The 144,179-nt window shown below is 48.6% G+C and overlaps 1 long non-coding RNA gene across 1 annotated transcript; it reads right to left on the bottom strand.

The window, feature by feature from the left end:
- Positions 1-55,865: 55,865 nt before the first annotated feature.
- On the bottom strand, positions 55,866-117,706 carry LOC122456144. The gene is made up of 4 exons (XR_006274833.1): positions 117,658-117,706; positions 117,604-117,606; positions 105,918-105,924; positions 55,866-55,960 (listed from the first exon to the last, which is right to left on the bottom strand). It is a non-coding gene; the product is annotated as an uncharacterized LOC122456144 (long non-coding RNA).
- Positions 117,707-144,179: the final 26,473 nt, after the last annotated feature.

Here is a 144,179-nt window from a genome sequence, read left to right as displayed (position 1 = left end):
TGTAGGAAATGGGTCTGCCCATCCCCTGGGCCCCAGCGGTTGTGTAACTAGAGGGGTTTGCACCTGGCTGCTGTAACTCCCACTTCATCTGCAACAGGTGCCTCTTGCAGTGGGCTGCTACTGGGAGACCTGTCCCTGCTGGCTCCAGAAGGAATCCCCTCCATCTTCACTTGATGGCTGAGGTCTTAGATCTGCAAGGAGGGAGCTCGATGGGGTCAGCGAATGAGCTGAGACAACCCCCACTGGCCCATGTGGGAGACAGTCATCTTGCCCTGCACCAGTGAGGTGTTTGACACGTGCAGGCTCACGTATTTCTCGTTATGTAACCTGTGATCACTGGGCCCAGCTGTTACAGTGGTGTTTCCAGGGCTGTCTTAAGGGCTAGGGTGGTTTTAATATCTCTGCTGAATGAAATTTCCTGGTTCGGCTTTGATGTCCCTCTGGCTGCTTGTGAAATATCCGGATTCTATTATTTTAAAGATGTGGAATTTCCTATTTATGGATTTAATAGAGAGGCTCCATGTTCTGCTGTTCAGCGCTTACTTCCGCTCAGCGAATGGTTTTCCTTTTGATCTGAAACTCAGCCGCCCATACAGACCAGACTGGGCTTAGTTTCCCTTCGCTGACAGTGGAATTGCTATTGGTTCTGAGAACTCAGCTGTGTCATTCGATTTCCAGCTAGAAGTAAGCCTCCTTTTCATGGCTAATAAAACAGGCTGTGATGAATGAAATGTGAATATGCAATGACAGTTCTCAAGCAGGTCTGCTTAGATAGGGATCAAATGAGGTCTTGCCCCATTTCTGAACTCCTCATGCCACGCTCAGCCATGGGAGCTCACAAACCCGGAACCTCCCATCCAGCAGCGAGCTGCAAAAGGTGCACAGTGCTGTCCCTAGGAAAGGGAGGGGAACCAGCCGGCTCTTAGTACCAATGACTATTACAGCCACCCTGCTGGGGAGTAAATCCCGGAATGTGGAAGAGTAAAAGCTGGGACAAAGGCTCCTTTACCTCTGCTGGTTTGAGGGAGAGAGAGAGATCTACTGGTAACATAAGAGAAACCCATTCAAAAGCAGACCCCTGAAGTGATCAGCTTGGTCCTTGGGGGTGGGATTAACTTTCTTCCCCCTTCTCCTCATCCTCCACGTGCACAACCTGGTCTCCGCACCCCCTGCTCTGCACAGTCCAATGGGCTGCATCCCCATCTTGATGCCAGGCGTGCACCACCGCCAGTTCTAGACAATCAGCAATGTTCATCAGGCCCAGCTGCTGATTCCCTAAGGCACAGAGAATTATGACCAGGCAACCCTGTCCTGCAGTGCCTGGGTAGGCAAAAATCCTCCAGAAAGCAATGGGCTGATAAGGGGCTGTGCCTCAGACTGCCAGCCTGAGGCCTTGCATCTCAATCTTGTCATAAGCTGCTCGTGGGCAGACCTGGAGCCCCGTGGGTCTCCATGCATACATCAGCTCAAAAGATGCTTGTTGCAGGACAGGGGCTTTTCTGTGCCCAGGAGGCAGCCCCAACAACTAAAATGTCTAAGCAACGTTTGCTGGAGCACCTCCTGCCCTGCCAGACGTGAGCAGTTTCCACTAGCTCGGGTCGGACTTGCTGCGTGTATAAATGGGGACTAGAGAGAATATCTGCACTGGCACTGGGAGGGACTAGGGAGAGATGTGAAAGGAGCACAGGACAATGAACTGTCCAACTACTATTGAAAGTCAGTGGGCACTGGGTGCCAACCTCCTCTCCTAGGTAAACAAGTGTTCTCCATGTAGAACGTCTATTTACCAGTGTTTGATGGGCAGGTCCGATTTCATATGTACATCCAGGAAAGCAACCCTTTGGAGCCATTATTTTTTTCAGGTGCCTTGCACAATTGGCATTTTGTTCAGAGCCATTTGTCTTGACTTATATGAGAAGTGAACAAGAGGAGAGCGGAAGCTATAGAAGTGTTTGTATTCAAGTTCTGAGTATTCCAGCCTGGAATATTCTAGTTAACACATTTAGAAACCTATAAAAAGCTCCAATTTAATTTAAACTAAAGCTATTGTTAGTCTAACACTCAACTATTTACATAATGGGAAAATCCCTCTGACTAATATATGCCAGTCATTGATTTCATTAACAGTCGGCTACTAATCTCTTGTCTCTGACCACTGAGATATGTGTTTAGGGCATATACTGGAAAGAGATCATGACAAATCAGTAATAAATCTTAGTGACCACTATAATCCCTGGCTAATTGAATGCTTTGCATTTGTAGCAGACCAGTAGCGTCTTGTCTCTGCTCCCACAGCCCAAAATTGAGACTAAAGAATAATTCTGGTCCTAAAAAATAACACTTCCATGTCATCCCAATAAAGATCTTTCAGAAGCTTTAATCTCACTCCCTTTGCCCAAGCCCTGCTTGCTGAGCACACTGAATGGGATGGGGTTTGATACCCTTCTGTTTCCCCCTCCCTACCCTATGGAAGCGAATGGTGTCTCCGAGAAAGCCAAACCGAATTGCTCTCCTGACTAGACTCTGACCATGGAGCCTGAAATTATGATAGTGACTCGGGATTATGGTGGTTAGATTCTTCCAGAATTCAAAGTCCCTGGGGAAGAACTGGCTGATGTTGCTGGGGCGAGGTAGGCAGCCTTATATCCACTGCCTGGTAAAGCTGGCAGCGTTCAGAGTACAGGTCCAATCCTGCATACTGGTGCTCCCCGATGGGCCTGATTCTATTCTACAAAGGGGTTTGGACTGCATTCCTCGCGGTTGTGTCTGAACGCCTTTGAGAGCTCAGTAAGCAGTGTGCTTATGTATCTGTCATGTCTTGTTTGTTCTCTCATCATCTCCCCAGATGATGAGAAAACAAACCAGCATGTGCAGTGGAGTGTCTTTCTTTGAATACAAATGTATCTTGTAGAGCAGGCCAGTCAAAGAAATGGGTCTGGCACTTGGAGCAGAAGGTAGTAAGGTTTGGGATGATTCTTAGTTCTTGTGGGTGTTCGTTCCCCAGCCTGGGCCCGCCCCAGAGAAAGGCCTGCCTTCGACACAGACAAGCTTTACTCTGCCCAAGGAATGGAACTGATCTGGCCCCTTTACTCATGTTTAGTACCTTACTCTGTGCTCAGTTCCATTGTTGCCAACAAAACTACTTGTGCAGTGAGGCATCGCCGCGCATCAGGAGTCAGGCTGGCAAAGTGCAGCCTGGGCACAAGGGTTTCTGAATCTGAAACAGACTCGACACTTGTGTCACTAGGGAACACTTGAATTTCACATTAAGAACCGGACGTCCTTAAGCCAAACACAATGGCTCTAACTCTGCATTGACTTCACTAGGAGTTGCAGTGAAGTGGGACTTTCAATCATTAATGTGAGTGAGAGCCCAGCTGTAGACAACAGGCCACTTCCAAAATGGCGGGGAGAAACTTTCAGAGACCTGCAAAGGGTGAGGAGCAACTCCCGCAGCTAATGCAGCCTGGCCACTGGTAGTGGTGGGGGTGAGGCAGAACGTTGGTGTTCACGGACTTCACTGGAGAAGTGCTGCTCTATTGTGAGAGAGGTTTTTCACATGTGCTCCAGCCGCAGTGGGTTAGTCCTGCAGCATGTTGACTGGAGGACGGGTGCAGTGTATCAGCCAGAGCTTGCTATAGTCAGAACTTTCCATTTATTTTAAATGGCCTTTCCCCGTCCCTGAGCCAGGCGGGAGCTTGAATGGCAGGTCAGGCCCAACAATGAGAACTAATGTTCGAAATAAAGACACTGCCAGGAATACCCCGAATGTTAGAGAAACAGGCAAGACTCTCAGTGACTAGCAGTTTAGGGGGATAATCTGAAACTAAGATGTCTCAACCTGGACCCCCAGGCTCAGAGCGGGCCCCGAACCTGAATCTTCTCCATCGTCTGTGGAACTGAGCTGAATGCAAAGAAGGGGCTGGCAGTGAGTGGGAGCAGGGCTGGAAGCGGACATGGCCACTTAAACCAAGCTCCACCACCAAACTGACGCTTTCAGAATTCCCATGTTAATAAAATGGAAACCTGTTTACAATGCACCAAATCTCTGCAGGATTTCGCAGCATTCTGACACTTCCCCCCCCTCCCCCCGTCAGAGCCTTTCTGTTCTCCCGCGATCTGTGTACCACATGGAGCTCTCTGCCACCCCTGACCCAAAGGCCACTGGAATCGGATTTTAGTAAACTCAGTTCAGCTGCTTTTCTCTTTGGCAGAGACCTTCTGCATTCGCCTTCTGTCTCACTCACAGGAGTGTTGCAGAAAGCAAAATTTAAGCTTGCAAGGACTGGAGCTCATGGGCCCAATTCTCTTCTTGCTCACTCCAGAATAATTGCACTGAAATCCATGTAACGCCAATGTAAGCAGTAGGGGCTGGTGCATCTGCTATGGGACGGACACTGCTTGATAGCAAGGGGCCAGCGTTTTCCAAACTCCTCACTGGTGCCATGTCTCAGACGGTCTAACAGCCCAGATGAGATCCTGCCCATGCCTATCACAGGCAGGACAGTCTGAGCACCCAGAGTTATTCATCGTGGAGATGACAGGCCCCTTGTCGCACTCTCTGGCTACTGGACTCTGCCGCTAAGCCCTGCAGTAGCTTCATTCCAGCAAAGCTCAGGGCTTGTCTGCACCCAGTTTTTGTACTGATCTTTCTAAACCAATAGAAAACGCAGTTCAGTTTAAATCCATGCAATTCCCTAGCAGGGATGCAGTTTTGCCAGAATCAAAATGCTCGAACCGGCCTAGCTATGAGCATCTCTGTGCTGATCTAACTCCTCCCACACAAGAGGGCTGCAGAGACTCGCTGTTTCTGTTAAGTAGGCACAACGTTTGTGTGTGCCAAGCCCTTCCAGGGGCTTTGCTTTTCCTTGGAACAGATCTGTGGGGCAGGAAGGGAAAAGGTTAGACCTTCTTAACTTCCTAATCCAGCTTGTGTCCATGTTCTTCCTCCCCCTGAACTAACCCTAATCCTTTCTCTGAGAAAGTCCAAGCTCCAAGGGCTTCTACAGAGCCGCCTGCTGCTCAGAAGGTGACCATCTGCTAATCCAGAGTGGGAACAGCGCCAGCTGACCATTCACTCCAAACTGTCCCAGGCTGGCTTCTGAGGCTTGAATGCTCGCTGCAGACTATTTAGTTGATCTACAGCACTGGGAAAGCCCATGTGCAAAATGTATATAAACGGGAATAAAAATACCTTGGCAGGAATGGCAATCTGACAATTCTGTGGGCATGAGAATAAATGACATTCTTTGTCGTGAATTTCCTCGTTTATTCAGTCGTCTGCTCAGTAACACATCTCACAGCAGCCGTTTGGCACTAAACTTGGAGACAGCACTGCACGGAGGCTGCCTGGGGTTGCGGATGAGTGAAATGACCTCATGCTCGGCAACCTCCCTCTCTTTCCCACTCATTGACGTGCCAGGCTGCACAGGTGACTGAGGGCAGAGTTTGACTGTGGTCAAGTTGCTGCACCGAGGGATAATGCTGTAGTTACCCAGCTTGGTAACATACCTTGCGATGTTCTGGTGAAGGCACCAGACAGACTCAATGCTATTACATACTGCACTCAGTGTGTCATAATCTGCTCTACTAAAGGGGCCAGGTGAGATATTTCACGTAAGACTTCCTGCTCCAAAGAGAGGCATTTATCCTTTGCATTCAGTGGTGAGGATAGGTTAAAAAACAGAACCTCTGTGGAAACATTCTAGTAAATGAACTTGCAGACACTTGATTTTTGCACAGAAGGGGGCTGGGCCCAATCCCGTTATTACTCAGGATGCTTTTTAACTTGGAAAATTCTCAGAAGTTCTCGTTTGTGTGGCCAGTTTGGGAAGAGCCATTGGTTTGGTTTGCCTCAGTGCTGCTGCAATTTAACAGGCACCCTATAGCAACAGAGACACCCCAATGGTCAGCGAGGTGCAGGCTCAGCAGGGTTCGGTGGATGGGTTTGGATCTGCTTGCAGGATCGGGCCCCAAAGGTATCCATTCAGTGCAGCACTTTCTGTAGAGGTTTAAAAAGCCTGTCTAGCTTTCAGCACCAGCTGATACTCGCTTTGGAAAGGGCCATTTGAAGGGTCTGTCAGGAGATGCACAACATTTGGACGGGGTGAGGGGAAGCTCTCCAAAGAGATCCCCCTCAGGGGCTGATCCTGCCATCCCTACCAGTGTCAATGGGAGCTCTCCCTGAGCAAACTGGAGGATCAGACCCCTAAGGTTTTTTAAACTGAGACGTTCTCTCCCCCTCCCCAACACACCATTTTGCAGACAGGCAGCCCCCTCAGCAATCCCAAGTTCCCTACAGTTAGCACAGTGCTGCAGTCCCTCCCTTCTTTTTATTTGTTAAAAATGATTGACTGTAGAAATCAAGGCTCCATTGCACAGAGGTCCTGGGAGTTGGTCCCAGAGAAGGGCTGCATCTAGCAGCGTTTCAGGTTTCCTGTATGAATAATAGTGTTGTCCCTCCCCCTGGTTTGGATCTTTGTCAGGCGCTGCAGCTCACGCGGGCTGGGAAGGTTTGGGACTTGCAAACGTGGAGTAAAAAAGTCAAGGATCATGTACCTAAGAAAGGGCTGTACGTTGGGTTAGATTCCTCTTCCCCGCAGCTACACATGCAGATAGTAGAGAAAGTAACAATACTTCGCGTTTCTCACATCAGACAAATGCCAAAGTCTTCCACGGAATTAACCCTTTGCTTCTGTTAGTCAATTAAGTAGCGCATTTAGGAGATCTCATTCAATAGTTGTAGTCACGCTTAGAGTGTGTGCATACACCAATGTGTACACCTATGTATCTAGCTACAGACACATTAATATAAATATAATTTATAGTTAACTAACATTTTTGATTTATTTTCATAACAGACTAGTTTTATTTTTATAACTTTGGGGATATTTGCTGTTCTATAACCATTGTTTCTTTCATCAACAGTATTAAATGTCATATTGCAACTATTAATCTTAAAATTTAAAGTAAGTACTTGTCTGAAAATGTTTAATGTTTACAGTTCCAGAGGACTAAAAGAAGACATGAATTTATACTTGCATAGTAATTAATTATTCTCTTCACTTTTATACTTTTACTCAATAACCGGTCCCAAAGGACTTTAATGATGGAACTAAGTTCTTTGAAACACAGGCAAACTGTAACATCTAAAATATAATTAAACCCTTTTTATAAACATTATTCTCTATTTTTAAAAAAACTGCAAATCTTGGCAGGAGAGCTGTTGTGGATGCTGAAAGATAAAGAGCATGTAATTACATAACATGTCACTGTAAGAGCAAAATCCTATGTTTAACCTTTGTGGTTGTATTGTAAGTAGTTTTACTAAATCAGAGAGAAAAATCCATAATTTACAAAGATGCATCTACAAAAGCAAACACTTGTAAAGTCACAATGTAGCTATTGCGTCGCTCCCTCTCTCCTCAAGCATACACCCGCACACTGGAGAATTCAGAAAGTTCTGAATGATTCAGGTGTTTGTTAGGTCGTTCATGTCAGTCACATACCCTTATCAGTTCTCCGTCCAACAGATACAATGAAAAAGCTGGGCTGGAAAAGTGATAAGGACATGAGAATGGCTGCAGGAGACTTTTTCTAAAATTTCAGAGTATAAAAAGAGCTAAACAGATAACGATTGAAATAAAGTGTAAGACATCACCGGTCGTCTCTTCTCTCCAGCCCACATCTGGATTGCCTTTCAAACACAAGAGGTTGAACTTGTGTGCTGGCAAGCCCCCGGATGAACCTGCCGCCACTAGAAAGGCTACGCTCTGGTCTTCAGGGAGAACTTGAAGGAAAAGTTTCAAGTTCTTTGGCTCTTATGAGGTGTCATGCTGTGTTCATACCAAAAAAGGAAAAGCGTAGGGGTATTATCTGGTCCCAGCAGCAAACACACCATGTGTGCCTGACTAGCTCTCTCTGCAAACTAACAGACACAGCCCATTCATAAATTTCATAACCTCGAGTCTCCTCCCTTGCATTGTGGGGATTGGACCTTCATGGTTCCTCATTCCTAGTCTACTTAAAGACTACATCTGAATGGCTGTGTGCAGTGTTATGTCCTGTGTTAAAGGGGATTAGCCCGTGGGTGGAGTTTTGGCCGCTGAGGCTAATGATTAATGAGTGTAAATTGACTGTGCCTTCCCAAAAGGCCCACTGGAGGCCTGTGGAAAGCAGGACTTTACCAGTGATTTTGGTCATACTCAGGGAACCTGGCTTTGTTGCTGTTTTTATTGGTTTGTGATAATCATGGAACCGTGGAAACAAAACATACTGCAGCTGGACAGGCCTGATCCCGTATTCCCCGCACATCCCAGCCATGTCCGTGGCACCTGAATAGTGGCTAGTATCCCACTTGTGGGTATGGGATGTGGCTATTGAGGCTTGACAGTCATTAGAGTGAAACTCCATGCTTTTGCTAACCATGAAACCCTGCGGTGCTCGGCTGCACAAGAGGAAGCAGTTAATGTACTGAGGAGTGGGGCTAAACCATGGCCCCATGTCCTCCGTATCCATACAAAGCCACGGACGAGTTAAATTACATGGAAACTCCATGAGTGAGGCTGCAGGCTTCCAGCTGGACTCTGCTGTTGTGGGGCTAAGGCCAGGGCCCCAGAAGCCTATGGCTGTCTTCAGCTCTGCAGGGATCTAGAGGCCCAGTGCCTCTGCGTTGTGTGTCCCGAGTGCACCATGCAACCTAGCAGATTGGTTCCCTTAGGAGACGACTGGTCTCCCCAGCACCCAGGGGCATGGGTGGCATTCAGTGACTCACAGGAGCAGACATTTGTGTGATCTGCTGCTCGGAGCCCAGCAGAGACATCCCCACCACGTGCTGGAGAAGGATGCAGCGCAGTGTCCTTTCCTATGTGCTGCCACCTGCCTGGCTCCCGGGTTGAGCCCAAGCCGGCCGAGCTTGCGCAGAAAGAACTCTGCAGGCCTAGACGTGGGGGTGTTGTTGGCCCACACACTCACCAGAGCTCTGGGTATTCACTTACCTAGTCACAGCTGCGAGTCACACTGCACCGAATTGGCATCTCCTCAAAAGGGACGGGGAGGAGATGGACCAGAAAGGGTGGGCAAGGGAGCTGGTCTCTGAAAGACAGTCTGAGGCCAGGTCTCTGTTTCTAAGGCCAGTACCAAGGATCTGAATGGAAGACCTGCACATGGAGAGAAAGCAGAACACAAACTACCAGTGCTCTGTACTGGGGCAAGAGGAGATTCTTGCCCGAAGATGTCGTCACGGCACCTGGGAGGTCTCATGTTACTTTGCTAACACATTCTTCAAAGGGTTGGCACGAGGGTGCAAAAGCTGCTTCAGGCGCAGGGATGGAACCAAGGCTGGCCTGCTGGTAAATTGAAGGCACAGACTTACAAAGAGGAGGCTCTTCTACTGCAGCAGGAGTAGAATGGATCCTTTTCTCCCCCATAGGCTGCAAGCGCGCTGGCTGCTGCGGTGCGAGTGTGGAGGAGACTCTGACCCAAGAAGGACGCCAGAGTCACCCCCTTATGTGCTGTGAATAGTGTTTTACCCCACGAGCTGGCCTCTTGGCGCCCAGAGCCTAGTCCTGGAGGAGGGGTCTTCTTGGCGGGGGAGCGTGGCAACATCTGGCCCAAGCTGAGTGCGGTCTGTTTCCAGCTCTGGTTTCAGTGGGTGGGTAGCTGTGTACCCTCCCCAGCAGCCCTGGAATCCACAGCTCATGGCTGTCTCGACAGGGTTTGGGGCGGGGGGGGGGTCAGAATCATAGATCCCTAAAATCCAAGAATAAGTGAAATATCCCAAGTCTCCAGAGCCCTGGGGTGGTGAAGAGCCATGTTCCATCCCCAGTGACCTGAGCTTTGAGGGCTGTATTTGCTCCCAGCCTTGCCAGGCCTGTGGAATGGAATGAAAGGTTTACCCTTTTTCTTGGAGCTGCTGCCCAAGGATGGCCAGGGTAGAATGCAGGCGTACTACATTCCAGGGCTTTGTGCATCCTGTCCAGGGAGTGGTTTGATGCCTCTTGCATGGTGCGGTGTGAACACTATTGCAGAACGTGTCCCATGCAATTACACGTCTCTGACTGACTAACTCTTGCTCTGGAATAAGATTTTTCTGGAGGCTGTTTTGGATCTGGGGTTCCAAAGCAACAAAATGTAGCTCTGGATCTTAACTTTCTCACAGTTCAGGGGTGCTCGTATCAGCAGTTCAGGTACCAGCCCACCTCTAGTCTTGCCTCTTGGTACCTGGCCAGGACTGGATGCAGGAGCACCAATGTACCAGGAAGACCCTGCCATTATCAAGCTGCTAGCCCAGGTTTTCAGGCTGAAGACAGGTCAGCAAAGTTTCTGAGAAGCATCTGCAGTGAACATGGTACTGACCTTTGGAGGCTTGCCCACCTCTAACTTTTGTTCTTAAATAAATCTCAATTTTTCAGTAGCGGGTGTGAGATTAGAAGTGCAGGGATCCTCTGCCCCCCCTCAAATCTTAACCTTTTGTTACCACAGTGAAACAGGCCAAACATGTCAAGTCTGGAAGCTTAAGTTTGACTCCTAAATCCATATTCAGGCATCTAATCATTGGCTTACTTTTTGAGATCTCTGAAAATCATGCCGTTTATGTAGCTGCTCCACCCTGGAGGTAAGTGCCTATGTCTAGGCTCCTGAGCTTAGCTTTTAGGGAAAACAAATGAGGACATTTGTATTCCCATTTTAGCAAATATTCTCCTATCTGTAGATTCCACTGCAACAGTGCATCTGAAATGGCCACAGTTACATGTGCCCTGATTCCGACTGACCAATAGCAACAGAACAACAGAGGAAATCACATCACAAACTGGTTTGACTTTCTTCAGTGGGCTGTGAACCCGAAGTGGGTTGCGACTCCGGTTTGCGGGGTCACCAGGGCAGGAAGCCGCAGCCGGGTGTCCTGCAGGTGGCTGAAGGGGGGGGTGTGGTTGCGATTTTTTTCTAGTAGAGGCTCCCAATTTTTTTTTGTTTTTACATCCAAATTAGGTCACCAGCATAACAAATTTGAGAACCACTGATCTAGCTACAAACCCAAGGCTAGGAATCCAGGTTGCTACTCCCTAACTCAGATACGTGCTTGCTTGACGGCATGTCATGACCTGTCAGGTTGATGGGTGCAGGCGTGTTCCGGTGATGGCAATGATGAGAGAGTTACGTGCTGTTGTGTTAAGACCAGCTTAGACTTTTTTTAGTGCCTTAGTCATTGGCCAGAGGAAGTAGAACAACTTCTCCAGAGCATGTGTAGGGCCAAAATCATCATGCCGGTCTTTGCTGAACAGCCCCCGGGCTAAATTCTGCTCTTTCAAAGATCTCCAGACTTAGCAGTAAACCCAGCCCCCTCTCCGTGGTAGCAGGACTGGTGACACTGTGCTGTGCAGGAAAGCCACTGCCCAGGGAATGGGGCACCTCTGTATGACATGGGCCTGGCTGTGTGAGAGCTCCCTGCATAGCAGTCCACAGAGGAAAGAAGCAAACCAGGGCAGAAGTGGGGCTGGGAGACCTGACCAAGCCGCTCAGGCTGGGCTAGGGCCTTAATGACTCTGGAACTTTGGTGGCCTCCGGCTGCTCCAGGGAGAGCTGAATGTTCCTGGTTTCTGAGGAGCTGGATGTTTCACCACAGCCATCCTACGCTGGGACCCTCTCCTAGAGTCAGCATGTGGAGGGGCCTCTCTGCCTGGGCATGTCTGAGTCCAGCTTGTCCCTCCTGGCTGTCTGGCCAGGAGTAGCTACCCAGGTGTTTCTTTAGTGAGTGCAACCTATATGGGTAGAGTTGCCATGAATACGTATTCCTCCTGTTATGCTACTCTACAGCTCCATGGCTAGACCCAAACAACTACACGCATATGCCAGAAATACCCAGTGGGCCAACCACAGCCTCGACCTAAGATGCAGAGCTCCTATGATCTTCAGGGCTGGATCTCACTGTCACTCCACGGCTGGCCCGGCCCAACGTGTATAATGACTTCCCTCCGCTTTCTTTTTCCTCCTAGGTGATTGCACCTGTCCCAGTCAACCCCAGGACATGGACTCTCTTGGTTGGGGTAGGAGAAGCAGTGCTGCTTCGGTTGTGGTTCTTTTGTGGGGTGTTTTTAATCCACGCCAAGTTCCCCAGAGCCAGGGAGGGGAGTTCGCTGGGGTGTCGTGTTACGAGACGTGCCTGGCCCACCTGTAATGAAACACTTAGCTGCAAAGGCTGTAGCGTTTTCTACTTGCACTGGAACCAAAGGATGCCAGGTTGGACATCACACCTTTGGCAGGGAGTGCTCTGGCTGAAACCTTGCTGTGACATATCTTTGCTTTCACCGAGGGGGAGACCGTAAAACATTGTGACCCCCTGTCGCATTTTGTGTGATCACTTTCCATCTTGTTTTGCCCTAACACATGGACCCAGCTGGGTATGAGTGAGTGCACCCCCATTACCTTCAGTGGAGTTGCAGCTGCTCTCACAGTTCCGAATGGGGCCTGTGTGGGACTGGGATATTTTTGTTACTTTTTCAATGTTGTATCTGGTTTAATCATCTGAGACATGTTTATGGAACCCTGTAATCCAGCCACTGACTTCTGCATTCGGAGCTTGTAGGAATCACCACAAGTCCACTTACTGTCTGAGTGCTGGAGGCTGCATTTTGATTTCTGAGCTAAGATGCGCACAGATCCTTGCTTTTTAGACTGTCGTACTGGCTGTGCAGGTGAGGAGTTACTGCTGCAGAACTCATTCCAGCAAGGGTCTGAAAGAAATTCTGCTCAGAGTGCGTAACTCTGCTGACAGTGACACTAGTGTGGGAATGCAGAGTAACTCCAATGATTTCCAAAGGGTGTCAGAAGAATGTTAACAGCATGTGGTTGGGACAGCTGGCACAGCACTAGTCACATCCAGAAAAAAGGGCCAGCCCTCCTCATGAGTTCTGGATTGTTTTAGCTTGGATCCAGTCCAGAGTCAGACTTCTCTCAGTGAGGGTTCAAAAGCTAATAAACGAGGGTTGATTCAGCCACAGCTCAATGTAAAGAGGAGAATTCCATCCTGTTTATAGTCCAAGTCACTGAATTTAGTCTGGTTTGGGGTTTGTAAAATCCCCATGAGCAAACTGCAAAAATGCGGAATGTATTCGTTCAAAATTATTTGGGAGTCTGTGCATGATGCAGATCCTGGATTTTAGGTATTTGAATCACACACAATTCACCTTCAGCAAATGTTTGAGCAACAATTCTTTATGCTAGGAAAGCCTGAGCGCTTGAGTGAACACAGAGAGGGGTTCTCTGTGTGTCAGCTTCATTGAGATCCATTTTCCAGCTGGAATTTTGTGCCTGTTCCCACTACTCGCTTAGCTCATGAATCCCTGCAATGATAAAGAACATGGGGTAGCTCTAGGAGAGCCAGGGCCTAACACCTGATTCTGGGTTTGCCCCGGCTTCTCTGTTGGCCATGCTGAGGGAACCAGAGCTGAGGTGCACTGCTGTTCAGAATGGCTGGGGCTTGTCTGGCTCTCTGATGCCGCACAGTCCCCAGGGGGTAACATGCCAAAAGGCAGCCGTCGCTGGTTCAGAGGGAGAGATTGGTCAAGAAAAAATAGCCAGTTGACTCAAATGCCCTGAAAATCTCCCCTCTTTAATCTGGGATTTTAGGCCCTGACCCAGGGCATAGGGGCCCCTCAGCAGATCCCATTGCACATCTCTAACCATAGTCAGCAACAGGTTACTTGTAGGGTGGTAGCACCAAAGGGCCCCAGCAGGGATCGGAGGTCCCTTTATCCAAGGCTCTGCACAGACAAATAGCACAGAGGCAGCTTCTGGCCAGAGAGTTCACTGTCTAGGCTGCTGCTGAAACTCATGTCACATACTTTACTGAGCCTGCGATTTAAGTTTGGAATAAAGTCACAAGATTTACAGCAGATAATGGTATTTAAGCATAATGGTAAAGAGCAGTTTGAGGTTTGCATCCATTTCCTCTCAACAACTAGTGTAGCATGGCCCAGGTTTGGTTAGTTACATGGTTTTTATGTAGGTCAAACGTAAAAACATACAGAAGGAAAAATTGCAAATAAATGTGGAGTCAATAAAATAACTATTTGGATGCATATTTTTGTGAGTGGAATGACCTCCCTAAACGGACTTTCTAGACTGCCTGTTTCTTTGTGTAGTGGTCTTCATTCTGCTGGCCTTCCTCTGGCCATAGTGCCTGTGTGTCTATCCCACCGTTTCTCTGCCTGCGCGTCATTACATGGGTCCCAGGACTTTCACAAGCACACAGACGTTGCTAGGCAGAGGTAATCTTTTAGAGGGTTGGAACAGGTTTTTTTTTAACAAGACTTGATGAACTTTGGTTCAGTTCTTTCCCCACAAGATGCTGAGCTTTCTGACCCTTACTAAACTAGCCTGACATGAAAACTCAGCATCTGTCCTTGATAGCTTATCTACAGGAGCTGTGTCTTTGCACTTAGGCTTTCTCTGCGCATGTAGCAGTAATCGTTAATAGACAGAGCAACAGCAATCACAGCCAGCTTTAGGTGGCCTTATTTTGCAAGCTGGCTGCAGGGCCTACCACCACAATTCTTTATTTTTATACTTTTTTTGTGGGGGTGTCTGGGCTAAAGTGTGCACAGCCCCTAGGAGCAGTAAAACTCATCATAGTAAAGTAACGCTACCTTCTTTGCACGCCCCAGTGAGTGAGAGCCACCTTCTCACGCAGTTGTCCTCCGTCTCCCAGCTGCATGATCTTTGCTGCCAGTTTAACGAGCTCAGGAATGTTATCTGTTAAAAGGCTCAATGTTTTATTAAGCCCTTTTCAATCTGGAGCTTGCCCCAGGCTCCTGATGTCCATTAGAGTGAGTGTACAGCTCAGCAACCAGAGCACATCCTGCCAACCCCATAGCCTGCAATGGGTTTATAACCTCACTACTTTTTTAAAACCTAGCTCTGAACTGCTTCCACTTATTGGTTTTAATAAATGTAGGCCAGACACAGGCAGAAGTGAAATTAAACTATTGACCCTAGAGCACAAACTATGGAGAACTTAGTTCCTAGGTCCATCCTAAGCTTTAACTGTATGAATCCAGTGAATCCAGCTTCCTGAGTTAGTTTGGAATAACATTTAATAAGACACTGCATCCATCCCTCCTTTCACATTGATTTTATATAAAGTTTGTGCCCTGACTCTTGGGCAAGAGCCAAGTTCAGCATCTGACTTTGCTCGAAAGTACAAAATACTTCACTTTAAACGTCTGTAAAGCACAGAGGAAGGAAAGGAGACCGAGGTCTTTCTGAATTCTAATGAATTTCTCCTCCTTTACTGGATGTAGCAATGGGTATTGGAAAGAGAGAAGGAAGCACCCACTCTTCTACTTACAAGCCGGTTGAACGTGTATTTGAAACACCAACTTAGTTCTGTTTGCTGCTGTATTCAGACATGTACCCGAATGCTTTCTGTCATCCACACACCCCTGGTGTAGCTGTTTGCACTGGGAAACAAGGGTGGTACATGCCAAATTCAAATTGGTCTGAAACAGCTGCCTGGCTCATAACTCTGTGTGCGCACATGTAAACGATGGAATTACGCCCTGGGCTCACTGGGCCTCTTTGGTGTTTCCCGAGAGCTCATGTGCATATGGCTAGGGCCTGGCACAGGCTGTGGCCATGATGCGAATAGAGCTCTGACAATCTTTTCCCGAGAACACTTGCCAACGTTTAGCCAAGGTCCCTGGCCGCCCAGCTGGAATGTGGGACATGGATGGGCATTTCAGGGGGGTCTCCTGCAGTCCAACCATTCTAGCTAGCGCTAGGCCATAGAGACCCGTGTGATCAGACTGGAACGCCTGGGGCCAGTGCCACGTGCCGCAGTTTATACCTACAGAGTGGGTTCACGCTTCTGCGCAGCCTTGTGCCTATCGCGATGGAGCTCCTCTCTTCCCCTTCAACCAGCCCAGCAGGGAAGGCAGCGCTCAGCAAGGAGAGCAGAATTGTTTCCGTGCCAGTCACTCCTGTTCGAGTCCTGTCCCTCTGCCCGATGTAAAACGGGAGCGGGCTTCCCACAGCTGGCAGGCCAGGCAGCTGGCAGTGCCCTGCACGGGGCAGTATCGGGATGTGACTGCTGCCCAGCAAGACACCCTCGCCCCGAGGTGATGGCCTGGCTGCCAAGTCCCAGCTGAGCCCTCTGTATGGCTGGCGGGGCCTGGTCAGGGTGATGTAGCCAGCACCGGGGCTAGCCATTTCCCTGCTCTCAGCACGGCCCCAGCAGCGCACACGGCAGTGCAGCGGGCCCGTGTCTCCCGCAGCAGAGCAGGCTTGGGAAGAAGCAGGTTGGGGATAAGGCCACCTTAGCAGCTCCTTGCTCGGGGTAGGACACAACCTCAATGGCTGCTCGGGCTTAGCACAGCCCCTGACATGCAGAACTGACCATACATTTGTTTCCTAGCCCAAAGATGAGCATATCTCTCCACAGCGCCAGGGCTGAGTCTGGGCTGGCCTCCTCCAGCCCAGCCTGCAGCACCTGGCGTGGCGCAGCCCCAAAGCCATTCCTGCTGGGTGTGGCCGCCAGCTCTCACCAGGAACAGGCTTGAACCCTCCAGCCCCCTGTGCCCTCAGCACATGCCCGTCGTTCTGGCCGTCTGCCTGCCCTGGCCTGGCCCAGGGCAGCCATGGCACTGGTGCTGCGGTGGATGGCAGTGTGTGTAGCAGCCTTGTTAACCAATAGAACTGCATTGCTGCCCAGTACATCACTGTCCGACGTGCTGCCCGACTCGATAGCTGGAGCAGAGTTTGTGCACGCTGGCTGTGTAACAGGTGGCTGTAGCATCCCCTACGCAGAGCTTATTAAACTGGCAAGTGTTTACAGCCTGTCCTGCCCCAGGAATCTAATAAAGCAATTCTGTCTCTCCAGCCCTTAGGCAAAGCGGAGAATGGGGCTGCTTCCCTGTTGCAGATCCTTGCAGTCAGAGGAGCAGGGCTGTGGGTTTGCTGAGGGTTAGTGGTCCCTTTTCATAGTTACCAGCGAGTACACACTGTGTTCTCTGCTTTGCTATTTACCAGTGTCTGAGTGCAGGGCTGCAAGGACAGCTTGCTCTCCGAGCTATCTGCTCACAGGCCTCGCCACTGGGTCCGGCCACTGGGCTCTAGTTCTGCGCTCACTGAAAGAAAGGCACAATCTAAGCTGTGGGAAAGCAATGCCGGGCTCAGCTGAACAATGGCGCCAACATGGCTTGCGTGATTAGTTGCTGCCTGGCTGGAGCCTCCCTTTTATATTTGTGAGCTCCCAGCATATAATTGCAAAGAGAACAGCCATGGGCCTCCTGTTGTTTCTGACGATTATGTAGTTGAGTAGCTTGGAGGGATGTGAATGCTGGTTTCAAAGTCTCTGTAGTGGCTTCTGAGCCTCTGCTACAATATCTGATGATGTTGCTTCCCTGACCATGGAGATAATCCCCAAAACTCAGCTGTAGGAACAGGGTGAAGGGTCCTGTTCCAGTGCTGTCCCTGGAGGGAGGTGGGGCTGTGACAGCGGCAGCCTTGACTGATGTGGCAGACAGAATCAGGGCACCCTAGGGCTGAAAGGCTGAGTGAAAAAGAGCCAGGCGCTGTAGCTGGGGCTGTTACAGACGGGCTTGTGCAATGGGTCAGGCTCGGGGGAATGGTGCCGGGGGAGGAGGCATGTAATGAACACTGGCCAGGGCCATGCACAAAGGTGAGTTTAATGCTTTAGCTTCTCCCCTCCAGAGAATCACACTTTACATAAGGTCACAGGGCAATGAGTTCAGGCCAATTACTGTTGTGTGTCTGTTTCAGCCATGCCTGGAGACCGGTCAGGGATCAGAGCCCTGCACATATGAGTAACAAAACACCTTAGTACCTGCCTCAAAGAGCTGACAGGCCAATAGGGCCAGAATCTCCAATTCAGCCCAGCTCTGACTGGCACAAGGCAGGGAAAGCAAAGGCAGCTTTAAGCCGCCTTTGGCCTCCCTTGATCCTGGGGCCAACCAGGACTTGGTCTGTTTCCCCACATAGGCTGGTGTGTGACTTTCACCTGGCTGCAGGAGTGTTGCAGCACTGGTGCTGATGTCCACAGCTGTGTGTATCCCAAGTTGCATGCTGAGGCTTTAAGCCATGAGTTGTCTGGAGCCCGTGTGTCTAGCACACTTCAAACCTGAACACTCCAAGTGCGGGGACCTGGGAAACTGCTGGTTTGATAGTGCTATTTCTGTATCCAATATTCAGGTTTCAGAGTAGCAGCCGTGTTAATCTGTATTCTCAGAATGCATCCGATGAAGTGGGCTGTAGCTCACGAAAGCTTATGCTCAAATAAATTTGTTAGTCTCTAAGGTGCCACAAGTCCTCCTTTTCTTTTTGTATCCAATATTGAAACCCAGAGAAACGCCCCTGAAGCCAGCAGGAGGGGAACTGTAAATCGGGATAAAGAAGATAATGGATTAAAGAAGCCCAGACATATCCAGCTGAGTCTGAAATCACTGTGGTGTGCACTGGTCACCTTAATCCGTGGTCTCCTCCACCCCCTAGTGTCTGTAAAACCCACTTCTTGTCTTCAGGCCTTTGGGTTGGGGACCAGCTTTTATTCAGTCTGTGCAACACCCAGTGCAACAGGTCCCTGATCCCTGACAGGGTCCCTTGGTATAATCGCAGGACAAGTTGCCTTCTTTCATATGGCAAGAGAGGTGATTAGCAATACTGGGTCAGACCAAAGGTTCATCTAGCCCAGTATCCTGTCTTCCGAGAGTGGCCAGTGCCAGGTGCCCCAGAGGGAATGAGCAGAACAGAGAATCATGAGGTGATCCATCCTATCGCCCATTCCCAGCTTCTGGCAAACAGGCTAGGGACACCCAGAGCATGAGGTTGCATCCCTGACCATCTTAGCTAATAGGTCTATCAATGGCTTTCCTCCACGAATTTACCTAATTCTTTTTTGTACCTAGTTATACTCTTGACCTTCACAATGTCCCCTGGCAATGAGTTCCACAGGTTGGTTGTGTGTTGTATGAAGAAATACTTCCTTGTGTTTGTTTTAAACCTGCTGCCTGTTAATTTCATTGGGTGACCCCTAGTTCTTGTGTTATGAGGAGTAATCAACACGTCCTTATCGACTCTCTCCACACCAGTCCTGATTTTATAGACCCCAATCAGATCCCCCCTTAGCCAGCTGAAAAGTCCCAGTCTTATTAATCTCCCTCAGCTGTTCCACACCCTTCATCATTGTTGTTGCCCTTCTCTGTATCTTTTCCAATTCTAATGTATCTTTTTTGAGATGGGATGCCCAGAACTGCATGCAGCATTCAAAGTGTGAGCATACCATGGATTTATATAGCGGCACTACAATGTTTTCTGTCTTATTATCTATCCCTTTGCTAATGGTTCCTACCATTGTTGGCTTTTCCGACTGCCGCTGCACATTGAGCAGATGGTTTCAGCAACGTTCAAATAGCCAAGTCCAAATTAGTGAGTCAGTGGATCGCTTTGGAAGTGGCTTTTAGCTTGCCGGAGATGCCACCAGCAAACAGTTGCAGCAGGCACTGATTTACAGTGTGGTCCACGGTTTGTGACCAGTGTCCACGGTCATATTGTGCATTGTCTCGTATCTTCCAGAGATGTAAGAGATGTCATCCCAGCCATGCAACATTCTGAAATGGCTCAGTAGGGACCACTGTTTCCAGGGTAGATTGAAACGTGGAAGTTGTTTTGTGAGATGGGCTACCAGGTATTTGTTTGGGGCATTAGCATTACCTCAGAATTCTTCCCAGAGTGCCTCAGGATTGAATGAGGATCCCAGAATGGCTTGTGAGATTTCAGGTGTGACTTTGGAAGGTTCTGGAGGTCCTGGTGAATTCAGATTGGCCATGCTTCGCTTGTCCTTGGAAGCTGCTCAGGGGTCTCTCTGGATCTCGGGTGGGGATTTCTGTGTCTGTGGGCAGCTATTGAAAGGGCGCTGATTTTAATGTTCCAGTTAGAATTCCCGTTGCAGGATTAAGCAGCACGCCCAGAGCCTTGGTGTGTCTCCCGCCCAGACCAGTACGCAATATTCTGCAATTGATGCCGCTGGCTGTTTGCAGGGTGTCTGCCTCTGCACCCCCAGTTGTGCCCAGGAGAGTTTTTCTGAGGTGACTTCTTGCTTTTACCGTTATGCACGTCTTTCCCACCCGAGCTGTAAAAGTCAAGCCTCTGCCCAAAGTCACCCCCCAGAATTGGATGCGGCTGTTGACTGCAAAAGGTACCACTCAGTGGTTCCTTGGTGGCTCTGTTTAGATAAAAGGCTTTGGAGGTCTTGGGATACAGCTTCCAATCCTGCCAGTATCCTGCCATTCTCTTGAGGTCCATGGGGAGTGTTGCCGCTGGTGGTGAGGTCTTTGCCTTGTACCTCGAGCAATGTTGTCCGCACAAATAGACGTATGGAAAATTGTCAGGCAAGTCGCTGTGTAGCGCTATTGCTATTGCTGAGCAGTGCATGTGGATACCAATAATGACAGAGGGCAAAGCCCCCAGACTTCTCAGGGGAGTGAGAGCTGGGTCCATTCTTGTCCCCCGTAAGCAGGGTTTGTGATGAGGGGGAGGTTCCTGGAGCTATTGGTGGGAGATAGGGTGTGATGGGAACGTGGCACAAAAGGAGCAGGTCTGTGACACTGCTCTGTGCACCGTGTCCATAAAGGGGGGAGCTCTCTGCAGGGTCTCCTCACAGAGAGAGCAGGACTCCGGGGAGGGGGAGAGGGCAGCAAATGGAGCAGGGCTCCTCCTTCCCCATGGTGTTTGGAGCATGCAGAGCGGACGGCTGTATACTGAGCTGTCACCTTGAATTTGCCCAGTGCTACTGTTCCATGTTTCTGTGGTGCACAGAGAAGGTCAGGCTGTTAGTCATCCCAGCCAGTCCGTGTCCCCAGTGACTGTCCCTGCCCAGGCCATGGCGGCGTGAGACACAGGGTGGGGGGCAAACCAGTGCTCAGGTCGATGCTTTCCTGAGAAATGGGAAGCAGCATGTGCGCACCGGGCTACCGCAGTCCCAGCCACACATCTGCTCCCGAAGGGACAGGCGGCTCATCCCCACAGGCACACGGGTGGGAAGAGCTGCACGGTGCCTCCTGCTGTTCGCTGCAAGGGTCACAGCATGGGGCAGCATGAGACCCTAGGCTGCTTCTCCCCCCTCCCCTGTGCAGGCTGGTGCAGGATGTGAACGGAGCCTGGACTCCCCTTTCCCCACCACCCCGGGAAACCTGCTGGGGCTGGGGGGGGCAGTCATCTGTGCCAGGCAGTGAGGGCTACGCAGCATTCGGCCCCGCGGGAGCAAGGAGGGCCGGGGACTTGGTGTGTCTGAGGCTCATGGGACAGTGTAGCTGTGCACTGCCCCTTCGGCAGGGCTCATAAAATCACGGCCCAGCCCCACAATGTCTCCTGTGGGGGGCCTGGTCCGGGAGCCCCTCGTCAGGCCTGACTCAGACACCGCCCCACTTCCCACCAGTTCTGCCTGGGTAAGGCCTCAGAATAGGGTTGACAGTGGCTTTGTCGCATCAACAGCAATGCAAGGTGCAGGCAGATCTCTTGGGGTGCCGGCCCGAGTGAGACAGGCCAAGATGCTGCAGTGACCAGCACCGAACGGCTTCCCCCGCCTGGGGGTGGTGGGGAGGAGACCAGCGCAGGGGGCAGGACGGCAGTTCCAAGCCCAGAGGTGGAGGTTTCAGAAGCATTTGACACTGACCAGAGCCTGCTGCTGTTGAGGAGAGGCTCAAAACGCCCATTGACTCCAGTGGGGCAGCTAGGCGGGTGCTGAGCACCTGGGAAGGGCGAGCGGCAGGAAGCGGGCTCGGGGGGAAGGGAGGGCTGAGATCCAGGCCCAGAGCCTGGGCGGGTCGGTGAGGCTGGAGCACAGGGGAGGGGGTGACCAGCCTGGGCCCTGCTGACCTGGGGAGCAGTGTGGTAAGGGCAGGTCACCTCGCTCATGCTGCACTTTGCTGGTTTGTTTCCTGACACCCATCCCCCCAGCTCTCTAATGGCCAGCGCACTCGGAAATCAGAAACCCTCCCTCTCTCGCCCCTTTGTGGAGATGGGGGAGAGAATCCCACTGAAACAGGGAGACATTACATTGCCTCTTGTGCAGCGACTGCCCCAACCGCCAGACGCTCCCGGACTGGTGGGCCCAGATCTCCCCTGCCCCTGCTCCAGGCCCCCGCAGCAGCCCGGTACGTCCCCAGGCTCTGGGGTGTGGCTGCCGTCCTGACACTGGGTTTGCTCTCCATGCGTTCGGCGGGGGTAGGTCAGCACCCATTGGGATGACCCGGTCCTTCCAGGGCCCTGCGAAGAGGCCAGGCCCACGCGGGAGCCAGTGTTCCTTGAGCTCTCCCGACAGGCACGATTCTGGCTCACGAGTCCCAGAGGCAGCAGTGAGATGCACGGTGTTGCACCCTAGTCCTTTGTGACCAGCGTGTTCGCCATGCTCCCCTCATGTTCCAGGAGGCACTGCACAGCTAACGGCAGCCCGCGGGCCGCGTCCCTGCGCGATGGGACTCCCGTCCCGTCCCGTCCCGTCCCGTCCAGGCTGAATTCCAGAGCAGGAGTGCACTTCCAGCACTGCCAGGCAGCCGGAGGGGCAGCTGGCTTAGGACCCTCCCCTGCCAGGCTGGAGCTGGGGCGTTAGCAACCCCCGAGTGTGCGCTGATGGGGTTAGCTAGAACTCCTCAACTCCTAGGGCCCTCTGCCCTTCTCCCAGCTTCTGCCCCAGGCACAGCTTAGAGGAGAGGGAGTATGTTCTTCCGCCACTCTGCCTTGCTGTTTGTACTGTGGTAGTGCCTCCAGGCAAAGCCCCCCGGTGTATAGATATAACTGGGACAGTCCCTGCCCCCAGACGCTTTCCATCTAAGCAGAAGACAGAGACCATGGCTGGCTGCGAGAGCACGAGTTGCAGCGAGACTGGGAGGTGCTTCAGGTGAGCAGTGGCCTGCACTGCCCAGCACACTGTTCCCCCCACCTTGTCACCGCCACAGCATCCGTGTCAGGGTGCAATCCTGCCCTTTGCTCCTGCAAGACAGCACCACTCTGTGCTGAGCGGGGCTGGCTGAGTGCCTGAGCTCGAGCCAAGCAGGCAGCTGAAGCTGGGCGAATATTGCAAAACACTCACTGCAAATACTGGCGCTCGTCCTCAGGAGGATTTCATTTGGCCCCGCTCACACCGGGTGTGTGGGGGCGGGGCATGAATGGAAACTGAATTTTAAATTTCCATGTATGAGCATTCAGACTGGAACCGCCGGTAGGATACCGCCGCTGAGTAGTCAGTTGGGACAGAGGTCCAGCACCACAGTACAGGTCTCTAACACTGGAGCAGAAGGAGTAACTCCAGGAGCTGGCTGCAGTATTAGGTTGTTATCCTCTCTGGGTATGTCAGCGCTGCAGCTGAGCAGACAGACTCGTGCTAGCTCAGCTCAAGCAAATGCACTAAAACTAGCACTGTGGATGTTGCAGCTTGAGTGCTCGAGCCCTTCCCCCCCCTGGGGCCGAGCTCAGGGGGCCAGCCCAAGCCACAGCTTGTGCCGTAACGGCCACGGCTATTTTTAGCACGCTAGCTCCAGCAGAATAGCATAAATCTGTCTGCCAGGCCAGGAGGCTGGCTCCCAGCTGCGGCATAGACACATCACTGGTGGGGGGGACATAACCCATTCAGCCAGCATTTCATCCGTGCACAGCCAGCCAGGCAGGCAACCGAGACCATGCCATGTGACCGCCACAGCTCAGAGTGCCAGCGAGCAAGTACCGAATGCAGAGGGTGAAAGAGCTGGAATACAAATACTGGTGCACTCCTTTCGGCTCTGCGGATGGCACAAGCCCGGGGGCGGGGGTCTCACTGGGGATTAGCCACCAGCTAGTGCGCCCAGGGCACTGTCAGGCTCACTCTGTGCTCCTCTAAAACAGAGCAGCCTGTGTCCCTGGCTAGCTGAAGCTGCACCCCACAGGCTGCCAGCTGGGGCCCGGCTGTGCCGGCAGGGGCAGGGGCAGGGGCAGGAGCAGCCCAGTCCCAAGGAGCTCCGCTGTGCCCCGTCGGAATCACACCCTGCCCAAGTGTGGCAGGCAGGAAGGAGCTTCTTATGGGCTCATCCTGTCCTGACCCCTGTCACAGCCCCCACAGCAACGCTCAAATTCAAAGGATTAATCCTGTGAGGGGCTACAGACGGGACCCCAAACTTCTTCTCCCCATGACCTTCTTGCCATGACACGGCACCGTGGTAGATGATACAACAGCCATGGATCAAGTCTGGACTCTCTTAGTTTAAAAGTGAGGCACCGCTGAGAAGGGCAGGAGGGAGCTCGAGATCGGGAAATGGTGGCTGCTCTGCCCCGGCTGTCTCAGAAACCTGGGCTTGTGGATGGCCCGGCTGGCCCTGCTGAGAGGTTTTCAGCACTACAGTAATTACTGAAAGCAGCCACTGGATGTCAGCTGTGCTATAAATGATGCGGGGAGCGTGTCGTGGGAGGTCCTGCAGGCTCCGAGTGGCAGATGAAGGTGCTGGGACTGACAATAGCTAAGTGATGACATTAAAAGTCTTGGGTTTTGTTGTTTTCTGAAAGGGGCCTTGGAGGCAGCTTGGAAATCAGTGTTTCACCAAACTCCTTTAAGGAAAACAAGGAATTTCACCATGGCCAAAGTGCTGGATCCAGGCCAGCCTTAGGACCCCGCAGTGCTGTTGTTTGCACACTCCTGTGTTCTGAAGTGCCAGGTGTTGGATTTAGCTGGGTTAGAACAGGTCACGTGGAGTGGTGAGAAGCTGCTTCACCCTGTCGGGGCTTCTCACAAGGCACCCCCTGCAGGGTACCAAAGAACAGAGACTGGCAAATCCGGGCCCAGCTCAGCCCCTCTCTAGAGACACATGAATCCAGGCCGGGCTCTGTTTTTGCAAATCACAAAGCAGGGCCTTGCAGCTCTGGCTCACGCTTCCTTCAAGCCCCCCAAGGGCAGGGCTGGGCTGTTTGGAGACTCGGCCTGCAGCTGGAACCCAGCTCTGTGGCTCCCAGCACAGCAGCTGCACGGTGACTCAGTTGCTGAGCACTTGCGAAGTGTAAGGAATTCCTGATGCTAATGTGAGCCTGCCTCAGGGCCCAGGTGCCCAGCGTGGAGTCAGGCCAGGTCAGTGCTGTGAAGGGGATGGTGGGTCAGGGCACCTGGGTTCTGTACCCAGCTGTGCTGCTGACTTGGGCTGTGACTTGGACAAGTCTCTCCTTCTCTCGGGTTCTCCCTCACCATTGCAATGAGTAGAGTTCTACTTACCTACTCAAGGCATGTGTGACCCCTCCCTCATCCTCCCAGCAGTGCTGTGAACCCGGACCAAAGGGCATGATGCTAACTGCTTATAATCCATGAAACCGACGGAACCAGCCAGGCTGGTTTCACTCTCCAGGCCTAGCAACGTGCAGGAAGGAAGCGAAGAGCACGCATGGTGGCCAGGCCATTAGCTAGACTAGCGCTATCCAGGCTGCACTTCCTGTGGGCTTCTGGTGGAAGGGACAACAGCATCTGCCTCGGTGGGATTGGTGCCAACAGCTGGTCCGTGCGGCCTTGCAGGAGAGGTGGATGAGAGAAAGGGCTGGCAGCAGGTACTCAAGAGCTGAATGGTTGCTTCTGGGTGGAGACTGAGAACAGCCAACCCTTCCTTGCCTCGCTCTCTGCACCATCAGAGAATTATCCTCCTCCCTGACGCTCTAGGTGTAGACAGGGCCCTCGCTGGAAGCAGGGGCTTGTTGTGGGCTATGACACCTGCCCTGTCTTCAGTGTTGGACACACAGGTAAAGACAACTGGTGTGGGTGGTGGGAGTTAACAAGGGTTGCTTTTGAGTCTCTGGGATGTCTGAGTAATGTTTAAACACCCAATAAACCCTGCACACTGGCCCCTCTCCTCATGCCTTGCCAAGTCGTACGCTACCACCAGGGCTGAATTGGATTCAGCGTCTCACTCTCATCTCTGGGTATGAGGCCAAGCTCCACTACGGGAATTAAGGCTCCAGAGGTGAGAGCGCTACCAGCCGAGCCACACCATCACCGGTATTTCCAAAATGCCTGCTCAGCCCCAGACCGGCAGAGCTGCAATGGAACTCTAGGGAGACCTGCCTCTGGAAGGTGCTGGGAGTTCATGGCATCGGTGCCGAGGTACCAACTAATGCAAGAAACAAAACACTCAACTACTTGGCTGGTCCTATAATAGCTTTTTAATAGGGTTGTCAAGCAATTACAAAAATTAATCGCGATTAATCGCGCTCTTAAAGAATAATAGAATACCATTTCTTTAAATATTTTTGGATGTTTTCTACATTTTAAAATATATTGATTTCAATTACAACACAAAATACAAAGTGTACAGTGCTCATTTTATATTTATTTTTATTACAAATATTTGCGCTGTAATAAACAAAAGAAATAGTATTTTTCAATTCCCCCATTACAAATACTGTAGTGCAATCTCTTTATCATGAAAGTTGAACTTACAAATGTAGAATTATGTACAAAAACCCCTGCATTCAAAAATAAAACAATGTAAGACTTTGGCGCCTAGAAGTCCAATCAGTCCTAGTTCTTGTTCAGCCAATCGCTCAGACAAACAAGTTTTTTTACATTTGCAGGAGGTAATGCTGCCTGCTTCTTGTTTACAGTGTCACCTGAAAGTGAGAACAGGCGTTTGCATGGCACTGTTGTAGCCAATGTTGCAAAATATTTACATGCCTGATGCGCTAAAGATTCATATGTCCTTTGATGCATCAACCACCATTCCAGAGGACACGCAGCCACGCTGATGACGGGTTCTGCTCGATAACAATCCAAAGCAGTGTGGATTGACACATCTTCATTTTCATCATGAGTCAGATACCACCAGCAAAAGGTTGATTTTCTTTTTTGGTGCTTTGGGTTCTATAGTTTCTGCATCAGACTGTTGCTCTTTTAAGACTTCTGAAAGCATGCTCCACACCTCATCCATCGCAGATTTTGGAAGGCACTTCAGATTCTTAAATCTTGGGTCGAGTGCTGTAGCTATCTTTAGAAATTTCATATTGGTCCTTCTTTGCATTTTGTCATATATGCAAAAGTGTTCTTAAAATGAACAACATGTGCTGGGTCATCATCCAAGACTGCTAGAACATGAAATCTATGGCAGAATGCGGGTAAAACAGTGCAGGAGATGTACAATTCTCCCCCCAAGAAGTTCAGTCACAAATTTAATTAACACACTTTTTTAACGAGTGTCATCCGCATGGACACATGTCCTCTGGAATGGTGGTTGAAGCATCAAGGGACATATGAATCTTTAGCACATCTGGCAGATAAATATTTTGCAATGCTGTCTACAACAGTGCCATGAAAACACATTCTCACTTTCAGGTGTCATTGTAATTAAGAAGTGGGCAGCATTAACTCCCGTAAATGTAAACAAACTTGTTTGTCTGAGCGATTGGCTGAACAAGAAGTAGGACTGAGTGGACTTGTAGGCTCTAAAGTTTTACATGGTATTGTTTTTGAGTGCAGTTATGTAACAAAAACCCCTATATTTGTAAGTTACACTTTCACAGTAAAGAGATTGCACTACGGTACTTATACAAGGTGAATTGAAAAATACTATTTCTTTTATCATTTTTATAGTGCAAATATTTGTAATAGAAGTAATATAAAATGAGCACTGTACACTTTGTATTCTGTGTTGTAATTGAAATCAATATATTTGAAAATGTAGAAAAACATCCACAAATATTTAATACATGTCAATTGGTATTCTTTTGTTTAACAGTGCGATTAATCATGATTACTTTTTTTGAGTTAATCGCATGAGTTAACTGCGATTAATCGACAGCCCTACTTTTTAATATTCCCATGTGGAAATGATCATCGAGCAACTGTGACATGTTAACCAAGAAATAATGGCTGTGCAACACACTATTATGGGGTGGTAGGCTCGAGGTCCAGCTGTAGCCTTGATACAAAACAAATGCAGAGATGAAACAAAGACACTTATTTCACAGCCAGAGCTATTGATCCTGTTGTGACAAAGCTTCTTGATGGTGATTTTATTTCATTTATGCCAAGTGACTGACACACATGTAATCATTCTGTCTGTTGCTTGCTGTGCCATTATTAAATAAATACATTCAAATTGTCTTACAGAACAGACATCTGTGCTTGAGTCCAAGATCACCCAGCCAGAAACTACTGTGCTCTTATTAATAATGGGCTGGCCTCTGACTGGCTGGGGGTTGGTTGGCCAGTGATCATCTCTTTAGTATATTCCAGATATTACATTCCTTTTTGTTTGGTAAATGTGGCCAGAGGCTGGAAGCCCCCCTGTCTCTGTGCAACCTGCAGTGAAGTCTATGGAGGATGATGAAGTGCAACTGAAGGGCTGCTGGAAACCCTCCGTTGACCGTAATGCTTGGTTCTTTAGTGACCACAAGGCATGGGTGCTGCCCTCAGTGGGGTGGGCTTTAGCCTCTTGGTGCAGTGCTCCCCAAGGCTGACCCTGCGCTGCCCGGACCTTTTCCACTCTCCTCCTTGGCTGCAGCTGTGCAGTGCGGTGAGAGAAGGCAGCTTGCTCTGGTGAGCGGAGGCTCCAGAACTCCTGGCAGCAGAACGGAGACACCCCGCGACCTCAGGCCCCTCCCTCACTACCTTAGTCCTTTTCTCTGCTTCAAGCAGCTGGCTGGGATGGGCCAGAGAATTGGGTACTCGGGCTGGCAGGAGCCTCGTGTTAGAAATAATGACAAAGGGCTGCAGCTCCCACAAATGTCTGCACTCTGCCCCCTCAGAACTCCCCGCAGCTGCATCCCCAGGAAGATGCCCCTGATTTGCTTCTTGGGAAACTAGTGGGTTAGGCCAAAAATCCTCCTTTAGTTCCTGTGCCGGCTCCTGAATCCCAATTCGTACCTCGGCGCTCCGCCAGGCGGATGTACTTACGCATGGCCAGAGACTGACTGGGATGATTATGGCTGATGCCACGTTAGTTAACATGATTTATCAGTTTAAATTAGGTGGCATAATCTAAGCATTTTCATGCTTCATTTCATGTACTCTGCCTGGAGGCAGGGCGTTTGCCCACTGTCTTAGGGCTGGCAAACAATAGAGTGCGCTGGAACCTGAATGAGAAGAGGCCCAGAAGCTGCTACTAAACGTGAAACCTAGAATTACCCTGCTTGGTGAACTATACACACCTGCATGGGTGGAGGTCACGCCCAGAAGATTCGCTCTAAAAGGGCTGAAATTCGGCTAATGTCATCAGCAGATGCTATTTTCTAGAAAAAAGGATTGGATTCAAATTGGATTCTTCCGCTACTGTCTACTTAAAATAGAGATGGCCACTGTTCTCATGCTTGCAATTCCTGACTTGCTTTCAGGCTTCTGAGATCCCCTTACATTCTGAGATGTCACCCAAGTAGTAACCACTGGTTGAGCTCTGACAGCCCGCCCGTTTCCCATCACTTTATTGCCTACGAATGAGCCTGTGTGGGTGACAGCCGTGGCCTGTAGGTGCCAGTCTTGTTCTGCTCAGTAAGCAGCATAGCTGGAGGCAGGAATTTGTTCCTTGACTCCACTTTTTAGGTAGCAGAAGAAGAATACTTTATTTCCATAGTCCTTTTCCATAGGGTTCCTAACCAGGTTCCAAACCCAGGTGCAACCTGTGACTCCCCAGGAAAGGGACAGTCTCTGTCTCGTGCATGGTGTAAGGGAGGCGCAGAGAGCGTAAGGCCTGAATTTTCCAGTGTTGGCTAGTTTTGGGTGCCTCCATTTTGGGGTATCTAAGGAGGGAAAGCTGGGACCTGATTTAAGAGGGTCTGAGCAGCTGCAGCTCCTGTCAGCCTCAGCTGGCTTTCTGAGTGCTCAGCACCTCTGAACACTCGGCCCCAGGAAACCCAAGCCAGGCACCCAAAATTAAGGTCAAAATTGTCCAGAGTTGGGAGCAAGTGACTTGGTCAAGGTCACTCAGCAAGTCATTGGCAAGGGCAAGGACTGCACTATAAGGTGGGTAGAAAGCTGGCTAGATTGTCGGGCTCAACGAGTAGTGATCAATGGCTCCATGTCTAGTTGGCAGCCGGTGTCAAGTGGAGTGCCCCAGGGGTCGGTCCTGGGGCCCGTTTTGTTCAATATCTTCATAAATGATCTGGAGGATGGTGTGGATTGCACTCTCAGCAAATTTGCGGATGATACTAAACTGGGAGGAGTGGTAGATATGCTGGAGGGGAGGGATAGGATACAGAAGGACCTAGACAAATTGGAGGATTGGGCCAAAAGAAATCTAATGAGGTTCAATAAGGATAAGTGCAGAGTCCTGCACTTAGGATGGAAGAATCCAATGCACCGCTACAGACTAGGGACCGAATGGCTCGGCAGCAGTTCTGCGGAAAAGGACCTAGGGGTGACAGTGGACGAGAAGCTGGATATGAGTCAGCAGTGTGCCCTTGTTGCCAAGAAGGCCAATGGCATTTTGGGATGTATAAGTAGGGGCATAGCGAGCAGATCGAGGGACGTGATCGTTCCCCTCTATTCGACACTGGTGAGGCCTCATCTGGAGTACTGTGTCCAGTTTTGGGCCCCACACTACAGGAAGGATGTGGATAAATTGGAAAGAGTACAACGAAGGGCAACGAAAATGATTAGGGGTCTAGAGCACATGACTTATGAGGAGAGGCTGAGGGAGCTGGGATTGTTTAGTCTGCAGAAGAGAAGAATGAGGGGGGATTTGATAGCTGCTTTCAACTACCTGAAAGGGGGTTTCAAAGAGGATGGCTCTAGACTGTTCTCAATGGTAGCAGATGACAGAACGAGGAGTAATGGTCTCAAGTTGCAATGGGGGAGGTTTAGATTGGATATTAGGAAAAACTTTTTCACTAAGAGGGTGGTGAAACACTGGAATGCGTTACCTAGGGAGGTGGTAGAATCTCCTTCCTTAGAGGTTTTTAAGGTCAGGCTTGACAAAGCCCTGGCTGGGATGATTTAACTGGGACTTGGTCCTGCTTTGAGCAGGGGGTTGGACTAGATGACCTTCTGGGGTCCCTTCCAACCCTGATATTCTATGATTCTATGATTCTATGAACTCAGCTGTCACTGTCTGTGCCACGTGCTGGCCACTAGACCATACTCCCCCGCTGGAGTTAAGTGAGACACTGCGCATCCTCCTTATGCTGGCTCTTTGCACGAGGGAGAATCTCGTCACAGCAGCGGGGGCTCTGCCCTGAGATTCCTGGTGCTTCCCACTCCATAGAGAGGTAATACAAGTACAGCTTCTCACGGCCTTTCCCCCTTTCCAGTCTGGTCCTGTCCAGAAACCAGAAGGGAAAAAAAAATCAGCCCCAAGTTCCACAACTTCATATTAAAATGGTTCTGTTCAAGCTAGTTCCTTAAAATGGGGAAAGATTCAGTAGAGTTGTGGGAGGAGTGTCTGTCTGTCTATAACCAGTTTGCCACTCTGTAAAACTAAGGAAAAGATTTGTAATAGCCCCTCAATATCTGGGACTTACTACCTCAGTCTCGATCTGTTTTCAACAGTCTCCTATCACTGTTTCAACTCAGGTCACTGGCCAGTGCTAGCAATGACTGTCTCACTGGGAGTGAGCTGTAGCTCACGAAAGCTTATGCTCTAATAAATTTGTTAGTCTCTAAGGTGCCACAAGTACTCCTTTTCTTTTTGCGAATACAGACTAACACGGCTGCTACTCTGAAAACTGGGATGTTTGTGATCTCAGCCCATTTCCCAGCTGCACGGGAGTCCCAGATGCACCAAACTGCTGCCTTTTGCCCTAGACACAGTTCCTCCAGTCTAGGATTGAATCATGGGGACAGGGCGTTGTTGGAGCTGCCTGCACTCCCCCTGCCCGTGCCGTAGTGCCCCAGTGCTGCAGCCAAATACAGGAGCTGTTTGTAGGGTGGGCGGGCGGGCACCTTCCATCTGAAAGCTAAATGCACTCCGTAACAAACGTGGCATTTAAGAACCAGGCCCAGGATTGGTAAAATCTCTATTTGATACCCTGCCCTCCCTCTTCAATGGAGCAGCCTCATTTGACAACTGGCCCCATTCCCCACCTCATGCAACAGCATGAAATAACCAAACTGCTAACGTTCTCGCACTCACCGCTCCCTTGCTGTTCCCCTCCCTCCTTGCCAGGCGGGCCACGCTGGGTTCTTCCCTGGGCAAGCGCCTGCTGGAACGGCACTAAGGGCAAGGTTGCCCTGCATTGTGGGTGTTTGTGGTAGTTCTCCACAGCCAGCAAATGGATTCCCCTGGATGCTGATGGCAGAAATGGGATTTCTGAGTGCCCCAGCCCGAGAGCCTCCCCCTGCCCACCAGCCCCGTCTGGAATCCGCTCACGCTGCAGGGCCTCGCAGGGCGTCCAGCATGTGGCAGAGATGCCTCCCCAGGGGAATGTTTGCCCTGCTCTGCAAAGCAGAGGGATCTGCAGGAGGAGTGGGGCAGAGCTGGGCAGAGGAGGGAGGTTCTCTGTCCCACACCTGAGCCCGGTGCGCGGTCGTTTCCTCTCGGACCCCGGAGCTACACAACGGGGTACAAAGTCTAGAAAAACGGGAATCCCCTCCACACCCATTTTTCCCAACCACTCCCCCACTCACTGCTTCTGAATTGTTTCTTTAGGTCTTGTGAGCGTGACGATGTAAACCATGTCCGGCACTTATGCCTCCTACCCTGAAATCCCAACCAGCTGCTGCGTCCAACACACCTGCGGGTGAGTGAGGTTCTCCCTTAGCAAGACAGCAGCACCTCTGAGCCCAGCTGTGCCATGCTCACCCTCCCCCCTCTGGACCTCAGTTTCCCCATTTCTCAAGCAGGGATACTAACTCTCTGACCTGCCTGTGCATCTAACCATCACTGTTTGTTTAAAATCAGCTGCTTGCACCACCCTGTATGCTGGGTCTTGGATTCAACAACAGAGCCGAACTCCCAGGGTTCTCATATTCCAATATAGTCAAGACATGCTAATGCTGGTTGCTGTACTTGGCCCTACCAGCTTCCCCAAGGACCAGGTGATCAGAGAGGGTGCTATATCTTACCTGAAAGTCATTGTTCGACACCACGTCCTTGACATGACCCAAGGAGCTGGGTCTGATGACCCCAGACTGAACTTTTCAGCCCAGGCCTTGCCTCCTGCGTGGCTGTCTTTCGCTCTCTCTAACGTGTAATACCAAGGGGCACGTTGTCAAAGGCACAAAGTTCTGTGCCCAAGATGTTAACAGATCCCAAACCTCCCACCTGCCATGCAAACAGCTCCAGCTCACGTGCATTCAGTCCTCAGCAGGTTGCCCACTTTGGGCCCCCAGCCATGCTGTTGGGTGAGTAAAGGAGTGGCTGCCCAAGCTGCCTGTCCAGGAGGCTGAGCATTCAGAACTGTGGCCACTCTGAAAAACTCGTACCCTCGTCTCTCTGATCAGCAGGGAAGTGTTACAGCTACTACCATGACGCTACCAAGGCCGTTTACGCTGCACCTGGTCTTCCTCCTCACTGGGCTGTGGTCTGGATTGTGGGACCACATACGCATTTAAAATGGCAGTGCCGTCAGCTGGGTCGCAGAACTGTAAACTGTCCTAAGTGTGTGGCTAAGTCTGGTAAATACCAACATGTTATTGAGCTGACGAGACCTGTCCCTGGCACCCCAACAATACTGTAAAGAGCTCCCAGGATCTAGAACAGCACCTGTCATGATCTGCAAGGGCAAGTGGAATTTATAGGGCAGTGGGACTGGAGGAGCCTGTGGCTTCTCGTCACCGACAGGGATATAGCGCTGGCTTGAGAGGGGGGACACACGTTCTGAGATGGGTGCTTTAAAAAAAACCATGAGAAAGTTAATTTTTTCCCCTGTGTCACTGAACCACTGACCATCCTGAGTGCCTGAGTATATCCTGGGTCAGTCCTCAGCACACTGCAGGCATGGCTCAGTCTGCCAGCTACCTGCAGGAATTCTCCAGCATGATAAATAGTGCTCCCTGCCCTGCCCTGCCCTGCAAAAGGAATACATCTCCAGGACTCCCAAGCACCCGCCTGCTGGGAATATTGTAACAGAGCTGCCAATCACCGGAATGAACCACACCTGCAAATCTGCACTGCACAATTCAATTCCCTCAGTCAAACGGAGGGTCCCACAAAAGGGGTTCTCAGTCAGTAAGACAGGAACTCTTCCAATTTCCGTCTGTTGCTCTTGGCTGGAGCCCCTTTGGCTGGCTTCCCTTTATGAATTTGCAACAAGACTCAAAGCAGTGTGCAAAAAAAAAAAGGGCAAGTGAAAGATAAGAATTTGTTCAGTTCTTACCAGTTCCCCAAGCCTGGCTCTGTGGTACTGTTCCCAGATTGCTGTTTCTTTTCAGCAGCTGTTGACACCTCCACATTCAATTTCCTGAAGCTTGGCTCTGTTTCTGCTGCTCCCAGATTATTATTCCCTTCTGCTCCTGTTGACACGTTTACATTTGATTTCCCATTTTGGATTTTTGATACCTATCTGTCAGCGTTGAGACCAGTGAGATTACAGTATTGTGGGCTATTCTGTTGCAGGGATGTGGAATTCTTCCTGGGAGTAGTTTTTAGAATTTTTTTTTTTTTTAAGGAGTGCTGTTTTCATGAGAGGTTGGTAAGAACTATAAAATTACTATAGCTGTAATGACATGACTGCGAGTACAATATACTTCCAGTTGGCATTTTTCCCCTAGAGAGCAAATTATTCATTATTAAGTTTCATTTTCACATCTACATTGTTCTGCTATTGTAGGAGATGCCCTTTTAATATTTAATATTAGTAATTGAAAGAATGATATGCAAAAATGTTTCCAGTTTAGCTTCTGCACCAAGGCTCTCTTATAAAGCACCCAACAGAAGAGCAGGATTTTAGCTGACATTTCATTGCACTGCTCTTATTAAAGGGTCTGATCCTGCAAGGTGCTGAGCATAATTCCTACTGACTCTAGCAGGAGTGGAGGGTACTCAGCACTGGCAGCATTGCTCCTAATTTTGTTTAGATTTTTTTTTAAGTTCCCACGAGTATTTTCAACTAAAATATTTAATTGATATTGTGACTATTTTTAAACTAAAGCTGCAGCACCTGGCGCATGGCTGGGGATGTGCAATATACTATAATGCTTTAAAAGGGCCATAGGCAGCATTATCACATCCTGAGAACTATTTCACTCTCACTCCCACCCACCCAACTGCCGCTGCACCCTGCGGGACTAATGCTGTACTACAATCCCCAAGTGTTTGTCCACTTGGTATCTCAGCACCAGCTGCTATGTTCTGAGCAGCCCCATGGAATGGCCATGTATGTGGGCTGGACTGGCGGCCAGATGTTACTGCAGGGACTCTGTCCCACGGCGCATGCAGCCAGCTGCTTCCAGCTCTAGCCCCTGCTATTTGCCTGGCTTTTAACAGAGGGCTGTCTTGTTACACCTGAGCCTCTCATTGATCGGGAAGGATGTCACTCCCATCGTACCAACCACAGCATTGGTTCATGTGTGGACACTCCGGTAGTTTTTTTCCACCAAATGCATCCGATGAAGTGAGCTGTAGCTCACGAAAGCTTATGCTCTAATAAATTTGTTAGTCTCTAAGGTGCCACAAGTACTCCTTTTCTTTTTGCGAATACAGACTAACACGGCTGCTACTCTGAATCCGGTAGCACGGTGACAGGCAGTGCTATGGAGCTGTGTGTGCTCACCACAGCCGCCCAGCAGATCTCATTCTCCTCCAGTCCCCTTTCTCTTTGGACTGATGGTAAACGCTTGCTGTCAGTTTGCAAGGCCGGGCACTGGAAAGATGAACTGTGTTGGGTAGTTGTTGTAAATCGTCACATAGGCCACTCTGACTGGTTGCACCTGATCAGCCCGAGGGCTTGAAAAGGCCAGTTGGGTTCTGTATCTCTTGGGAAGAGGGAGCAAGCCAGGGAGTTAAGCAGGATGAGGAAATTGTAGACAAACAGTAACCTTTTCCTTTCAAGTTCTCCCAGGCCTTGCACGAGGGCTTCAGGCTTACTGGCTGGGAGCAATGATTACATTCACTTTTGTTGCCTCTTTCCCATTGATTAGTTGCATTTGCCTCCCTAGTCCCATTTGTGAAGGGTGTAGCCAGATCCTTGACTGGTTCCTTTAATTTCTTCTGTGCCAGGGCTCTGGTGAGAGGTTTTACAAACATGGACCTCTCCTCCCCACCCCACTGTCAAGCAGTGGCCTCCCCCAGGTAAAATATATCTTCTCTGGTGCAAATGCTCAAGCAAGTGAGCTCAGACTTCACTTTCTGTGAGCAGAGCATTCACAAATCACTCAAATGAGCCTGGCCAAAATACATTCAGCTGCAATTCAAGCAAATGGTGCAGTTCTTGTTGCATGTGGTGTTAGTGGCTGGACACATAGAGAGCTGGCTGGCTGGAAAACTTGCCATTGTGGGGGTGGTTAATGCTGGCCAAAACCCCATTGCAGGCCCCCCAAAGTAAGTATGTTGTAGGGAGCCCCACAAAGCTCCACACTTCCCTCCTCCTGGGCAGGGGGGTCTTCATGGGGTGCTATTACAGTGCAGCTGGCCCATTGCTGTAAACTACTGGGTAGGTCAGGCTTTCAGAACAAGTATCGCATTTGGGGGGCATTCCTTACCTGGGGCTGAGTCAGCACCTCATGTGGTGAAACCCAAGTCCTCCCACATTCATGCCTGGGGGAACCCAGGTCTGCCCAGTCCCCACTGAGAGCCCTCTGCGAGGGCTGGGGCAGGCAGTACAGTGGAGACAGGTGCACCGTGTCCCCAAGTCTGCTCAAGGCACAGATCTGGCAGGCAGGTTGACCTCAGGGTCTATGTGCCAGGTCCTCGACACACGGTGTGGTCAGACCTAATTTCACAATGGCCTTGGAGCAGTGGCAAATGCAGATGCTAGTTTCCGTACCGATTCCACACCCGTGTGTAAGGCCAAGACTGGGGGCTGGGACTGGTGGAAATAGCGTATTTCCTGTGCCTAATCCCAAGACATTCAAATGTGCAGACATCCCCTTTTGCAGTTGGGGCCCAGAGGCCCAGAGAGACCAAGGCCTGAATCCCCCAAGGTGTGTCGGCATTGCAATACCTAGCCCCTAGGCAGTTTGCCCCACCCCCCGAATCCCCAGCCTCACGCTGGGGGAAAGGAGGACAAACAAAATTGTGTTGAAATCTCGACCTGCTCACTTGGTTGCCTGGCTGTGCTGCTCTTCCAAACACCAGTGTCCTGCCCCCAGCCTTCCTGCAGCTCTCAGGCCTGCTCAGAGCACACGGGCAGGAAGGGGCCCCGCTGCCGGTCCCCGGTCCAGAGCTCTGGCTTCAGGGCTTTGGCTTGAGCCAGGGCTTGTCAGCTGGGGGCAGCGCCAGGGCATCTCACACTGACTGATGGGAACTGAGGAGTGAGGTGGGTTTGAGCGGCAGTGTTGGGAGTGTCAGTGATGTCATGGGGTGCGCGTAGGCCCGGACCCTGCAAGATACAGAGGCTCCTATCCGCCTCTCGGGGTGCCTAATGGCTCGCCAAGGTGCACAGGGAGTCTGTGGCACAGCCAGGGATTGAGCCCCATCTCCTGGGTCCCAATCCAGTGCCTTAACTAAACAGCCAGCCTTTCTGTTGCACCCACAGTGTCATGGGGTGGGGGTGACTTAAGAACATCAGAAAGCCCAGACTGGGTCAGACCAAAGGTCCATCTAGCCCAGTGTCCTGTCTTTCGAGAGTGGCCAGTGCCAGGTGCCCCAGAGGGAATGAACAGAACAGGGAATCATCAAGTGATCCATCCCCTGTCACCCAATCCCAGCTTCTGGCAAACAGAAACTACGGACAACATCCTGGCTAATAGCCACTGATGGACCTATCCTCCATGAATATATCTAGTCTTGTCCTTCACAATATCTAGTGGCAGAGAGTTCCACAGACTGACAAACTACAGCCTTGCTGGAGCCTGCTACAAGCAAAGCTGGGTGAAGTAGGCACCTGCTTGTGCAGGAGAGCCTCACTCTGCCTGTGTCATACCCCAGAGACGAGATCAGCAGAGGTGTTTGAGCTGCAGCTCTGCGGCTATGGATGAGATGGGGCGGCTGGTACCAGGTGTTCTGTAGGAGATCCTGCAGCTTTGGAATTTGCTCCCCTCCTTGTTCCAAAACAGCCTGAGGACGTGCTGCAAACAAAGCTTATCTCTTCATGGGCATTTGAAAACCAGGAGGAGGGAGCATGTGTGTAATTGGAGGGGGCTTGTTGGAGAAGGGTAGTCTCCGGTGCGTTGGTTTGCCAGGGTGGGGTATAGTGCAATGATGGTGCACCTCGGGGGCCAGTGTTGTGGTTGGAAGTTCTGACACAGACCTGTAGAGACGCTCACTTTCGTGTCAGCGTTGGTGCCCTTCTAACTCAACCTGTTGCTGTTCAGAAACTTTGATGCAAACAGACCCGGCTTGTTCCTGTCCATGGCCGCTCACCAGGGCACACCTTTGTTGGCTTGGAAGGAGGGAGGCGCAGACATGGAGGCTGGACATATTTATGTGGCCATCTGGAAACTGCGGGGTTAAGAGGAGTCCACTTAGGAAGCAGAAACTGTACCCCAGGACTTGGGTGACCAGTCACACAGCATGAAGAGCACATACTTGAAGCTACAGTTGTGGTGTCTGCAGCATGAGCCTCCCCAGGCTGCCAGGTGCTCACGGAGGCTGGTGAGCACGGAACATGCGAGAATGAATATGTCTGTGAAAACTGAGGCCTGCTTGCGGCCATTCCTGAACAAAAAGTGTTTAAACTTACCAATCAATGATTTTCTGTGAATAATGTGCCACCAGCCTGCAAGCTGTGCTAACCGTGGTTTGGGGCTATGGACGCTTGCCCATTAGAAAATGGAATCACACCCATAGCCATCACCTTTTGGTCCCTTCCAACCTGAGCTGGATTTAAACCAGTGCCTCGGATATGAATTGTTTGATATCCCATGGCCAACCACAAAAACCCGCCCTCTCTCTCCACTCCTCATTTACTGCATTGCTGGGGCCAGTTCTTTCCTTCACACTGGCTCCCTGATCCCTCTGTCCACAGTAAGAAACAAATCACAGCTTTACTCTGACTGCAATGTAGTCCTCCCCCATAAAGCCTACCCTCTGTTAGCGTGCGACTGTGTAGGCATCTGTTGGAGAATTAGCCCTCTACAAGCAATTCAACATAAATAAGCAAGAATAAAGCTGAGATTTTTGAAAGATTTCCAGTATAACCAAGGAAAATGCTGATTAAACACAGTAGGGTTGGTTTTTTGTAGCGAAGCACAAGCTTGAGATTTCAGCTACCTAGCTACCCATGTGCCCTTCGGGCTCCTGGAGCTCCTGGGGAGGAAGAGGGAACTGAATTTCAGCAGCAATTGCTTGGAGAGGCGGAGAACCCCTGTTGTTTCTATACAACATGGATTGTGTTTCAAAAGCTATTTTAACAGAAATGAACTCTAGGTTTGTGGTGGTTTATTTTGTTATTCAAAACACAGCTACCAAGAAAAGGGATCTGAGTCTGAAATTCGCATCTCAGCTGCATTTATACCTCCAGGACAGAGAGAAGCAAAACTCGAGAGGTGCTAAGGATGAGTTGCTGGAGGTTGTGCTAAGCAAGGTGGTGTGATGTAGGCTAATGTAAACCCAGGCAATGCAGCAGAAAGTGCTGGGGATTTGAGAAAACATGTTTTTTCCATCACCTCCCACTCAGCCGTTTGGGGAAGCGAACACCCAAGCTGCATCTATTACTTCCCTTAGCTAATCACGGTGAGGAGGAGAACAGGCAGGTTCCCCCAGTTCAGCACATAAACAATACTTGGGCTGATTTTTCCATCAAGCCTTAGTCAGTGGAATGGAGGGAGTTCTGAGGAAATATTTCACTCGCCTTATTAGCTAAAAGGCAGGAGCTACATAGTGTCAGAATGTTATATGCCAGAAAAATTCAATAATTGGCCTTCAGTTCTGGAAACACCTTTGCCTCTCCTCACTCTTCTTGTTAGTATTTGTAATAGACAGTTGGCACTGCAATCATTTCCAGCGTTCCTCTCCAGTTTGGAATCATCAGCCTTCTTTTCGTCTCTTTAGTTTTCCAGAAGAATGAAAATTGAATAAAAGATCAGAGTTCAGTGATCAAGAGGGTGGAATATTTCTGGAAAGCCTGCAAGCAGCAATTGTTTACGTTCCACTGCACATCACATCCGATGAACATCTCTGCTCAGCGGAGAGCGGGAGGAAAGATGTTGGGTCATTCCTTAAAGAAGCGGGGGATTTAAATTGACCGACAAAAATGCTTATTGCATCATGCAAGGTGGGGATCATTGTTACCCTCGAGAGCTCTTTTAAAAAGCAAGGTAGGATAAAAGATCTGGGTATCACTGTCTACACGGAAAGAATGTTTTTCATTAAAAAACCATACTAAGTGAGCCTGGCAACTAAGACAGGCCTCAGCTCCCAGTCCTGAAACTCACAGTAATGAGAGCCAGCTATTTCTGGTGCATTTGCCTTCTTTGTGTTGGGGGAGGGGGGTGTTTTTTCAGTGAGCCCTTTATTATAGAGGCTAAAATACCATATTGGGCTAATAGTGCCCAATCCAGTCTGTGATCTTAATGGGTCCAGATACACCTCTGAGCTTACATTAGTCCCTCTTTCAACTGGCTGCATTAAAGCTTGTTGCAAGAAGTCACTTGGAGTGAGCACAACATGGAGACTGGACATCTGACCTATGGAAGGAATGGCACAATGCGAGGGAGGCCACAGCAGCTCCGGTAAAATGCGCTATCAAAATCTTGTGCCTGGGAAGTGATCGGCCAGGAGAAAAAAGCTTAAACAATCTGCCTCTTAGGAGCCACTCACGGGACTGACAGAACCCAGGTGCTTAATGGGAGTTGGCGTACAATAAAGATGGAGCAGAACTGGGTTGACCCGACACAACTGGGACACTCTGGGCAGTCTCTTCAGACAAAAGGCTGTCTGATAAGGGCACTCTGAATCCCCTGTATGTGCTTTACTGTCCTTCCTACATATTCCAACCTCATCCACTCAGACTTCCGTGAGGTACATCCTGGGGTCAACACACAGCCCAGTTAGCCAGGCTGTGCACTAGTGATTTTCATCAGGCAAAGAGCTGACCTGGCCCTAAGCCCTAGTGACAGTGAGGCTGTTTTGCAGCCACTGATGCAGCTCGCGGCCGCAGTGACTTGGACTCCTGCTGCATGGACACACGGTGCATCTTGGTAGGTGTGGAGCCACCAGTCACTCCCCAGGGCTCCAGACATTCCCGTCCCGTCTGCAGTGCAAAGGTGGAGCTTCGGGAGAGCTGTCCGAAGCACAGGGCTCTGCGTGTTCCAAGCGTTTGCTGTGAGCAGTGCTCTGGAGGCAGAGGCCACTGGGATAAATGCACAGGAGCTCTGCTGAAGTCTGTATTGCTGCTGACATAACTGAGATCAGGATCTACCACCTCCCATCCTATCACAAGCCACTTACAGTGCAAGCTCAGCCCAGCAGTGATTTAATTATCCACAGCATGGGTAATTACGGTGAAAAGTGCTCCTGAGGGCATTAAACACTAGCCCACACCACAAGCAATGTGCTAACCTCGGTTTGGTTAAAAAGGGATTGCTCAAAGATGTCGCTGTTTACCACAGGGCTGGTTCTCCAGAGACCATAACTGCCTGCGGTTGCTGTCAGTACCAGGGCATGTTCTCCAGCAAATCCATCTACCTCAAAGTTGCATTCACTAATTGGTAAATGATGAGAAGCAATGGTGTGGGAGAGACCCCAGGGAGTACTTGTTGCCCACGCTCCCAGGAAAACCCTAGAAATCATTGGGACTTGGAACGTAAAGCCAGGGTGGTATATTATGCCTATAAAATGATGGGGCCTAAATTAGCTGTTACCACTCAAGAAAGAGATCTTGGAGTCATTGTGGGGAGTTCTCTGAAAACATCCACTCAATGTGCAGCGGCCGTCAAAAAAGTGAACAGAACGTTGGGAATCATTAAGAAAGGGATCGATAATAAGACAGAAAATATCATGTTGCCTCTATATAAATCTATGGTACGCCCACATCTTGAATACTGTGTGCAGTTCTGGTTGCCCCCATCTCAAAAAAGATTTGTTGGAATTGGAAAAGGTTCAGAAAAGGGCAACAAAATGATGAGGGGTGTGGAACGGCTGCCGTGTGAGGAGAGATTAATAAGACTGGAACTTTTCAGCTTTGAAAAGAGACGACTAAGCGGGGATCTGATAGAGGCCTAAAAAATCAGGACTGGTGTGGAGAAAGTAAATAAGGACGTGTTGATTATTCCTCATAACACAAGAACTAGGGGTCGCCAAATGAAATTAACAGGCAGCAGGTTTAAAACAAACAAAAGGAAGTATTTTTTCACACAACACACAGTCAACCTGAGGAACTCCTTGCCAGAGGATGTTGTGAAGGCCAAGACTATAACAGGTTCAAAAAAGAACTAGATAAATTAATGAAGGATAGGTCCATCAATGGCTATTAGCCAGCATGGGCAGAGATGGTTTCCCTAGCCTCTGATTGCCAGAAGCTGGGAATGAGTGACGGGGAAGGATCACTTGGTGATGACCTGTTCTGTTCATTCCTTCTGGGGCACCTGGCAATGGCCACTGTTGGAAGACAGGATACTGGGCTGGATGGACATTTGGTCTGACCCAATATGGCCGTTTGCATGTTCTTATGTTACTGCATGTGGGCAGAGATGACCAGCAGTGAGTGTCAGCTTAGCTGACATGACCTTGCAATTGGTCACAAGTGTTTCTGAGCATTTTCTCTCTGCAAATTTAAGCTGTGCCTATCCTGAGAACTGAAGCTCCTGGGAAACTTCTGGCATTTCTCATTTTACTCAGACCAGAAATTCCACACAAAACAGCCTCGTTCTTGGTGTTTTGTTCCCTTCAGGCCTGGTCAGAACCAAGATTCAGTGGCTGGAAGTTGAAGCTTGATAAATGCAGGCGAAAGGCGTCCATTTTAAAGTGAGGGTGATTAACCCTGGAACAATTTGCCTGGGGATGTGGCAGGTTCTCCATCATTTGGAGAGTTGAAATCCAGCTTGGGTGTCTCGTTCTAAAAGACCTGTTCTAGCTCGACCAAAAGTGCAGAAATCAGTGGGTGAGGGTTTCTGGCCCATGTTATCTACGAGGTGGGGCTAGATGATCACAATGGTCCCTTTAAGCCTTAAAAAACCCCAAACAAACCAAACAAAACCCCTGTGAATCTAAGAAGGGCAGAGGAGCACAGAAATGAAAGAATAATTTCAAATGCTCTCTGGATTTCTTCTTTGAACCTTAACATTGTTTTGAGTCTTGAAAGAAAATTCAGCATGGGTCTTCCTTCCTCTAAACAAGTTCCCGCTGCAGGCCAGATTGGTGTAATTTGTCACAGACACACCTGGGGAGTTTTCCAGCTCCAGCATTTTGCTGACTTTTAGTTTAGCTGAGCAGAGTTTCAGTGGAATCCAACTGTTTAAGATTTTGGTTCTGGAGGATGAAAGGATTGCTGAGTTTGACATTTCTCACTGGGGTTCAGGACTCGAGACCTGCATTCATTTATTCGGAAGTTCAAAGTGATCTTGCAGGGGAATATGGATTATTCTGAGATGGCTCTTTACATTAAATTGTAGCTCGGATTGTTTTTACTTCAGGGTGTATGTTCGTGTGTTTGGTTCTCTCTGAACGCATACATAGATAGGAATGCTGCTGGTATGGTAGTTGATAAAAGTGTCTTGCCACATCTCCTCCTTCACTGCATATGCCTGGCCCCAGGAAATCCTCTCCTGCAAGCTAACATATCATGATGGCTGGGGATTACTTGGCAGGTGTTAATACAATGTAATGTTGCACACACCAACAAACCAAAAGGAAAGAAACTTTCTGATGCTCTTCTGCCAAGCCCAAGCCCTTCTAATCTAGTATCCTTTTGTTCTGACATCATATCAAATATTGACCCCGATATAGCGTGGGTTAAAGAGAGACCGGAGCATATGTTCCATCACTCTGAACACATCACTGACACTAGACCTATTTTAGGAAGGCAGCAAACTGCTAACGCCATTAATAGACTGAAGGCATGTAAATCAGCTCTGGAACGAGCTACAGCTCCCGACAAGACTTTTCTAGGTTTAGAAAAGAAGCTGAGGTTTGCTCTCTGTGGGTGAGGCCCTGAAACGGCCCTTGCACTTGCTGGCCTTTCAAAGGCAGGGGGCACTCCGGGGATTGCACCGATCACCTTCAGAGCACTAGTCCCCACAGCACCCCCTGCCAGGGTGAGGGAGACTCTGATGGCGATTACTGCAGAGGTGGGGAAGCTGAGGCAGAACCAGGGAGGGCCTGGTGTTCAGAGGTGTTGATAACCCACTGCTGTCGCTGACTTCAAGTGGGATTTTGGGTGGCCAGTGCCAGTGAAAGTCCGGCACTAGTGTCTCACCCAGAACCAAGGAGGGAGCTTGCTTTGGTACCAGGACTGGATCCAGCACCTCCACAGCTACCAGGCATGTGCTCCACCCACTAACTTTTTACAGGGAAGAAGGGGAAAAGGGGTACGTGTTAATTTCAGTTCCAGGGGCTGCTCCTTTTTCTAAAGCAGCACGAGTGACCATGGCTTTGGTTCCTGTGCTATTGGGCTCCCTTGCTCCCGGGGCTGCTGTGAGCTGTGCCATGTTCTCACCACCATTCGCTCTTTCCCTTCCCCTCATACGCAGAGGCTGTGTCTGCTCTCCAATGGTTTTGTTGCAGAAAGAGAGGCAGGGTTGCTCCCTCGCTTGGGCTGCTGGGCCTGGCCCCACGCTCTCTTACTCCACTGCAATCCAGGAAATGGATTCTACTCTGGGCTGTGGGGTGGGAACATTACCTTGGAGGGGCTCTTGCAAAGATGTTTAGGATCGAGTGAGGTTTTCAAGTCCTAGTGCCTGACCATGCTTTGCTGATAGCCCCAGTCCTACTCCTCTGGGGGCAGTGGGCCGAGTAGATTTCCAGGCTGAGAAGCTGGGGGGAGACAGGAGTTGCCTGTGAGCAGCCCCATAGATTGACTGATGGTTGCTGGCTGTTTTTTTCTGGGGGGGCTGGAGACAAGCTGCTGCGGCCCCAGATGGTACGCTGGCCCTTGCCAGCACCTTGGCTAAAGGAGGAGGCAGCAGAAGGGAGTCTGGACAGCGGCTGCTGCTTTAAAATGGAGTTTGCCACCATGTGCCCTCCCCTCCCCACACCCAGCTTGACTCTTCCCTAGGGCCAGCTCTCAGCCAGCCGTGGCCATGGCTTATATGTTTGTCTAGAACGAGCTGTGCTTTGCAGCCAGGATTCCAGAACGGGGTGTCCAAATTTAGGCAGCGAAATAAGTGGCCGGCTTAGGACCCCATTTTTATAACTCAGCCCATGATGCTGTGCTGTACGTGGGAAGTTGTGACCAGTTTGTATAGGCTTATGTTACCCATTAGCAAAAACTGTGTTTCCAATCTCTGGTGGCTGGCTCACACAGGAGAACAGCCCACCACTGCTACCAGGCCTACTTTAGCTCAGCCCTGGTAGGTCTGCAGTGCTGAAGGTCGCACGTTCACACTCTGCTGACAGCCCCCGGGGGAGGTGTTGCTACACGTACACTGAGACAGACGCCGAGTTGTTCCTGGGGCAGCTGGAGTGTGTTTTGAAAAGCTGCTCTCCATATCGTTTTCAGAGTGTTGTTCCTGGTAACGAATCCATCCCTAAACTACTAGTGTGAACACAGGCTACAGGAAGGCTTCAGGACTCCTAACGCGGGAAGCCAGTAAAACTTTCCAGAAGAAGCCATTTGGGCTAGAGGAAAGACCCCCCCCATGCTCCAGAGCAATCTCCCTGCTGTTCAAATAGCTCCACTGAAGAATAAAATGCAAGAGTTATGGGCTGCTGGGGGAGAGCAGAAATCCATGTCTGAGATGTGAGGCTCAGTGAATCTCCCCTAGCAAGGAAGTAACTCCCCAAAGTGTCACCCTGCCCCGTCCCCCCGCCGACAGAATGATGATTTTTAGTAGCACTGGCAGTTACAACACACACAAATTTAGGGTTGTTTTCAGCATAAATTCTAGCCAGACTGGGAATAAGTGCAATAATGAAGGCTGCAGAACGGTTTTCGTTATTGAGGCCTATAAATAGACAGGGTAGAGTCTGTTTCCTAACTCTGTGAGCTAGTCACCATCTCTGGCTCGGACTCGGCCCAGAAGAGTGTCTGCGGGCGTTTGAAAAGTGAACAAAAATGGTTCGGCCATTTTGAGGTGAGGAGGGCGAGGGACACTATAGAAGAAATCTTGCAACCTCTTTTTAAACAGCTCTCCAGGTAAAAAGACTTTGCTGTGACTAAGTGAATAGGCCTCCCCAAGGAACATGGTCTTGTTCTGGAGAACCCAGCTTTGGTTTGGCCGAGTTCTGAGTGCCCGCAGGTTGCTCAGTGTGTGCGCATAGTGGTGTCTATTGCTGAGCTCATGAAGGCTCTCACCCAGCAAACGTTGGGCCGCCCAACAGAAGTCAATGGGCCTGCTCAGGAGTTTAAAGTTAAGCATGTGCATGTGTGTTTGCAGAATCAGGGCCGTAGCTGTGCACCAGTGTCATGAAAGGGTGAGTGGGTGTGGGTACATGCCCACTGACCTCTCTGTTCTCCAGTGTGCTCCCAACTGGCCTGGACATGCCTCAAATACTCAGTCATTGCACCGGGGGGGGAGATAGTAGGCACGGAATATGGAGCAAGTGACTCACTCAGTCACACAAAGGCTGCCGTGTGGAGAGTTCAGTTCCTTAGTGCAAGGAATTAACTGCCCCCTCCCCGGTGAGAGTGGGTGACTGCCAGGTTCCCTGCTGGGGGGCAAAGGGGGCCTGGAAGGCCTAGTGGAGAAGCCATACGTTTCAGAGAGATGCGAGAGCACAGATGAGCCTAGCTGGGGAGCGTGGAGGACTGAGTCCAGCTCCAAATCCTGGTGCCAGTTCCTAGCAGTATGGAAGGAGAGAGTAGCAGAGTGGTGGGGGATTGCTGTGAAGAATGCAAGGGGAAAGCTGGGCAGAGCCTGTCAAAACTAGAAGAACTTTCTTTTCTTTCCACTCACCTGTGCCCACGTTTTCTAAAGAGCCCATTTCCGTAGGTTCAGAAATGAGCTGATGAGTTTTTCTTAAGCTTCTAGTTTCCAGTTACTAAAATACTCCAGGAGATGCTCCTCACCTGTTATCTCCATCCATGGGCAGAAGTGGACATGGCAAAAGGGTCATTCAAAATTCTCAGAGATTCTGAACCCATGTTTGCATGGTTCATATAAGCACCTGATCCAACCTGCTGGATGTTTTTCCACACTGAATTGGAGCTCCAAACCCTTTGAGTTTTAGGGTCATCACTGGCTGAGGCTGGGACTTTGGAACACAGGAAATACTGTGTTTAATTCCACACAAAACAAAATGTACACAATAAAACTAGTCTTCACATCTGATTGGAAGTTGTTAATTTTTCTGGAGAAGGAGGGACATATAATTCCCAAACAGCACCTTTACAATGGTTCCAGGGTTTGCTTTGGCTTTTCTTTTATACCATAAATTCAATATTTTCCTTTTTGTTTTCCCTAAAAGCTCCCACTGTACTTTCTCTAAGGACTGCGGGTTAGTAGATGGAGATTTGGTTTTCCAAAAGAATGCTCTGGGTCCGATTTGCTTCAGACTGAGGCTACGATCCAGAAACTTGTTGTGTTGGAGACACAACCACTGTTCATTTGGGGCTCTTTATTAGAGATATAATTCTATTTATAAAAAAAGAATAGGGGAAATGTATTATAAATCCTTCAAATCTTGCTCCATCGAGAAAGAGTCCAAAATGTAGCAGATGTCTCTGCATTTGCCTTGGCACAAGTAATTTTTTGAGTGGATGATAGGAGCGATCACTCCATAACTGCGCTGTTCTGTGGATCTGGTATTGGCCGATGTCAGAGCCAGAATGTTCGTGGTCTTAGCCAGCATGGCAGCTCTGATGTTCAATAGTCTTTTACAAGGAGTAGGAACAGCCTTGTAATGTACCAAAGTTATGAAAACTCCATTCAATGCTAATGTCCCTCTGGTGACTGAGCATTGCAAATATATACTTGTTCTTTGACTTACATGTCATTTTGACTTAATTTACTAGTCTAGAGCATTCTTGCCACCCTCTGCCCTGCAGGGTAAACATGGCTAATCGCTCAAACTGTGGTCTTTCTGTTTCAGACACTGCACAAATAACTCTACCTCCTGATCTTCTGTTCTGCTGTTTTGAATATTGCTAGTGCTGATGCATGTTATTCCAAGGAAATCTCTGGTTTTCTTTGATCTGGAGAAATACAGGGAAAACCTTGTGATTTGACTTGCAAATTGAACAAATGTGAGACATAAAGCAGAGAAGAAAAGGAGTACTTGTGGCACCTTAGAGACTAACAAATTGATTAGAGCATAAGCTTTCTTGAGCTATGCATCCGATGAAGTGAGCTGTAGCTCACGAAAGCTTATGCTCTAATAAATTTGTTAATCTCTAAGGTGCCACAAGTACTCCTTTTCTTTTTGCGAATACAGACTAACACGGCTGCTACTATGAAAGCAGAGAAGGACTTTTAAATGACTCTAATAGGTACATTTTAAGTACAGTAAAGAAGACAGATGTAATTATTAGCTGATAATATTCTACTGTGGTTGCAGCATATGTTATGGACATTCTAATGGTATGTTATTAGTGCTGGGGCTTTGTAATTTTTGCCTAGTTATTTCATATGCATAATAAAGACAATCGGGAGGAAAAGTAAATGTATCCACACCAGAGCCGTATTTTAACGGCACCTCGGAGATTGTTATACCTCTGCCAAGCATATCTCAGCCCTGGAGAGAGGCTGGAATTTGTTCACTGGGTTGGAAACCAGTCAGACACATACTTAGCAATTACCGAACTTTGTGCGTTTTTCAGCATGTCACCAATGTTAACCTCTAATCCTCCCAACACCCCTGTGTGGAAGGAAGGTGTTTGCCCCCGTTTGGCAGATGGTGCAGCTGAGGCAGACAGAGCAATGATGTGTCTCAGGACACACACACTCAGCAGCATCAGGAGTGCCTGACTTTGGCCCTGTCATCAACCCACAGGAATTTTTTTACTTTCATAACTAACATGCAAGGCTCTGAACTGCCAAGCCCAGACATGCCAGGGCTATGAACTGCCAAGCCTAGAGGTGCTAGGGCTAGCCCTGGAAAGCCCTGGCACAGATTAAGCACTGCTTACACCACTAGATACTCAGCATTTCTCTGCTGTATAACGTGCAGCGGAATGACAGGAGAGGTGTAAGGCAGCGCTCCAAAGATGATGAACCAGTTGCACCCAGTAACAGAGTCAAGGAGATAACGGATGGAGTTTGGAGTGCTAATGAGCTGGACACATAAGTACAGCTCAGCAACTGCACTGAACAAAGCCAGGATCCTTTTGGTTCCCTGCTCAAGCTTAGAACCCCAGACCCTGCCTTGTCAAGATCCCTTCCATGTTACCAGCTACCTGCTCTACGTTTGGCTCGTGGAGGAGACACTTAGATGCAATAGAAGAGAGACTCTGATAATGCGAAGAAGTTTAAAAGATCAGGCAGTGCGCAAGCCCTGTTGCGCAAGCCATGTCACACAGCGTGATATGTGAGAGCCACCCAGGTTTCCTTGACATGCACAGGAGGGATGGGAATAGACAGAGAGTTCCACAGATTAATGGGCAGGAGGCCCATGGACAAAACAGGTACTGTATGTTGCTTCAGTACCAGCATGGAAAGTACCCAGAGCACCAGAGGACTCAAAGCAAAAGAACATTTGTAATCACACAGAAGTGTGTGGAGAAAACTTTGCTATAGACATATACCGCGAATGAAAGAAAATGAAGATGAAAGAAAATGGCTAATAAATCTCTTTACAAATAAATATGAAACCCACCTTAACTAGAATGGTTTAAAACCTCACCTTTTCTAGAGGCAGATAAAATGGTAAGGTTCCAAGGTTGTGAATGTTGTAACAAATTGGTGACCACCAACTACTTCAATATGAAGTTTGTCAGGATGCAGCATCCTGTGGCCATCCAAACCTGATGTCTGCAGCAGGGATTGAACTCAGACTGACCTCTTCTAAAAGTCACCCACTTGAGCAAAAGAAGAATCTCCTTTAGCAGCCTCTGACCTACAGTTAAGCAGTTCGTAGTCCATGCAGCGGGGGCAATAGGACACACACAAACACTACCCGTTTCAGTACAATGATGTGTTAGGGGTTCCTCAGGGACTTGGCTTATGAAGATCTCGTAAGGCACTCAGTTTTGGGTGGATTTTTTCCCCTTCACTTGGGGTTTATTTCAAAATGTTTTTTTAGAAGTTATGGGTGTCTTGTTGCATTTGGTTTCCTGCTAACCCCGCCCTCTAGAATGGTGCTTTCATGAGGGACAAAGTCAGTATGTGGGGGCTTGCGCAGTAGTTCCTGGACATACGGCCTTCCGCCAGCCTTCTTACCTCCAGTGAAAAGGTGAGAGTGGGGACATACAGATCAGTGAAGTCTTTTGGGGGGTGAACCTGAGAACCAGGATCTGGCTGGTAAATTCCTCTCTGATTGACCTCACGGCCTTTCGCTGGAAGTGAGGGGCATTTGCCTGTGATGTGTCTAAGGGGCTGGAATTAGTACAACTCCATTACACTGGATGTTATCGAATGTGTTTAAATGAAAACCCTGCACTGAAAAGTGTTCTCAGTGTCTGTTTTCACCGTCCGATATGAGACCGTGACGACAGTCCTACTGCAGGAGGATGGCAAGATAAGGCTTGCATTGGTCTCCCGCTTGCAGGAGCCGTCCCTGGATCATTCCTACCCCCTGCACTGTGGCCAGCCAGTCCCTGAGTTGCCTTGTAGCCAGCTGCACACTCCGTCCCCTCCTTAGCTGTGTTCTTGGTGGGAAGAACATTTCAGTTTCTTCTTTGCCATTTATTTTTGGCTCCTAAGATGTCATAAATGATTTGAGCTCAATAGTTCTTTTAAATGTGAAATCGAAACTGCTATTTAAAGACTTTGCCAGGATGCAGGAGTGTAGGAAACACTTATTTTTAGAACCATTTTTAGCAGAAGAGTCTTGGGCAGAAGCAGTTTTGTCTCCTTCTGCTTCATGCTGATTGCATGAGACAAACTGAAAATCAAATAGGGAGCCGTCTGGGGACCAGGATACAATGACGTCACTCTTCCCACTCTGGCCCCATTGCTCTTCCCAGAAGTTTCTCATTGTGTTCTACATTGCAGGCATTGGTCCCCTGGCCCTTAACCTCCTACTGAAGCCTGCCTGCCTTGTCTCCTTCTCTCCTTTGTCCCTTCTCCTGCACCTGGAACTTCCTCCTCACCCCATTGTGCCAGGACTTTACCTTCTCTTCATTCAAATCCCTCCTTTCAACCACTTCCTCCACTGAGCTCCCGAAGCCACCCCATGTCAGGACCATGCTGTCACCACCCCATTATTTAAAGAGATACTCTGCCACCTCCGTTGTGCAAGCCCTTGTGCCCAGGCACCACTTTGTGCCTGTGATTTGTCCTGATGAAGTCCATAGGGCCACTACTATTGGTAGTTGCTGGGTTGGGGCTGAAATTTACACTATTCTGTGGGTATCCCAGTGGGTTTGTATCCCACCTTTGTCTCTTTGGATTGTAAGTTCCTGGGGGCAGAGGACAGATCTTCCCTAGAGCCTTGCATGCTGTCTGTGCTTAACAAACAATAACAATGTTCCATGCCAGTGCCCTAGGGTTTCTTGGGGCCAGGGGAGCTGCTGTGGTAATAGGCACCACAAAAAGGCCTCTGCATATGCCATAAAAAACCAGTCTGACAAATGGGTCATTCACTGCAGCTCCTGTCCCTTGCTCCCAAAACGGCTTCGCCTGCCAAAGAAGAAATAGGCGAGTCCTATTTAACACAATGGACATGATAGCAGAAAAGCAACCCATGAGGAATGACAAGAGCCAGTTTTGTTTTTGAGGAGGCTCGGTGAGTGAGGCTGGCCACGCCAACAGGAGGCATGGCATGAGGCTGGCAGGGCTCACAGGAATGTGTTCACCCAGTGCCTCTGGTGCAGCATGTGCACATCTTGCTGACTTCTAATTTTTAAAAGATGTGAATGTAAAATGTTGCTGCCTGTCTCCGTAAGATCTGCCAGGGAAGTGGGGCTTTGGGAGGGCTATGAATGCTTGTGACTTTCTCCTGTTGTAACATGTGGCATGCTGACCGAGAGTGATTTCATTGGGATTAGCCAGCGTAAAGCAAAATGCAACGATTGCAAAGAGGTTTCCAATCTGACCATTTTCAAAGATCTTGTACTTCTGATTAACAGATAGAGAAACTGACTCTGTTCATTGTATGCGCGTGTTGTTAGTAATCCAAACGCTTCAGGATGATAGATGCTATATTAATAGATTCATAGATACTAAGGTCAGAAGGGACCATTCTGATCATCTAGTCTGACCTCCTGCACAACGCAGGCCACAGAATCTCACCCACCCACTCCTACAAAAAACCTCACCTACGTCTGAGCTATTGAAGTCCTTAAATCATGGTTTAAAGACTTCAAGGAGCAGAGAAGCCTCCCTCAAGTCATCCATGCTACAGAGGAAGGCGAAAAACCTCCAGGGCCTCTCCAATCTGCCCTGGAGGAAAATTCCTTCCCGACCCCAAATATGGCAATCAGCTAAACCCTGAGCATATGGGCAAGATTCACCAGCCAGATACTACAGAAAATTCTTTCCTGGGTAACTCAGATCCCATCCATCTAATATCCCATCTCAGGGGATTAGTCCTATTTACCCTGAATATTTAAAGATCAATTACTTACCAAAATCCCATTATCCCATCATACCATCTCCTCCATAAACTTATCGAGTAGAGTCTTAAAGCCAGATAGATCTTTTGCCCCCACTGCTTCCCTTGGAAGGCTATTCCAAAACTTCACTCCTCTGATGGTTAGAAACCTTCGTCTAATTTCAAGTCTAAACTTCCTGGTGGCCAGTTTATACCCATTTGTTCTTGTGTCCACATTGGTGCTGAGCTGAAATAATTCCTCTCCCTCTCCAGTATTTATCCCTCTGATATATTTATAGAGAGCAATCATATCTCCCCTCTACCTTCTTTTAGTTAGGCTAAGCAAACCAAGCTCCTTAAGTCTTCTTTTATAAGACAAGTTTTCCATTCCTCGGATCATCCTAGTAGCCCTTCTCTGTACCTGCTCCAGTTTGAATTCATCCTTTTTAAACATGGGAGACCAGAACTGCACACAGTATTCTAGGTGAGGTCTCACCAGTGCCTTGTATAATGGCACTAAAACCTCCTTATCCCAACTGGAAATGCCTCTCCTGATGCATCCCAAAACCGCATTAGCTTTTTTCACAGCCATATCACATTGGCGGCTCATAGTCATCGTATGATCAACCAATGCTCCAAGGTCCTTCTCCTCTTCCGTTACTTCTAATTGATGCGTCCCCAACTTATAAGAAAAATTCTTGTTATTAATCCCTAAATGCATAACCTTACACTTCTCACTATTAAATTTCATCCTATTACTATTACTCCAGTTTACAAGGTCATCCAGATCCTCCTGTATAATATCCCGATCCTTCTCTGAATTGGCAATACCTCCCAGCTTTGTATCATCTGCAAACTTTATTAGCACACTCCCACTTTTTGTGCCAGGTCAGTAATAAAAAGATTAAATAAGATTGGTCCCAAAACCGATCCCTGAGGAACTCCACTGGTAACCTCCCTCCAACCTGACAGTTCTCCTTTCAGTAGGACCCGTTGCAGTCTCCCCTTTAACCAATTCCTTATCCACCTTTTGATGATCATATTGATCCCCATCTTCTCCAATTTTACTAATAATTCCCCATGTGGCACGGTATCAAATGCCTTACTGAAATCTAGGTAAATTAGATCCACTACATTTCCTTTATCTAAAAAATCTCTTACATTTTCAAAAAAGGAGATTAGGTTGGTTTGGCACGATCTACCTTATGTAAAACCATGTTGTGTTTTGTCCCATTTACCATTGACTTCAATGTCCTTAACTAATTTCTCCTTCAAAATTTTTTCCAGGACCTTGCATACTACAGATGTCAAACTAACTGGCCTGTAGTTACCCGGATCACTTTTTTTCCCTTTCTTAAAAATAGGAACTATATTAGCAATTCTCCAATCATTCGGTACTACTCCTGAGTAACCAATTCATCCTCTCTCTGTATTTTGGTGAGGAACCCTCATGTATACATTTGTCTTGCAAAGTCCAGGAGTTCTGTTGGCCTCAAATATTTTATTTTTCCACAATGGGGGACTCTAATTCTGATTTAGACTCTTTCTTTGGCCTGCATGTAATTTGCCATAATTCAGAGGTTTTCATAAGTCTCATATGCTTAAGTGATAATGAGGTATTTCCATGCTGAATCACCAAGTAATGATTTACAATGATGATTTTGTTATTAAATCTGCAGCCCCTGGTTCCAGAGAGTAGTTTTCTGAAGCCGTCTGTTTGCTAATACATGGAGACACTGGAATGCAAGCAGAAAATATTATGAACTCATCATTAGAATGCTGACATATTGATGTGACACCTGCACCTGCCTGCAGGGTTTTCCAAAAAATGCTCTTGACTGTAGCTGACAGATTGGTTATTTTCAAATTCAGCCTGCTTGTTTAATGTGCTGGAGCCAAGCTCATAAACAGCCTGTTTAGGCAGCTAACTCTAGAAAAACACATCCAATGTGAAACTGGAGATGTTTGGGCGGTTACTCTGTACCCACTAAGTCTTGAGTAACCTCCAAACACAAGCTAGCCCCACTTCTATCCTCTCCTTCCAAACCCAGAACTGCAGGGACAGAGAATTTGCTGACAGTCATGCTTAGATCTCTGCTAGGTACCTGCTGCTCTACAGCATCCCTCCATCATCAGTGCTTTGGGATTTCTAGAGAACATGCTTGTGTATGGCCACTTTCCCCAGTTTCTGAGTGGAGGTTAAGGTCATCTAGGGGAGTCACACTCAGTTCCAGTTTGATTACTTTCGTAAGTATGCTGGAAACCAAAACCAGCCCTGAGTTGTACTCTCTCCTGAGCCTGGTCTGTCCTGAGTGCCTGGGAAGCTTTGTGGTCTAGAGAGGTAGGTTTTCTTCTCTCCACTTTGAGAAGTTGACTTTCCACCAGGCCAAAAAATGCTGCGGTGGTCGGGCATGGCAGGTCTGGTAAGCCGAGGCTTTGAAATCGGAGAAGGCGCCGTCTCTCAAAGTGCTCTCAGACATGAGGTGAGGCCCAGGGCTGCTAGGGGTCAGTGGATCAGGACACTGGGAGCTGGCTCTCTCAGTGTGAGGTGGGACCAGGGGGTGGCACAGGGGAGATGTGTAGCAGCCCCAATGTCTGGACTCCAATCCAAATGGCCCCACAGCTCAGAGTAGTTCAGATCTAGGGTTTTGGCTTGGGCCCATTTTTAGTTCCGATGGAAGATTTCTGCTTACCTGTGTGTGACCTGTGAGACCAAAGAGGTCCAAGCCTTGCCTAGCTCTGCAGTAAAGGAAGGAGAGTTTGTATCACAGACACACCCTGACTGTCCAGAGTTGTGATTATCCAACACTCTGGCCATCTGACTCTTTTGGATGTTCCAAGATATTCCGGGCAGACCTGGACTCAATTTACTAACTGAACAGACATGAATAAGAATTGGGATTTGCTGACCACCTTACATGAATAACTTCTTAACATTTGCATGTTTAAGGCTCGTAACTATCATCGGTTCACAACTGGTTTTGTAGGTAGGGAAAAATGTAGATACCTTAACGTTCAGCTAGCAACTTTGCAGGTGCACAGAAAGCTACTTACCGGAAGTCAGGATTCAGAAACAAATGTTCCCACCAAGGAAGTCTGGTTTCAGTGCCCCCAGCAATGGCACAAAGCATTTTATGACATCGTGTCCTTTTTCTCTGCTGCTGTTCCTGTCCTAGTGCTAAGGGCACCATCTACTCCCAGGACACCGTGCAAAACGAAGAAATGATGTTGTAACTTTCAATTAAGCTGATGGCTTTGGCAAATACACCTCAGCTATCCCCACCCTGACCACCTTTGGAAGGCAAACCAGATGGGATTTTTTAACAAATTCAGTGGATTGTATTCATGTGGCAGTACAGCAATTTCTATCTGTGGTGATTTCACCCTAGGAAAATGTGAAGAAATGCATCAAGTGGGTTTCTGGCACGTAAACACAAAAATGCCTCCCTCAGGGCAAAGGTGAAACAAGTCTCCGGCTGTTGCTTTTATTCATGTTCAGGGTTGCCCAAATAACCATATCCCTTTGCATAAGTTATATATACTCTGGGATCCTAGCTACCGGGCAGGACCTCCCACCCCTCACAAATGGGCCCTGTCTGATGAGTGGTGGATATTATCAGGATCCAAGCAAATCGCTGCTCCCAGCCCCAGGACAAACCTCAAGGTAACAGTGAATGATACTCCTGTGGGCTGTTTAAAGACTTATGGGTGTTTCCAGGAGGTTTTAAACATTTGGATATTTTCTGATGTATCAAAAATCCCCAAATGACCAATATCATTTGCAAATAGATGCATGCGAAAGCTGCAAGTATTCAGAGTTCAGTAAAGACCTAGGTGACCTCCATGATGACAAGGCAGAGGAAAGTGATGTTGATTGACAGGAATGTCCTTGATTCATCTTTACTTCAGTATGACCCAGACTAGTTACACGTGTCAGATGAAGTGACATGAGCCATGCTCTGCACACAGGGTAATATTGGCTAAATGCTAGTCCCATTTCTTCCCGGATTGGTATCAGAGCTATATAAAGCAAAGGGACAAGACTGTAAATAAACTCCTTCTCAGCCTGGGCTAAAGCGGGAAGGAACGCCACAGGTACGTTCTTGTGTGTGAACCTCTTCAATCTGCAACTGAATAACATGCCCTAAAGATGCCTAAATGAGTGATGGACTGTTCCCTGGGTGAGCTGTCCTCTCGCTGCTCAGCTCTGTGCTGAAGTCAAGGTGCACAGGTATGAAAATATGGGCTCATTCCGATCTACTCAGGAGCGCTGGGTTTTCCTGATTTCCCCTGCTGCCTTTCCTGTGTACAACAGAAATCACTGGAAGAAGCCTCTCCATGCTTGACATTCCTGCCCAGCAAGGGACCGGGCACAGTCCCAGTGGGTATTCTGGAGGAGAGATGACTTGCAAAACCCAGGTTAGCTCCTGGTTGTCAGGTAACTAAGGTTTGACAGTTGCTCACTTTTCCCGAGAGCTCTGTGCGGCATCGATAATTAATTAGCAGAAGGGTTGTAAAGTGCCATGTAACAGCTGAGTGCTCTTACTTAGATATCTGTCATCTCAAATATGGATTTGAAAAATTTTATTTTGACACAATGTAGCTTTTCCCAATGTACTCTTTCAGAAACAAGAGCCCTTTGGAACCAGTCTGCATGCAGGGATCTCCATTGACGAGCTGACAGCTATCAGAAGCTGCTTCACCACAGCTGTTGGTAAATGGCAGCTACTCCAAGACTTGCCCATGTGGCTGTAGGACCCTCACACACCAATTACCAAATCCGAGGTGAAGATTGAGAAATGCCGCCTGACCACCATGGTATCAAATGTTGCAGAGGCCAAATCCCATGAAGTGCTGAGCCCCTCCTGCAAGGGACTGGGCTCCTTCAGCTCTCAGCGAAGTTGATGAGCCAGGTCCATGGCCACAGAAGTCCATGAGAGCCGAAAGCACCCTGCATCTCACTGCATCAGTCCCTTCTATCAGAAATACCCTTTAAAAAGCAAGTTTATAGTAACAGGGTGGATCTACAACCTATCCTGAAGGACGACCCGTCACTCTCACAGGTCTTGGGAGACAGGCCAGTCCTTGCTTACAGACAGCCCCCCAACCTGAAGCAAATACTCACCAGCAACCACACACCACACAACAGAACCACTAACCCAGGAACCTATCCTTGCAACAAAGCCCGTTGCCAACTCTGTCCACATATCTATTCAGGGGATACCATCATAGGACCTAATCACATCAGCCACACTATCAGAGGCTTGTTTACCTGCGCATCTACCCCAATGTGATATATGCCATCATGTGCCAGCAATGCCCCTCTGCCATGTACATTGGTCAAACTGGACAGTCTCTACGTAAAAGAATAAATGGACACAAATCACAAGTCAAGAATTATAACATTCAAAAACCAGTCGGAGAACACTTCAATCTCTTTGGTCACTCGATTACAGACCTAAAAGTGGCAATTCTTCAACAAAAAAACTTCAAAAACAGACTCCAACGAGAGACTGCTGAATTGGAATTAATTTGCAAACTAGATAGAATTAACTTAGGCTTGAATAAAGACTGGGAGTGGATAGGTCATTACACAAAGTAAAACTATTTCCCCTTGTTTATTTCCCCTCCTACTTTTCTTGTAAAGTGCTGGAAATGGCCCACCCATGATTATCACTACAAAAGGTGTGTCCCTCTCCCCCCCCCCCCCCGTCGTCCCCGCCCGCTCTCCTGCTGGTAATAGCTCTCCTTTCCTGATCACTCTGGTTACAGTGTGTATGGTAACACCCATTGTTTCATGTTCTCTGTGTATATAAAATCTCCCCACTATATTTTCCACTGTATGCATCCGATGAAGTGAACTGTAGCTCACGAAAGCTTATGCTCAAATAAATTTGTTAGTCTCTAAGGTGCCACGAGTACTCCTTTTCTTTTTACAGATACAGACTACACGGCTGCAACTCTGAAACAGGGCAGACTTAGTGTTCCTGGGTCGTTCTACCTTCAAACCCATCCCCATTTCCAGATCTTTATGCAGTATGGTTATCTAGATAATGACACCAGTTATCAAAGAGAAGGTGGCTTTCAACAGTGCACGTATCTCCAGACCAAATCCAGGCCAAGATGTGGGACGTGACTGGTGATTTTTGGATGCCCAGTTTGATTTTCAGAAAAGCAGCCAGCCTCTGAGAATCAGGTCCCTTTACAGTGTGTCAGGTTAGGCACCTCCAAAAATGGAGGGGCCCGTTTCTGGGCCAGTGACTGTCCCGTTATTACCTGGCCAGTTTGACAGGATGTGCCTTCGCACTAGACCAGCGACGGTCCCAGAGGACCAGTTGCCTGCAATGTTTCAATAGGCAGTGGTTTCCTGTGCTCAGGAAACAATGGATATTAACAACCTTGTCAATTATTGTCCTGTCTTAAGTTTCCCTCGAGAGAGGTTCATCAAAAGATACCCATGGACCAACTCCAGATACACTTGGAGACTCCTGATCCATTTGGTTCCCACCAGTCTTGAATCTGGCACTGAAATAGGTTAGTATTCTGGGCTGCTGGTCTCTTTCTAGCCCTGAATAGGGGCAAAGGGTCCCTGCTGATTCTATGAGAAGCTTTTCGTACCAGTGACCACGAGATATTATTGACTCGCACACAGCATCTTCGAGAGTGGAGGGGGATTTATAGGGATTTATAAATAGGTTTACTTATTACTTACTTACAAACTGTTCCTTTCCAAGAGGGCAATTATTGCTCTGAAACTGTTCAAAACTCCTTCCTCTGAGGGGCCCATTTTGCCAGTTCTCTTGTAGGTGAGATTGAAACATTCTGGGCTTCGCTGTTACCAGTATTTTGATAATACTCTGCTCTGTGTAATACTCAGTTTAAACTAAAACTAACCCATGTTTACACAATCTGAATCCCACTGGACACCATGGAAATCTAGCAGGCTTCCTTGTTTTGCAGCCTTGTTTTATGAGACTTGTTTTATAATGGGTCAAATATTGATTCCTTAGTTTTCTCAGCGTTGACATGTTTTTCCATGAATGAGGTGTTGTAGTTCAAATCTTTCCAGAGTAGCTGGTATGTAGAGATAGAAATAATGTGCCTAGAGCGACAGGGTGCTGTCCACTTCTAGATCTTTTCTCTGGCCAGAACAGGTTCTTGCACACCGATGTGTATGGCAGGGCTGTGATAAAACAAGGAGGCACAAAATGGGATGTGTGCCCAGCAAGTTGTACCTATGTCTAGTTGCCTTATGAATCCAGCTGCAGGGGAGCTCAGATAACTGCAGACTGACTCAGCTGTGCCATCTGAATGTCTCTCTCCAACCCTGATATTCTATGATATTTGTGCATTTGTCCCTTCCAACCCTGATATTCTATGATTCTATGATTCTATGATTCTCTCTCAATGGCCTAAAGGATGAAGTCAACATGAAAGGGCATCTGTGCTGCCTGAAAAACCAGTAACTGCCTGACCTGCCTGTAGGAGACACATACTAACCTGAGCAGTCCCACCCAACTCACCAGGACTGCTCATCTCCATGAACGTTTGTAGGCTCAGGGCCTAAAGTCACATGGCATTATGCCTCCCGGACGAAAAGCTCTCCAGGTTATTCAGTCTCTGTGAAACATGCCAAGCCAGTTTATGCACCTATAAACAAAGCCCCCTAGATGCCTGTTAATAGTAACTAGAGGTTGGCGAGTTTCTTGAATAACTCTCTGTGAATATTCATGCAAAGCCTGGCTGTGTTTGCTCCCCTTTGCTTGCTACACCGTCACTGTTCCAGCTAGCAAGTACTGTAGGAACCTTCCCAGGAAAAGGTTTCAGAGTGGCAGCCGTGTTAGTCTATATCAGCAAAAACAACAAGGAGTCCTTGTGGCACCTTAGAGACTAACAAATTTATTTGGGCATAAGCTTTCATGGGCCGATGAAGTGGGTTATAGCCCACGAAAGCTTATGCCCAAATAAATTTGTTAGTCTCTAAGGTGCCACAAGGATTCCTCGTTGTTTTTCCCAGGAAAAGTAACTATCAGCAAATAATCTCGCCACAAACCTGATTCTACGAATTACACTCACTCAGTCCTGGAATAGAAGCAATGCCATGTGCGTGTGCCTCAGAAACACCCCCCAGAGCGTGAATTTCAGATATGGATTACTTGTAAATACCAGCCCATGAGTATTCTACAAACCCAAGATTATTTGTAGAAATCCTTCAGTGACTAACTCTGAACACGGAGGAGATCTACAAACATCATTAAACTACTTGAGGTCAGTTCACAAACAGGAAACGATGTCCTGTTGCACGGAGTTAGTGGGACTAACCCGTTCTGGGAACGCCCCAGCGAGGCACTGTGAAAGGCCTTTACTTTGCCTCTTAAACTGTGACATACACAGGGCACCGCAGCTGGCTTACTGGAGATGCCAAAGACACTGGTAAAAACTGAAGTCCTCTTATAGCGCAGCGAGCCCTATGGCCAGCCTGTTTGGATGATCCTATCAATTAATTCTTCTGAAAACTGCCTCGAGTCGAGCCTTGCCTTCAGTGACCTCGTTTGGACCCCATCTGAGGGCTGCACAGTGTTACTCAGTGCGTTGCTCTGGGGGGGTTGACAAGGGCCGGGGTCAGGGTGTGCAGATTGCACTGCTGACGCAATAGTCCCTGCACTCACACATTTGCACCGTCCTGACACCTCAGCACCTCCAGGAACCAAAGGGTTGCCTTAAAGATTTTGCTGCTGACTATAATCTCTTCCTTAGTACGTACCTGGGGATACGCCTGTGAGGCCTTTGTGCCTGTGTGGGTTCCAAAACCAGAAGGGACCATTGTGATCATCTCATCTGACCACGTGTAACACAGGCCAGAGACTTGCCCCACAATAACTCCCCGTGCTCGGCTTGTAGGGAAACATCCAGTCCTGATTTTAAAATGGCCAGTGATGGAGAATTCACCACGACCCTTGGGAAACTGTTCCAATGGTTAACTACTCTCCCTGTTAAAATGTTACCCCTTATTTCCAGCCTGACCTTGCCTAGCTTCAACTTCCAGCCACTGGATGGCGTTTCATTTTCCTCTGCTAGACTGATGAGCCCGTTATTAAATATTTGTTCCCCATGTAGATACTTCCCTGAGGGTTCCCGCTCCAGCATGAGGCAAGGGGCACGAGACAGTAAAGCCGTGTGCCACTAGTCCCCTCGGGTGCAGAGCAGGCTGCCTGACTATTGCAGCGATTGGTGCTGCAGCTCATGCTGTACTATTGAGCCAGCCACAGGACCTTCCGCAGAGATGCCAGGGCGCTCGATAAATTCTGATGGAAAACTTGGGCAGAGTTTGAAAATTTCTTGCAAAGTTTGACCCATGTACAATGTTTGGTCACTGATTTTTAAGAAAGATAGGAGATGATGTATATCATGTACTGTCCAGTTCCTACGGTATGCATCAATAACTGGTAATGTCGCATGACAGAAGGCAAAATATTTCCTATGTACCTAAATTCTAAGGCCCAAAGTTCCCTATGCCGGGGCAGAGAGAGACACACATTCTCACCCGCAGAGAGAGGGAATATGTAACTATACTTCCTAGAGAGTCAATATACAGAGACCAAGGTACTTGATGGGCTGCACATACATTGTGCTCAGATTTCTCTCTCTCCTAGCAACCTGTGTTATGCCATTTCTGTCCGGGAAGCCATTCATTCTTGTACTGTTGGTGTCACATTTACTTTCCAGTGTGTCAGTAAAACTTAGTTTTCTTTTTGCTGCAAAAATGCTGCTAATGAGAACCCAAGAGACCTTTTTTTTTTTTTTTTTTTTTTACAGTTCCTACAGCCCAGAAACATAGAAATCTATGACTGACAGGACCTCACGAGGTCATCTAGTCCAGTCCCCTGCACGGAGGCAGTGCTAAGTATTATCTAGACAGTCCCTGACAGGTGTTTGTCTAACTTGCTCTTAAAAACCTGTAGTTATAGAGATTCCACAACCTCCCTAGGTAATTTGTTCTAGTGTTTAACTACTCTTTCAGTTAGGAAGCTTTTCCTAATGTCTAACCTAAATCTCCCTTGCTGCAATTTAAACCCATTGCTTTTTGTCTCGTCCTCAGTGGATACGAAAACAATTTATCACCCTCCTCTATATAACAACCTTTTACTTAATTGAAGACTGTTGTCATGTCCTCCCTCAGCCCTCTCTTCTCTAGACTAAAGAAACCCACTTTTTTCAATCTTCCCTCGGAGATCATGTTTTCTAGACCTTCCATCATTTTTGTTGCTCGTCTCTGGACGTTCTCCAATTTGTCCACGTCCTTCCTGAAATGTGGCGCCCAGAACTAGACACCATACTCCAGTTTAAGCCTAATCAGAGCAGAGTAGAGCAGAAGAATTACTTCTTGTGTCTTGCTTACAACATTCCTGCTAATACATCCCAGAATGATGTTTGCCTTTTTTGCCATAGTGTTACACTGTTGACTCCTAATTAGTTTGTGATCCACTATCACCCTGGGATCCCTTTCTGCAGTATTCCTTCCTTGGCAGTCATTTCCCATTTTGCAAGCGGGCAACTGATTGTTCCTTCCTAAGTAGAGTGCTTCGCATTTGTCCTTGTTGAATTTCATCCTATTTATTTCAGACCATTTCTCCAGTTTGTCTGGATCATTTTGAATTCTAATCCTGCCCTCCAAAGGACTTGCAACCCCTCCTGACTTGGTATCGTCTGCAAACTTTATAAGTGCACTCTGTATGCCACTATCTGAATCACTGATGAAGACAGTGACTAGAACAAGACCCAGGACAGATCTCACCTTGCCCATGCAGCTTGACTGTGACCTATTGATAACCACTCCCCGAGTGCAGGTTTCCAACCATTTTTGCCCCCACCTTATAGTAAGTTTGTCTGGCTGTGTTTGCTCATGAGATGCTCCTGCGAAGGAGTGGTAAGGACCGAGTGCTGGTGCATTAGGAAATTGCATCCTGGGGATGATGTTCTCTCCCTACAGCAGAGAACAGTCTGGTAAGTTCTTTGCGCTGCTGGCAGGACAATCCTCAAACATGGGTGGTGACACCCGGAATTGGTGTGTGGGAACACAGTCAACATTAGATCTGGTGACAACTGCACAGACGCTGACCAGTCATTTGAACCTGGTGCAGCTGTTTGGTTTGACCCTGCTCATGCCTCTTCTTACCTGTTAGGGGTGAAATCCTCCCCCCCCCCCCCCAGAAGACCAGCACAAGGCATATGCACCAAATAAGTCCCATGTAAGCAGCCATGGAGGCTAGGCTTATCCAGACAGAGCCATCAAACCTTTGGAGAGTTTTTCAATCTTTGTTTCTGATTTGCAATGAGCTAAGAGACGGTAGGCCAGAAGGGCCCATTGTGATTATGAACCTCACCCAGGGATTCTGCATCAAGCCAATAAATTATTTTTGCATTCAAGCAGATCTTCTAGAAGAGGCATCAGGCTTGATTTAAAGACTCTGAGTAGTGGAGAACCCACCAATCCCCAAGTGAGTTGTTTCAATGATTAATTCCGCTCCCTGTTAAAAGTGTACATCTTATTGTTAGTCTGAATAATTTGTCCAGCTTCAATGTCCCACCACTGGATGTTGTTATGCCTTTGTCTGCCACATGGAAGAGCTGTCTGCTATGACAAATCTCTTCCCATGAAGGTACTTGCAGACCGTGATTAGGAAGAGAGGGCTCCCCAGAGCTGGACACTGTAACGCCCCTGGGGGAAGAAAGTTGGGAAATGACAAACGAAGGAGGAACAGAATACAAGAAAAGTTGACATTTCAAAGCCATACAAAAGTATTTTTGCCAGCTCATCCCAGTGAAGGGGGACTGGAAGGAGGCAGCTGAGAATGGGTCAGAGTCAAATGTAGGTCCAAAAGGAGGATGTGTGGCAGGGTGAGATTTGAAGGGCAATTGGCTTAGAGGACCGGGAAAAGAGAGCTCCACTGAGAAGGGACAGCAGAAGTAGAAGTAGCAGCCCTCATGTGTGGATGGCTGTGGGGACTTGGACAAGAGGTAGCTGAGATTGGTAGACAGCAGATTTAGAGTAGATGCACTGGAGGTTTGAATGACCAGGTGGGTAAAATCTATGAAGAGTTTGCCTACCCTTTGTGAATTGAGTTTCCATGTCTTTAACGCTGCTCGTGACAAGTAAGGTAGATATTTTCATCTGAACTTACAATGTCTGGGGCAAACACAACCACGCCCACAACAGGACTAAGAACAGCAGTGGCTTTGGCATTACTCTTGTAGTGTAGTCAATAACATAAACAGCTTGTAGCAAGCCATCCCTTCGGGTGGACTAACCAGTGCAGAAACACGGTTTTAGCACTGTGCTATCTGTGTTTCTAATTAGCTCAACTGAAAAATGCTGTTTTAGCTACAGCTTGGTTTCCTTTATTTTCAAGGTATCTGGTAGCAAAGAATGGGACACATTTGCCAACACAGTTTTCCACTCAAGTTCATTGCTTTAACTGTCTGTAAAGTGCCCTGTGCACTAAATAAATAAGTAAGCCTGGTACATTTTAAGTACACCCTCTCTAGCGTATTATCCCCGCTTTCTTCTGCCTGACACTGAGTTCTGCCTGAGATGCAAAGGCCAAGCCCTGCTGGCGTCCACAAGCAAATACACCAGCCTGCCCCCAGGCCATGTGTCTGGCTTAGTCCAGCACAGTTATAGCAATCCTGTTCACTCTCCGCGTTTGTGGGTTAAGGGAAATAAGACTGTATTCCTCTTCTTGTGTTAATTGCTAAGGGACTGAGATCCGAGCTTTGGGATTCAGAAGGATATAGCGCCATGAATGGTTTAATTCTAGTGTTTTTCACTCTCCACCACAGACTGGACCAGCAGGCCAACGTTCTGTTTGAAATGCTAGAAGCTAATACAACATCTGCAGATTCTGGCAGAATATTCCAATGGGAGATGCAACCAAAAGGTAGCTAATGGTAAGGCACTGAATGGATATCCACTGCTTTCGGTGGGGAGGGATAGCTCAGTGGTTTGTTCATTGGCCTGCTAAACCCAGGGTTGTGAGTTCAATCCTTGAGGGGCCCATTTAGGGATCTGGGGCAAAAATTGGGGATTGGTCCTGCTTTGAGTAAGGAGTTGGACTAGATGATCTCCTGAGGTCCCTTCCAACCCTGATATTCTATGACCCACTAGAGCTTTCCAGTATGGATTAACTCTTTCACAAGGGTCTTTAAATTGCTAGCTGGTTTTATTCTGTTGGCACTATGTAGTCGGTGTCAGATCTGACTATCCTAGCAGACTATGTGGAGAATGTAGCAAGAATGTATAATGCAATTAGATTTGACAACCTATCTTCCTGGGAAAATCAATGTAATCTGTAATAAAATTAGATCAGCTATCTGAAATTGCCACTGAGCTACTGCTAAATCAAAATGAATTTTTCTCACAAAGGAATCCTATCTGTTTCACCCCACACTAACTTGTCAGGTTTAGTTGGAGATCAACACCTTAAGCAGTAAAGTGTGTGCATGGTGTTTTCACTGTTTTAAATTAAGAGCAAAAGGCAGATTAAATTTCCTGGTTCATGCAAATAGAAGAGCCTTTGACTGAGGAAGCATCATGCAATACTTGACCAATGTAGCTGCAACCAGCCTGTAGCTTGCCCCAAGAAAGCTTGTCCCGTGTAGTCTAGGCCTAGGGCAGCTACAGCCTTTTTGGAATCCTCTGGTTCAGCGTGAGGCATTGGGGCCTCGAATGGAACAAGGTCACTGCAGTCTACAGCCATTCACTTTCATTTAGGAAACAAACCCCTTTTCTCGCTCCTCCCCTGATCCTTTTCCCCTCTCCTTGTACTGGAGTGAGGGGGTTCCCCAAGGGTTTGTCATTTAGCTTGACATTGTCACTTTGATTTGGTTTTTACAGGTTTAGGTTCAAATACTTTTTAATTTAAAAGAACTAATGAAAATGAAAAACTTGGTCAGTGTCTTTCTCCTCTTGTACTTCAGAGGCTTTTTGGCTTTTTAATTTTCTCTTGAATGTCCAGCCTTCACAACCCAGACAGACAGAACCTGGTACGGTTATATGACCAGACATCTCTGTATCTCAGTCATGCTGTTAATCAGTGAGTAGACTGTAGTTAACTGGTCTTTCCTTTGAGGATATTCCATTTTCTGACTATACATCCCCTACCCTGCTCAATGAGAAATGCAATATTGTGGGTGAATTTGCTTTGCTTTATAGTTTGCTGTATCTTTTAAAACCTTGATTAGAAGCCTAAAGGGGGCAATTTTAGATTCCTATCTAGCTGCTTTTCCTGCAGCACAAGAATGCATCAGATTTACATTAGATGCATGTCCTACTTGTTAGTGTTAATTTTATCAGTAAAAGCAATGCCTCTTTGAGCATTTCAAGGACTTATGCTCTTCAACTAGCGAACGAGGTAAAATGCAGCATTTCAGAAACGTTTGAGGCTGCTCCTATATTTTCAATGTTGGTTAGGAACATAAGGTACTGAAGAAGACACAGAAACCATCAAGGTCTGCATCTATAACCAATATTTCACCTTCAGCTAAAAACAAAGCATGAAATGTTTTAAAACTAACAATTACCATCACAAGTGGGCAAAGTGAACAATCTCTAAAGCCCAATTAAATTATAGGGTTTCTGCTCAGCTGCCCTGCAAATCACTCCTCAAACTGACACACAAACAAAGAAATGTAAGCTGAGTGGGAAAGCCAGGAATGAAACATGTCTCGCGAAAGAGGTGGCTGCTGTACCCTAGTCCAAAAGGGAACGAGCTCTTCTATTTGACAATTGCTCTCCAAATCTAGCTTTCTTCAGCATGGCTGGTTTCCCACATTAGCCATGTTGTCAGCATGCCCTGAACTCTGAAAGCCCAAATGTTGAAGACGGCTAACATTGTAATGGCAGCACCCAATTGTCACTGGAGTTAAATTTCATTTAGCGTTGAATCAATATTTATTGCATGACCCCCTCAGAGATTCTCTCATTCCAAAGGTCTGGTGAAGACTTGATTGAGATTTGGCTGAACGTAAGGGTGGCAAAGGGTAATTATTTTGCCATTGGTGTCCGTTTGGGAATTGCAACATATTCCAGCTTTTTAGCTCCTTTTCTTCCATGAGCCTGGCTGGTTGTAACCTAGAGAGATGACCTTCTGATTAACAGTTAGAGCTGCTGGGTGCTCAGCACTTGAAAATCCAGCCACTTATTTAAGCACCTAACTATGGAGTTGAGCCTAACTTTAGATGACCGTTTCTTGAAAAGCTTGGCCTATATGTATGAAGTTCCACGTCCTGCCAGCTCAGACAGGAAGTAGAGCCGTGTTGACTGCAACAGTTATTCACCTTGTAAGATCCGTCAGTCTATTAAACAGGTCTTGGGAGCCTCAATATTTGGAGATCACTCAAAACTGTCCAGGAGCCTTTAGGCCTGCACAATCCAACATCTCAACTAGCCTTTGCACGCTAAGAACAGAGGGTGGGAGAAAGGGAATGTTCAAGGTAGATTCAGCTGTAACAGGGCAGGAATACAGAGTCTAGATCATTATCTGCATCCTTTGGCAGCATACGCCAGAGTGGCAGTTCTTGGTTACTCAGAGTTACGTTTAGTGCAAGGTAACTTCTTACAGACCAGGCACTCCTCAGGCTTCTCGGAAACCTCATGGTTTTGGTTTTGCCAGATCAGCTGGGTTAAGCAAGGGTGAAGTGGATGATGTGAGGAGTATGCTGCATTGTGCCACAAAGTATAATTCCAATCTCTTGGCTTTATGTTTTCACCAGCCCAGCTTTGTAAATATATTGTTTGTTTAAATTTTCCTATCTGTATTTTCTTCAAGATGCACTTGTTGGGGGTGATGGATCCATGTCTGATTGCACTGTTCTGTGCGTTTAGCTGCAATGGGAACCAGTGCATAAGCACAGTAAATCATGTGCATTCTTTAGGGATTGAGTACAAAAGGCAGCGGGAGACTGAAGGGCATGGGTACTGTGCACTAAGATTCAATCGGACTGGGAAACATGCAGTCAAGAGAGAAAGCAGTGTGACTAATCTCGTCATGCTGAGCCATGGCAAGTCAATTTAGGCATTAGAATAGTGGGAGGAAAGTTCCAACCATACTGTCTGGGGCATGAATTCTCAAGGACCATGGTATCTGGTTGGCACAATGCAGAGGACAGGCAAGAGAGAATTCCCATTCTGATAGTTGGAGCCGGGAATGTTGAATGTGTTTGCTTTCACTTTGGCCGAGTTTGGGTTCCACATTATCGCAGCAAACCAGCAGGCCTGCGGAAATGTTCTCCAGATAAAGGGAATTTTGTGCAAAGATTGCAGAATTCATAATCACCACCACTTGTCTGATTTTAGGAGTTTGGCTCATCCAACTGGAAAACAAAAATGAAACGTGACAACTGTCCAAACCACACAGCTCAGATTTTGAATACTGAATACATACAACAATATGAATAAACAACAGACCAAGCATTATTCTGAGAAGTTATTTCTACTATGGATTCTCTGTGCCATTCATTCCTGGCTTCACTTGATTTATGTGATCCATCGGTCAGCAGTCCCAGATCCTCCAAAGGAGGCCATATGACTGAATCCGCGGTAGAGATGAACAAAATGCATAAAACACACCGACGGCACTGCTACTGGATTTTAATGCAATTCCACTGATGTGCGCCACCCCTCATCAGTTGCCACAATAGTGCTCAATGTGGTTTCATCTAGATATAATGGATCAAACTTGTGTGTGGGGTGATTTCCCTCACATCAGTGCTATTAAAGCAGGGATGAATTTGGCTCAGTTTCATAGTATCGTAGCCCATCGTGAGCTCTCCTGGGGAATGGATTAATGCAGTGACTGGGAAACGAATGCAAGTCACCATGGTAACTAGATCTAGAAACATCATCAAAATGTGTCAAACTCTGGGAATTCAAAAATACACGTTTTGGTGCCAATGAACATGGATGTGTTTTCGTTCAATGCATGTAATTTCTGAAAATATTTTGGTCACATCTTTATGTCATTTTATGGGTAAATTCCTGAGTAGAAATTTAGTATCTAAGCTCCCTGCAGATGCTCCGCTTGGAAAGATCCTCAGGTCCTGGGACTGACAATAGCATGTTATCTCATTACCAGATAGAAGAAAATTATTTTAAAATTGTTTCCTCATTTTCAGATTTTCTTGCTTTTACTGATCCACAGAGCTAGCTCTGGTATAGCACTTGGCAGAAGAGGTCAGTATCATTATCCTGAGCTCCCAGAAGGGGGAGCAGATGAAGAGACTTGTCCAAGGTCAGCCCGCATGGCAGTGGCAGAGCCAGGAGGAGAATGCAGGTCCTTCGAGTCCCAGGCCAGGGTCCTGTCCAGTACTGTACTGCCTCTGTATTATTTATATTGCAGTAGCACAAAGGACCCCTGTCAGGGCTCAGGCCTGCCCTGTGTTGCGCTGGGTGCTGTACAGAGACACACTGAAAAGGAGGAAGAGTTCCCAGTCTAGGTCCTGACAAGAGACAACCGGAGGATGAGACAGACTCTGAGGACAGGGGCCAGGAAGGACGAGGGGATGGCAAAGCGAGTGAGCTGTCACGCCTTCAGCAGAGGAGAAATACTGAGCAAAGGAGGTCAGGAAACAACCTGCTCTTGTGATCCCATCACGCACTGAGGAGCTGATCAGGGGAACGTGGGGGACCTGATGCTCAGCCTGGGTGACGGGCTCTGTGTACGGATCCCAAGGAGCAGGAATTCATCCCAAATGGAGCAGTCTGGAGGGCTCACATGCTGCCCCCCTGCACTTTCTATGCAGCTCTTCCTGACTGCTGGATCTAAATACACGGGATCCAGTTGCCCCTCTCCCAGCCCACTCCCCTCCACGCTGACACATTTGGAGCCAGTGTAAGAACCTTCCCCCCAGTTATGCTGGGTGCCCAGAAGCTGTCTGGGGCCCAACCCATGCACGGCAGCTCCAGGACTTCAGGGAGGGCTAATGTGACTTGTACAGCTCCCCTGGATTCCCCTTTCCCTTCAGTATGGCTGTGTGATCCTTGGGCTCACGCCGTCCAGCGGACCTGCTGTGTGAAGCAGTGGGGATCCCTTGAAGCTAGGTTGGCGAGTGCCAGCTCTGAACACGCTCTGTACCATCCTAGGGGCCCATCCTTAGGGAAAGCTCCTGCCCCAAGCAAGGGACAGTTCGTGTGTAGCCAGCATGTTTCTGGAAGTTAGAAAAGAAATGTTACAAGTCAAACTTGGCTGCCTTGGGAATTGACATGCTTGGCCCCAAATGCCGTGACAGGAGCAAGTTATTAATGAGTTTAGTTTAGAATGTTTAATGCAGAGGCTGGAAGGATTACTCAGAGCGCAGTAGCTAGCGCTGTGACACTGAGCATGCTTTGTTGTCATTTGGTGGCTCGGGTCATGTAGTTCAATATGCAGAGTGAGCCCAGAATTCAGGCTCATGGCCCCGGAGACACGCAAGTGCTTCCTGTCTCCTCCTTTACTCTATGGCACATTAATTTTCAATACGAGGCAGCATGTTTGTGTTTAAAAAAATAAATTAATTTGTAAGGCATTTGTGCTATTTTAATTGTCACTTTACCATCCAGGATTTACAATTTAATGTACTACATCAGTTAATCAAAATTCTGTTCCAGCAATTGATTTAATTAAACCCACTTTGGTTCTTTTTTGCTAATTCAATGCAGTAGCTAAAGGCTGCTAATTAGATCATGATTTTCTTTGTTTTATATTCACAACTTACATTACAAAGCAGCTGCAGAAAAGAGCCCAACCTTGAAAAAACTGTCCGTGGGGGTGGTTCAGTGCATCTTACACACATCAAGGTTCTCTTTCGACTGGCCGCTTTTCCTGACATTTCGCTTTCAGTGACCTAAGGCCAGATACAGCATCCGGAGAAGGGGGCCAGAGACAGATGACCCCGGTTATTGGAGGTCTGAAGGGAGAGACTCCTGAACAAGGACAGTGAAAAGCTGGAGACTGTTTAGTTCAAAGAGGAGGTAAACAAGAAGGAAACAGGGTAGAGGGATACAAAACAATGGACGTTACCTAGAAGTTACACTGGACACTTCTGTTAGTGCTTTGCTGTAATCCAAGAAAGAACAAAGGGATCGTGAATGAACCTGAATGGCAACAATTTAAAACTGGCAAAAGGTGTCTACATCATATATAATTAACCTGTGGGACTCACTGCCACAAGAAATAATTGAAGCCAAGAGCATAACAGGAGTCACGAAAAGGATAGAAAGTTTATACTGATAATGAGGATGGTTGCAGGTACATCAGGGATTATAAACAATAGTTTCTTAGCAGGAATAATAAGCATCATGTTTCAAGACACAAATCAGCTGCTGGGGATCAAGAAGGAATTTCACCTGTGAGCAGGTTTTTCCATAAATGCATCTGGTGCTGGCCGCTGTCAGAGGCGTGGCTAGATGGAGCCCTGTTCTGATCTGAGCAGTTCCTCAGTTTTCCTTGGTGTAGCTCAGTCCAGTTTTTCTGATCACCTGGCATGTATTTCATGTTACCCGTTCAATTCTAGCTGATAACATTTCTGATGTCAATGAGTGTGTGGGCATGCGTGTGGGAGGAGTTTGGGGGGACGGCAGTTCTATAGCTAGAGAAACCTATAGAGATATGGGGAAACAGGGCAACATTCATAGGGGAGCAACTGCAAAGATTCTCTCTGCAGAAGTTCAATATTTTTCTTTTAAAAAAGCATGGAAAACTCAGTTATCCCAGGATGTTATTCTGCTAAATCTGGAGATGGCCGCGGTGTGAAACAGAGGGATTTTCTTCCTGCTTTCAGTGCAGATTTCAACAGAACCTTATCTTTGGATACCTGCCCCCACCCCACCTCCCACCCCCGTACCCTATAACGCAGATGTGTTTGATGTTTAATAATGGTTAGAAGTTGGAGCAAGAAATTCATTCTTTAACTCATCTTACAAAGTGCAGATCAAAGGCTAAACTGTCAGAATGGAGCAAGTGTCTGATACATGGGCCCCTTTACAAGTAATTTCCCCGTTGGTTGTTCCAGGTATTGCCGGCTGTGGCTCATTTATTCAGGCTGCGTTTGTGTCTCTGCTAAACGTTCACTTGACATATCAAGTGAAACATGTTGTGACTGTGTCTGCCAGGGCTGGGGTTGTTGTTATCCCCTTTAGCGAGCTCAAGCCTGATTGATCAATGGCTTTGATTCAGCACACTGGGAGAGGAGGTGATATTTTAGAAACAGGGGGGGCCAGTTCTGCTCTCACAAACCTGACCTCATTGGAGTTACTCTCGATCTGCTCAGTGTAACTGAACTGGAGCCTGCGCTGGGTAGAGGACAGAGTTAACAGGGATCCGTTATTTGCCAGGAAATGGAACAATAACATCTGGTATAGTCAGAGGCAGCCCAGAACAAGGCGCTCAGTGCTGAGGAGCACAGATAAGAGACCCAGACTTCCTGGTCGCTTGTACGCTGCTGGCCTGTCTGCGATCCCAGCACTGCCTCATTCTGCAGATGTCAGGGGGATGATGGATGAGCTGGTTTAATCAAGGGTTTGGGTACTGGAGGGAATTTCAGTAGACACAATAGATGGGGACATGACCTTGTTTCAGAGGACGGGGAACTGGAGGTAAATGAGGATCAGGTAATTGAGGCTATGCAGGATTCCTGTGTATTGTCAAGCACAGCCTGCAGCTAGTAATAACTCCATGTCTCCGATTTAGTGTTGCCACCCAAAGCGCTACTGGCGGACAATTGAAACGTGGCAAGCGTTCCCTGCTCCTGACTGGGGTTCGGAAGGATCTCTTTTGTTTGCTCTGTTCTGGTGTCTGTGTTCAGTCAGAATGCGTTTTGGAAAAAATCCTCCAGTATCTCACAGGATGTCCAGGAATATGACAATGAGACTGTGAAAGACAGAGAGGCACAACTCTGGGTTATCAATTATCCAGTCCTCCCCTAACACCAAGATCAAACCACTGTCCTAGTTAATATTACAACCAACACCAAAATTACCATCATCCTGTGAGATCAGTCATTATTCAGTGAGCCTTGGGCCTGGTTCTTGTCTCCGTGACACTGGTGTAACTGCACTGACTCCAGGGGAGTTATTCTGGATTTACACGAGTGTAATAAATTACACCCCTGGCCTGTACACCCCCCCCCACACCCAATTACAGTCTGCCTAAGAAATGAAGGTTCCTGTGAGTACGAAGAGCAGCTGGAGATGAGGCAAGCTCTGTATATTTCATACCAGTGGGATGTCACTTCTAATGGGCCAGTCTTGGTAACAGGGGTGACCAGAAAACTTTTGACCCTGGACTCCCATTCAGTTAATGTGTTGACGCTGCAAACAGAGGATAGTTCTGGAGTTAGGGTGCTGGTAAAGCTCTCGGGGGAGGGGGGTGTTCACATCCCTGTCTACTCCACGACAGATTTCCTGTCTGAGCTTTGGCCAGTCACATAGCCTCAGTTCCCCATCTGTATGGCAGGGACAATAGCCCTGCCCTGCCTGTCAGTGCATTAAAGTCTGGGAGGTGCCTAGAGACTGGAGACGGGGGCCACAGAAGTATCTAAATAGACAGAAAGATTGTCTGATCTGCACCTGCTGAAGCCAAAGTGACTTAACTGGGAGTAGGAACCAGCCCCAATTTAGCTCCAGATTGGTTCAAACTGGCCTTTAAAATAGGTAAAATAGAATAATTAAAGGGATGGAACTCAAGATGGACAGACGGTGATGGATTTTCAAGAGTTCAGCTCCCAAAATAAGTGGCCCATGAGGGGGTGATCTCCTTGAAAAGCTGGCTGTGAATGGCCTTTCAGCTGTGTCTGTCCAAAATGGTTCACCAGAGTCATTATAATAATGTCATTAATCACAATGGGCTTCCTAAAGTGAGGTATGACAAGAGATGAGTCTTCTCCAGAACTCCCCATGGACAAGCATCCGCCCCCTAGATCAATCACACTGGGCCTCTGGGTTATGCCATAGGGAGTTTTTAATGTTATGCAGGTTTTAAATGTAAAATCCCATGTCTGATCACGGCTTCCTTGTGCTCAGCTGGGCTGAGGAGTTCTCCTCAAGGCAACCCCTCCCCAGCTAGTTGGGGGCAGAGACCATCCTTTGGCCTGTTGGAAACAAACAAAAACAGAGTCCAGCTTTTGTAGGACTTACAGACAAGGCTTTGGAAGAGGACGGGGCAGCCTGGCCGAATGCTCAGAATTTCCTACCAGCTTCTTGCTGGGTTGTGTATGTGTGTGTGTGCCCTACTGGTGCTCCAGAGGTTGTGTGCGCACTAGGATCTGTGCACTCTCAGTCAGAGATGTTAGTTGGCAATGCCCACAGGTCCATGCTTACACCCTACACATCCCTGTTCTCAGATGCAAGGGTGTATAGGGAGGGGTAGACCCACCAACCCTCCGTCCCCAATTCCTTCTTAGCTGCCCTCAGCTCGAGACGGAGCATTGCAGTGTCTGCTGCTAGTTTTCAAAGTATTTTGTTTCGGTTTATTCCTGTTTGTTATTTTATTTATTTACTTTCAAGTTTGTTCATTCAGGGTGGCTCCCCCCAGGCGTTTTTTAGGGACGACAAGGGCCTTCTGCCCTCAGCCATCGTTGTGTGCAGCCTCCCTGCTTCGGTAATGTCAACGGCCCCAGGTTTCATAGCCTGCCAGGCCCACTACAGGTCTATCCCCTCAGTGACATGCATTTCAGCTGCCTCAGAGAGTCCAACATCCCATTGAGTGCAAGGTCCACTCCAGATATAAAAGCAGATCTCACAAGCTGGGGGAGGATAGCTTGAAGTTCCCCCTCATAGAGCACTCCTGGAGGCTTGGAGGATCCGACTCTCCCCCGTGTACGTCAACCTCAGTCTCTCAGGCTGCACTAGTGACTTCCATAGACAATGGGCATTTAAACAGGGCAAGAGACTCCAACAGGAGGAGAAAGTCAGTCCCCTCTCAGGACTGGAACCAAAGAGACTTTGTGTCCCAGTGTGGGCACCGCTGAGGTTTCTGCAGATCCCGGTACCATGCCAGTATTCACCAAGAACACTTCTGGCACAACTTGCATCGACCAGTCTTCTAGCAAACGGCACCATGAGGCATCACTGCTGGTACCAGAAGCAGGTGCCACCAGGCACAGAGACTTATCCAGGTAGAAGGACTCTAAGCAGCCTTCTTTGAAGGCTCTGGTACGGCTCCCCTCCAGTCACAGCTATCAGGGGCACCGATGAAGACTCTACCCCAGTACCGCTGCACCCTTTGGAGCTGCACCCTTATCTCTCATATTGCATCCAGCCAAAGATCTCACTGCCGGTACTGACCCAACTGCCAGTCCCGCCTCAGCCTCTGGTACCAGTACGACCCCTGGTACTGATGCCTGGAGTTCATGCTTTGGACATGGGAGAGGATACCTCCTCTAATTTGGACATTTCCACCTCCTTTCTATAAAACCCTCCTCTGCAGAAGATCTCAGAATCCCGCAGGCCTCCACATCACCCTGGCAGGAAAATGCCTGGCGACCTTTCCCTCATGCACCCACAGTGGGTCTTCTGGAACCCTTGGGGTCCTTATAGTGACCAGTAGGAGAGGGTGCCCTCTTATAAGAGACCCTGTTGTATCAGCAGCCACCAGTATCTCAACAGCCACTGATATTGCAGGGACCTTCCACCGGTAGGAAACCCTGGAGGAGAAAGAGCCAGAGGTGGAGGAGGAGACACCTCCACCATCTGATGCTGATGACTTAGACTTAGCTGGATCCCTCCAAATCCCACTGAAGGAAGTCCAGGAAACTCAGCACAGCCTGATGGACATTCTGCCCCCAGGGCAAGGTTGCCTGACCTATTAAGAGGGCTTTACTGCCATCAGCCCATATTGAGTGGCAGTCACCTGCTACCATCCCGCCCACCTACATGAGGCCAACAAAAATATTATTTACTGGCTAAGGGGCTCCCCTCCCCCTGCAACTCCTTGGCATTGGACATGGTCAGCAAGAAGAATCCACAAGTTCTCACCAAATCGACTCCCTTGGACAAGGAGCTCAAGCTGTTCTCCAGTTTAGGGTCGCGAACTATCAGGCCTTGATGGCAAAATATGATTAAACCAATTATGCAAAGTTCACACATTTTGTTGGCCACCTGCCACAACACCAAAGGCAACAGTTTCAAGCTCTCATTTCAGAAGGCCAGATGGGTGTGGAGGCTTCCGTTCCGGACTTCCTCAATGCTGCAGACACAGCCTCACACTCTAGGCAAACACCATCACCATGCGCTGATCCTCCAGTTTCCCCCGGGAGTCCAGAACGCTGGGGAGAACCTTCCTTTTGAAGCTTTCAATAGCGACACAGACAGCTCCCTCCACTCCCTCAAGGGTTCCAGGGCGACGCGGCCATGCCTCAGGATCTAGACACCTGTAACCGAGATGATGTAGCAATCACAAACTGCTGGGCCCTAAACAAACTGAATCAAGAGTGAGCAGTCGCTATCCTAATAGCACCATCCTGGCCAAGGCAGGGTTTTGTCCCTCTCTGCAAGCGCTTCAACCCTTGCCTCTCATAGCACATCTCCTGACATGGGATTTGGTTGCCATCACTCATCCCAGTTGCTCTTCTCTGCCCCTCAGGGCATGGCTCCCAGGTGTAGAATTGGGCAGCTCTCCCACAGTTCAGTCCAGACTCCTGGGCAGTAGGAAACCAGGCACTAGGAAAACCTGTCTGCAGAAGTGGAGGTGCTTCCAAGTGTGGTGTACCCATCACGCTATGCCCACCTCTGAATCTCTCCTCATGGGCAGCCGGATTTAAAACACAAGGGTCAGTACAGAGCCATTACAGCCTTTCATCCTCCAGCCAAAGGATTTTCTGTTTTTGCTCATCCTGCCGCAGCCAGGTTCATTAAGGGTTTGACTGATCTGTTTCCTCATGTCAAGGATCCCACCCACCCTGGACCGTAATCTGGTTCTCCATGTTTTAAGGAACCCTCTGTTTGAACCTGTGGGTGGCTGTTCACACCTCCACCTACCTTTCAAAGCTTTGTTCCTTGTAGCCATAACTTCAGCCAGAAGGGGAGGGGAGGAAGGAGACTTGCCTCTAGACCCTGGAAGTGAGGTGGGCTCTTGCTTTCTACCTCAGCACAACAAGATCTTCCGGGGCTTTCCTGGGCTCTTTATAGATTCATAGATACTAAGGTCAGAAGGGACCATGATGATCATCTAGTCTGACCTCTTGCACAACACAGTCCACAGAATCTCCTTCGCCAAGAGAATCTAGCGGCAGCCAGTTGTGACACAGAGGCGATGAAGGTGGATTTCTGGATGCAGTCTAACTGGTTACAAAGCTGCTGGAGCACATCCTCCTGGCAGAGCTTCCGCCAGGGCCCAACAGCCCGGCTTCAAGACATTCCCCATGTGGACGCAAGCCGGACAGTGACCTGGTCCCCCATTCACACAGTCACCAGGCACTGTGCTCTTCTACCTGCTTCCAGAGCAGAAACAGCCCTAGGTGACACTGTCCACAGTGCTGCACTGGATCCGCCTCCTCGTTAACATACCATGTGGGAGTCTCCTGGGTGCAAGCATCCGTGTGTCTCCTCTACACAGCAAAAGAAACCGCCATGGCAGGGAGTCTCAGAGCCTGGGTCAACTGACTTGGGCTCACGGGGCTCATGCTATGGGGCTAAAAGTAGTAGTGTCAACGTTCCTGCTCAGGCAGGAGCCCGGGCTCGAAAACTTGGCAAGGAGGGTTGGGGTTGCTTAGTCCTGTTCCAGCACATGGGGCTAGACCTGATGACCTCTCAAGGTCCCTTCCAGCCCCACATTTCTATGATTCTGTCTGAAAAATAGGGGGAATGATTTTGCTATTTTCTTTCTAATTTTCCTCAATCTTTTGACTCTTGTGACCTGTGCAGCCCAATTCCTGGGGTCTGGGTCTCTGTGCTCTTGGTACATTGCTAGCTCCTGCCCCTGCCTGGCTAAGTTTTCTGTTGTTCCAGGGAGCCTGTGGGTGAGTCTTGGCCTTGCAGAGTCACACTGACTCTGAGCAGTGATTGCCGGTGGATGCCTGTGTCCGCATATCGCTGTCTGCGGTCACAGCGGGCAGAGAGAATGTGTGCCTGAGTGGCGGTGCCAGCCTCCTTCCTTCTCCAGCCTCTGGCCACACAGCTCATGTTCCTTCCAGCCCGAGAGACCTCCCTTCCCAAGGCTAGGAACTGCTCCTTTATCTGAATAGCTCCTCCGAAACAGCCAAGCTCTGCACAGGCTCCCTGGAACATGGGAGCCATTGGAGCAGGGGGTCCGGAATTTCTGCTACCTTGACTGTCCTTTTTCCATAGATATGTCTTCCAGGGGTATCAGCCCAGCACGAACACCTTTTAGTGATAAGGATAAAGCACATCTCGTCTCAGGCTCCAGACATTCAGTTTGACTTTGGATGTGGCTTCAGAAGGGTAAAGTTTGTATTACAAGGTGCATGTACTTGCCAAAATACTCAGACTGCATGGTCTAGATTTAAACATTAGCACAATATGGAGGTGCTGCCTAAGCGGCTGTACTCCGAGATCCCTGCAGGAATCTCACTTTCACAAATCAAAGGAATAAATGGGAAGAAGCTGCATTTCGGTGCTGTTTCCAGTAGATCACTCTTATGTAAATAATCCACCTTCTGCATGCTTCAGAGCTGTTTAGCATGCTAATGGGGATGGGGCATTAATGTCATCGAGACAGTTTAATTAGGAAAACCAGCTTGAGATTTCTTGGTGTACTTTGCTGGCGTGGAGTCTGTCACCATTAAAGATGTCTGGGAAATGAAGTGTCTCCTTCATTCTGCAGCTGTGCCGGTTCAGGCTCCTGTTGGAGGGATGTCTACATAGCTGTGCTGGCAGGAGATGGTGCTGTCCTTCTGCTGATGGCAGGATTTCAGTTCTGGCAGCGCGGCGTGCCTCCGAGTGACTATGTACCACCGTTGTATTGGGTACACTTTTGCCTTCACATCTCCAGCCGTTTTTTTTTTTAACTATGAAAAGAAGCATTTAAAATCCTTGTCCAGAATGCCCGTAGGCTGGATGGATTTGTAGGAGTTGCTGGCGCAATGCATATATAAATAGCCCAACTTTGAATTGAGAGCAGAGCTTTGGTCTGTCTCAGATGGGTGTACTCACAGAGAAGAGAGCCCGGGTGTGTCTCCTAATACAGAAGAGGCAGGTCTGAGGTTTGATGGATATACAAAGGATTCTTTATCGAGGTTGCTGGATGCAGACAGACCTGTGGTTCTCTGTGCGTCTAGCTTCCAGACTCACTAACACAGCCTCTGCTACCTACTGCCTACTGCCACCACACACGTCTTGCCCTGGACTCACCACCATGGGTAGGTCTCTCACCAATGCAGGAGACCTCTTCCTTTCCCCCTTAGCACTCACAGGTAGGAGCAGAGCAGGATACAGGGTGACCCAGGTGAGACACCCCCCTGCTCCATTGGCCCCGGGGGATTGGTCACCCAGTCAGACGTCCTGGGCAGCCTTGGGATCCCATTCCCCTGTACTGCTGGGGGTGGCTGGCGTAAGGCTGTAGTGCACCTGATTCTTTATGGAGCAGCAGCAAGAAGCACTGTAGAGCGATTTCCCCTCCGCCCCCTCCACACCCCCGGACCTGCCTGAGCTATCCCGCCTTGTGCTTGCTGGATGGGACAGAGACTTAGCAGCCACTGCTCAGCTTCTCTTCCCTTGCCTGCCCCAGCGGGAGTTGCAGGCATGCAACCTAGGTGTTGCCTTTAGCGACTTACCTACATGAGCAACTTAGTGGGATAGAGACTGCAAATAATGATCTGCTAGGGGCCTGATTTCCAGGGGGGCAGGGCCACCCCTGCAGTGGAGGTCAATGAGAGCTGCAGGTCATTGGCACCTCTGAGCATCAGGCCCTAATAATGTTATTGCCCAAACTTATTTCAATCTACACAGTTAATTTCTGACTTCCAGGAGAGGTTAAACCTTAATACATATATTTTACTAGTCCCATAGTATTAAACATGCAATCAGTGTACTGTTAAAATTAAGATGTTTGTACACCAATGCGAGGAGTCTAGGTAACAAAATGGAGGAACTAGAGCTACTGGTGCAGGAAGTGAAACCAGATATTATAGGGATAACAGAAACATGGTGGAATAGTAGTCATGACTGGACTACAGGTATTGAAGGGTATGTGCTCTTTAGGAAAGACAGAAACAAAGGTAAAGGGGGTGGAGTAGCATTGTATATCAATGATGAGGTAGAATATAAAGAAATAAGAAGCGATGCAACGGATAAGACAGAGTCTGTCTGGGCAAAAATTACATTGGGGAAGAAAACTAGTAAAGCCTCTCCTACGATAGTGCTTGGGGTGTGCTATAGACCTCCGGGATCTAATTTGGATATGGATACAGCCCTTTTTAATGTCTTTAATAAAGTAAATACTAATGGAAACTGCGTGATCATGGGAGACTTTAACTTCCCAGATATAGACTGGAGGACCAGTGCTAGTAATAATAATAGGGCTCAGATTTTCCTAGATGCGATAGCTGATGGATTCCTTCATCAAGTAGTTGCTGAACCGACTAGAGGGGATGCCATTTTAGATTTAATTTTGGTGAGTAGCGAGGACCTCATAGAAGAAATGGTTGTAGGGGACAATCTTGGCTCAAGTGATCATGAGCTAATTCAGTTCAAACTAAATGGAAGGATTAACAAAAATAAATCTGCAACTAAGGTTTTTGATTTCAAAAGGACTGACTTTCAAAAATTAAGGAAATTAGTTAGGGAAGTGGATTGGACTGAAGAACTTATGGATCTAAAGGTAGAGGAGATTAAAGCCTGGGATTACTTTAAATCAAAACTGCAGAAGCTATCGGAAGCCTGTATCCCAAGAAAGGGGAAAAAATTCATAGGAAGGAGTTGTAGACCAAGCTGGATGAGCAAGCATCTTAGAGAGGTGATTAAGAAGAAGCAGAAAGCATACAGGGAGTGGAAGATGGGAGGGATCAGCAAGGAAAGCTACCTAATTGAGGTCAGAACATGTAGGGATAAAGTCAGAGAGGCTAAAAGTCGAGTAGAGTTGGACCTTGCAAAGGGAATTAAAACCAATAGTAAAAGGTTCTATAGCCATATAAATAAGAAGAAAACTAAAAAGGAAGAAGTGGGGCCGCTTAACACTGAGGATGGAGTGGAGGTTAAAGATAATCTAGGCATGGCCCAATATCTAAACAAATACTTTGCCTCAGTCTTTAATAAGGCTAAAGAGGATCTTGGGGATAATGGTAGCATGACAAATGGGAAGGAGGATATAGAGGTAGATACTACCATATCAGAGGTAGAAGCGAAACTGAAACAGCTTAATGGGACTAAATCAGGGGGCCCAAATAATCTTCATCCAAGAATATTAAAGGAATTGGCACCTGAAATTGCAAGCCCATTAGCAAGAATTTTTAATGAATCTGTAAACTCAGGAATAGTACCGAATGATTGGAGAATTGCTAATATAGTTCCTATTTTTAAGAAAGGAAAAAAAAGTGATCCGGGTAACTACAGGCCAGTTATCAGAGTAGCAGCCGTGTTAGTCTGTATTCGCAAAAAGAAAAGGAGTACTTGTGGCACCTTAGAGACTAACAAATTTATTAGAGCATAAGCTTTCGTGAGCTACAGCTCACTTCATCGGATGCATTTGGTGGAAAAAGCAGAGGAGAGATTTATATACACACACACACACAGAGAACATGAAACAATGGGTTTATCATACACACTGTAAGGAGAGTGATCACTTAAGATAAGCCATCACCAGCAGCAGGGGGGGGAAAGGAGGAAAACCTTTCATGGTGACAGGCAAGGTAGGCTAATTCCAGCAGTTAACAAGAATATCAGAGGAACAGTGGGGGGTGGGGTGGGAGGGAGAAATACCATGGGGAAATAGTTTTACTTTGTGTAATGACTCATCCATTCTCAGTCTCTATTCAAGCCTAAGTTAATTGTATCCAGTTTGCAAATTAATTCCAATTCAGCAGTCTCTCCTTGGAGTCTGTTTTTGAAGCTTTTTTGTTGAAGGATAGCCACTCTTAGGTCTGTGATCGAGTGACCAGAGAGATTGAAGTGTTCTCCAACTGGTTTTTGAATGTTATAATTCTTGACGTCTGATTTGTGTCCATTCATTCTTTTACGTAGAGAGTGTCCAGTTTGGCCAATGTACATGGCAGAGGGGCATTGCTGGCACATGATGGCATATATCACATTGGTAGATGCGCAGGTGAACGAGCCTCTGATAGTGTGGCTGATGTGATTAGGCCCTATGATGGTATCCCCTGAATAGATATGTGGACAGAGTTGGCAACGGGCTTTGTTGCAAGGATAGGTTCCTGGGTTAGTGGTTCTGTTGTGTGGTGTGTGGTTGCTGGTGAGTATTTGCTTCAGATTGGGGGGCTGTCTGTAAGCAAGGACTGGTCTGTCTCCCAAGATCTGTGAGAGTGATGGGTCGTCCTTCAGGATAGGTTGTAGATCCTTGATGATGCATTGGAGAGGTTTTAGTTGGGGGCTGAAGGTGATGGCTAGTGGCGTTCTGTTGTTTTCTTTGTTGGGCCTGTCCTGTAGTAGGTGACTTCTGGGTACTCTTCTGGCTCTGTCAATCTGTTTCTTCACTTCAGCAGGTGGGTATTGTAGTTGTAGGAATGCATGATAGAGATCTTGTAGGTGTTTGTCTCTGTCTGAGGGGTTGGAGCAAATGCGGTTATATCGTAGCGCTTGGCTGTAGACAATGGATCGAGTGGTATGATCTGGATGAAAGCTAGAGGCATGTAGGTAGGAATAGCGGTCAGTAGGTTTCTGATATAGGGTGGTGTTTATGTGACCATCGCTTATTAGCACCGTAGTGTCCAGGAAGTGGATCTCTTGTGTGGACTGGTCCAGGCTGAGGTTGATGGTGGGATGGAAATTGTTGAAATCATGGTGGAATTCCTCAAGAGCCAGTTAGTTTGACATCTGTAGTATGCAAGGTCCTGGAAAAAATTTTGAAGGAGAAATTAGTTAAGGACATTGAAGTCAATGGTAAATGGGACAAAATACAACATGGTTTTACAAAAGGTAGATCGTGCCAAACCAACCTAATCTCCTTTTTTGAAAAAGTAACAGATTTTTTAGATAAAGGAAATGCAGTGGATCTAATTTACCTAGATTTCAGTAAGGCATTTGATACCATGCCACATGGGGAATTATTAGTTAATTGGAGAAGATGGGGATCAATATGAACATCAAAAGGTGGATAAGGAATTGGTTAAAGGGGAGACTGCAACGGGTCCTACTGAAAGGCGAACTGTCAGGTTGGAGGGAGGTTACCAGTGGAGTTCCTCAGGGATCGGTTTTGGGACCAATCTTATTTAATCTTTTTATTACTGACCTTGGCACAAAAAGTGGGAATGTGCTAATAAAGTTTGCAGATGATACAAAGCTGGGAGGTATTGCCAATTCGGAGAAGGATCGGGATATTATACAGGAGGATCTGGATTACCTTGTAAACTGGAGTAATAGTAATAGGATGAAATTTAATAGTGAGAAGTGTAAGGTTATGCATTTAGGGATTAATAACAAGAATTTTAGCTATAAGTTGGGGACGCATCAATTAGAAGTAACGGAAGAGGAGAAGGACCTTGGAGTATTGGTTGATCATAGGATGACTATGAGCTGCCAATGTGATATGGCTGTGAAAAAAGCTAATGCGGTTTTGGGATGCATCAGGAGAGGCATTTCCAGTAGGGATAAGGAGGTTTTAGTACCGTTATACAAGGCACTGGTGAGACCTCACCTAGAATACTGTGTGCAGTTCTGGTCTCCCATGTTTAAAAAGGATGAATTCAAACTGGAGCAGGTACAGAGAAGGGCTACTAGGATGATCCGAGGAATGGAAAAACTTGTCTTATGAAAGGAGACTTAAAGAGCTTGGCTTGTTTAGCCTAACTAAAAGAAGGTTGAGGGGAGATATGATTGCTCTCTATAAATATATCAGAGGGATAAATACTGGAGAGGGAGAGGAATTATTTAAGCTCAGCACCAATGTGGACACAAGAACAAATGGGTATAAACTGGCCACCAGGAAGTTTAGACTTGAAATCAGACGAAGGTTTTTAACCATCAGAGGAGTGAAGTTTTGGAATAGCCTTCCAAGGGAAGCAGTGGGGGCAAAAGATCTATCTGGTTTTAAGATTCTACTTGATAAGTTTATGGAGGAGATGGTATGATGGGATAATGGGATTTTGGTAAGTAATTGATCTTTAAATATTCAGGGTAAATAGGCCAAATCCCCTGAGATGGGATATTAGATGGATGGGATCTGAGTTACTATAGAAAATTCTTTCCTGGGTATCTGGCTGGTGAATCTTGTCCATATGCTCAGGGTTTAGCTGATCGCCATATTTGGGGTCGGGAAGGAATTTTCCTCCAGGGCAGATTGGAGAGGCCCTGGAGGTTTTTCGCCTTCCTCTGTAGCATGGGGCATGGTTGACTTGAAGGAGGCTTCTCTGCTCCTTGAAGTCTTTGAACCATGATTTAAGGACTTCAATAGCTCAGACATGGGTGAGGTTTTTCATAGGAGTGGGTGGGTGAGATTCTGTGGCCTGCGCTGTGCAGGAGGTCGGACTAGATGATCAGAATGGTCCCTTCTGACCTTAGTATCTATGAATCTATGAATCTAAGTGTAAACTCAATACATGGTTGAGGTATTTTAATGTTACCCAAGGAATTATTATTGTATTTGGCATTGCTAACCTCTTTTGTCCCCATCAGACTTCCAGTCTAGGGCTTACTTATCTTTGCCATGGGTGAAAAGTGAAAAGCTAATGAGAACTGCACTACTTTAAAATACTTGCAGAGGAGTTCTTCAGTCCATGTGTTTACATGGAATATGCTGACATGGCATGCTGTGATAGGCACAGGTGAAGTCAAGATGTGGACTCTCTTTTTACTCCTGAATTTGCAAAGCAAACTAAAATCAGTATGTTAAAAATCCATGGAAGAATTTAGCAAAGGAATTAACTTTCAGGGAAAATTCACCGCAAGTTCAAGGTGAAAAGTACTAAGCCACAGAGATTGCTGGAAAGAATGGAAAATGCCAGTTTAAATAGATTGAAGCAATGTACACATTTGAATAGAGAATGTAACAGTGCTGGGATTCTTAGGTATGGTTAGAGAAGGATAAGGAAATTAGAGTACTGTACAGGTATTTGGAAATGATACATACAGCAAGGGAGAAGACAGAACGTTGATTTGATATGTAAAATCTTTGAATGGCTATCACTCTCGTTGACAACTGCAAGTAGCACTAATTTCATTCGCAAATCTAAGCTGAGGAGCCCTGCTACAAGTTCTGGTTTATTCTTTGCTTGGACAGTAGTTTTCGTTTGATCACAGTTAAATAAATTATGCTGCCATCTGAGGGATGCCAGTTGTATTGCATTTTCAGTGTGATTGCTCGTGAGTAAATTACTAAAAGATCTGACTTTTGATACTAAAAGTATTTATGCCTTATTGTTGGTAGGTTTCAAAAATATCTAACGCTGTTGTTAGTCTGATTCTCGGTGTTAGGCGTCGTTTACACAATACTGTTCTTTCTCTAACATTGATGTGCTCCTGCTTCTAAAGACTTGGGACATGAGTAAACAGATTACAGGTTACTTGATAAATGCCTCCATTGTTTTACATATCAGACATGCAAATTGTGCATCGTTCACCTTAATGCCAGGCCTGCATTACTATCACCACCCTCCCCAGTACCTTTCGGAAACTTTATCAGGTACTGTTTGTATTTCATGGCTCTGGTCCCAAGCTGGTATTAGGGACTGAATCGCTGGTGTGGACTGTATATTTTTGATAACTGATTCTGAAAATTGTATTTATTGATGTCACGGAAATCAGCCAGAACTGCTGACAGCACCAGTTCTTTTCTCACATAAGCAAGAAGACAAAGCACTTTCTCCAGTGCCCAACCCAAGAGACTTAGCTGGCTGCTGGGGAGCTCTGTGGAAATCTCATTCCCAGGATATGGCATCAGTGGAGCTGTTCCCAGGCCACTGGTCAAGCCTAACGAATGAAGCAGCCTATACAGTCCCACGTACCCCACTGCACTGAGGAAAACCCTGGGGAATTCATCTACACATTGTATCCTTTTGCCACACCAGGTTCCTCTCCACCCATGGAGAATGGAGCAGGATATGCCCCACACCAGTGCAGGATCATCAGTTATAGTACGTTTTAAAGTCTATTTTTAGAAGTCTCTAGGAATAGGGCATCTGCTGCTCACCCTGAAAGGTTCTGCCTCCGATCCCAATGGCACAGAACTACAGAGCTTAGCCGTCTAGATGCTAAAACAGTGAAACTGTGTGTTCTGCTTTGAGGCAGGTGCCAGAGCTCCCTGGTTTACTTTGGAGCAGGTTGTACGAGGGCTGTGGCTTAGATTTTCACTGGAACCCATCGTTTGGGGTGGTTTCTTATTCTTCCCACCAACACAAGGTCATCACTCATCTGCAACCCAGTCTCAGCCAGGCCCTGGGAAAGTGCAAATGCACTGAATCAGGTGGGTCTGATTTTAAGCCAAATATAGCCATTCTATCCAATAGAGACATAGGAGTTGCCCATTTGGATGGGTCCCAAGGTCCATCTCGCCTAGGGTCTGGTCTCTGACTGTGGCAGCACCCAAGAATCCCACAAGAGCAGATAGGGATAATCTGCTCCCACATGAGGTCTCAGCCTGGCGTCTGATAGATAGAGTCTGGCTGAAGCCCTGAAGCAGGAGGCTGAATATCCCTTGTTCCCATGAGCTATTAGAACTCTGGATGTTCTTGTTACCCACATGAATGTTCAGTCCCTCCTTGGTTCTTGTTAAGTTCTTGGCCTCAAGGACTTCCTAAGGCAGTGACAGGGCATTGTCCCACTTCTGTCTTTCCTAGCCACAAACACTGGGAGACCTTTGTCTGGTCAAACACCTGGTGCAATTTGTTTACACTGTTCTCCCCAGCAGCCTTATAAACTTTGTGCAGCTCTATATTTACCCCCCACCCCGGGCACTCAGCCCTGGGAGGGGTGGAACAGAAGGTAGCTTCCCCCTGAGAGATCTCTCCCGGCTCCGACTCTCACGGGTCGGGTCAACATCAACATCAAAGCATTTCCTTCCTCTGCCTTTTGTACTTACTGGGCTAATGGGTAAATTAGCCTTGTAGCTCTCTCCAGCCCATCCCCCAGAGATCAGTTAGGCCCAGCGTTACCCTCCAGGTTTGCTCCTGGGTGATTTAATTGGTGAGCAGAGTGTCCGGACAGCTGCTGTTGTCCGCACCCTGTCATACATGGTGAGTTCCACCGTCGCATTACAGGCTGAGTGAAAAAGTGTTTCCTTTCACTGGTTGTGAATTTCCCACTTTTAGTGTCTCTGAGTGTTCCCTTGTGTTCTACGACAGGAAAATGGACTGTCCTGATCTCTGTTCTCTACACCAGTCACTATTATACAGATTTCTATTGCATCCCCTCTTAGTAGTTTCCTCTCTAGAGCAACAATCCAGTCTCTTCAATCTCTCTTTATAGTAGAGTTTCCCCAGGCCCTTGCTCATTCTCATCACCCTTCTCTGAACCCCTAGTTCTGCTAGATCCATGTGGAAGTTCTAGTTTCATGTAGTTGATACTAAACCCAGAAGAAGTGTATCCAGGGATGCAGTGCCCACATCCATGTTGGCGATACACCCATCAAACTGTGTCCACAACAGACTGAGGCAGTTTGCTCAGTTTCAGAACCTCCTTTATCACACAGATGATGCCGGGAGATCATTAGAACCAGGTTCACTCTGAAATGGTGCAGCCTGCCATTGTCACTGAGTAAAGACAGGTTTCAGAGTAGCAGCCGTGTTAGTCTGTATTCGCAAAAAGAAAAGGAGTACTTGTGGCACCTTAGAGACTAACAAATTTATTAGAGCATAAGCTTTCGTGAGCTGTAGCTCACGAAAGCTTATGCTCTAATAAATTTGTTAGTCTCTAAGGTGCCACAAGTACTCCTTTTCTTTTTGAGTAAAGACAGTCCACTTAAGCCAGTGTTACTCTAAAAATGAAGCCCCTTAGCCCTAATCTGTTTTTAAGTGGGAGCAGCATCGAGGATTTTGAAGTAGCTTATTGTTCTTGCTGACTATATGTTTTATGTTTCAGGTAACTCCTAAATTAGCTGCTTTCCTCAGGAAATTGCACAATGAAATGGCAAAGCCACTCATAGAATACTGGCATACAGAGCTCATAAAATTCCTATCACAGACACAGTTCCTTCTCCTTCAGCTGAATTTCTAAATCCATCCCAAAACCAAACTGCTCCATAACAATTGACACCTGATCTGTTATTTGGATTCAACAATGATACCTGCTCTGACAACTTGCTAACAAGCTTCTATGACAACAATCAACATTCTGAAGTAAGTGGCTTTGACAGCGCCTTTGCTAAATTAGCAAATGTAAATGTAATGCAAAATGTTATTCTGAATTTATGGTAGTCGTCTTGTGGCAAAGGCGGACTAAATATATTATCACCATTGCAAAATGCAATATGTATTTCCATGATATTTGGTACTCTGCAATAAACTGTATCCCTCATAATGGCCCAAATACAATCTTCAGTTAAACTTCTCCAAGGAGGTCTCTACAGACTCCCATTTGCGGGATGTTCCTTCTGGTGCTACTGGGCTCCATGAATCTTCTCATTAAGCAGTGCCATTGAGAGTATTCGCTCTCAGTATTGAATGCTGAGAGGTGAGGTTATAACAGGTTATGCTGCACCCAGCTGCCTCTGTCCCTACCATGCTTGGTGGGAATGTTAAGATCCATAGTGCTGTGCATGGAGAACATATGCTGGGGTCAGAGCAAGGGTCCATCTAACCCGATATCCTGTCATCAGACAGTGGCTCGTGCCAGATGCTTCAGAGGAAATGATCAGAACAGGACAGTTATCGAGTGATCCATCCGCTGTTGTCCAGTCCCAGCTTCTGGTAGTCAGAGGTTTAGGGACATCCAGAGGATGGGGTTGCATCCCTGACCATCTTGGCTAAGAGCTATTGATGGACCTATTCTCCAGGAACTTTGTAATTCCTTTTTTCAACTCTTTTACTGTTTTGGCCTTCACAACATCCCCTGGCAATGAGTTCCACAGATTGACTGACACTGCGTTGTGTTAAGAAATACTTCCTTTTGTTAGTTTTAAACCTGCTGCCTGTTAATTTCTTTCGGTGACTGCTGATTCTTGTGTTATGTGAAGGGGTAAATAATACTTATTAATTTTCTCCACACCAGTCATGATTTTCTAGACCTCGATCAGATCCCCCCTTAGCCGTCTCTTTTCCAAGCTGAAAAGTCCCAATCTTATTAATCTCCCTCATACGGAAGCTGTTCCATCCCATTAGTAATTTTTATTGCCCTTCTCTGTAGCTTTTCCAATTCCAATATATCTTTTTTGAGATGGGGGCAACCAGAACTGTACGCAGTATTCAAGATGTGGGCGTACCATGGATTTATATAGAGGCAACATGATATTTTCTGTCTTATTATCGATCCCTTTCTTAATGGTTCCCAACATTCTGTTTGTTTTTTTGACTGCACTGCACATTGAGTGGATGTTTTCAGAGAACGCTCCACACTGACTCCAAGATCTCTTTCTTGAGTGGTAACAGCTAATTTAGACCCCATCATTTCTTATGTATAGCTGGTATTATGGTTTCCAGAGTTCATGACTTTGCATTTATCAACATTGCATTTCATCTGCCATTTTGTTGCCTGTCACCCAGTTTTGTGGTCAACCATGCTAGGCATTCACACCTTATCATGCCCCATTAATGTGTTTAAACCTGAATGGACCATAATTACAGGCAGTCTTTGTGGTTTCCTCCCCTGAGGCCTGACTCTAATTAGATCAGCAGTTGCATAGTTGAGTACAGAGCATTGTTTGACAGTGCTAGAAATGGCTAAGCAGCTCATTGACCTGGTGTTGGCAGCCAATTTCAATGTGGTCCCATCAGGTGGAAACACTAGCACTTGGAAAGCTGTCAGTGAATCTTTCTGCCACACCAGCTGACCCCGCTGCACATCACAAGAAAGTCTTTAAAGATGTTTTGCTGCTCACCTGGGGCTTGTCTACACACAAAATCTGACGGAATGGTTCCCTGTGTGGACGCTCTTATTACGGAATAGTTACTGTGCTTTAAATTCATGCCCTATCTTATGTGAGAATAGCTAGAGCTTTATCTTATAGCTCGAAAGCTCATCTTCTCTGCTTTGCATAAGGGGAGAAGGTTCTACCGAAGCAGGCTTTCTATTTTGGAATGGCTCCCTTCTTCTAAAACTTACACCATGTTGTTCATCCCCAATCCAGTATGTCAGCTTCAGGTGATCAGGGACAGTTTGCCAGCAGGCAGCCTGGAGGGAGGCAGGCTACTCCTCCGGTTATCAAAAATGACAGCAATTAGCTGAGCAGTCACACAATAAGGCCCCCAGAATCTAGGCTGGGGAAGGTCAAGCCTAAAGGACGTTTCTTTGCTTGCATGTGTGTCTTTTTGGATCCTAGATGTTCTTGATACTTGTGATTAGTTACTATTGTTGATTGGATAAGCTGATATTCTGGCTAAGTAAGTGGAGTCACTTTACTTTCTAGACCCTGTTTTATGTTGCTTTGTTGACATTTCTCCATAGCAGACCTTGGGTGACCCATCCTGGAGATCTAAATATTGTACTCCTGGCCTTAATGGATCCCACACTGCATCATGTTGACTGGTAGTCCAATGGGGGAACCCAACTCATAGAGGAGATTAGGGACATGAGGCCCCAGAACTACAAGTCCATGAGGTACAGCAGAGGTATTTCCATTTTTTTTCAGATGTAATTTTTCACATTTTTAATGTTCTTTTTTATGAAGAGTCAAAATTTTCTACAGAAAGATTATGAAAAATTTCATTTAATCAAAAACCTGATTTTTCCATAGAAAAACAGTTTTGTCAGAAAACTTTTGCCCAACACTCGACCCTTTCTCTTTTTTTAAAAAAGTGTTTTAATTTACTGAGGTGCAGAAACACACAGATCACAGTTAGATTTCCCTGGCTCTGAAACATTCCTACTTTTCCTCTTCACCACACGTACACACCAAGACCAACTGAATGAATCATGTTTGGCATCAAGCAGGTTTTGAAACTAAGAAAATGAAGACACTGACACGCTGATGACAAGAAATCTGTTCTATTTACTTGTACAACCAGTAATGCCAGTCGCCGCTTTTCCTTTCCAGCATCATTTCAAAGGCATGCTCATCCATTTACTGTAGTCAACTGGAACAAAGAGACCAAACCCAACATTTGACACATCTTAGACTGCTTGGAAGGATTTTTTTTATATGCAGCAAAACCCAGCAAGCTTGACATTTGAAACTCACTTATTTCACTGCAAGGCAAAATCTTATGCCTTTATACAGGATTTTTCCTGCTGTTTCTCAGTCCAAGAATGCCTGCTTACTGTAGCTTCAGATTGTTATGAACTGACCGGCATGAAAACAATCTATGCAGTAAGAATAACACTGGCACGGAGACTGCCGAAATCTGGATTGTCCAGGTGGGTCAGCCTTAGAGGACAACTCCTGTACCACCCACACACTGGCTTTGTTACTCCCATATAGTCATAAGCAAGGAAGAGATGAACAGCAGTTCTCATCCTGACCACCTAAGCCACAGGAAATATAAGAGTTAAAAAGACTGTTTGATGTTTAGGTTTTTTAAATTAATTCATGTATTAAATAATAATGGCTGAAGTGCTGCAGCATGCATTAATGTAAAACATTTACCCTGCAGGGATGAAAAAAATTATATTTTAAACTTTCATGGACTCAGGACTGCTCCAGATACTTGAAATCTCTAATCCATCACTTGAGTAATTTTCATCTTCCTTTCTTAGATCCTGATTGTGTTGAGTAGACTTACATTGTTTCTTTAAGGCACCTGAACTTGATTTTTTTCTGCATTTCCCTTGATTTGTTGGAGGAAGGAGTTCAGGGAGAAATGAATTTATTGATGTTCAAGGTTCTGTTTTGAATGCATGGAAGTCAACGTCCCCTTTAGCTCATTCTTCCTATAGCTGTTATCCCATTGCTGCTGTTGCACCATGTAGGGGGGCGGTCACCCCGCTCTGGTTAGAAAGGGATTAAAAGCAGCCAGGGGAGGCTGGTTGGGTAAACAGCCACAGGTGTGGTTGCACCCAATTAGGCCACAGCTGACCCTGGTAAAAGGGCAGGCTGAGGGAGTGAGAGACTCTTGCTCTAGCTGAGGGGCAGAGAGGACCAGGCTGCCTGGGAGAGCAAGCAGGGTACCTGGGGCAGAGCAGAGCTGAGGAGCTCTGGCCTGGTGAGTCCCCAGGCTGAGGCCTTACTAAAGGCCAGGGGAGGTACTAGGGCTGCAGGGAGGCAGCTGGGGCTGGAAAGGCAGCAAGTCCAAACCCCCTGGCTGATTATGAGTGTCCATTGCAGACTGCAGTTTGCCCCTGAGGGAAGGGGCTAGATAAGGACTGGCAGTGGGTCACTGAGGCGAGGTGGGCTTAGGGGATTGGGTTCCCTGGGGAAGGGAGACCCAGAGTGTGGGCAGCACAAGGTAAGGGGCACCGGGATCCGGGAGGGACACAGGGCTGGAAGTGCTATAAGTGATGGAGGTCAGGAGGAATCAGGCACTGGTAGGAAGACTCTGGCCAGCAGGAGGCGCTCCGAGGCTGGAACTGAGCTAGTTCCCAGATGACCAGCTGGAGGCGCCGCAGCGGTGAGTGCCCACCGTGCTACACACCAATAAACACTTATCTGAGCCAAAAGAGAAGGCAATGGTGGAAAGTCATCTACCAGTACTCTATTTTCCACAGTGCTATTCTGTCTGTGTCTCACTGTGTTGCATCCATTCTTTGGATCTTGTTCTATTTGGCCTCTGATGAAGCCATTGCTTGTCCCCATTAAATACCTCCTTTATTCTTTCACATTTCTGATTCTGGGACCTTGCGGGGACATGCCCTCGGGATTCAGAGCTGCATAATACAGAAGTTGGATATTTTCAGTGTTGTGGCCTGATGGCTCATGAACCAACTGTGGTTCATCTCTTTCTTTTGTGGATGTGATGAAACCGCTATGGCAAAGGTACACAAAGTGGTACCGCTGTAAATAGCCAATGGTCAAGTCATGGTTTTCGGTAATTCCAGGAAGTGGGGCACACGGGGTTTGAATTAGTGTTGCACAGAGGTCCCTGTGGTACAGAGGGTAACACGCTATGTGCAGGAGCAGCTGGGGTGGGAGAGTCAGTCCCATGGAGCGTGCAAGACCCCACACAGCCCTGCACTAGTCCCTGGAGCGCATCCAGTTCAGAACTCTTCTTTTGCTTCCAAGGCTCTGGGCAGCTCTGTCCCGGCCCGCAGCCCCTTGCAGCTGGTCACACACCACGCCCTTGTTCTGTCTCCTCGTGCGTCCATTCCTGCTTCTGCCCAGGCCCTTACTTCCTCCCGTCTCCTGAGCTCCCAAACCTTCTCTTCTGGTGCCCCCGTCCAAGCATGTCCTCTCCTCACCTGTTTGCTAGGATACCTCCCACCCCTCCTCTTCCCTGCTCCTCAGACCCCTTCTTTCCATTCTTCCTTCCCCCAGCAGTGACTCCCTGTGAGTTATTTAGAGAGATGACTCGCTCTCTGAGCATGTGTGTTGTGTCCAACACACCACCCAGTACCGCACTCGTACATTCCTCCATCCTCCGCTGGTCCTTCCTCTCTTTGCTGGCTGTGTCCAATCGACATTATACACTCCTGGGCAGGCCCATGGCCACATTCTCTCTCCATGCACCTGGCACACCTCTGGCCCAGGCACAAATGGCAAATAGCAAAAACAATGGGGACACACCCATGATACCCAATATCGACAAACCCTGGGAGCTGCCAGGGAGCTGGAAAGCCCAGACCATGTCCCTCCATCTTTTCCACATTCTTTCCTGCCTTGCTGTGTTTCCTTCCTGTCTTCCCTTCCCCCCCCCCCTTGCACGAGGATACAGTTCATGTAAAAGAGACAAAGCCCCACCCCAAACCCTATCTAAACAAAAAGGAATTTTGGGACTTCCATGTGACCTGCATGCTGCTTGCTCTGCTTGTACCACAGACCCCTGTGTCTCTCGTCTGTGCTGTGTAGTCTCTTCAGGACACGGGTGGGTTTGTACAGCCCCTAACACAGTGGTGCCCTGCTCTTGATTGGGGCCCTACCATAACACAAATAACAGCAATGCTATCTTTTCTGTGCTCCTCTAAACTATCGATGCTTTCTCAAATCTTCAAAGGAGCATGGGGCTCAAGGGACTCATCGTAGGAGGTATGGATATCACAGTGAATGATTTATGTGCTATTTTGAAAACAGAGTTGAAGCCCCTAGAGCCAAGCTGTCTTTTCTTTCTAAGCATTATCCCAGAACTGCATGTTTGCTCCAACGCTGGAGCATGTGGAATGATTTTTATAGCTGTAGCTAGGATAGAGGTTGCCAAAATAGTCCTTCAGCTTTAGTCAGCTATTTGCCAAGCAGGCTTCTCGCTGTCGTGGGCTGGAAGATCGTGTTGTAGCTCTGGGTCACTCCGCACCGACATTGTCAACACTTCCTTGCTGCCCTGCTTGAAATGCTGGCTGTTCCCAGAGCCTGCAGAAATCTTCCCTTCCTGGGGGCAGCTTGGCTAGTATTTATTAGTATGTGATCTCAAGTTGCTAGCCAAGATGCAAAATGCAATGGGAAGCCCCTGCCAGGTCCTCTCCTCAGTAATGATCTTTGTGAGATGTTCCAGGTTAATGAATCAGTGTGGACAGAGAACCAGGGACCAGGTGCCTAAGAAAGGAGTATGACATTTGGACTGGCATTCAGCATTACAAGACCTGGGGCTATTCCTAGTGGTTGTCTGAGACCAGCTCAGAGGCATAGACACAGGGTTAAGGGCTTGATTTTTGGAGGTGTTTGGGTGTCTCGCTGCACCTTTAGGAGTCTAAAATATCTTTACAAATCTGGTCTAACTCCCTAGGGAAGGGCTCCTTCTCTATTGCCAGGGGATAACTAGCACAAAATGGGCAAGCAAAAGTTTCAGAGACTTACAAGTGGAACAGGGGAAAGCCAAACTAATGATCACTGAAGGCTAATTAATGTCAATTAGTGCTTGGCCACCAGGTGCACTGAGCTATATCAAAGGAGAGCTCAAGAAAGTAGTGTGGGAGTATTGCATAGTGCTAGTAAGAGCCAGGGTGGGCTGGCTGGACATTAGACCAAGCTATATGCTTTTCTGGTTTGTGCTAGTGTAAGGGACTGCGGAAGACTTTGTTACAGCCTAGCTAGGGAACTTTCGCTTTCTCGAGCCGAGAGGTTACTGTGGGACATAGATAGCTGCTTTGTTATTGTAGGAGATAGTTCTTGAAGGACACAGCTGCTGTTTTATTGCAGGATATAGATAGTTCTTGAAGGACATAGCTTCTTTGCATGGCCCTTCGCCAGGTAGTAGAAAGCCCCCCTTTAAGAAGCACCTAACTTTATATTCATGAGCTGTTTTTGTGTAATGCTTATTAACGCTGACTGTCTGCCCCTCTGTCAGACTCCGTCCTAGGCAAAGCTCTGGTGTGCTGGGTTCCCCGCCTCCGTGACTGCGACGCTTGGAGTCCCCATTGCGGGTGGGTCACTAACCTTCAGTAAAGCCAATAACTCACAGCTGTGTGTAAGCCTCGTTCTTCTCAGAGTACTTCTGCCAGGCCTGTGGTGCTTCGAGCACCTTGGCCCAGAACAGCTAGGCATGCTTTTCCCTTCACGCAGCTCCTTACCCATTGCGCCCTGTGGCAACCACCTGAGCAAAGGGGTGGCAATTCCTGTGTGCAAGCTCTATTTTTCATGCTTTTCAGACTTATATTTAAAGTGAGTCAAAGAGGCTGGAAACCCCCCTTGAAGCCATTTCAACTTCCTCTGTCCTGGCTGGCCTGACAAATTACAGCACAGCTTACAAAACGATGAAATTAACACTCTACGAAGTCAGTGCATTAATTAGATGGATTAAAAACTGGCTAACTGATAGATCTCAAAACTAATTGGATGATGATTCCCCGTTTACAATTAGGGTGTGTCTGCTGAGGTCCCGCAGGGAGCTGTTCTTGGTCCAGTGCGATCCAATGTCTTTATCGATGATCTAGAAGGAAATGGAAAATCGCTGCCGGTAAAGTTTGCAGATGACACAAAAATTGGTGGTTTGCTAAATAGCAATAAGGTCAAGTCAATTCTATAGAGCAATCTGGATCTCCTGTGAGCTGGGCACATTGGAACAAAACACATTTGGATACACTGAAATGCAAGGTCAGAATCCATCAGGGGACAAAGAATGTAGGTCACACATATACGATAAGGAATGCACTTTGGAAAGCAGTGATGTAGAATAGGACTTGGGGATCCTCATGAATAACCAAGTGAATATAAGCTCTGAGTGACGCAATGGCAGAGAGCTAATGCAGTTCTTGGATGTAAAAACAGAGGGATATCAGGTAGGAGTAGGGAGGTCGCATTAGCTCTGTCTGTGCATCAGTGAGATCATTACTAGATACGGTGTCTAGCTCTGGTGTCCACACTTCTAGTAAAAGGAAATTGATAAATTAGAGAAGGATCAGAAAAGAGCTACAAGAATTATTTGAGGTCTGGAAAACTTGTCTTACAGTGAGAAGCTAAGTAAACTCAATCTATTCAGTTTAACATCGAGGTTAAGAGGCAACTTGATCACAGTCTGAGAGTATCTACATGGGGAACAGAAATTTGATACTAGAGGGCTCTTCAGGCTGGCAGACAAAACTATAACAAAATCCTATGGTTGAAAGCTGAAGCTAGATAAATTCAGACTACAAATTAGGTGCAGATTTTTAACGGTGTGGTATTAACCACTGGAACAATGATGTCAGAAGGGAATGGACTCAATGCCATCTGAAGTTTTTAAATCAAAATCTCATGTCCATCTTAAAGATCTGCTCTAGCTCAAGCGAAAAGTATGGGCTTGATGCAGGATTCCCTGGCAGACCGTCTCTGGGCTGTGTTCAGCAGGGGCTCAGGTCAGAGGATGCTCACTTCTAGCCTTGGAATCTAGCACTTAGTGAATTGATTGAAGCACTAGGAGCTGCTCAGTCACTCAGGGCAGTGAGCACATACACACCTGAGAAACAAAGTAGCCTCAATTCTCTCCCCAGTGCAGGTACGAATTGAGGTGCTGGGTAGCTGTGGGTGAACCTCAAAAGGCTGGGTGCGGAGAGACACCCCTGAGTTCCCTAGATTTGTTCATCACTGCTGGGGAGCTTTTCAGGAGGCGGGTGTTTGCAGCAGGGCCTTTTAAAGTGCCAGTGAATCTCTTTTTCATATCTCCCATTGAAACCAATAGCCCTGTTCTCAAGTGCTGCAGTCGCCTGAGCATTTCTAGTGTTACCCTCACAGGCAGTAAGTGGCTGCTCTCCTGGTACCTACCACTTCTGGGAGCCCTGTCTCTCCTGGATCAATGTAAAGCAATGAAGTCAGTGAAGTCTGCTGGCTGAGAGGAGACCCCAGCCCTGGGTGTGCACACAATGGTCTGGATTGTCCAGTGGCAGGCGGACTGAGAGCAGCCCGTAAGAGCTCTCCTCATGCTGGGAAGCTTGCTGCCGGGTAGAGCTGGTGGAGGCTGCAGAGCTGTCTCCTGGGCCAGCTGCTTTCCTGCCCCATGGCAGGAAGGGAGGAATGAGGCATGTCAGAAGTGTGCTAGGCAGGGTGCATGGCGGCCAGGGTTCCTGGGGCTCCTTACCACAGCAGCGTTAAATCTGAGCTCTCATTTTGGCCAGGGTTCTACGGCTTATGCTCCAGGACCTTGGATGCAAGTAAGAATACGGCATAGTGTATTTGTCCAGCCTACCATGCGCTGGAGACCAGCAGGGAGTCTATTCAGGACTCTAGCTTTAGAAGTTGCATTTTGTTATTACCAATAAACATAGACAGGAAACTCAGCTTTCAGGCCCAACGTGCCCATCACCCTACGGGCATCGCCAGAAATCAATAACAACATCCCTTTACCCTGGGCGTTACGGCTGTGCACCCCAGGGAGAAGGGCTCCTCAGATTCATTGGTCTGATCTCTGAAATGAACATCAGGAAGAAAGTGAAACATCTCTCTATTATTTGCACTTACTACAGTTCCTAACTAGGTCATGTCATGTATGCAGCAGCCATGGTCAAAGTCCAGTAACAATCTGAGTGAGCAAACTGATGTGAAGGGCATGATGGGTGAAATGCTGGTGCTGCGTGCTGGCGTAATCGTCCTCAAAGACAGAAATACGGATGGACTGGGAAATACCAATCAAAAGTGCTTGTACTAGAAAGCCACTGGCTTAAAATAAGTAATTGACATTGTGACAAAGTTCCTCTTCTACCTTGGTGGGTCCTGCGCTTATTGGTGGATTTTCTCGCCTCAGAGGTTCCCGGCAGCCCTCAGTTTGGCCACTTTTGTGGCTCAAATCTGCCATTCACTCAGCCTCATCACTGGGGAAAGGAAGAAGAACAATCCCCGCAGTCTCTTCTGATCCACCTAGTGGATTGGGGAACAGGCCAGAGACCTTCCCCTCTGGTGGAACCCACAGTCCAGTTCAACTCCTCCGGTGTCAAGGAGGGAGTTGGGGGGATGGAGGAACCTGGGCCCGCCCTCTACTCCGGGTTCCAGCCCAGGGCCCTGTGGATTGCAGCTGTCTACAGTGGCTCCTGTAACAGCTGTGTGACAGCTACAACTCCCTGGACTACTTCCCCATGGCCTCCTCCCAACACCTTCTTTATCCTCACCATAGGACCTTCCTCCTGATGTCTGATAATGCTGGTACTTCTCAGTTCTCCAGCAGTCCGCGTTCTCACTCTCAGCTCCTAGCGCCTTTTGCTCCCAGCTCCTCACACATGCACCACAAACTGAAGTGAGCTCCTTTTTAAACCCAGGTGCCCTGATTAGCCTGCCTTAATTGATTCTAGCAGCTTCTTGATTGGCTGCAGGTGTTCTAATCAGCCTGTCTACCTTAATTATTTCCAGAAAGTTTGTGATTGTTCTGTAACCTTCCCTGTTACCTTACCCAGGAAAAAAGGGACCTACTTAACCTGGGGCTAATATATCTGCCTTCTATCACTCTCCTGTAACCATCTGGCCCGACCCTGTCATAACATTAACCTACTAGCAAGATAGCAGGGACAGTGGGGGCATTACTTCAGGGACAACTCGCAGGAGAGGTAACTGCATGACAGCAAAGTGGCTTTAAAATGTTGATATCAATACAGAGCTGATAATTAACATAACTTGCGGGGGGGTGCGGAATATTAGGTAAGGAAGATGCTTCTCTTTCATGCATTGAAACAAAATATATGTGTCCTAGAAGCAGGGGAACTGTGAGTGAGATCTGAAATGAACCAAATTAAGAGAAAAATTCAAGTCCCAAAGCAGGACCAGTAGAGGGGACATAGGATTCCTCATTAGACCTTATGAAAGAAAGAGTGAGCCCCATCTTTCTTCAACTTCACACCTAGGTGGTGGTTTCTTTGGGGCATCCTCCCTCTGAGGAAGAAGCAATGAAGGGGGATGTTTTTCTTCACGTAACTGAAGAGAGAGAATTTGGTACCCCGGATCCAAGAAGTGGGAGTTACGGTGGCAGGTTTTTCCCAGACTTTTCCACCCTCTTCCTGTTTTATGCCAAACCCTTTCCCAACCATTTTTTCTGGAGACGAAGCACCTAATATGCATGTGCTGAAAACGAAGCCCTTAAGCACCCGGGTAAATCCCACTGAAGTCACTGAGATTATGCATGTGCTTAAATTCTTTGTTGAACTGGGATGGACTTGAGCACGTCTGTTTGGCTGAGTTGGGGTCTAATATAGCCCCGCTTAGTGTAGTCAATGAAGGCTGCCTTCGTCCATGTAGGAAATGGCAGTGCTCAGATTCATACTTACTCCCTCTGTCGGCATGTAGCTTTTTCAAGAGTGCACATTGTGTCTCCTGCATTTGATCTTTCAAATTCGTCAATGAGGGAGAGGAAAACTTGCAGTGAAAGGTCTTTCGCATCCCCTGAAATAGCATCACTCCTCCCTCCCTTTGTGGCAGACTTCTGAACAAAATCCCCATTATTACAGAAAAGTCACTTGTAAGATACAGAAGCTGCACATAATATCCAAAAACTCACCCTCAGTAAGGCTTTCTTGTCTCAGGTGATGCTAAGAGCCAAATGCCAGTTCATTGTTACCTCCAAATGTAACTTTGGAGCCACACATAACTTGGTAAGAAGCAGTGGCTTTACTCCCGTCTATTTGTGGATAAAGTGTCATTAAGAGTTTTGGATCTCACAGTGCTAACCAGGGATCCGACTTGAATCAGCCGGTTTCAAGAAGAGAAATTGATTTCTACTCATAATGCGCCATGAAGCACAATATTTTCAAGCTTCTTAGCAGATGGATCAGGCCCGCTCAGTGGATCTCAAACTCATCAGCTCCCTGACAGCTCAGAAAACAAAACAACGGTTTGAGTCTCTTGGTGGGAGAGGGGCATTTCTAATCCAACTAGCTACATTCCATGGTCTGGTGATTTAAAACACCCAGCACAGTATTTGATTCGTGGTATAAGAAGGGCCCCACTCTTACTCCTATCTTGCCGCGTGGAGTAGTCTCATTTTAGTGCTCACATAAGGAGCAACACAAAGGAAGCCATTTGTCGTGCACAGCAACAAGTGTTATTGGTCCTATAAAATCTGCTAACTATGCTACATCCTCTTGAGTGCCATCTGTTTGGCCCTTCTCTATTAACTCACCAGTGACGCGTACAGCCATAAAACACTCTCATAATGCCATTGATTTTGGCTGAGCTGCACGTGCAAAGGGAGGCAGAGAAACCATCTTCGGGCCCAGTCAGGCAGAGCAGATCCGTGGGGTCAGGGTCTGTAAGAGTTAACGTGCCCGGTTTCTGTTACGCTGCCAGGCTGGAGTTGGGGGTGGGAAGGTTCCAGGTGTAAGGAGAGAGGCCTGAGGAGCATTGAGCATAACTGTAAAATGTGTTTCCAAAGCCTCCTTCATTTAAAAAAATCTCTTTCCTGAGCCCCATGTGAAGTGCTGCACAGACGTGACCCTTCCTCAGGAACGGGCTGCTAGTGGAAATGGACAGGCGTAGTACCCCCTTCTGGCACTGGCAACCCGGGTTGTCAACTTGTGTTCCTAGCCCCACTGACCCGGAAAGGGAGGGAGAAGTTGCCAAGGTCAGGGAAGGATTCAGGTTCCCTTCATGACGACAATAAGGTACGAGCCCAGCCACTGGGACAACATGCAATTCAAACTTCTGCCTGACCCATTAACCCTAGTTCTGTTAACGACCACTCCAGACTGAGGAGGAGTGGGGCCACAGAAGGGGACAGAGTGTGGCATGCCCAGCGGAGAACTGGTTTTGCTTTGTGTTTTGGGGTTCGTTCAAACTTGAAACTCTCAGAGTGAAACAAGGGCGTGACGGGAACCCACTCAGAGGAGGTTTTCACTAACACCAGTGGGGCTTCCACAGCTCCAGTTTCTAGCCTAGTTTCCAGACAAAGGTGTTTGGCTGGCAAAGTGTTACTTCCTAGGGGCTCCCCTTCGGTTCAGCTCAAGTGTTTAGCTAAGGCTGGTTTTTATTTCTATCCAAACTCATTCTCCCATCACACATGGGGATGAAATGGGGACACCCCGGTAGCCAGTTCAGCTGGCTTTCTGGAACCTTTGCAAGGGGCTGCCGGCGCAAAGCAACTAGAACGGGGCCAGAATCAGAATCCGCATCAGAACTGTGTTTCAAGGCAACAAAATCCACCCTCTGCTGTGCGCTCTGGCCGAGAAATTCTGTTCGATAGAGTTGCCAAAGAAATGTCATGTGAGTGTGTTGCTATCCAGTGCAATAGGATTTAGTAGAAAATTCCTTCTTTTCAGATGAAATTGATTTTGTCTCCCCCCATAGTCCTGGTTTCAATAGACCAGCAGTTTGTTTAAAGTGCTTTCCTCATGACAGAAAATCCATGGGAAAGCAGCAGCGTGATTGACTATTCTGAAAGATTTTATCATCAGTTCTCACCCACGGCAAAAAGCAATTTATTTTTAGTGAGCTCTGGGAACTGAGCAGTAATATTTTAAAAAAAATCATTTTTTTTTTGTCACAGAGCCTATAGTTTTGTCACTAAGTTGTTGTTCTTTGCAGCCTATTTGTATTCCAGACAATACACTGCTGGGGATGATCCATGGATACAGGGCCTGGGTTTTAAAAGGTATAATTTTCTAATACTGTAACTTTAAACACAGTCAGGTAGTTAATGCAGAGCAAATGCCTCAGGCCCCAGCCCTGTAAACATTTACATCCATGGTTTAGCTTTACTCACACAAGGAGCCCCGCTGAAGTCAAGGAACAACAGGTGGGATGCCGGAGCAGGGAGATGAGAGTGTATTAATGAGGAGGAGGTGCAGGACAGACACGCGCACCCCCGTCAGAGGGTTATAGACACCAGGGATCACGTGGCCACATCTCGCAGGCAGGTGGAGCCAGCCAGCCAGAATCCTCTCTGCCCATCTCTCCTCTTTAGCTGAGCCATGAGCCAGCCGGTCCAGTTATCTGACTGTCAGGCTCTCAGGATTTTCCCACTGCTGGTTGAAGATTCTGGCTGTCTGCCTTTCCCGCCTCCCCACCAATTCCTCCTGGTATGTTCAAAGTGACCGCGGTCTCTCAAACCTGGTGCGGGTTCCTGTCAGCCTGCCCACACCTCTTGCTCCAAGGGCTCATTATTAATGCCCTGGGTGAAATACTCTTCATGACTTGCTGTAACCAGCTGTAACATAGGTCCCCATCCAAGGGGACTAAGCCATTCTACCTGCGCTCCTGGTCCCCACAGAGTCCAGATGGGCAGGTATACCCTCAAGGGAAAAATACAATAAAAACTAGAGACATTTTCCTGGGCACCTAAAGGCTGAAATTCAAGCAAGTGAAATTCATCTCTGGGTGTTTTAAAAACGTTTTCTTCATTTGGGGCTGTGATTCCGAATGCGAGGCTGCCACTGTGACTAGCTGCCAGCTTGGCTTCTTCCCCAGTGCTTGACTGCACTGCTGTAAAGAGAGAGAGATTTATAAAATATCCTCTCGGAGTGGAGAGGTAACCCTTTGCATCTCGTTAACAGATGGTGCCCAAGCAGTTGGCAGATGGACCTGGTGTGGTTTAATTGCGCTGCTAATATGTCCTTTCTAACTACGAATCACCACATTTACAAGCAAGCATGCTGGCCGGTACAGAAAGAATACAGCTGTGACATTCCATTCCATATTTCTTAGGAAAATATGCTTATGATATGAATATGACATAGCGGAGATGTACTTTATGCAAGATAGCTCATGGGAGGTATCACTGGAAAGGTTCTGATTTACTGAATGTGATTATCCAATTTGTATGCCTGTATCATTTCTGTATCTGAAGTTAGGAATATTAACTATGTATCTGTATTTAAAATGTGTTACTTTGGGTGTCACCCCCAACTAGCCCTTCAGGTACAACAATGGAAAAGCCAGGCAGGGCTAATAGGCCATTAGTAGAGACAATGGACTGTGAAAGCGCTTAGCCTTCCTGTGGACGCTGGAGACAGCCTATGAGCAATGGCTGCCACAGTCCTGCAGAGACATGGGGCTGAGTCACCTGGGGCTGGATACCTCTCCTCCCCTTTTGGAATGCCAGTGGTTTTCCACTAGAAGACAAAGGGTTCCTGCCTTACACAAGAGCTATATAAGGCAGGAGAGTGACGACATCACGGTTCTCCTCTGTCTCCCCACTCGAAGAGACACAGAAAAAGACCTAGAAGCAAGAACTGAACAGGACGGGAGAGGGGTTGAACCCAAGCTGGAAGGGCATCTAGCTTGTGAGTCTAGGGAGACCAGTGTAGCTGCCTTTCAAGACTTTCTGTAATCTGCCTGCAACAATATCTAGGGTGAGAAATACTCTTTGTTACCAATGTCTTTAGTGAAACTAGCTTCATTTGCGTGTTTGGTTTCATTTGCTCAGTAATCTGGTTTGTTCTGTTTAATTCCCCTTTTACCACTTACCATCTGCCTTTTGTAGTTAATAAAGTTTGTTTTGTTTATAATGTAACCCAGTTTCTGTCATTTCTAACTGGGGGGTGGGGTGTGAGAAGTTGTGCATACCTTCCTCCACACTGAGGGAGGAGGTGAATTTCATAATATACCTTTGGGTCTGCACTCCAAGAGTGGGGGACACCTGAGTGCTGGAGCAAGTCCCTTAAGCTGAGTCTTCCCAGAGCTGATCTGCAGCTGGGTATGGCCCTGCCTGTGTATGTGTATGTGTTAGAGGAGGTTTTAATAGCCTGCCTCAGCAAGACAGGTAAAAGGGGGCCCATCCTGGCAGAACAGATAGACTCAGTGGTATCTCGGGTGGCTTCCTAAGGGGAATAACCCATCACAATGGCCACTGCAGCATGCTGCAGCTAGAGGAAACCTAGATTTTAAAATTGTACCTTCCCATCCATTAATTCAGTGCAGGAAACCAAAAAAGATCGCAGGTGTTTATTCAGGCTATACAGCCAGCCTCAGGTTTACCTGATACCATGTTATGTAGAAAATTTATGGCAAGGGATAATAGGTTGTTTCCATGTACTTATGGAACTAACTTCTTACTTCATCTTTGGCCCAAAGACCTGGAATAGCAGTAGTGTTACCAAAAGAGTACTTCAGAATTAAATACTTGATCTCACACTTTTTTAATATTTCAAAAGAATCTATTTTAGGGAGGTAAAATTTTCCTAGAGCCTGTTTTCAGTGAGCAGGGTATTAAGAGAGAAATCTGTGCAATGAGTTTTTGGTTTGGTTTGGTTTTGTTTTGACAATAATGAACAGCACTTGCTGTACAATGATATTGGCTGTATGTAAGGCTACACACACACTGATGCAGCATATATACTAACATGAACTTCGTAAGCAAAAAAGATCATAGAATTTCATTGAATTGGTTAAATGATGAAAAACAATATTTGTGAATAATTAATTAAAGAAAAATGCCAAAATTCATCAGATAATTTATCTGAAAATAATTTGACCCACTTTAGTGCTGAATAAACACTCAGGGCCTGATTCAAATTCACTCTTAGGCCCTTTTACACAGCTCTGGCAATGCACTCCCACCTTAAGGCCCCTTTACACTGCAGGAGCCTTAGTGTAGATGAGAATCAGACCCTTGGATCTCCATTTTGGGAGCACAGAATACATATTGCAAGTGTTCAAGGCAACAGTCTCTTCTTCAAGAAGAATGTAACTGGTGAGCCAAAAACTGAAGTGTGTTCTCCATGTTTCTTACTCTGAACATTTCCGTGGAAGAAGAAAAAGATACATCTTGCTAACAAGCTTTTTAGCTGTACATAAATCATAGAATCATAGGACTGGAAGGGACTTCAAGAGGTCATCTAGCCCAGTCCCCTGCAGGACTAAGTATTCTCGAGACCATCCCTGACAGGTGTTTATCTAACCTGCTCTTAAAAATCTCCAATGATGTAGATTCCACAACCTCCCTAGGCAATTTATTCCAGGGCTTAACCACCCTGACAGGGAGTTTTCCTAATGTCCAACCTAAACCTCCCTTGCTGCAATTTAAGCCCATTGCTTCTTGTCCTGTCCTCAGAGGTTAAGGAGAACAGTTTTTCTCCCTCTTCCTTGTAACAACCATTTATGTACTTGAAAACTGTTATGTCCCCTCTGTCTTCTTTTTTCCAGACTAAACAAACCAATTTTTTCAATCTTCCCTCAGAAGTCATGTTTTCTAGACCTTTCATCATTTTTGTTGCTCTTCTCTGGACTTTCTCCAATTTGTCCACATCTTTCCTGAAATGTGGCGCCCAGAACTGGACACAAGACTCCAGCTGAGGCCTAATCAGTGCTTCTTAGTATTATTAATAATACTATTGGGAGGAGGAGTGGGGAGTGCTAAGAAAGCAGCCCCTTATTTTTGAAATACTGTGTTGGCTACCCTAGCTCCCAGTGCCACGCCATGGCCCAAAGGGCTAATGCCGTCCTTCGGTGCATTAAACAGAGGAATCTTGAGTAGGGTAGGGAGTTCTGTGACCTCTGTATCTGGCACTGGGATACCGCCTCCAGCTCTGGTGCCCACAAGTCAAGAAGGATGGTGATGGATTGGAGAGGGTTCAGAGAAGAGCCCTGAGGCTGATTAAAGGATTGGAAAAACCTGTCTTACAGTGAGAGATTCAAAGAGCTCAGATGACAGCATATCAACCAGGAGGCATGAGGATTTGGGAATCTGTCTGCACAGTTTAGTAATTCAATGTGAGATTATGAACTTTCTGCTCATATTGCTACCAAACTGCCAACTCCATTGTGACCGTGGGGACAAGTTGCCCTCTCTGTTGTGTTGTTACCTCTATATCAGACTGAAATGCCAAGGCGTCATGATACCAGGCTGGCAAAAGAGGGTAATGAACTTGGTTGGCCTGCTATTCAAATACAAACATCCTCCTACACAATAGACTAGCTCCTAACCAGAGGTCACCTGGCAGGGGAGGGGTCACCTGGCAATGAAGTCACCTAGTAGAGGTTTGGGATCACCTGAGGCTGATCCAGGAGTCACCTGACAGAGGGACTGGGAGGTTATAAAGGGCAGGGCCTGAGCTTCAGCCATTTTTACCAGCTCATGAAGAGGGAAGCTGCTGCAGAAGCCTGGTGAGGTAGGAGAGCCCAGCCTACCTGAACCCAGATAGTTTCCCAAGTGACGGGTGAGCTGAGGGAGGGGCATTGTGCTCGGGGGCGGGGGCTTTCTCTATGATCTGCACTTGGTGTATTACAGCGATACTCAGACCTCAGGGGTTCGGGAGCCAAATCAGTGATCAGCATTACCCCAAAGAGCCACAGGAGAGTGACCTCATTGTGTCATTCACTATAGAGCTGGAGATTCACATGGAAATATTTCATTGCTATTTATTATTCTCACAGCAAAATGACTGCCCAAGTAGTAATATTTTACCTACAGTTGGTTAAGAACGCAGGAAAAGCCTCAGGTTTCAGAGTAGCAGCCGTGTTAGTCTGTATTCACAAAAAGAAAAGGAGTACTTGTGGCACCTTAGAGACTAACAAATTTATTAGAGCATAAGCTTTCGTGAGCTACAGCTCACTTCATCGGATGCATCGGAAAAGCCTCCTGATTGGTTAATATCATGGGCTGCAAGAAGCTGCAGAAGACATATTAAATAGCCAGTTGGGCTTGCGGGCCTCAGACTACCCCGGGTGCATGACTCTGTGTGACGGGTGTGTTAGAATCTTGTGCAAAGCGTCTGCCTGCTAAGTGTTCCCCCCTCCCTTGCAGATCCCTGGAGAAGTAACCCGGCGGGCTCGCACCTGGCGGGGAGATCTGGGAACGGGGTGACAGACAAAGGGTCAGTTCCTGGGAAAGGTGCCAGACGGGCCCAGGTGGAGCCAGTGCTGCAGCAGCCTGAGGCCCAGGGAAGCTGAAAGCACACGGGGGTTCGGTGTCTGGATCCCCTTGCAGCGATCTGGGGAGCCGCCAGCAGGGGACCAGGTCCGTGATAAGGGCTCGGGGTGATTGGATCATAGCCTGCCAGTGGACCAGATATGTGATCCCAGAGAGCTCGTCAGCCTAGCGGACAAAGGCGCAGTGAGACCCCGTGGCTGGAAGTTGAGGTTCGACCATTCAGCCTAGACACAAGGTGCACATTTGTAGCAGTGAGGGTAACTAAGCGAGGGGGCGGGGGTGGATTCTCCATCCCAGGCAGAAGGGGAAGGTGCTTTATCAGTAGCAGAGCATCCGTTGTCCAGCTGTTCGTGCTGAAGTGTCGGCATTTCGCCCCAGGCTAGGTCAATGTGGGGTGGGGTAGGCGGCAGGCCTACATTACCTACTGTGATGGGGCAAGGCCAGATGGCTATAGAAAAGTAGTCTTATTGGGATCTGGGAAGTGGGCGGGCAAAGCCCGTCCACCACTAAAGGATCCCTCCCTATAGAAAAGTAGTCTTATTGGGATCCGGGAAGTGGGTGGGCGAAGCCCGTCCACTGCTAAAGGATCCCCCCCCAGCCTAAAAGGGGGATCCACAGGACCTAGATACCCAAAGGATTCCGGGGGACAACTAATGAAATAACAGGGACAGGAGTGCGGTCAAAGGGTCAAACGAAGGGAACTGGATGGGGACACCGAGCAGAGAACCCCGGACAGAGCCCACTGCTCCTCAAAGGCGTCAAGGCAGTCAGAGGACGCCGCCCAGAGGAACTCTGCTCGGATACATGAACGGACCGAGGATCGGAAATAGGCCCCACAGTCACAGGAGACTCCATCGGCCAACCTCCTCACTCTGGTTTTATAGATGGTCATTTTAGCTAGGGCCAGGAGGAGGTTGACCAGGAGATCCCGTGACTTTGTGGGGCCACGGATAGGGAGTGCATAAATGAGAAGGTGAGGGGAGAAGTGCAACCAAAAACGTAATAAGATATTGGTGAGGAGCCGGAATAGGGGCTGCAGCCTGGAACACTCCAGGTAGACATGTGCCAGGGTATCCCTCACGCCGCAAAAGGGGCAGGTGTCTGGGATTGAAGTGAACCACGCCAAGTACATGCCCGTGCTCACGGCTCCATGAAGGAGCCGCCAACTGACATCCCCGTCGGGCCTTGGCACTAAGGTGGAATATAGGCTGGCCCACCGGGGCTCCTCACCCTCCAAAGGTGGCAGGAGGTCCTGCCATTTTGTATCGGGGCGGGACACGAGGGTGCGGGTGTGAAGGGTGTGGAGCACGAGCGTGTAGAGATGTTTTCTTGGTGCGGTTTGAAAGCAGACCGGCTGCATCTCATGCAGCCGGCTTCCGGTGAAGGGGTGAAGGGGTCATAGAATCATAGAATCATAGAATATCAGGGTTGGAAGGGACCCCAGAAGGTCATCTAGTCCAACCCCCTGCTCAAAGCAGGACCAAAGATGTTCTCCTCAGATATAGACGGGAAATTGTTTTCCGCTACCCTGGGATTCTCCCCGCCGGCACCTGACACGACGGTTGCTTCGGGGCACACTGGGGTTTCAGATGGCGCCTCGGGAGTCTTGGAGGGGAGGGACTCCCGTGGAGGGGAGATGCCGCCTCCCAGTGCTGCCACGTCTTCCCCAGCCGGCTCTGGTGGGTGGAACACACCCGTGGGTAAAGCAGAAGGCTCGGCATCGGTGCCCCCCTTCCTGGTCTTCCGGGGGGCCTCTGCATCAGATGGGAGGAGCGGAGCTCGAGCCTTCCGCTTGCCCCGTTTCCCCTAGACTAGGGCCCAGCCCTCCATGGCATCATCCGGGGGCTGGCTAGCAGGGGTTCTGTCAGGGGGCAGAGGCGATGGCTCAGGGACTTGAGGGGGTAACGGTGGAGCAGCACAAGGGAGGGAAGATTCCCCTTGGGGCGGGCCCTCTCCCATGCCCGGCGGTGTCCCTGCCGCACCCTCCTCCACAGGCCCCACCAGATTGCGAACAGCGGGGACGGGGCTCTCCCGCTCGTCTGGGCATAGTGGGGGAGATGCCCCTTGGGCCCGGGCGGGAGCAATGGTGGACTGGGAAGGAGGAGGGGTGGTTTCGGGTGCCGGGCAGCCAGGGGCGCCCGTGATGATGGGGCCGGTGCCCTGCCTAGGCTTGGGGGTCCCGGATGGCCCTCCTTGCTGGGCCAAGGGACAGTCCCTCCGGACGTGCCCCATCGCCCGGCAGAGGTAGCACCGGGCCTCCCCCGTGGAATAATGCACCCGGTAACGGGCCCCCTGGTAAGGGACTAGGAAGGACCCCTCCAGCGCCTCTCCGTCACGCGCCGCCGGCAGCAGTTGAAGCTGCACTTGCCGGTGGAAGGAGAGGACGTGACGGAGGGCGGGGTCTTTGCAGCCCAACGGGAGAGGGCTGATGACAGAGATGGGTTTCCCCAGGGTAGAAAGGGCGGGTAACAGGGCGGCATTGGGGAGAAAGGGAGGGACGGAGGTCAGGACCAGGCAGATGCCCAGGTCCTCTAGCGGCTCTAAGGGGACGAACATGCCCCCCACCGCCAGGCCCTTCTCCACCGCCTCCTGGGCGGCGGCCTCCGATGCTAAGAAGAAGACGACCTTGCCATACATTTTGGAGGCCGCCACAATGGCCGTGGGTCCCACCACCCTCGCCAACGCCCGCACATAGGTCTCCACGTGGGGTGAGGCGGGCACCAGGAGGCAACGGACGCCGTGCTTCCTGGTCATGGTGGGAAAGGGGCCCCGGCCGCTATAGATGGTAGCGGAGGCGGTGGGCTGGAGAAATGACGTAGCGGCAGGCGGGGGGGCTGCCGCCACCTGGGCGTATGCTCTGGGGGCCGGAGGAGGGACACCTGTAGAGCTGGTGGTGGGAACAGCGGGGAGGGACGCCCCAGCTGGCCGTGGGGCCAGGGCATTGGGGGCAGCCCCTGCCATGGAGGGCCTGGTCTTCTTAGCAGGGCCCTTCCCCTTCTTCTTCCCCTGGCCCTTCCCGCCGGCTGGGAGGCTCCCCCCGAATCTGAGGGGGTGAGAGACGTGGCAGCAGTGGAGGTCACCCTGGTGCCCGTCACTGCTGGTGCCCCAGCGGGGGCGATGGCAGATGGTTCGGCAGCGGAGGTAGAAGCTTGGGCGGGTGACGGAGGGGTAGGCGGGGGAGGGGGAACTCGGGCTGCTGGAGGGGTCCCACCCGTCTCATCCCCCCGCCATCATGAGCAAGGAGGGAAGGGGGGACACCAAAAGGAGGAGGGGAGAGGGGAAGCAGGTCGACCACTCCTCCCCGCTAGGCTGCAGGCAGGGGAGGAGGGCGCCAAAAGGGGTGGGCTGGAGGGGGGCAATCAGGGGTTGGGGTCAGTCACCGACACAAGGTGGAATTCCGGCTCCTCTTGGTGCACTAGGGGAGGGGGGGATACAACAACATTGGGGGGTGCAGTGAAGAGGGTTGTAACTGAAATGGGGAATTGCACAAGCGCATGGGAGGGGGCATGGGCACACGGAGCGAGGGGCTAAGCGGTCTGGAGGTAGGGCAGGGAAACCAAGGGGCTAGCTTCAGAGGCTGGGGCGGGGCAAACAAACAAAGGCTGCAGAAGGAAATGGGGGGGCAGGCAAACAAACTGAAGCTAGTACGGGGAGCTGGGACAAAAGGGGGGCAAAGCTACAAGTGGCAAATGGGGCAGGTAGTAAAGGGCAAGCTGTGGGGTAGACAGTCCAGGGGGGGCACGTGCACCCACGTGCGCTTGCACAAGTCTTTTTAAGCTGGCTGCTGCTTCTGGCCCAAATGGTGGAATCAGGGTGTGGCAAGCCAAGCAAGCAGCTGAGTCCAAAGGCAGAAGCTGAGGCAGATGGTATACAGCCAGTGGGGGTGGTGGAGGGGGCAGTGGTGGTAGGGGGACACACAGATGGATTGGGGGGCAGCTCCACGCCACACCCCCTGTGTCCCTGGAAACACAGTCAAGACCCCCACCACAAGAGCACAGTTTGAAAATTACTCAGTCTTAGGCCCCCTCCACGGTGGTCTGCAAAATCTCTAGGTGCTCCCCCACTTGTAGATGGTCCTCTTCTTCTCCTACTCGGGCTTCAGCAGCTCCAGGCAGCAGACTCCACAGCAGCAGCAGCAGCAGCTCCAGGAACTCCAGGTGGTGGTCCAGGCAGGCAGAAAGGACCCCTCTCAGGTGGTGGTGGTGGTGGTGGTGTCCACAACAGCAGTGGCTGGGGTCCCTCACTCCTCCTCTCTGGGGAGTGGGCTAGCAGCCCTCCCCCCCCCCCCGGGGCTGCAGTTGGAGCAGTAGCAGCCCCCAGAGTGGGGGATCCAGCAACCAGGTAGCAGAGAACAGGGGGTGTCTGGCCCAGCCAGGGGAGCAGCTGGAGCAGCAGGGAGAGCTTAGGGCCTAGCAGCAGAAGTAGCAGCTTCCCACCTTCCTCCAAGCTAGAAGGCTATGGAAGAGTCGTAGGGGAGAGAGAGAGATTTGCTCCAAGCTAAACAAATCCCTGGTACCAGGAAAAGTGAAATGGCAGCTGCTCCAGGTCAATTAAGACACCTGGGGCCAATTAAGAACTTTCCAGAAGGCAGGGAGAAGGCTAGGTTGATTGGGACACCTGAAGCCAATCAGGGGCTGGCTGAAACTAGTTAAAAGCCTCCCAGTCACTCAGGTGGGGGTGCATGTCAGGAGCTGTGGGAGGAAGTTGTGCGGTTGGAGAGGCTGAGTAGTACACACCATATCAGGCAGAAGGAAGGCAGCCCTGAGGTAAGGGTGAAGTGGAGCTTGAGGAAGTGAGGGCTGCTGTGGGGGAAGTAGCCCAGGGAATTGTACATGTCCTGTTTCTAAAAGGTCAGCTACCAGAGCTGATATTATTAGGGTCCCTGAGCTGGAGCCCGGAGTAGAGGGTGGGCCCGGGCTTCCCCCCCCCCCCCGCCTTTGCCCCCTGATTAATCACTGAGACTGGGAGACAACAGAGACTTAGCAAGGAAGGATAACTTCTCCTCACCTCCCTCGCTGGCTTGTGATGAAAATGGCTCAGTAGACTGTGACCCTTGTCTCTAGAGAGAGAAGGGTTACGTGGAGGGTCACAGTGACCTCTGAGGCTAGCGAAATCCGCCAGGAAACACGGGATCCACAGAGGCAAGGACAGAGCTTTGTCACACTACCTAAAGCTAGTTTGAACTTTGGGGATGGAAAGCATTGCGAAAGTGCTAAGAATGATTGTTATAGCCCCAAATATATGAACTTCCTTCACCAAAAAGCAATCATGTCAGCTGGCTGCCAGCTGGAGCGCCTTCCTGACAAACCAGGGAAACACAGCAAGGGGGGAAGTTTCACACATAATCCTGAGGAGTCTTAATATAGCCAGTCCCCCAATGAGTGATATCACTGTCTGCAGCGCCAGAGCTGAGGGCCCTTGCTATCCTTGCATATTTCCTGCAGGAGCATCAAGGGGTTCCTTGCATGCATCAGTCCATAGTGCAAGCAAAGCCATGCACACAGTTTCGTGGCCAGGTAGCAACAGCTATTACAAAAATCCCCTCGTGGCCGTGGTTCTCCAGGGAATGGTATGGGGTAGCACTGTGAGGCCCACGCAAAGCCACTGCCTGCCCTGTCTCAGATCCTGGGGCATGGTAACTTCAGGGAAATGCTTATGCCTTAATGATGACCACCGTCCAAACCTGGGAACTGTTTGGCACTGGAGTTCCTCTCCAGCCCCGTTGTGCCAGCAGCGCCAGCTCCCGCTGACCTCCCTGCAAATTGGGGGGCTTGACACCAGGCAGGACTGAGCCCTTGGCCCCCGTCTGGGACCTTCCAGGCGAGCGATTCTGACAGGAAACATAAACACTCAAGCCAGGCGCTGTGAGTGCAACCCAAAAGCTACATCGTTATTGGGGGTCCAAGCCCTGAGATTCTTACTCCGATGCAGGAGGGGAAGGAATCTCTACAGCAGTGACATAGTCAGCTCACGCCCAGATCCCCCCTCCACACAACGGGGGTTTTGCTTGCGGAAGGACTGCAGGGTCAGGCCCTGTACGCTTTGTCCCTCTCCTGCGTCTTTGCTTTCGCTAATCAGCAGCTGGGCTGGGGTTCCACTCCAGCGCAACAAGGGAGTGAAGGGCTGACGCTGTAGCCCAGACAGTTACAGAGCTGGGATTTCATACAGTTTTTGTACATTTCTGCAACATGGGATGACACCAAAAGAGAAAAGCCTCCTCATGGAGCAAGAGTGTAGCGTCCCTGAGCCTGGGCTGTTGTTTCCTGCCTGCAAGGTAAAGTCAGACGGGGGGGGGGGGGGGGGGTGTTTCTGATCTTCACGTCAGTGGGGCAGAATAAACTACCTGAGGCACTGAACACCTCATTCTCCTTTGCCAGTCCCTTACCATGGTCTGGGAGCGGATTCCAGGGAGGAAGTCAATGCAGACATGTTACCACAACAGAAGTTCAAGGCGTTTGCCAAATGTCAAAGTAGCAGCAACCAGGGAGATGCATTTGTGTGCCAGGCACCTGTGTGAAATGTAACTTACCTACTTTTGGAGGGTTGAGTCAAACCTGTAGCTCAGGCCAAGACCATCAAGCTGCCAGTGAATCTGGGCTGGGGTTCAAGTGAAACTGCTTCAGCTTGAAACCCTGTGAAATGTGGCAATTTCAGAGGAGTTTTGCTTTCAGCTTTTGGTTCCATTTGAAGCAAGCAAGACTCCAGGTAGAAGTCATGGGGTAGGGAGCTAGGAGGAGAATGGACATGAAACAAGACCGGGAAGTAGATTTGTGCAAACCCCTGCAAACTCAAACTGCTGCGCAGTGCAAAGTTAGCTTATTTCAGACCCACCAATGGCAATAGGCACCAGCTTGGGCTCCAGAGACCTGAGCTAAATTCCCAGTAGTGCTACAGATTCCTGGTGTGACCTTGGCAAAGTCATTTAATCTCTGTCCCTTTGCTTCCCCTCTTTAAAATGGGGGTAATATAATAATGCACCTTTTCTCCCATCCTTTGTCTGTCTCGTCTGTTTCATTCTGAGCTGTTCAGGAATGAAGAAACCAGTAACAGGTCTCCCAGCCAATAACTGCATGTCGGGCAAACCAATCTCGCCAATAACCAATGTTTGCTGAGAAGCGAGGAATAAATGCAGCATATCATGGATGCATTAAAAAGCCAGACTGAAGCTATCAACTGCATGTTTATTGCCTGGGAGAAAACCAGCAAGGTTTAGAAATATTCATGTTGCCTCATAGAGAGCTGAAAATAGCCTTCTCTCCCTCTAGCGAGGCCGGCCACATCCGTGTCTTAGAAAAATTAACAGGCTCGGATTGAAATTAGACACTGGTGGTTGTCAAATGAAGATGTCAACGCGATTAATTCTGCCACCTGGTGGCTAGTGGATACAATGCTTTAGGAAACAGGCCAGCCAGGCAGCAAGAGGAAATACAGAGCACCTGCTTCTCTGTTTGGCGTCAGAAGAGGTATCATCAGGGCTCTGCTCTGGTCTCTCGGGCTTGAAGCATTTAGCAGACACATACTAGCTGGAGGCCTAGACATACTGGCCAGAAGAAGATACCAAACATGAGGGCACTGGGCGGGGGGCAGGGCCCTGCTGAGAAGCCAAGCCAGCCCGTCCCCCCCAGCTGTGAGGAAGAAGGAGAGAGCTGGGATTTCTACTCAGGCTGCTGTCATGGGTCCTGCGCGAGAGCTGTGCACCAGATCCTCGGGTGGTGTAAAGGGGCATTGACCTCAGTGGAGCTACGCTGACTTACACCAGCTGAGGATCCACCCTCCATCTCGCCCCGGCTAGTCAGTGACAGACAGGCTTGAAGCTCTGTGCCCTACTCTGCTAATAGAAGGTGGAGCTTTCCGTCCCTTCTTATCTCCCCAGAGTCTGCTGTGTGTGTGTTGGGGGTGGGTCTCTGCTATTCTACCCCTCCCCCAGCCTGGCAATGGCATGGGGAGGGGTCTGCAGTGCTCTCCATCTCCCCTGGCCTGCATCCATCTCCCCAGGAATCACACCAGGACCTGCCTGTGCAGCATCAGCATGATGCCAATGTGATTCCTGACAGGTATTTGTGTACCACTCCAGGAACATGCTCCTGGCTGCTGGGCACCTGCCCTCTGAGGCCGAATGGTCATTGCAGCTGCTCAGTTTCCTAGGGAAAGATCTGCTTCTCCAGGATATCTGGCCCATCATCGGATTCTCCCCTGCTCCGTTCTGTGCATGCTGCAGGGATGCTATGGGAAAGCAGTATTAATCCTGTAGCAGTGTAATTCCCTGACGGATTCTATTTTTGCAAGATGTGGGGGCTGTGGCATTGGAAGTGGGGCACTCTGCTTGCTAAACAGCAGTTGTGTGCAGACAAATAATTTCATTGGGACTCTCGTTTCTTTGCGAAGCAATTTGAGTGCAGTGGGGTGGAGGAGAGGAGCATTTAATCCTTCTGGGCATTCACACAGTGGCCTTCGTTTGTATAATCTGACCCACTTGCCTAAGCAGCTACTGGAGATCTTCTAAGTTTATAACAATAAAACATTTGCCAGCCTCTTCTGAACTGGAAATCCACCTGAAGAGTGTAACTGATGGAAACCTGGCCCCTCTGCAGCGCCTCGGATTGTTGGAGCTATTTATAGGCCTGTCCTCTAGTAGGACTCATTTCACACATTAAAATCCAAACTCTGCACTTATCACACTTCTTCAAACAATTGCTTATTAATCCTAAGGTCCGTGGGATTTTTGCTCCCTCTTATGCCTGCTGGGAAGAAGAGGGGCAAAATCCATTTCTCCCTGGTGCCATGTATTAATTACTCACCAAGAGCCAGATATGAAACTCTTAATTAATTACCAATGGGTAAGAATTAAAGTAATAGTGCCCACAAATTCCAAGGTGGTGAATCTCTTCCTGGGTGAGCAAAAGGAACAATCCCTGGTTCACATTATTTCCAGAGGGTTGTTCCTGGGACACTGAAATCTTACAACTGTGGGTGCCTAAGGTTAGGTGCCTCGTTGTATCTTTAGGCCCCTAAAGTCTTTTGAAAATCTGGCCCAGGCTGAGCTGCCTTCAGCTGCCCAACTCCCACTAATTCTAATGGGAATTGAGCAGCCAAATCTCTTAGGGGGCTTTGAAAACCTCACCCCTAAATTCCTATTTAAATGAGAGTGGCTAGACGTCAGATGAGCCGCGTGCTCCCAGCAGTCATTGATTTCCGTCAGAGCTGAGGGTGATCGGCCTGGCCCTGGCAATGTAAAAGCTTAAATATGGATTAAAATGACTAATTTTATGCACCCAAGTTTAAAACAGTTGGCCCTGGTGTTTCCCATAATAACACACTAGTCCCAGAATGAGTCTCTATCAAAACAAGTTATTTCTTAGTCCCTTACCTGGCTCTCACATGGCAGCAGCACCTGAAATGTGCTGAGTGGTGTCGAGTCCTAGAGGAAGAGACCGTCACTGCCCCCGTACAGCATCAGATCTGTTAGTGTCCACGTGGCATTGCACTGACTCCCTAGGAATGCAGGGGCTGGGCTAGCGGGTCCCAGGCAGAATCAGCATCTCAGTTCTCGTGTTCAGGTATCTCCCCGAGAGGGACCTTTTCAGTTTTGCCTTTTCACCCTCCCTCATTTGGGAGCATTCTGTGCAGAGCCACCCAAAGCCTGGACCTTTCACACTCCCTGGAGGTGGTGCTCAACATGGGAGCAAACAGGCCCCAGTTCTTCACGGTGTCTCTTCCCAGCCCAGAGCCTGGCTGTAGGGAGTCATCAGTGAGGCCCCTAAGATCACAACAGCTGCAGGTTGTTTTTAACTTTATTTTTATTATTGCTGTTTGGAATGGCCTTCAGAGGCCTCCTATGGGTGAGAGGATCTGCCCACACAGGATGGCTGCATTTCATCAAGGGGCAGACCAGGACAATCCTTAAATCCCTGAATTCTGGTTTTATTTTTGGATGATTCTGAAGCCCACTAGAAGCTGGAGAGACCATGTTACTCACTGGCACCCAGACTCCCCGTTCGTAGCTGGGACAGGCCCAGCTTTTGAGTGTCCTTCATCCTGTCCTGCAAGCTTTGTGTTGTGTGTTTCCAGCCCTGCACAAGGTGCTGTGGGCCTGCCTCCCTACCCAAGCAGCCTGTTACCAGGACCCAGATCAGGAGAACTCAGTGTCTTGCAGTGTTGGGTCAGGAGCGGCTGAGTGATGACTCTGAGTGCCAGATGTAATGGATTAATCCTTGGCCATGAGTGTGAAAGGAAACAGCCCAGCAACTAGGAAGCAAAGTCACTTCCCTAGTGAGAGTTGGCACAGAAATGGCCTCGCTGAAATACTGCATCATTTCGTGTAGCTCACGAAAGCTTATGCTCAAATAAACGTGTTAGTCGCTAAGGTGCCACGAGTCCTACTTTTCTTTTTGCGGATACAGACTAACACGGTTGCTCCTCTGAAACCTGCATCAGACAAGGCATTCTGACATTTGTATAATCTTATCTCCCAGCCCAGCTTCTCAGTGGGCCCTGCATTTACTGGAATAATTGACAGAGAGGCCCTCCGGCTGGCATCTTGGATCCTCATATGCTAAAACTAACATCCACTTATCAGCAATCACAAAAGACAGCTCCACTGGCCCATCTGTGCTCAGCCAGCCATCCACAGGCAAGGGAGAGGAGACAAGACCATGTCAGCATAGACCCGTAGCTGAAGCGTAGCGGGGAGGGTGGGCCTTGCTCCAGGCTCTGAGAGCTACAAACATTCAGGCTCTGATTAATTCCCAGGGATCAAGTGCTGGAGCCTAGGATGCCCTCGCTCTCCCCCCACCCGAGCATGCCCAGCCTCTTGGCCTCCAGATCTTCCAGCTAGGGGTAAGCAGTGGGATCTGGCCATGAGACTTTCTTTGGGAGAGGGTTGAAGAGCTGGGGATCCAAACGTAACCGGAGATTGGACACCGCTTTGCCAAAGATGCTCCTATTCTCCTCGTAACCCCCATCAGTTCCTCTGGTGGCTCCCCGCTTTAGACAGCGTCACCTCTGTCTTCTCCAGCATCAGCCAGCTCATCCCCATCCCGGTCCCTGTCCCAGCTCTGCACTGGGCCAGCAAGGAAGCAGCACCACCTGGATGCGATGAAAAGCTGCAGTGGACCTGAGCGCCCTTATTACATCCTGATAACGCTGCACCCTGAATGCCTCTCTGCCCCAGCCAAGTGCAAACCTGGCCAGCAACTACTTAACACCAGAAGGAGACCAATCTGCTACTGAGCTGAGGCCTTCTGGATTCACCCAGCCAGGTGAGCACACTCTGCCCATTGCTCACTCAGCAGCTCTGTAATGACAGGAGTCAATGACAAAGCCCTCATCACAACTCTAACCTTCTGGCAGAGGTGTGGGACCTGAATTGGTGGGGCAGCATGGGGAAGGCTTGTCTGGAGGGTGTCAGTCTCCAAGTCTGGTAGTCACGTGCCTTTCAGTAAATTCACACTGGGGAAATAATGAAATGCATTCATTTCAGGAGCCAAACCTTCAGCAGGTGTGGAGAGGGAGCCAGCGTGGGAACAATGTGCCCGCGTGTCCCTGCATTGACCGGCAGATCAGGCAGTTGTGCGGGCAGTCAGGTTGTTGTTCACATACAGTCTCCATGTTCTGGGTTCAGATACAGGTGCCCACTTGCCAGCGTGTGTCCAGGCTTCAGCGTCCACTTGTTGCAGATTTGGATCGAGCTGTTGAAGAGTGGCGAGGAAAATGTTTGAAAACACTTGTGCAATTGGCTGATTGTGTTGGAAATGAGTTTGTGGCGATCTTCATTGCCACATTTAACACAGAAAAGAACCTTTCCCTCTTCTCGCTTCTCTTTCTTCTAACGTAAAGAGCCAGCATTTAAGGAACAGGAGCCAACCAATGCTCTGAAGAATGGAGACCATAGCTCATGCCCCATAGAGGGAATTGAACAAATTAAATGCCTAGAACTTGGGAAATGCTATTTCTGGGCCTTTGAGAGCACAAGCCACAATGACAGGGTGGGGGTTTGACCCTAGTGTGCAGCCTTCAGAGTCTGCTGATGCCAAGGAAACAATAAAGGGAGGCGCGTAGATGGGAGAGCTGGCACTGCCCGAGGGACACGAAGGGAAGGAAATGTCATGGGATGAGACCCCTCTGTAACTCGCCCATTGGTCCTGCTGTTCGTTAATCTCAGACCCTAAACCACTGTTCCCCCATAAACGCCCTGCCTGTAACTAACACAGAGCTTTCATACTCCAGGTAGCTGCATTAACCCCTCAGAAGGACAATCCCATGGAAAGGTACTTCCTAGCAGAACTGCTGAGCTGTATTTCCCGAGCAACACACCAACCTTACTAGGTCACTCCATAACAGCACTTCTTATCCAGATGATGCTAGTGGGATAATTATTAATGTCCATATTTAATACATAAGAAGAAATGCACCAGCAGAGCAAACTATGGCTCCCAGTGTGAGAACTATGCATGATCCAGCCCTAGTTCTCACCATCCGTCTGGAAACACGTGCACAGAGCCAGCCGGTCAGCACGCCAGCCACACACTGTACTAATATAAATAAGAATCTCGGATACAACAGCTTGTCTGTCCAATTGTGAACAGGCTGCTGCCCCCTTGCTGCAGTCTGCACTGAAGAGCTCTGCCCTTTGCTTTCACGTATATTATGCAAAATGCAGATATTGTGATCACTACATTAATCACTGCATGTGAGTTGACATCTCCATCCTGCTTTCAGTCTCCCAAGCACACACTCCACCCCCCGCAGGGCAGAGCTGACCTGGTGTCTTTCTAGGTTTGCTTGTGCCATCTGGAGATGGTTTCATGACCCCTGCTAACATCAGGTTTGCAGGGTCCCCCAGAGTCACAGTGAGGCAGGAATTCACATTAGTGTCAGTGGTGCTCAGGAGACAGAGTCTGCCTCTGCCAGCTTTTGATCTGTCCCGAATGGTTGAAAATTTTGGCATGATGCCATTTGCCTGGTCTCCCCATGCACCTGTCCAGGAACCTGCCACAGGGATCAGGCTTGTGCACCATTGGGTAGTCCCTCTTCTGGTAGTGGGCTCATTAGGGTGCATAGACTGGGCATTTGTGGCCCACCAGTGGCTCCTGCACACTTCAGGAATCCCAGGTTTTTAAATCCCTTGGTTAGCTCTGCCCCTCTGGCCCATTGAACGTATCTGGAGTTAGCTCGCAGAGCAGAGCAAGCATGGCCACACTGCGCTGTCATGCCCTCGATTCAGTGACAACAATTCAATTCCCTAGTACAGACACAGCCTCGCTGTTTTATTTAGCGCCTTCACAAGTGTCACATTTAACACTTCATCACGGCTTTAATTATTTGTTTACTGGGTCTTTGCCAGTGCAATGCCGCATTCGTTCAACGGGAGGACAGAAAGTAGCACAGTCACTCTCCTAAAACTAGTTTAAAAATGTATTTAACGCTGCATTTAGTCTTTCCTCTTTCACCTCAGCTGAGAGCCTGCTTAGATGTGGGACTCAGAATAAAGGAACCTCGCCAGCACCACTCTGAGTTCAGAAAGCATCTGCAGCGACATTATGGTGACCACACACAGGAACCAGGCTTGTTCAGTTCTGCATCCCAATGGGTAAGGCAGGAGCCACTTTTGCCTTTTGCTTGGAGGCCCATGCAAATATTGTTATGCCCCTGTAATGATAGCTCTGGAACAAGCTCTGCTCTCATTCATCCCAATGGAGCATTAACCTTGAACCCTAACAAGGGCAAGCGTGTGATTGGGTTAAATTGAACGGATATTCCACAGGAAAAGGTTTAGATTTAAGCATGCAAACAATTGCACCAGAATCTGTGATAGGGTCCTGGTACTAGAGGTACAGATGCTTTAGAAATGTTAGTGGATAGATGAGATTGATAGAATGACTACAATTGGATGTTCCATGAGAGGGGCATGCTGGGAAAGGCTTCTGTATAAAGGATAAGCCCACATGGAAGAGTTCACTGGTACCCAGGCAGGCAGGCAGGCACAGAAGAAATGGCCAGAGATCTGGAGGAAGGACACGCTAAGGGTTTTGTTGAGGAAGCTTGTGATGATTCAGCCAGTTATGCACTTTAGTTTACTTTGATGATATGTTTTTTGTAACAACCATCCAGGTATCTTGGGGATGCCTAGAGTTTTCCATCATCCTGTTGCTAGGAAAATTAAAATAAAAGATAAGGCCTGTGGAATTATAAAAAATAGTTTGATTTTTAAACTACCCGCTGAATAAATGTATCTGTTAAGTAATTAATACTCATCTGACTGTGCTTTAAAAGTCCCATGGATTTTCCGGCAGATGTTCTGAAAATTTTCCACCGATTCTGGGACAAACATTCCCATGGCTTTCCAGTGGCTATAGTCGTGATATTACCTGAAAGCAGGCAGCTCCAGGGAGAGTGCCAATGGAAGAACATTTCCAGAAGATAATGGACTCCTGCTGCTAGATAAATGCCTTGGCTTTCTTTCTGATTTTATGGAAATGAGATGCTGAAGCAAAGCTGAGATGTTTATTTTCTAGGCAAGAGTCACTAATCCTGTAGCAAAGGCCTGTGAGTTAGTTTATTGCTGCCATAGCAAACAGAATGTCTTGCTTGTTTGCTCAATGTGTGGTGCAGTGCAGTGACAGTAGCTCACGCTGTGTGAAATTCACCCAGTGCAAAGTGCCACAGCAGAGACAGGTCACTTCTGCCAGATGGGACGTGGTGCGGTCCAGTGGCCAGGACACTGGTGTGGGAACCAGAGATGCCGAGTTCTAGTCCTGCTGTCGACTCAGCGTATAATGGGGAGTACGCCGTGCAAACTGCCCCAAACTGGGCATCCACATTTAGTGGAGGCTTTTGAACTTAGCTTTAGCCTCTCTGGGTAGGTCCCCACTGCAGCTGGGAGACAACCTCGCACACTCGCATGAGCCCTGCTCAAGCAAGCGTTAGTGTGGACAGGTGGCCGCTTGGGACCAGGGGATTGGGCAGGCTTGGATGCCGGCGGGCACAAGCTGCTGTCCAGGCTGCAACATCCACACTGTTATTTTGAGCATGCTAGCTGGAGTCTGCCTGCCTGGGCTCAGCCGCTTGCTCCTAGCTGCAGTGTGGACATAGCCTCTGCGCCTGAGCTAGGACGGCAGGTCTGGGCTGTGCTCAATAATAGGCAGGAGCCCAAAGGTACAGTCCTCCAGTCCTTATACACACAACGTATTCAGTTCACTGGACGTTTTAGTTGAGTAAGAACTGCAGGATTGGGCCCCAAAACTGTCCAGAACGTTTCTTCCTCCACAGAGAACTGCTGCAGGGACACTTCATTTAATTACTGGGAAAGTAGTAAAGGGCCAGGATCAGCAAAGAGCCTCACCTGGCCCAGAGCCTCAGAAACCTTCCAGCATGAATCTCATAGACAGGAAGTGTGGGCTCCTGGCTACAACTCGGGCTGGGACGGCAGAAGGGTGGGGTCCCTTCTCAGTTCTCCCCGACACATTGTATGGCCGTCACTTTGGCCTCAGAGGCGCATTGTAAGGAGTCATTCTTTCATGCTGAGACAGTGCTTGGAGATCTTCCGACAGGAGGTTCTAGAAAAGCGCAATGTGTCGTCTGGCAGGCTGCCTTCGAGGCACCGGCACGGCCCATTTAGAGTTACCATGGAGTCTGGAACCACGTCCCATGCCGGACACCAGACGAATGGGCTTCACTGGGCAATTGGTGCATGGAGTAGCTCGGCCCTACGGAGAGAGGTTGAGAAGGAGATGAGAAATGATTCAGTCACTGATATTTATTCCATTCCCTTTCCCTCTGTCATTGTTAAGGTTCAGGCTTAGAAGTAAGAGAGCAGTTCACAACTGATGCCAGGAATACATCAACCCTCTAGAAGTCTTTTTTCAAATCTATCCGCAAAGACATGTGTAATAGATCCTAGAAATCATCTCGCCGCTTTGATGTGCGGCTCTCTCCTTCCCAATCATCCGATTTACTAAACAGAAATGATACAGAACCGTGTGTTTGCGCTCTCCCACGCAATCCAGAATATTAATAAGGGTCTATTAAATGCCACGGGAAAAAACAAGGCTCCGGCTGGAAATCAGTAGTAAATATTATTAGGAAGTAATTTCAGATATTCCATATATAGCCCTGTAAATTGGGGAAAATGCATTGGTTCAAACCAAAGGCATAGATTGTCCATTTCCCTTTCAACTCACACCTTAAATTCTAATCTAAATGCTCCAGCAGAGCCCCTGTGGGCTCTGATGTGCAAATAGATTCCTGGGCTCCTCCAAACAATGTAACTCTTTAATATCTAATCCTGTCTCTGTGGGAGGTTTGACAAAGTCAGTGTTACCAACAGCAGCTTAAGGCAGCCTTGCGGTGAACAGGCAGGAGGCAGGAAGAGCATAATATCCAACTTTTCCTTGGGAGGCAGCTTTCCCTCTGATCATTGGACAACAAGCTGCTCCTTGCATTTGTTGTTTAGCCCCTTCACACTTTTCATCTGCACAACTTTGCGTCCCCCCCCGCCTCCAGCTGCAATGCACCTGCTGCCTCCGACCCCCTTAATATTCTGCATCAGGAAACGAGTGTATATTCTATTGAAAGAGAATGGAGGGAGATTTCTTAGGTGTCTGCCTCAAACTGAGGCTGCAACGCTAGCTGTTGCTATTAAAAAAGAAAAGAAAAAAGCAGTAGTTGGAAGATGCCATGTAACTCCAACAAGAAAATTGCAAATCAAGTGCATCCCAGAATTAAGGCTAGACAGCAGGGTGCATGTGTAGATATTTGTGCACAGAACATTCCTGTTTCTCCAATGTCAGGGAACATTTAGCAAATTTGAAATTATGATCTTCAGTGTATTTGCAGATTTCAGAGTAGCAGCCGTGTTAGTCTGTATCCGCAAAAAGAAAAGGAGGACTTGTGGCACCTTAGAGACTAACAAATTTATTTGAGCATAAGCTTTCGTGAGCTACAGCTCACTTCATCGGATGCATTCGGTGGAAAATACAGTGGGGAGATTTATATACACAAAGAACATGAAACAATGGGTGTTACCATACAGACTGTAACGAGAGTGATCAGGAAAGGTAAGCTATTACCAGAAAGGGGGGGGGGGAACCTTTTGTAGTGATAAACAAGGTGGGCCACTTCCAGCAGTTGACAAGAACGTGTGAGGAACAGCAGGGCTGGGGGGGAGGGGAGATAAACATGGGGAAATAGTTTTACTTTGTGTAATGACCCATCCACTCCTAGTCTTTATTCAAGCCTAACTTAATTGTATCCAGTTTGAAAATTAATTCCAATTCAGCAGTCTCTCAGGAGTCTGTTTTTGAAGTTTTTTTGTTGAAGTATTGCCACTTTTAGGTCTCTAATCGAGTGACCAAAGAGATTGAAGTGTTCTCCGACTGGTTTTTGAACGTTATAATTCTTGACGTCTTATTTGTGTCCATTCATTCTTTTACGTAGAGACTGTCCAGTTTGGCCAATGTACATGGCAGAGGGGCATTGCTGGCACATGATGGCATATATCACTTTGGCAGATGTGCAGGTGAACGAGCCTCTAATATTGTGATTAGGCCCTATGATGGTGTCCCCTGAATAGATATGTGGACAGAGTTGGCAACGGGCTTTGTTGCAAGGATAGGTTCCTGGGTTAGTGGTTCTGTTGTGTGGTGTGTGGTTGCTGGTGAGTATTTGCTTCAGGTTGGGGGGCTCTCTGTAAGCAAGGACTGGTCTGTCTCCCAAGATCTGTGAGAGTGATGGGTCGTCCTTCAGGATAGGTTGTAGATCCTTTATGATGCGTTGGAGAGGTTTTAGTTGGGGGCTGAAGGTGATGGCTAGTGACGTTCTGTTGTTTTCTTTGTTGGGCCTGTCCTGTAGTAGGTGACTTCTGGGTACCCTTCTGGCTCTGTCAATCTGTTTCTTCACTTCAGCAGGTGGGTATTGTAGTTATAAGAATGCTTGATAGAGATCTTGTAGGTGTTTGTCTCTGTCTGAAGGGTTGGAGCAAATGCGGTTATATCATAGAGCTTGGCTGTAGACAATGGATCGTGTGGTGTGGTCTGGATGAAAGCTGGAGGCATGTAGGTAGGAATAGCGGTCAGTAGGTTTCCGATATAGGGTGGTGTTTATGTGACCATCACTTATTAGCACCGTAGTGTCCAGGAAGTGGATCTCTTGCGTGGACTGGTCCAGGCTGAGGTTGATGGTGGGATGGAAATTATTGAAATCATGGTGGAATTCCTCAAGGGCTTCTTTTCCATGGGTCCAGATGATGAAGATGTCATCAATGTAGCGCAAGTAGAGTAGGGGCATTAGGGGACGAGAGCTGAGGAAATGTTGTTCTAAGTCAGCCATAAAAATGTTGGCTTAATGTGGGGCCATGCGGGTACCCATCGCAGTGCCACTGATTTGAAGGTATACATTGTCCCCAAATGTGAAATAGTTATGGATGAGGACAAAGTCACAAAGTTCTGCCACCAGGTTAGCCGTGACAGTATCGGGGATACTGTTCCTGACGGCTTGTAGTCCATCTTTGTGTGGAATGTTGGTGTAGAGGCTTCTACATCCATAGTGGCCAGGATGGTGTTTTTAGGAAGGTCACTGATGGATTGTGGTTTCCTCAGGAAGTCAGTATTGTCTCAAAGACAGCTGGGAGTGCTGGTAGCGTAGGGCCTGAGGAGGAGTCTACATAGCCAGACAATCCTGCTGTCAGGGTGCCAATGCCTGAGGTGATGGGGCATCCAAGATTTCCAGGTTTATGGATCTTGGGTAACAGATAGAATACCCCAGGTCGGGGTTCTAGGGGTGTGTCTGTGTGCGGATTTGTTCTTGTGCTTTTTCAGGGAGTTTCTTGAGCAAATGGTGTAGTTTCTTTTGCAAAAAGAAAAGGAGTACTTGTGGCACCTTAGAGACTAACAAATTTATTTGAGCATAAGCTTTCTTGAGCTACAGCTCACTTCAACGGATGCAGTGGGGGGCCAGCTCTGGAGTCTCAGCCCAGTGCCTTCCCCACAAGCCCTCCTCCTCCCATACTGCCTGGCCGTGACCGCAGCACTGCTAGGGCTGGGCTGGCAGTTTTCCATGAGTCCTGCAATGCTGCAGCTTTCAACCTGGCCTCTCGCAAGCCAGGCCGAGTTTCTCCCTGAGCTGTCGCTGATGCTGCCGCGGATTGCTGACCCCAAGGGCAGCTGGTGAGACTGAGCAGCTGTTTTCATCCTGCAGAGTGAGTCTTAGCTCCTCTGTGCCATGCTTGGTCCCAGCCACCCTGGGGTTGGGGCAGCAGCAGGCTCCTCCTGCCCTTTGCAGCTGCCCAGCACTGAGTGGGGTGAGAGAAGCAAAGGGGAATGGGAGGGGGAGGGGTGGTAGATGGAGCCTAGGCGTGGGGCCCTGTCTAAGAGGAGGAGCTGGGCAGAGAGTAAGGCAGGAGAAGGAGAGAAGGCAAAGCAGAGGGCAGTTTCCAGGGGAGGGAGGTAGCTGAGATCAGTGCCTGGGGAAGGGACGGGGAGTGCCCCCCGCCCAACCAGCAGGTGCCCAGGTTGGACGTTGCTTTTGTGCATTTCAGGGCCAGTGGCCAGAGTAATTTGTGATTCCTCCCTTCCGGTTCAGGAGTCGGAAAATGCCAATGGAGAAGGGGCTAAAAGCTCTTGAGCGGTTCTTGGGGGGGCGGCAGGTGTCTTGTCTCATGGCATTTGGACTGAGGGGCAGCCTTGCCCACCTCGTGTTAGAGGGGAAAAGGATATACCTGCCCCAGACACAGCTGCCCAGCCATCATCCTGCCCCGTCAGAGATTGCTTGCAAAGAGCCAGGCGTTCTCTGGGGTCTCGTTCCTAGCATTGCAAACATTTACACGAGTGTCCCTGCAAGCTCCGAGTGACCATGTCTGTCTGTCTAGTCTGGGTCAGATTGGCAAGGACCGTGAGGGGTTTCACCTTCCTCTGCAGCATGGGGCCCCGGGTCACTTGCAGGGTTAAACTAGTGGATTCTCTGTGACTTGAAGTGCTTAAATCAGGAATGGAGGAGTCCAGGCACTCAGTTATGGGCCATTACAGGTTAGGGGACATTAGAGGAGGGGGTAGGCGAGATTCTCTGGCCTGTGACGCGCACAAGGTCAGACTCGAGATCACGATGGTCCCTTCTGGCTTTGTAGCCCAGGAGTCTGTTTGAGAGGGGCCCATCTCTGCTGTTGCTCTTGCCTGGATCGCCCAGCCTGGACCCAGACGTCAAGTGATGCAAAATAGGGAGCGGTGCATGTTTGTGTTGATGCCTCTGTGCTCAGCACTTGCGCTGTGCACCAGGGCAGGTGCTGGGGCAGTGGGAAGAGAAACGAGGTGGGAAATGGGGTCCAGAAAGGGAATCCAAGATGGTGTCTGTGGGCTCAGACCTGACACCTGTGTTCAGTGCTAGACTGCAGGGAGCAGGGCACCACTGTGCCCAAAATACTGGGGGATATTTGGGGGGCAGGGGGATTTACCTTCTCTGTAGGATCACAGGACCGCAACACTCACCGTCAGCCTTCATTAGGTTCACGCCACATGGCTTTCTTTCTCCCCACCCCTCTTAAAGAGAGAGACCCCCCAGCACTTACGTTAGTTCCCCTGTCTCTCCTGTCATGCCCCCTGCCCCATCTCTGCCCCCCAATAGATTCCTCCCCCTTGTGCCAGTCCCCCCATTTCTGCCCCCCAATATCTGCTCCCTCCCAATAGCTGTCACCCTCTTTTGGAGGCTGGGACCTGTGCCCCTGCAGCTGTCTCTCCCCACGTGTGACTCACCCCGGGGGGACGTCCAGTGAGAAGCTGCTGCCCTCCCCCAGCCCCTGGCTCTGCGGACTGCGACCCAGCAGGGAACAGGCCCTGAGAAGGACGGAGCTGAGCCAGCTGTTAGGGGCATCCACAGCTGCAGGAGTGCTGGAGACAGGCCCAGCTCCCCCAGAGGGCCAGGGGCACGTGTTAGAACAGCCTCGCTGCCCCCTTGTACGTGGTGAACAAGGGCTGTCACTGGCAGTAGCCTCGGGTGGCCCCAGTGCTCCCCTGATGAGCACAGGGCTGGGCTGGGGCCAAGGCCCTGCCGTGGGGTGTGAATGAGGAAGGCTTCTTGCCTGCTGCTCCCACTCTGGGGCAGATCCCGCCGTGTGGTGGCAGTGAGAACCCAGGGGCAGCAGGGCAGGGATGCCCAAAGAAGCAAGGCCCGGTTACCGTAGCTGGCTGCAGATGGATAAAAGGCCCCCTCTGAAGAGTCCGTGGCAAGGTGAACAGCTAAAGAAAGACTCACCTGGCTACCCACAGCCTGGGGCCCTGTGGTGCCTGTCTCCTATCCGGAAAACTGCAGCAGAGAGTTAAAACTGGACTCCAGGGACACCCTGAGCTGAGGACCAGCTCTGAGAGCAGGGAGTGGTCCTGGCCCGTGCCTGGGTGTGTCAGTTCAGATCTTCTGCTCGGATGGGTGTTGAAAACTGTAGCTACCTGAATTGACAAAGTGATTGGTGGTGATGCAAATCCATACAGCTCTTGAACTGCAAGTCAAAATCTGGCTCTCATTTCCCCTGCTCACCTGACGCTGCAGAACCATCTCAACAACCAACGGACTTTACAAACAAACACCTGGTTCCCACTGGAAAAAGAAGGCAGATCCCATGAGCCTGGCATGAATGGAGCCTAGCAATGAATGAGGCTTTGGGCTGTTAGCATGCGGGGCAGAGCTGCACTCCCCTTCAGTGCCCCTCCTTCTGTTTCATCATCACTGGATTTTTGGTGATTTCTTCAGCACCATTTGCCTCAGCCTCCTGGTTAGACCCTGGCATTTCTGCTGTAAGCCTTGCTTTTCTGGAGCTTCTGCCCTGGCTGGGAGGAGTCATTCTGGGCAGAAAACTGGCCTCTCCATTCCAGGCAGTGCAATTACAAGCAGTATCATCAGGGCTGGCAAATTTGTTTTCGTGCTAGGGTGGGACTGTTTGGTGGTCTGTGTGGAATGAGTTTGGTGGCCTCACCCAATTCTCAGTGGACACAGGTCTACACTGCAGAAAGTGCCTCCACATTTGGCATGGACTGACCTTCTTCACAGCCCTGGAGAGACTCAGAATTGGGAACAGGCCTGGGAGCCTGACTTCTCCTCTCATCCGCCGAGCGCTGGGCCTGGCAGGCTGGGGTAAAGTCACATTGGCAGGGCCCTGTTGGGATGCTCATGGCACCACACTCTGTTCTGTGGATGGAGGACTTCAGTCCCCGGTGGGCCACACACCATCATTAAATCACAGAATCATAGGAGTGGAAGTGACCTCGAGAGGTCTCCTCGTCCAATCCCCTGCACATAAAGGCAATGCTTTTCTTCTAAGTCTGTTAAGTGGCGAATCTTGCATGCCAGCACTGCATAAAGAGGAACAAGAAGATTTGCCAACAGTCATCTCTGCATGCTCTGAAAGTAAATGAGAGAGATGTTGGCATAAATTACCACATTGTCATCCAGAGCTCTGAAATTCCCACAGAATATTTAGCGGTTCAAAGGGCTGTTGAAATAATTTTGCAGAGCCTAAGAACAGTTTGTGAGCTTGCCATTTAAAGTATGTCAACAAAAGCCTGATTTCCTAGCGCAGATGATTTCCTGGCATCAGCAGGTCATGTGCAGCCGGCCCTTTTTTACACATGAAAAAACAGCGAGTTTAGGTCCGAGTGATTCATTAGCCTACTGAATACGCTGTGCCTTTGCTCTTGCCTGCTAGGCCTGAGGTATCCATCACGCGCTCCCCCCTCCCCCCCGCACTTCAGCCCGAATGTCACTCCCCGTCCGCTCCGCTTGCACTTTCCTGGCTGGAGTCGATGGCGATATAATCACAACTTTGAAACATCAGTGTTGTCAAACCAACACGGTTCAAGCCCAGTCGGCCAAAGTGAGCTGTGATATGAAGGTGTCCAGTGCGGTCATCACAGCAATGTCTGTGTACAAAAGAGAGGCCGGCCGTTCCAATGACACTGCACAAGCCCATCACACACGGAAAAGCCAGTTAAAAACCAATTTTGATTTTAACCACTAGATGGGAGGGAACTGCCTTCCGGATAGAGTCACAGAGTCGGGCCTGAAGGGAGCACCACATCATCTAGTCTGACCTCCTGTGTGTCACAGCTACCAACAGGAGGACAGGGCCATCACTGGCTATTAGCCTAGATGGTCAGGGATGCACCCCAGGCTCTAGGTGTCCCTAGCCTCTGACCGCCAGAAGCTGGGACTGGATGACAGGGGATGGATCACTTGATAATTGCCCTGTTCTGTTCATTCCCTCTGGGGTACCTGGCATTGGCTGCTGTTGGAAGACAGGACACTAGGTTAGATGGACCATTGGCCATTCTTATGTTCTTAACACCATCCAGCACCCACACACTAAACCCAACAACCCAAGCATCACAACCCACAGCATACTAGACTGTGATGTGCCACAAGCAGAAACTTAGGAAGGACTGAGGGGCACCAGCGCCCCAGGCCCCCGCAGGGACAGGGAACGGATTTAGTGAGATACACCCCGACAACACTGGGAAGTGTCCCACATCCACCCGCTGCAAAGGAAGGCAAAACCCCTCCAAGGTCCAAAGGGAAAATTCCTTCCCGACCTCACGTATGATGCTCAGTTAGACCCTGAGCATGCAAGCAAAAAGCGGCCAGCCAGGCACCTGATGGAGAGTGCTCGGAGAAACTAGCCCAGTGATGCAGGCTGCAGGAGCTTTTTGAATGGCTTGAATTTTCTCTTACAGCCATAACTGATTATTTCAGATTTCTTTGTTGCTGGATTCTCACTTGAAATCAGGGCTGTGCACGCAGGGAAATGCCACTTTCTAGTGCCCGTTGCTGGAAGTAGCTCATTAAGAGCCCAGTAGCCGGCCACACCCGGGAACTGGAGCTTCCTATCATTGGGGAAGGTTTTTCTGTGGCAGGAGGAAGGTTCTTTGGTGAGCTGTGAGCCAGCAGGGTGCACAAGCTGTGCCCTGTGCCAGGGCTGCTCCTCCCCTTCCCAGTCCAGTGACTTGATGATTAATGGACCCTTTTCAGTTCCAGGCCCCTGCCAGGATGGTCTGTTATCTGTACGTAGGAGTCAGCCTTGTGCGAACCCCACAGTCTGCCACTTCCAGCTGCCCTATGAGGTTCCTGCAAGTGAACGACCAAAGCTGTTGACTGCCACCCACGCGTCACTAATGAAAGGGGCCTGTGTGTTAGGCGTGATGTGGCACCACACGGCAGGGACTTGGCTGGAGATCTAAACCCTCCTCTGGCTGATGGTGCAACACATTATTGTCACTGGTGATGATTATGGGACTTCTAGAGGTCAATACCCATGGGAAGGTTCTGCCAGGGGAGCCCCTGGTCGTGTGGGGAAAGGGGGGTGGGTGTGATCACCCAGGCTGATAGCTCTGTTCTCTCCACCCCCTTCCAGGCACTGGGGGCGGCGGTTTCTAGCCAGGAGCAGGGGTTAAGCTCCCCAGGGAGATTCTGGCCAGCCCAATGCAGGAGCAGCAGGGGAAGGGGAGCTGATTATGTCCAACCCCTGGTGCATTGGCCTGAGGCTGATCAGGACTAGCTCAGTGATGCTGTTGATTCTGGAGTGCTGACCAGTGTATCCTGCTAACTGGTAGAGGGGAAAGACCGCTGTGTGGCAGCAGTGGCGGATAGGAACCCAGGCAGCGTGCCTATGGATTTGGATGGAAGAGTCGCTAAGTTTGAGGCCTAGGCAGGGCTTGTTTCCTCTTTAAATCCCAAATCATAGCATTTCTTAGGCAAATACACAGAGCACTTTGCAAATTGGTGTGTGATACAAAGTGGGGCGGAAAGGGCGCTGCTGAGCTGTCATTTACTGGCTCTCCTGTTGGTTTGGGCGGCAGATATGGAAAGCAAAGAGTGGAAAAGCAGCTGCTCAGGGCACACCTTAGGTAGGGTGACCAGACAGCAAGTGTGAAAAATCGGGACAGGGGTCAGGGGTAATAGGAGCCTATATAAGAAAAAGACCCAAAAATCGGGACTGTCCCTATAAAATCGGGACATCTGGTCACTCTACCCCTAGGATCTGCTGTAGGTCACTCAGTGCATCCTGTTAGCACGTCTCCAGTTGCTGAACTCTGCAGGTCTCAGCTCGGGGCCACATATAGGTTTATCACAAAATGTAGACAGCAAAGTTGTGTCTGACTGGCAAAGACTGAGGACAGATCCAGCTCTGGTTAGGGCAGCTTCGCACACACCCTGCAAAGCTGGAAGATCATGCCAGTAGAGAATCTCCTTGTCTAAGTGAATCCCCAGTTGTCACAGACCTGTGGCATCTGTTCCATATCCCCTCCCATCCCCTGGCAGAGTGGGCATGGCTGGGGAGAGAAGGGTGTGGCCAGGGCATCCCTTTCTCTGTTATGGGTGGATGATACAATTTAGAGCAGCCTTCAGGCTGCTCTGAGTTGCACATCAGGACATGACTAGCTTAAAGCAACCTCCCTGTCACCCACTTCTGCTGCACCCCCACTCCCACTGCACCAGGTGCACAGAGCATGGACCCCAAACTCTGGCCCACTGTTACCCTCTGTGTTGTTTTATTCAGACTTCTGCTCTGGCTGTGCTTGGTTGGAGCATTGATTTAAAATGATATTGGCTGGTTTCTTCAGTAAAGAATCCCCATGAGGGACTCAGTCGCTATCTAATAGCCCTTCAGTTCTGCATGGCATTCAAACAATTGCTTAGCTATTGCTGAGGCTTGGCTTGATTGGTCTCCTGTCCAAATACGCAGTGAACAGAGATTGTGTTAAGGGCCATTTACAACCACTGAGCATACATTGCATGCAAATGCTTCTAAACCAAAACTATCAGTCCCTGTGATTGCACATGTATAAACAACAGGTTATTCCTGACTGGAGCCCTGTTTGAATTTTAACCCCGTCCTCCAAAGCACTTGCAACCCCTCCCATGCTTTGTAATTTGACCTACTTTCCACTTTTTGTAGGACTTTCTTTTTCTTTTTCTTTTTTTAAGATCATTGAAGGTCTCCTGGTTAAGCCATACTGCCAGACTTCCTGTCTTTCCTATGCAGTGGGATAGTTTGCTCTTGTACCCTTAATAATGTCTCTTTGAAAAACTGCCAGTTTTCTTCAATTGCTTTTTCCTTTAGACTTGCTTCCCATGGGATCGTACCTACCAACTCCCTGAGTTTGCTAAAGTCTGCCTTCTTGAAATCCATTGTCTCTACTGTGCTGTTCTCCCTCCTACCATTCCTTAGAATCATGATCTCGACCATTTCACAATCACTTTTCACTCAAGCTGCCTTCCACTCTCAAATTCTCAACCAGTTCCTCCCTATTTGTCAAAATCAAATCTAGAACAGCCTCTCCCCTGCTAGCTCTCTTCACCTTCTCAACTAAAAAATTGTCTCCAATACATTCCAAGAACATATTGGATAATCTGTGCCCTGCTGTGTTATTTTCCCAGCAGATGTCTGGGTAGTTTGTCCCCCATCACCACCAAGTCCTGGGCTTTGCATGATTTTGTTAGTTGTTTAAAAAAAGTCTCATCCAGCTCTTCTTCCTGGCTAGGTGGTCTGTAGTAGTCCCCACCATGACATCACCCTTGTTTTTACCCCTTTTAACATAACCCAGAGACTTTCAACAAGTCTGTGTCCAACTTCCATCTCAACCTCAGTCCAAGGATATACATTTTTAATACATAAGGCGACACCTCCTCTCTTTTTTCCCTGCCTGTCCTTCCTGAGCAAGCTGTATCCTTCTATACCAATATTCCAGTCATGTGTATTATCCCACTAGGTCTCTGTGATGCCAACTAGGTCACAGGTGTGTTTATTTAGTAGCATTTTGAGTTCTTCCTGCTTATTCCCCATACTTCTTGCATTAGTATACAGACATCTCAGATACTGATTTGATTCCCCGCCCCCCAGTTCTGTCTTGTCTCTCCCTTATCCCTGCTATAACAGCCCATGCTCCCCCCAAATTCTGACCCTTCTCCCCGGTCTCCATGTTTTTGACTTACGCGTGGGCTTTGGTCTCCTGCCCCCTTCGAACCTAGTTTAAGCCCTCCTCACTAGGTTAGCCAGTCTGTATCCAAATATGCTCTTCTCCTTCCTCGATAAGTGGACCTCAACTCTGCATAGCAGTCCTTCTTCCCAGAATAGCATCTCATGGTCAAGGAAGCTGAAACCCTCCTGGTGACACCATCCTCGCAGCCAGGCATTCACCTCCAGGAGGCATCTGTCTCTGCCTAGGCCCCTACCCTAGACTGGAAAGACTGAAGAGAACACTACCTGTGCTCCGAACTCCTTCACCTATACTTCCAGAGCCCTGTAGTCACTTCTGATCTGCTGAGGGTCATACCTTGCAGTATCATTAGTGCCCACATGGATGAGTAGCATGGGGTAGTGGTCAGAGGGCTAGATGATCCTCAACAATCCCTCCGCAATGTCTCAGATACAGGCCCCTGGCAGGCAGCATACCTCCCGGGATGTCATGTCAGGGTGACAGATGGGTGCCCCTGTCCGCCTCAGAAGAGAGTCTCCAACCACCCCTACCCTACGTTTCCTCTTGGGAATGGTGGCTGTGATTCTCCCAGCCTTGGGGGTACATGGCTTCTCTTCCTCCTCCTCCTTTGGGGGTGATTCCTTGTTGCCAGGGCAGCATAACTGTTCTCCATCACCATGGTGAGGGGGTTGGGAGTAGGGTTGGAGTACTGTCTGCTGCCAGAAGTCACCAGAGCCAGTGTTCTCCCTGTGACAAAGCCAGGTCCTCCTCCCCCGAGGGTGTGACAGCAGTCCTCTGTAGCTGGATAGCTTCCTCAGCCTTGGATGTCTCCATGTGAATACTCTCAAGGAATTCCTCGTGGGCAAGGATGCTCCTCAGCCGAGCCACCTCCTCCTGTAGCTCTCCCACCTGCTTCCTGAGAGATTCCACCAGCAGGCACCTCGCACACTGGATGGTCCCCCCCAACCTGGCTTTCTGTGAGTGGGAAATGCAGGCTACTGTCTCTGCAAATCCACACCAGGATCTGGGTAGAGGCATCCATGGTCTGGTTCTCTGTCTGGATACAGGCGCAGGTGGAGGAGACAGGAGCAGCGCTGGCATTGGCGATACAGCCCTTCCTAACCATAATGGCTATATTACGTCTCCCTCCTATGAACTCCCTCTCAGACTCCCCTTGGTCGCTTACCCTCTGGCTTTTAAGGCGTTCTCTCGTAGCTCAGCCCTGCCCCCTCGTTAATCACAAAGGGGGAGGGTGATCACAAGGCTGATTGAGGCTGATCAAAGATGATCAAGGATGATCCAGGGAACCAAAGGCTCTAACAGTCCCCAGACACACAATACCAACTGACCCAGTAACTGAAATAACCTGAAAGAGAGAGAAAGAAAAACACAAACAGCCAAACAAACTCACTCACCCCAAAGTTAGTACTCGCGCCATGTTCATTCAGAAGGGAGATCTCCTTCTCCCCACCTCAAACTCCCCTGTTTTATCAAGTGATCCATCCCCTGTCATCCACTCTCAGCATCTGACGTCAGAGGCTCAGGGACACCCAGAGCACGGGGTTGTCCCTGCCCATCTTGACTAATAGCCACTGGTGGACCGATCCTCCATGAACTTATCTAGTTCTCTTTTTGAACCCAGTTACAGTTTTCCCCTTCACAAGTAACATCCCCTGGCAATGAGTTCCACAGGTTGACTGTGCATTGTGTGAAGAAATACTTCCTTCTGTTTGTTTTAAACCTGCTGCCTATTAAGCAAGGATGTTGTGTTTTTACACAACAATTGGTGTAGATTTTTCTTTGAGATATTGTCCCAGTCAACCCATGGTTTATGTAAAGTCCTAATGGGCTTGCATAGCCTCTGTTACCCCAATTTTGCACCAGTGAAACTTCATTAATGACAGTAGAGTTACTCCAGATTTACACGAGCCCAAAGAAGAGGAGAATTAGACCAGTGTGCAAGTTCTTGTTTGCTTGTGAGGCATGTGTACGTGTGTGTGTGCGGAGTGTCTGAGCATGTTGTACTCCTGACCTGGGCTGCAAAGCTGTTGATCTGATCATTTAAATCCCTGTGACGATTCACTTCTCCCACAATCCCTACAAGAAACTGATGAAGTGAGCTGTAGCTCACGAAAGCTTATGCTCAAATAAATTTGTTAGTCTCTAAGGAGCCACAAGTCCTCCTTTACCTGACTGAGGGTTCTGCTCATTTGCTCTAGCTATTTATCTGCTCATTGCAAAAAATAAATTCATAGCTGCATTGTGCTGTGCACTGCCCCACTCTGAGCAAGGACATCGGTGCCCCTTATTTTCAATTCCTGCCCCCATGTCCTCTTTGCACCTCTGGTTGGGCCCTGTCTGCGGATAGTTTATACACTTCTTATGGCAGGGCTCATGTCATCTGTCTGCCCTGAGAGGCACCTAGCACGTTCTCCTGCCTATACAGTAATAAGCAATAGTAATAATTGAATGCGTACAATTTTCATTGTTTGTCAATGGACTGGGGTACCAAAGCAGATAAAGCATCCAAGTCTCTTAACAAAGTCATTTGTTTGTGCCACTAACCAGCCTGAAAGTTTCTGACTGCGTCCATCGGTGTCAGTGTTAGAATGTTGTTTTCAGGCGCTGAGCGTATTACACATGTGGTAATCAATAAGTACGCTGCCCTCCCAGCTATTAAAAGGAACCTGTGTTACGTGCACACATCAGCCATTGATAACTGCAGCCTGTGGAAATGAAATCAATTACACACAAATCACAGCTCCCAGGGGAGAAGATTTGACATTGTCTGACAACGTGTCTGGTGCCGCCGCTGCAGGTGGGAGCGTTGCTGAAGCAATGCCTAGGAGACACTGCCTCTGTCTGTTACACAAAACTACAGGGCTCGTGGAATTTGGGCACTTTCACAACCATTTCTTACTGGTTTCTTTCATTTATAATCAGCCTGCTGGGCTCCCCAGAGTCATCCCAGCCCCAAGCCACTTCTATCTCCAGTAGGACCAAACTGCAGCCCCTTTGGTTTAAGCAGCAGCTTACCCTACTTCAAATCTTCCTCGCTGCAGACAGGGTTATACAGCTCAGGACAGGCCCACACTGGGGTTTGCTACCCTGGCGTGTAGGGAATGAACCAGGGCCCCACAGACCAATTTGAGACACATGACGGGCTGAGCTGTGCCCTGGGGGGCTGCCAGCCTCAGCTTTGCTCTAGCTCTAGGGTTAGTGCTTCACTGAAATCTCAGCGGGGTGGAAGCTTGGTCTTAAGACAGTGACAGTGGTTCACAAAGCAACCCCCACACCTAGGGGTCTCCCACTAGCATGTCCATGCTACATCTGGCACTGGTCTCCAAATTCACACAGCTAGCGGCTGTGTATCCATTGAAAAGACCTGGTAGCTCTTGGCCACCTGCTAGTGGCTGCTGCATAAGTCCACACCAACCGCAAACTAGAAACGCCCGGTGGCTCTGTAGAGTGCTGAAGGAAGAGAGGATAGCGAGCGATGCAGTCTGAGGTGTGTGCGTCCCATGGGGACGGTGCCGGGGCAGGATTTCACTTCCAACCATCTGCCTGCTGTCAGCACACACGCATTCAGTCCTGGCAACAGGGTGCAGGTGGAAAAGGAAACCGCCCTAGCTAGAAACCAACATCCCACCTCCACCAGTCTTTGGGGGATTGTATTCAAACCAAGGGAAGCCAGCTAAACAAACCAGGGCGGTGAGAACCCCAAGCCAGCGGAGCATGGACAGACCTCGAGCACACGTGGCCCCGGGTTTGCAGGGCTCGCTGATGGAAGCAGAGCTGAGCCTGGGCGTAGACTTCCAAGTGTGGAGTGGGTATGGACAGCAAGGGCCTCTCTGTGTCCCTGCCTGTCATAGCTGCCAGGGGCTTGTCCAGTCCTTCTCTGCTCCTGCTCGAGCACCTGCGCCCACTGAAGCCAGTGGTAACAGTCCGCTACACGTCGATGGATGCAGGACCGAGCCTTAAGGCTGGATCCAATGCTCACTGGCTGCAGTGGGTGTCTTTCCACTGAGGTGGATCAGGCCCTGATTCACAGGCATGCGCTGAGTCCAGTAAATGCTGTTTCCTGCCCATTCCGTTACTGGGCCATAAGGAGAGTGAAAGGAAGGTATTGTCTGAACCCGTTCTTTAAAAGTGCTGCCCAGCCACTCAGCACACAGCTGGTGTAAAACAGGCCTAGGCTCATTCTAATGCAGCAGTAGGAACTGAGGGAGAGAGGAAAGAATCTGGGAAGCTTCAAACACAGGGATGTCACAAGGAGCGGCACTTCCAGGAGCGCCGTGCAGCCCCCAGTGGTGCTCTGAAACTCTAGCTGCCAGGCCCCCCTTTGATGCAAGCACCTGCTGGGAAGAACTCCCATGAGAGCTAGGGCAAGGAGGGTATTCTGCTGCAAGTTTCATGTGGGTTATTTTGGCTCTTCTCCAGTTTTTTCACCACCAGAGCCTCTAAAAATTTGAATCTGATTCAGGAAATCATGAGAGTTATTGTACAGTGTTCAGAGTAGCAGCCGTGTTAGTCTGTATTCGCAAAAAGAAAAGGAGTACTTGTGGCACCTTAGAGACTAACAAATTTATTAGAGCATAAGCTTTCGTGAGCTACAGCTCACTTCATCGGATGCATTTGGTGGAAAAAACCAAATTTTCCACCAAATGCATCCGATGAAGTGAGCTGTAGCTCACGAAAGCTTATGCTCTAATAAATTTGTTAGTCTCTAAGGTGCCACAAGTACTCCTTTTCTTTTTTTATTGTACAGTGTAAATCACTGTAGTTTGGTGCAGAACCAGCATTCCTTCCTTTGTATTTGGTGTTTTGTGCCTTTGGGAGAAGAAAAATTCAGACGGGCGACTGGGTCATGATCGTTCTGTGGGGAATTCTGAAATTCTGTAGTCCTGCTGTGGATTCTGCATTTCATTATTCAGGACACACCTCTGAATTTTATGGGCAGGTACAGTGAACGCAGGCTAGCTGTCACTGCAGTGCTCAGAACGCTCTGAACAGGATTCTAGTGAACGTCTGGGCAAAATTCCTTGTGTGTGCATGTGTGTGTGTGTGTGTATGTGTGTGCACACATGTTCATATTCTCTCTCTCTATTTATATGTTAACAATATTTATAACAATCTATAATTAATACAACCCTAATAGTTTCTTCACTTCTAGTCATGGAATAGTTCCCTTGCACTGGTGCAGCTAAAATAGTTTCTTCTGATCATCCAGAAGAAGCAGTTGAAACAAGGTGATGCAAATCTAGTCCGCAATCCTGCAAACTTTTATGCATCCAAATAGGCCAAATCCACCAGTCACCCAACTGAAGCTTTTCTATGAACCTCTGACCTTGCAACAGACCTGCACATTGCTCTTTTAAAACACTCATAGTTCTTTGCTAGCGTGAAGCTTTCTGTTAGTTTGTAATATCTACACTCCCACACACGTGTCTTTTTCTGTCCCCAGCAGCATGGACCATCATCTGCATTCACGCTGACAGTCTATTTCGCCACACAGGGGGGCATGTGAAATGCCTGAGCCCAGTTCTCTGAACATCACTTTCTCTCAAGCTTCATTTAACGTGAGAGCAGCATGATCATTAATGTGAGCAGAGACTTGCTCAGCCAATACCGAGCAGCGTTACATCTGCCGACTGCAGTCAAATCTCATCATTTCAGCAAGTCTACAAACCTTTTGAGTTCTTGCAATTGGTAAGTATGCTTCAACGTCGCATTCTCACTGCTATGGCCTGTGTGCCTGAGCACCATGGTATCTTGCACGGACTCTGCAGCCTGCCTTGTAATCATGGTGCACCTTCTGTGCACTCAGAGTCGCCGTTGTTCGCGGATGGTGCTTCAGAAGGCTACAGCATAGGACGCAATCATGAGTAGGGATCCTGCTAGCTAGCCATGGCTGGTGATGTCAAGAGTCCCAGTGCACATTCTGTAAATGTACACAGCTCAGGAAGGCACCTGGGCTTGACAAGCATGTTGGGTCTGAACGCTGAAATTCACATATCAAACAACTGCACAGAAAGAAACCTCTCTGCTTCCAAGAATGAGGAATCTGCTTTACAAGTAGGAGCACAGGGAGTAAAACATTTGCAGTAGTGTTGGATCAGTAAGAAGTAACGTGTGTAGAATTACCAAATTTCAGAGTAGCAGCCGTGTTAGTCTGTATTCGCAAAAAGAAAAGGAGTACTTGTGGCACCTTAGAGACTAACAAATTTATTAGAGCATAAGCTTTCGTGAGCATCCGATGAAGTGAGCTGTAGCTCACGAAAGCTTATGCTCTAATAAATTTGTTAGTCTCTAAGGTGCCACAAGAATTACCAAAGAGCATTTTGGCGTGGCAAGGACATATTCCATGCAGGTACCTATCAAACCGGCTTTCTTCTGCCAATCAACACGCAGCAGAGGTCGATTCTAGCCAGACATGTGCCAGGTGACACAAAAGCAATTTGATCAGTTGGCAAATATGGATGTACATCAGTGTGCTACCAGCTGGGATACCAGGATTTAGGATCTGTCCTATTCCTATCTGCCTGTGGAGCCAAGTAGAAGAGTCTGGACTGATGATGGAAAATGGCAGATTGTGACCTAGTGTGTGTATGTAACTTTCTTTATCTGTACGAGAAATTATCTATGTGCACTGAAAGTGCAATATGTGCCTCTTTCTTTACTATGCTCTTACTTTGCTTTCTCTCTCTGTTAATTCCATCCTCTTGTTCCATATCCATTAGGAATTATTGAAATTGATGCACAAATATCTCAATAACCTCCATGTTCTTAGGCAGGTACCCACACGCATGCGGATTCCCAGTATTTTGCAAACATATGGTCTAGATAATACTTAGTCTTGCCTTGAATGCAGGGGACTGGACTAGGTGACCTCTTGAGGTCCCTTCCAGTCCTACATTTCTATCCAATAGCTGTGCAAAATTAACAGTTGATGTTTGATGGAATGTGGCACTAACTTCTTGTGCTGCTTTGTGGAGACTTCTCTCTTCTTTTGACAAAGTGGCTATTTTTGCATCAAAATATACGTTTTTATGGTTTCTCTGTGAAAGCTCCCAAAACAATCTGCTTTTGCTCAGGAACAGGCCTGGTGAAGGGGCCCATTTTCACTAGGAAGTGTGTGCACCTTAACGGAGATAGCTGGGAAGACGGCCCCTCTCCCAGTTCATATGGAAATATTGAACACCGTGCATTGCAAACAGCTTTGCCTTTCTTTCTACCTACCTATTTTGCACATCTCTGAAGCAGCCCCCACACCCAGCTGTTCCATTCCAGGGGGCTCTTGTCTAGGGTTCAGTTTGTATTTGATGTGTTCATTACACAAAGTAAAACTATTTCCCCATGTTTATTTCCCCACACCCCTACTGTTCCTCACATGTTCTTGTCAACTGCTAGAAATGGCCCATCTTGATTATCACTACAAAAGGTTTTTTTTCTCTCCTGCTGGTAATAGCTCATCTTAAGTGATCACTCTCCTTACAGTGTGTATGGTAACACCCATTGTTTCACATTCTCTGTGTATATAAAATCTCCCCACTGTATTTTCCACTGCATGCATCTGATGAAGTGAGCTGTAGCCCACAAAAGCTTATGCTCAAATAAATGTGTTACTCTCCAAGGTGCCACACGTCCTCCTTTTCTTTTGGCGGATACAGACTAACACGGCTACTCCTCTGATTCCTGAGATGACATCACAGAGGTGTCTTTACTAATGAAAACGGGGAAAAAATGTGGTTGGCCAAGATCAGTTTATGCCTACTGGGGCCTGATTAAACTCAACGTGGCTGTTGCTCAGGTTCATATAATTAGAGACACTCAGTTGTTTCTATCCTCTCTATACAACCATTGTAAACTGTTTTGTGTTTGGCGTTTCCCTTTTATATTCCTTTTCATTCTACATTGTCCACGGGGCAAGTAATGACCACGAGTGTCTGATTTACATTAGAAACGCAGGAAAAGCTTGCAGAGAGATCGGTCATAATCTATCCGACTTCACGTTGCCAGCTGTGCGGTGGGACACGCACCCATCCCACTGGTGGAAAGGCTAACGAGCATTCCTGAACTCAGACAGTGCCAGCTGGTGCCCCTGCAGAATGTGCTCCACCTGGAGAAGTGGTGTTTAAATGGGTGAGACTGGCCACAGAAGAGGGGAGGAGTTTTCCCAGGAGCAGGAGGCTGTCTGGGACTGCTAGGAGTAAGGGAATCTCAGCCTGAGGCAGTTGTTAGCCTTCTCTCCCCTCCTTGTTTGGGGGCAGCTTGATACTATGAGCTTGGTACTAACAAGGGGCCCTGGAGGGCTGCTCCCAGCTGGTAACCTGTGGTAGGACCTGGGGGGGCCCTGCCAAGAGACTAGAGGTAAGTGGACTATAACTGGGCTCAGAAAGGACTCCAGGAGTGAGCTGAACTCCCGCTGGGAACAGTGAGGCTGCCCAGGAGTGCGGGCTCCAGTAGGACACCTGGGGGCAAGAGCCTCTGACTGGGGCTGAGCCCAGGCTGGGGGTCAGCTGCCTACCAGTAGCTACTCATGCTAACGAAAGAGCTTTCCCGTGCATGGACAAGGTAACTCGGAGAGGCCCACCGCAAATCCTCTGGTTTGCGTTCATCATCCGATGCTCTGGTCCCAGCTGCAGTGAATGGCCATAAAGACTGAGGGCTACACTTGGATTTTAAGCCCTGGCCGCCAGGCAGTGGGGAGCAGAGGTCAGCTCGCAGAGTGTGCCTCAGCAGGGTTATGGATGACCCAGACAAGGCGCCCCCAGGAGCTAGGAGAGGTGCCGGGAGTCATAAGCCCTGCCCCTTTTTATGGACCCGGGGGCGGGGGGGGGGTCCTGTTTCTGTTTCCGCTTTCTTGGCCTCCTTTGGGGAGTCTAATGCCAGCCGTGAACACCAGGGCTGGGTTGCCTTTGCACTCCCCACTGGTCCCATG

The sequence above is a fragment of the Dermochelys coriacea genome, chromosome 10 (assembly GCF_009764565.3).
Source record: "Dermochelys coriacea isolate rDerCor1 chromosome 10, rDerCor1.pri.v4, whole genome shotgun sequence".
NCBI classification, from domain to species: Eukaryota; Metazoa; Chordata; order Testudines; family Dermochelyidae; genus Dermochelys; species Dermochelys coriacea.
The sequence above is the reverse complement of the archived record's forward strand: the minus strand, read 5'-3'. Positions and strand labels throughout refer to the sequence as shown.